The 121,896-nt window shown below is 42.3% G+C and overlaps 1 protein-coding gene across 14 annotated transcripts; it reads right to left on the reverse strand.

Moving 5' to 3' along the window:
- Window positions 1-13,826: 13,826 nt before the first annotated feature.
- LOC113012390 (ryanodine receptor 3) lies at window positions 13,827-121,654 on the reverse strand. 14 transcript variants are annotated; one of them, XM_026152554.1, is made up of 105 exons: window positions 121,207-121,654; window positions 100,119-100,238; window positions 96,146-96,250; window positions 89,071-89,085; window positions 88,526-88,600; window positions 88,300-88,378; window positions 87,637-87,749; window positions 86,417-86,516; window positions 86,024-86,117; window positions 85,179-85,253; window positions 84,563-84,719; window positions 83,873-84,037; window positions 83,360-83,481; window positions 82,401-82,581; window positions 81,492-81,627; window positions 80,030-80,125; window positions 79,608-79,726; window positions 77,718-77,851; window positions 77,186-77,427; window positions 76,734-76,926; window positions 73,448-73,664; window positions 73,087-73,191; window positions 70,841-70,944; window positions 69,923-70,006; window positions 69,447-69,606; window positions 67,530-67,677; window positions 67,077-67,279; window positions 66,704-66,878; window positions 66,181-66,389; window positions 65,895-66,094; window positions 65,723-65,789; window positions 65,477-65,637; window positions 65,218-65,383; window positions 61,984-62,070; window positions 61,636-61,862; window positions 58,481-59,285; window positions 57,948-58,148; window positions 55,861-55,963; window positions 55,171-55,302; window positions 51,598-51,871; window positions 51,374-51,488; window positions 50,727-50,859; window positions 49,510-49,613; window positions 49,208-49,343; window positions 48,800-48,986; window positions 48,549-48,657; window positions 48,348-48,468; window positions 47,701-47,870; window positions 47,161-47,381; window positions 46,896-46,986; window positions 46,074-46,214; window positions 45,428-45,591; window positions 45,218-45,296; window positions 44,524-44,613; window positions 44,264-44,410; window positions 42,895-42,957; window positions 42,661-42,736; window positions 42,258-42,381; window positions 42,006-42,121; window positions 41,837-41,904; window positions 41,620-41,741; window positions 41,394-41,443; window positions 40,354-40,414; window positions 38,771-39,009; window positions 38,206-38,287; window positions 37,985-38,115; window positions 37,324-37,647; window positions 36,878-37,118; window positions 36,699-36,786; window positions 36,087-36,179; window positions 35,428-35,442; window positions 34,494-34,664; window positions 34,197-34,256; window positions 33,967-34,101; window positions 33,291-33,403; window positions 31,707-31,803; window positions 30,474-30,583; window positions 30,134-30,185; window positions 30,002-30,049; window positions 29,807-29,906; window positions 29,650-29,729; window positions 29,492-29,568; window positions 28,137-28,210; window positions 27,322-27,339; window positions 26,599-26,679; window positions 26,375-26,463; window positions 26,169-26,297; window positions 25,921-26,025; window positions 24,493-24,574; window positions 23,003-24,315; window positions 22,861-22,919; window positions 22,475-22,649; window positions 22,277-22,363; window positions 21,988-22,182; window positions 21,626-21,756; window positions 21,504-21,546; window positions 21,251-21,378; window positions 21,082-21,142; window positions 20,789-20,935; window positions 19,239-19,373; window positions 18,964-19,120; window positions 18,761-18,825; window positions 16,887-16,987; window positions 16,123-16,174; window positions 13,827-14,862 (listed from the first exon to the last, which is right to left on the reverse strand). In XM_026152554.1, the coding sequence occupies exons 1-105, from the start codon at window positions 121,252-121,254 to the stop codon at window positions 14,767-14,769; spliced, it is 14,664 nt and encodes a 4,887-aa protein (XP_026008339.1). In that variant the 5' UTR covers window positions 121,255-121,654; the 3' UTR covers window positions 13,827-14,766. The 14 variants fall into 14 exon arrangements, with proteins under 14 accessions (XP_026008339.1, XP_026008332.1, XP_026008338.1 ...); XM_026152547.1 differs by having other exon boundaries at window positions 30,474-30,607; XM_026152553.1 differs by having other exon boundaries at window positions 67,077-67,282.
- Between the last annotated feature and the right edge of the window lie 242 nt (window positions 121,655-121,896).

Genomic DNA, 121,896 nt, shown 5'->3' on the forward strand with positions numbered 1-121,896 from the left:
CTAATGTTTCATCTGCAGTCAAAAATAACAGAGTAAACAGAATTAAAGATTTGCAAGATAGAATAATACAACATGATTGTATCTTTAATCAATAACTTATTGTTTCATGTATCTTAGTTCAAGATAATTCTGTCAACATAAAACCCATTTCAGATAACAGCAAACTTTAATACTGGCTTTGGACACTTTTATGAACACAATAACCCAAAGCTGTCTAAGCAAACAGCCAAGTCCTGAGGCACAACATTTCATAAAGCTGTGTGGAAAAACAATAGTAAATTGCTTTTATAAGCTTGAGCCACTCTGAAATTACCCGTGGAACACACTTAAGGCTTCAACAATGGATCAAATGTCACTATCTGTACCTGCTTTCCCTTCTCAGTGCTGTCTAGAGCAAAATTTGCACACCTTTTTAACCCGGGGGCAGCCAAAAGCTTTAAGATCTGTCTGTGCCATATGCTCTACCCCCATATGCGTTGCAGCAGCCACCACTCATCAGCTGCAGCCCAGGTGGTTAACAGCTGCAAGTCCTACACAGGTTTAGCAAACAAAAGGCTGGATGGATGGATGGATGCTTGGAATATGTGATAGTGTTTAACCCATAAAGACAAAGAAAGCTAATGGGTAGATAAAATAATAGGGCAGCTTGGTGGCAGTAAATTGTTACAATTAAAAATCTATAGTACTGCACAAAAGTCTTAAGCCACCCATAATTCTTTCATTTTATATGCATTATACTTTCTTGGATTTAAAAATAAAAATGATCTTGAGCAACAGTTCTCCATTCAGGCATTTCTTTCATTGAATCTATGAAATATAGTACAGGTAACACTGTTTGACAGGCAAATAATTGTAGTTTTGCACTTTCTATTTCCAAAAACTCATATCTTGAGATGGTGTGCAGTGTAACCTTACAAATATAAGGAAACTGGACATGTGGAGGATAAAAGTGGCAGGCCTAAAAACCATCCACAGAATATGAACATTGAATATCATGTCCTTGAGAAAAAGGGGGGAAAAAATTCCAGCAAAGAGCTGACAAAGGAGCTAAAAGACGCCTCTGGCCTTTCCGTTGATCCATCTACTGTTCACTGAAGGCTCATCAGAAATGGTCTCAGTGGAAGGATGGCTGTTAAGAAGCCATTCTAAAGGAAGGGAGACGTTACTGAAGCAGTGTGAGGTCTTGACAGAGAGCAAAAGGCAGCCAACATCCAAAGAAGAGCTTTGAAAGCCCGGAGAACTATTCCTAAAGACTATGTTGAAAAATAAAAGCGGTGATACCAAATACTGACTTTTAAGCTGATTATAACTGTAAAAATTCTGGATTTGCCTTATAAAAAGTGATTAAAAACTAAAGGCAAATACAGAAACTAAGCTGGGCAGGAGCACAAGGACAGACAGAGACTAGATGCCCATAAAAGTGTAACCCTTAAAAAAAAGGTACTCTTTTTCATTTTAGATAGCCAACCAGGAAAATGCAACCACAATGGAAAGTCCATTGCACATACTAGAATTCAGTCATTTGTCCTTGGGAGCATGCCAGTGTGAATATCTGAAATATTCATATTGACTTGGAAGAACTTGCTTGCATCAGCCATATATAAAATCTTCCTGTCATGTGACATCTTTCAATACTCAACACTGACCTACTTCTACCACCCATGGTCAAAGCCACAGATGTCTGTCATTTTTCCTTTTTTTCCAAGGCAGGCGGAGTTATTCACACCATCGTTTGCGTTTATTCTTATTTCCGATAATTTGTTTCTGACACCTCCTTCCCACTGCCACAGCTCATAATAAACAGCATGCTTCTTCTAGTTCGCAACATGCAGTCTGTGCCTGCCAAGTCGCATCAAGCCTTTATGACCCTCTAAATATCTCATCTGACAATAGCCAGATATGAAGATGCAAACATGCTAATGTGCAGATATTTTAGCATTTAGCTCAAAGCCCTGCTTTGCATTAGTAACACAACCATCTCTGGCATGGTGGCATTGGTGTCCTAGATTTATTTTATTCGTCAGGAAGTGTAGAGATATGTCTACAACTGCCAACTTTCTCTGCTCGCCATATGACCTGTGCCACCATTATAAAAGGAACCAGTCAAAGGGAATATCTTTTATCCACTGCTATGCACAATGCTACATCTGATGACAGAAGGTCCACAGGGACATCCCTTATTCAATGCGTTCCACTCTGACGTTCCAAATGACACATGCTGATTTTGGCTCACATCCCGGGAAAAGGAAATGGGCCATGAAGTGGAAATCCAAAACTGCTTACAAGAACGGAGGGACTTCATGAAAAGCTTTTCAGAGACTTACCTCTGCGAGCTTCTTCCACTTGCATTAGTCAGCATCAGTGTCAACCCCATTCATACGCTGCGGTGATAATAACATGTATTATTCATGTTTAGGAGGATCAGCTCAAGATTAAATTATACAATCACTGTTTTGAGCATCATCATCATCATCATCATCATCATCATCGTCATCGTCATCAATAGTCTGTTTTTACTTATGCTAAGTGATGCTGCTTCTTTTTTTTTTTGTGAAGTTTTTCATTGGAATTCACTAACTGTGAAGCAGACGGTGAATCATAACGAGCTTCTTCTTTGTAAAGAGGTTGCATCCTGGTTTGAAAAACTATATTCAAGAAGCTTTTGAATGACAACCTGGTAATTAGAAGCAAATGGCTAATTACTCCACACGTTTATACTCGCTGACTGCTACTTCCAGCACGATTACCTTGATTAGATCCATCCCTTTGTTTCTGCGCCAGGCAGAAGATAAGGTAGCATGTCGTTATCCGTGCTATCGTTTAATCACTTTCTCTGCCACGTGTGTTCTTTCTTTCTCGCATTCTGTCTCATCATCTCAGCGATGCTCTCACCTTTTACTCTTTGTGATCCTATCTTGCAATTTTGATCTTATCTAAGAGTTTGCAGCCATCAAAAAGACAAAAAAAAGTTTTTCTTTGTGACACATTAAAAACATGTTTTGGCACATAAGCTTATCCTCTTTCTCACTAACAGATAATTTAGAAGGTCTTTCTGTTTCTGTTTGGCACACCAGTACAACAGAAAGCTGAAGGACTGTTTGTTTCCTTAACCTCTTTCATTGCGAGTTGTTCTGTAATAAACTCCACTAACAAATCCCCCAAGGATCCGCAGGACCTTTGTAGGTTTCTTCAGTAAGCTGATTTTGTGTTTTGAAGGCTTAACTTAACTAGAAACTATTAAACGATGGGATTTCAACTCCAAAATCTAATAAATGTCAAATGTCCACACTTGCCATTGTGCTCAAAACCATTTTGTCTGTGTGTGTGTGTGTGTGTGTGTGTGTGTGTGTGTGTCTGTGTGTGTGTGTGTGTGTGTGTGTAAATGCAGGACCAGGTTTTGCTGTGATTTGAACACGCACACACTAACTCTCAAAAAGGAAATAATTGTAGCTATATTAGCGCTGTCTGTTCACGCTGTTGGTCTATGTTGGCGTGCCTCATGCCACAATATTTGTTGTATAAATAGAGTTGTTGGAGAAATTGATTGTCATTAATGAGAATGATTTACGTGTGCAAAGAATGCATGATCAAAAACAAATGCCTATAAACTGTTAACACATGACCTATTGAACCTGCCAGACTGCTTCATGTTGTAACCTTTTAAACTCCTAGAGTCCTGCAAGATAAAGGAACTGAAACCACGACTGCACCTGCCAGTTCCAGTCATCTCACAAGAAAGACATGTTCTGCAAAGACTGAATATGCTGATAGTTAGAGGAAGTCACATGACCATTGCTTCTATGTGTCCTAATACAGTTGTCATTGTGCACCATAAATCTTCTAGCCGATTAGAAGCTTTATTTAAAGTTTTGCTAATTTCCACTGCAAGTATAACCAGCTACAAGTTCCTGTTTTTATAGTTCAGAAAGATGCTCACACTCGTTAAAGGGTCACGCCATAAATGGTGACAGGAAGTGACACACACACATATGCCTGCCTTTATTGACCAAGCATCATTTAAGCAGCCAGGACTTATTTGGTAATTTTGGCTGTAAAAGTGAATTCTTTTGCCCCTTTTTTCAGAATAACCTCAGGTTTCAATATCTGGCAGTCATTTTACATGATTGTATTGTTGTGACAATGAAACAACAGTTAAAAGTGGAAAAAAATAAAAATCGGACTCTGTTGTTTCAGATTTATAGCTAATTGAAACTGATATTCAACAGGAACAAAATGTAACACAACATCAACTTTAAATATGAGCTATACTAAATATGTACAATAAAGTTTTTGAGCCTAGGTCACTCAGTTTTTTTTAAATATCCAGGCCTTTTGGGGGTGTTGCCACTTCTCCACACTCATCACTCTGCTCCGTGAGTCATCAATTCTTACTTGTGATCAGTGTTGGTCAAGTTACTTGAAAAAAGTAATCAGTAACTAATTACTGATTACTTCCCCCAAAAAGTAATCCAGTTACTTTACTGATTACTTATTTTCAAAAGTAATTAATTACTTAGTTACTTAGTTACTTTTTAAAAACACGATTTACAACCTGAAGAGGTGATAAAGCGACAGATCTTTCAGCCCAATTCTACTTTTTCTGCATAATCCATCATACAAAATGTAATCAAATGGAAAAGTCTCTTTTTAAAACTTGTTTATCAGTTTTAATCTTTTAACTTTAAGCATCAAGCAAAAATTTAATTATCTGCAACTTTCTCTGACTTGAATAAATTAGTTTAACATTTAAACCTATTTTCTGCACATTCCAGCACATAAAATAAAATATTTTTTGTGTTTACACTCAGTCTTTCAAATAGATGCAAGTAAAACACAGCAGAAAATAAATAAAGTCAAAGACTCAGCGGTCCTGTTGCTCTATTTTCACCTGTAAAGCAGGAGTGGGGCAGGCGGAGGTTTACCCTGGTGCAGGTGTGCCGCGGTCAGTTGAAGAATCCGCGAGTTTCTCTGTGAGTTTCCCATTACCTCGTAGCTACTCGGTGCTTGCTCGGACGTTTAGGGGTTTTTTTCTCTGTAAAAAGAAGTTTTCTTCCCACGCACAGCGGACACTAATGTTTTTGTCACTTTTTATGGAATCAAACTCAAAGTAAGGTCAGTACTTCCACGCTTTAAACGCTGCACGCTAGGGCTGGGCGATATATCGAGTTTTTAAAAAATATCGATATATTTTCATACGAGATATAAGATGTGACAATATCGTTTATATCGATATAGTCTATGTTACGTTATAATTATACTTGTGGAGCCGCAGGTTTGCCTCTCTTTCGTCCACTTTTGTCTCTACGCAACGTTACTCGGCCTCGCCTCTCCTGCACTGAACACAACTCCCCCATAGCTTCACCTGCAGGCAATGACAAGATGAAAGCGGAAAATCTCCGTTCGAGTTACCGTGCGTGGGGCTGGATGGCGTCAACGTGTTAGCGAGCTAACCGCGCTAACGACATGCAGCCCAGAGGGGCTGCACGGCCTAAAATCCTTTCCTTTTCTCAAAAATCGACAGTGCGCCTTATGTATGAATTCTGGTTGTGCTTACTGACCGCGAACCGATTTTATGTGGTACACAGCGCTCAGCAATCTGTCAAAAAATGTTTTAATATGACTTTGCTAAGCTACGGAGCTGCACCGCTTGATGGATTGTCGGAGAATTACGGCTACAGAGGAGGAGCCTCGCGGAGTGATACGTACTGTGTGTGTATAAGGACCACAAATGGCACCTGTTCAGAGACGTGGTGCAGCTGTGAAATCTGTCTCTTTGTTATTATGCTCAGCGTCTATTAGTTTACATTTTGACTGCACAATTGTGAGCTTTTTGTTATGCACAAAAACAACATTGTTTTCTTTTATTTATGGACCATGATTATTTAATGTATGCTGATAATTTATTTTTGAGTAATATCTACGCTGTATGTAAATAAAAGTGCCCGTGTTACATCTGGGACACAGTGTGACTAAGAACTCTCTTTTTGTTCTTAACTTATGGCTTAAAAAAAAAAAAATCGAGATATATATCTTATATCGCCATCCAGCTAAAAAATATCGAGATATGAATTTTGGGTCATATCGCCCAGCCCTACTGCACGCTCATACTCTCTCCCGCACTCGATATGTGATCCATTGTTGAGCTGCACACAGCTGTTGTCGCGAACGTTGCGTCACTGTCATGAGACATTCTGGCAAAAATTCACGGTTTTAGTAACGCAGTAATGTAGCGTTCTTACGGGAAAGTAACAGTAATCTAATTACCTTTTTTGCAATAGTAATCCCTTACTTTACTCGTTACTTGAAAAAAGTAATCAGATTACAGTAACGCGTTACTGCCCATCTCTGCTTGTGATTGGACCGTCGCAGCTCGTGCTTCCTAATGATGCACATAAAGTTTTTCTCGTCGTTCAGTCACAGTTTGAAATGTCTCTCTTTCCCAAATGGTCGAGGAGTTACGCTAGTGCGAAGCGCACTTAAGCGGCGTTGGCTTTTCTATTTCCAGAGCAGTAGCTTGCAAACCATTTGTGCTACCGTAATACACCAAATATCCCTGTAAAGCGCAGCTTCGCTTCTTTCAGTAACCGCGTGAATTTTTTCTCTAGCTCAAATGGTCGATGAGTTATGGTAGTGCGAAGCGCACATGCTAAAACTTAGGCGGAGTTGAGTTTTCCTTCTGTGTTCAGGTAGCAGTAGCTTGTGAACGCTTTGTGCTACCGTAATACCCCAAATATCCCTGTAAAGCGCAGCTTCTCTTCTTTTCAAAACCGTTTGCATTTTCGCTCTAGCGTAAACGTTGACGGAGTTACAGTTGTTTAAAGAGCGCTTGTAAAATGGGCCCGCTGGTGGGGTAAAGGGCTAAGACTGTCATGTGTATTTGTAATTGCATATTCATGTATGAACTGCCTGTGCTCAAAAAAAGAAGCGGTCCCGGGAGTCTGTTCCTAGGTTGGCTGGGTTCAAATGAAGGGAACAGTTCTTGACCTCGGCCGGCCTCCCTCGCGAGTCTAAAGACAAAAGAGCTCTGTCTGGTTTTGCCGTGCAGTTGTTGGTCTTGTGTTCCAGCAGGGTTTTGTACTTTACTAAACCCAACAAGAGCAAACAGGAATGAGTAAAATAATAGGCTTTAGATGAGATAGTGGGTGGATTTGTTTTCAGACTTAAGCTTTTTTTTTTGCTTTTGCCAATCTGCTTATCTGACGGACTAGCGCTAACTTCATATTTCTCTTTAACTGAAATACATATATGAGGCTCAGCAAGAAGGAAATAACAACACTGTAGATTATGTGTTATATGCAAACACAGACTTTCCACTTGAGGAGCAAATTCCAAGACCTTTACTCATTTTATAAAGGCATAATCTCTTTGGATTCTCATTCGTCCTATCCAGGGATGTTTAGCCTGGTGTCAGCGCTGGATTCGTACTTGACTTGTCCTCTGCCATATCAGCGCAATAGAACACCCGCGGAGTACGAAGCAGCCTGTTCAGCTCACTTCAACCCCTCGCTCAGCACTCGCTCACTGGATGTCTGCATTGCTGGCCCTGCAGCCTTCACTTGCTCAACAGCCATGGGCTAAAATGTCTTTGTCTGACCTTGAACATGTAACAGATCCCTGGACAAGAGCCTAGAACCTAGTTCTCTTAAAAAAAACCCTCCATAAAACAGCAAGCAAGAAAAATCAAGGATGAGAGTCCACAAAAACCAGAGGTGAAACTATAAATGCATTTTTTAATCTATCAAGATTTCAATATAGCAAGAAAGTTTGTCGTTTCAATTTCATGTTGAACACTTTTTGGGCCATACTCACAGATAAAACATGTGTTAGCTCTTTTATTGGGGCTGTCTAATTTGTCTTCAGAGTACATTACATAAGATTTGAAAGGGGAAGATCTTTTCTGTTTGGAACAATGTTGAGTGAAGGGTTTCCCACCCAAACTTTATAAAGGAAGACACTCTGAAACAGCACCTCAGTCCAACAGCACACAGAAAAACAACACATGAAACATTAATAGGTGTGGTTTGGACACACAAAGAGTTTCTAAGATAGAATATCCCAGATCCATCAATCCTGTGGTTTATGTACCTTACAAAGGGGCTGTGATAGAAATTGCGGTCTTCACATAATAAAGGCTTCATCCAATCTGGCCCCCCAGTAAGGCTCAGTGATACCAGTAGATAAAACTATTTACCCCATTCGACTGACTTCTTATTAAAACTTACTGCAGGCTGCAATCAAATTCAGTTCGGATGACTCAGCTGACAGATGTCATGATTTACAGTCTGTGAGAATAAAGCACACGGCTTCATTCTCTTGCTTTTACACCTCCTGGTGCCTTTTGAAATTTGCTGTTAGTTTGCTCTTTGCCTTTATTCTTAGTCACCATCCCTTTCATTCAGCTGCTCTCTGTCACACACAAAGTCACACACGGAATCGACTGCTGTAGAGTTTGCTTCAGGGAGGAACACATCTGCCCACAGTATGGATGCCAGTGCTGCAGTGTTTGGACAGAGCACAGAGGGTTTTACAGTTAGCATCGCTTCTGTTCAGAGGCAGCTGAGTTCTCAGATGAGGAGAAGCGTTTACTTTACCTGAGGAAAAATGAACATTTATTAGGAATATATTAAATGTTATATATTACTACTACTTATTCATATTATAATTGATTAACTAGAAAAGAAACGAGACCAGCATTTATATAACTGATTACTCAAAGTGCTTTAACTGGTAGAGATGTTTAAGTATGAGATTTTTCACTGCAAAATAATCATAGCCAAAATAATTCACAATATTATTATTATTATATATACATAAAGGGCAGCACGGTGGCACGGTGGTTAGCACTGTTGCCGCACAGCAAGAAGGTCCTGAGTTCAATTCCACCATCAGGCCGGGGTCTTTCTGTGTGGAGTTTGCATGTTCTCCCCGTGTTTGCGTGGGTTCTCTCCGGGTACTCCGGCTTCCTCCCACCGTCCAAAGACATGCAGCTTGTGGGGATAGGTTAATTGATTAATCCAAATTGTCACTAGGTGTGAATGTGCGAGTGAATGTGAGTATGAATGGTTGTCTGTCCCTATGTGTTAGCCCTGCGACAGACTGGCGACCTGTCCAGGGTGTACCCCGCCTTTCGCCCTATGACAGCTGGGATAGGCTCCAGCGCCCCCCGCGACCCTGAAAAGGATAAGCGGAAGCGAATGGATGGATGGATGGATATATACATAAAAAAATCACAGTTAAGGACACATTTTTGTGATTTTTCCTCTACACCGTAGTGGATTTGAAACGAACAATGAAGATGTGACTGAAGCGCAGACTTTCAGCAATGAATGTTTAGGAATTACAGCCATTTTCATGTATAGTGTCCCATTTTCAAAGCCTTACATGTAATTTGAAAATTAATCCGTCAGCACTTTCTTGGCCAGGTCAGCGCAGTTCCCTCATTATTCCCTGACAAATTAAGCTGATAAAAAATGTGTTGAAATTGCATTTGGTTAGCTGTTCAGCGGAGCTCTTAATTTGAAGCCCGAAGAGATTTTGATGTAACTGAAGAAGGTTGTCATTAGGCGACTGCAAAATCTTCAGGAGTGGTCGAAACATCGGGCCCTTTCATAAAAAGAATTAATGCAATGATGGCCTGAAAGACCACTAAAGACACTGAAACTAAAGGGTATGATGACAAAATGATTTTGTCAAGTCAATACACTTTCAAGGAAATAAGTCTATCTTTATCAAAGTCTACAATCAAAAGACGTCTTTACAAAAGTAGTTGGTAAACTACTGGGAATAGTTTGAGGTTCTTATCCACAACTGGGGCCACGTTAATGGTCTTCCCCACCACTCTTTTGGAGTTAAAAAGCTAATGTCAGGATTTGCTGATGTGTGCAAAATTATACTATTATACAGTTATTACACAGCTGTACAGATCAATAATTCGTTGGCCGAAGACACAATTTTTGTAGGTTTTGTTTTGGGGTTTTTTTTGTGGATTTAAACTCAAACAGTCAGTATTTGATTGAAGTGCAGTTTTCAGTTTTAGTTCACAAAGTAACTATTTAGGAATTACAGCGAACCAGTTGACAGTTTTCAGAGATTTAAAATCAAGTGAACATTTTAATCACAATTTAATGGCCAAAGTCAAAGTGCTGAATTTGTATTTTATAGCTTTTATATAAGTCAGCTCAATTAAATTCAGTTTTATTTATATGAGGCCAAATCACAGCAGCAGTCGCCTTAATGCACTTTGTATTCTAAAGTAACGATCCAACAGTGACACAGAGGAAATCCCAACAATCAAATGATGCCTTTTCAACAAGCACTTGGCGACAGTGGGAAAGAAAAAACATGATTTTAACAGGAAGAAACCTCCAGTAGAACCGGGATCAGGGAGGGGCAGCCAACTGCTGTGACTGGTTGGGGGTGAAGGGAGGAAGACAGGACAAAATAACACTCTTGAGGAGGTAGGTGTATCATTATCAGAGTCAATAATCAAGAGACACCTTCGTGAAAGTAGTTTAAAGCAATGTGAAAATCACTGGTTATACTCAAGAACAAGAAGGCCAGATTAACCTTCATCAGAAAACATCTAAAAAGCCTGGACAGCCCTTAAAATAATTATTGACACCAAGTTTTACTTGTACCAGAATAATGGCAGCATCAGCAAAAACGTGTTGATTGTTCAGATGCTTGTGGACTTAACGGTATATCTGTTAATTTTTTAAAAGTTTGTCTATTGTGAGTTTTGTCAAACGAATTATACTCAAAATATGAGTGTAACAAGATGGACACAGAGTCTGTAAACACAACTACACGGCAATAATACGTACACTAAATGCAACAAGAGCTGAATCTTGGTATTATCGAGTTCACTGTGACAAACCTAGCCAACCTGCTTTAACTATTAGAGTGTATGCTGTTGTGTAATGTTGAATAAAAGGTTCAAACACTGACAACAGACCATATGTAGCATCTTGTCACCAGTTGGAGGTTTGTCTGCAGGTGGCAGCTGCAAGTGACAGCGCACACTGTGACTCAAGCTGCTCTCTTTTTTCTCTCGAGCGATCTGTCACTCCACTGCAGCCGCGCTCCACGCTGGGACCCGGCATGATCGACCGGATACAACTTTCAGCTACATTACATCAGCAATAGGTCACTTGTGGTAAGAACAGGGGTTGGGCATTACAGAAGGCACACCAAATGGCAGACCAAATTCAACACAGACAGGGAGCAGATACTTCCCCAAGTTGAAAACAATAGTACATCCCAAACAATAAGGGAAAAATCCCAGAAGCTTTGTATTTTATTGATGTTTGTGAGTCAGGTCTTCCCCTAAGGAACAAGTGAAATCAGGTGTAAAATGTGTCATTCTACCTTTAGGCTCCGGTCATGTTGTACTCTATGTTAGAAAACAAGCCCCTTGGGTATGTGTCTGAAAAGCCCAGAGTAATTCTGCCCGATAAAATGAACTTTCTGTACCTTTTTTCCTTCCTTACAAACATGTACCATAATGGAGTTACTGTGTAAAAGGCACTTTAACACATTAGTGCTTCTTTAGGGAGTTAGCTGTCTTTCCTGTTTAAAACTTAACCCTGCTCTACATTTCCATAAATAAACATTTTTCACTTTACCACTAAGCTGGTAAAAAAAAAAAGGAAAGGAAAAGGGTCTCTCAACAAGAGTCAGGAGAAAAGAACAATAGCAATCATATCAGCTGGCCTAATGTTAGCAAAGGTTCAAGCTAGCAAAGCTTCTGTGCTAGCAAAAAAGATGATAAACACTTACCCCGGCTTTGTTCATAAAAAAGGTATCATTACTTTCAGACAAAGTATGTAATGTATGTGTGTGATGTTGTAAAGTCTTGGTTGTGCACTGAGTATATAAAAGCCCAACTAGGGACAAGAGTTGCGAACTAGCTAAAGCTATAAATTTGCTTTGAAGCCCATCAGCTTCATGCTAAACTGCATCAAATTAAATAAATAAATAATAATTAATTAAAAAGGTTTGGCAGATTAAAAAAACCCTGAGCAAGGCTATGTACCCATATGGAAAAGATAAATATATATAAATATAAATCTTGTGTGAAACTTGTATGAAAAGCATACAAGAGTAAAAACAGATATAAGATCCCTTGAAAAATTATATAAATAAAACTTGTATGTTTCGGATACTTCCTAAAACAATATATGAAAGTAATGAGAAAATGGCCACTTTCATGAGTAAATCATATAAGCCTTATATGATTCACTATATGAAGTGGGCCACATCTTTTGCAAGTCTTCTATAAGTTTGTTCTATTTCTTTTCCATATGGGTAATATCTCCTTCTTTAACAGTAGCTTTAGCTTTAGCAAATGTAGCTCAACCAGGTAGCTTGATCTAGTGTTGCCAACTCCTCAGTAACAAAAATCGCTATTGGCTGTTGGCTAGAAGTCGCTCAATGACTTCATTGGTCATGCTTATGTAATTGTAACCGATGCTGTACGACAGAGAAATAACATCATGGAAGAGACATAAAGTCAGTAAAAATCACCCTAAATGCATTTATATATATTTAGAATATATTTAGAACTACAAATTAAATTTCTTTCAGTAGTTATTGTTTTTTTAATGTCACAATTCCATCCCTCCTCCTTTATCTGGCTTTGGACTGGAAAAAGTGACCCAAAATAGGCAGTGTTTAACTTGTTGTTTTGATTCTACGCACTTTACACTACTCATGAATCATGCTAACGCTAAGGTTTAAATATGAACAGACTTCCTTATTGCCGCTTTGACCCTGAACCTTCTTTTGCAGCACACTAGTTCCTTTCCTTTCTACTAGCTCAAGGTTAGTTAAGCTCAGTTAAAATTTCTTGACGTAGACTATTTGTCATATCAGTTTTACTTGACCTAAACCAAATTATAAGTTTTACAAATTTATGAGTTTTTAAAAAGTGGTAGCCAGAAACAATCTATATGCATGAAACCCATTATAACTTGGTTGTTTGTTGGTAACACGACTTTGTTATATGTGTGTTTCTGTGTGTGTCATCACGAATGGCTTAATTGTTGCTAATTCATGTTGGCTCTGCTTCACATGGAAGTCATCACTGATATTGCACATTACAGTTTCCTTCTGCTGCCTTTATAGCCGCATAATATGCTAAATAATGTGGGAGCCCATTTGCTTTTTAGAGCACAGGACATTACATACGAAGCTTTAAACTGAGTTAGCTCAGAGACTGCGTTTGCTTTAATCCACTCAAAACACTGCATGTTAAATATTTACTGCACTATGACAAGAGCAGCTTTATAAAACAATTGGAGGTAATGATAGCTTTTTATTGTTGCTTTGCAATAGTCTTCAGTAGAAAGACCGATAGTGATGGGTCACGTTTTAATTTCAAAAATACAATACACACACAACATGCTGGGACCATACAAAATAGTCAGAATGCCAGAGCTGTAAGCTGAGGTGGTAGAGTTGCTCTCAGCGGCAGGCTTCAGCACTGTGTGGTGCCCAAGGTGTGGTGACGTGATGTGAGCTGACAGCTGGCACCATGGGTAATAGGTCTAAAACTCCCATCATGTAGTCTGCTGAGGCCCCGTCCTGCCATTCTAACCCACCAGAAGTACGCACCTACTTGGCCATTACTTGTTTATTACTAAATCATAATTAAAAGCTACAGGAAGGTCAGAGTTATGATATAGCTTTGAGGTTTGGGGTGTGTGAAATTTACGTGTCTGAAATGACTCAGAGATCTTAGACTTGGAGATATATTTTTATTTAATTGCTTTAAGAAATAAATTCAAAGATCTGAAAAATAAACAACCACAATGTAAACACAAACGTTTCTTGCATCAATTTCTTTATTTTTTTTCCATCAAAAGAAATGCACAGATCAGCAAAGCTATTACATACAAATGGCCATACAATAGCAATTCATTTTTTTTCTGTTCTTGTTTGAAAGTCTTCAGGAAATTCTGTTGTGTCATGTATACACTGTATCTTGAACATTTGCAGTTACGCTGCATTCAGCAACAAAAGAAATCGTCCCAATGCTCTTCTTCCACGTTCAAATGAAAGTGTTCAGCCACAAACTACATATCTGGACAGCTACTTGTTACTGCTCCAGGAAAACTACTGTACTTACATACAATAAAGAAAAGAAACAAAAGTTTTGCATAGCTTCATTGTAATGTAGATACAGTACTGTAAGGCACTTCATGAAGAACTTTAGGCATTTTTAAAAATAAATCCTACACAATAAACCTTTTGTCACGTCATCCTACAGATTCCATCTCGATAGATAAATGTTACAACATCTGACGAAAAAAAATCTTTTCTTAAATCACATTTTTGCGCACTATGTATATCTACTATACTCCACTGCTTTTCTTTTGGCATTAAGTCTCAAGTTCAACATTCATATATTGTGCATAATATGACTCACACATTGTCCCCATAACCCCACACAACCCAATATTTCTCAAAAAGACCAAAAGAAAACAAAAATTGTGCAATGATTTGGGGTTATGTGGAGTAAAAGGCAACACGCTGTCAAAAACGAGTCCCCCAAACCAAAAGAAAACCTAAATGTCTGGGCAAGTTGTAGGTCATTTCCTCATAGACGGGTGCTGTACTGACAGTTACAGGGTACATCATTTTCATTTGCCTCTCCTCACACCAGTCCAAACCAGTGTGGGAGTGTGTGTCGTATTCCAGCAGTTGTAGGTGGGACTACATGCTCCAGCAGGCCACGTAGATAGAGGTAAGGAGGATGCATCTGCTCTATCCAAGCTGATCTTCGTACTGTTTGCGGAAGCAATCTCCAGCTGGGAAAAAGTCCCAGCAGCGCTCCTGATACATCTTCCACACGTAGGACTCCTGGACACAAGCCAACATCAGAGTTTAGCTCGAAATCTTTAACTTGCCTAAAGTAAGGCTGAATGTTTTGAACTTAAATATCCAAAATTTAAACATTACATAATTACAGGTGTGTTAATGAGCTGAAATGGGTATACTTGGTATTAACATGCATGTTAATACCAAGTGAACGTATCAACAGAAAGATCATTAAAACAGTTTTGGTATTTAGTGAGTATACTAGCTGTGTCCCAAAACCTAGGCCACCTCATTTTAAGGCTGATTACGTCACAGCCAGGAGACGAAGGCCGTCCCAATTTGAAGGCTGCTCCAAACGCGGTCGACAAATGCGTCCTTCATTTCCCCGAATTTGAAGGATTGTACCCTACCCCAGAATTCATAGCGCGGCCCAGCCGATTCCAGTTTCCAACAATGGCGGCAGCTACTTAGTTTTAATATTACTCTGATTACTCTTTCTGTAATCACAAAATAAACTTTTAACATATTCTCAGGCAAGAATGTAGCTGTGTAAATTTCATATATCTGCTCGATTTATCAAGACATCACATATTTGCAAAAGTGCTCCAATGTTTTCGGAGACGTCTGTTACCCTCCAGATCAATAGCTAGCCGGGGGTTCAAGGCTCACTGGAGCCGGCGAGAACAGCGGACTCCCGGCACATCGCTTTCAGATCCCCCGCGGTCTTTTACTACTCAGGTTAAACATGTAACTAAGTCACTCAGATAAATTAAAAATGTTATTGTTTGGCTTTTTTCAGTGTTTTATTTGTTCCTGAGTAAATCGGTTCAGCTGAGATTACAGCTAAATAAACGTCAAACAGAAAACTGATTAACAGAAGTGTGAGATGGTCGAGAATTTACTCCAATGTCAAGTTATATGTTAGCGAGTGAGGAGCAGACGGCTGAGTTTATTAAACTCGGTGTTCGGAGGATGCTGCCTATGAATTGGGACATAGCTACTGTCTTATCTAAGAGAGGCAAAACAGTTAGCTAGTAGATGAGCACCTACTTGAAATGTTATTGAGCAGTATTAATCTTACCACTTTATCCACACAAATATGACCTAAAATTAAAATTGAATCTCTATGGTTTAGTACAATGACCTTAATTAATATTATGTAAACCACAGAGTATCAAACAACACTTTAATTCCACCACAATATGGGTAGATATGAAAAAACGAATAAACCAAAATAGGTGTTGACAGTAAGAGGAGAAATATTGAATGGGTTAAGCTAATCAGGGTAAAATAGTCTTCTACCTGTCCAGTGTGCTCTGTCTCATCCTTGTTGATGAGGTACATCAGGAAAAACCTTTATAAGAAAAACGAGAACAAAGAAAAAAATATTAAAGGGGAATCGCAGTCTTGTATCTAAGCCCATCGCCACAGCTGAAGCACAGAGCAGGGACATGAGAAGCTTTTCTGTGACACATTTGATTTTTGCAACACTAATCACATAAATGTCAAACTCTCCGTCACTGGGTGTCACAGTTCCCGATGCTAGTGTCTAAGTAAAGTTACACCACCTCGTCTCTATCGCAGAATCACCTGTTGTTCCCCAAATCAAGCGTAAATGGCAATGAGCCGCTGTATCTCTATGGGCATCGCAGCATGCCAAATCATAATGAATACTGAATGAGAGCATGCTATCACAAACCTATTTTCCAATAAAGTTCATGGCATTAAATAGTAATGAAGCAACATAATGAGGTCGCTCTGATATCCTCCGGCCAGCTGACTGTGAGAGCAAATGGACTGAGACTTTCTATTGTTACTGGTATTATTCAGAAACACCGGCTAAGCGGTGCGTGTGAGGGAAACACAGGCAGGATACCTGAAGGGATCTAGTGTTCTGGATCAATGCTGCTACTAGTGACTTTGGTGTTTATGCTGCAGTAACGTGCTAAAGCCATCAATCATGTGGTTAAATTACAGAAAAGCGTTGACACGAATGGTAAAAGATTACTGCAATGATTACAAAACAAAAAAACATTAAAAACACTGCTGATCAAAAGGATACTCACAGATAGTTGGCCAAATTGTGCTCTTGTAAGGTGTGGGTCTCAAAGCCGTGGGGGGTTGTGTCGAAGTAATCGTTCCCGATCCCACAGATGAAACATTTGGTCTGAGGACAGAAAATGAAAATTAGAAGGCACGCTTCCTTCTTCTTTTTCTGTGCTTCATTGATGAACTACAGTAAACAAGAGTTTGCCTAAAGCAACACCAGATTGGACATATTTTACAATATTAAGGTCAAGTTACTCATCACGCTCAGTCCCACTCAGCCTATGAACAACAGAAGCTCTGCAGGGACCTTTTAGTCTGAGAAAATAACACAGTTATTTATTATTGACAGTTTCATTAAGGGTTATCTGCCCTTTCTTAGGCGACAAGGTTATGCATCAACAAGTATGCTTCCAAAATTCGGCTTAATATTTATATTCCCACATGCACGTTGATCTTCACTTGCCTGTCACAGTGACTGTTTAAATACTCAAGAGAGATGGGGAGCTCACAAAAATGTGTCACATCTCTGAAACTCAACACGTGATCAAATAGGGGGGTTAGGGGGTACAATTTCCATAAAGTAACCCAGACAAAGTAAAATATTAATGAAAAAAAAGAGACAAGTACACGAGACGAGACACAAGAGTCCACTAATAAGGCCGTAATCTCCAGAAGATCTACATTAAATCTATTCGTACATGAAAGGTGGACGTGAGCGCGATTATGCCGTCTAATGGTTAGGGAGGTGCTGTTATGAAGGGTCGAGCTGAGTGTTCAACTGTCTCGCTATTTCGAAGCAACTTTCCAGATATGAGGTTGGCCCATCATAAACTATACCCGGTTTCAGATGGTAAAGAGTGTAATCATTTGCAAAAATGAACATCATGTTGTTTTCAGCAGTCTGTGAAACAAACAATTGCTCACCAAGAGAGTATTAACTGAGGTCATAGAACAAGAGAGCCGAGCGCTGTTACTGTGGAGTCTCATCCAGTCTTCTTTTTTAACAGTTGCCCCCTGATGGCCCTTAAGCCTGTAGCGAGACATGCATAAATATTTCTTCGAGTGATGGATATTACCTGTCGCTACATCGAATGAAGATAAACTTTATTGCTGCCCTTTTGTGATAAATATGAGTTCTCATGTTATTTGTCCTGGACTGTACAGAGCCACAAAACTGTGGAATGATGTGACACGTTTGTTTCGAGCTTGCATGCCCCTCAGGAAGCATCGATAGAACTTCAGGCACTATGCTTCCTGCTTCACCGCTTCTGCTGCTGTTGATTGGCTGCACCAGCTGCTCTGTAACAGTAGCCTTGGCCCCGACGTTACTAGGCAACAGACAGTTTCTGAAGAACCATGTGACTGAAGATGTAAAGGGATGCTGGGGAACAGAGGACCTGGAGGACAACAATGTGATGCACGGGTTTCCCTCCACTTTTCTATCCCCTGACCCTCAGACTCCAGATCCATAAAAAAGAGACCTTCAAAGAGGAGGTTCAGAAGGAGGAGGCAGGAGACGGAGAACCAGGAAAATGTAGAATTTGCACTCCAAACACAGCAGGAAGGCAACAATCAGCCAACAGAAGAGCAGCAGAAACAGAGACGAGAGCTGACAGTGGGATGAGCAGGAGATCTGGAAGGACATCACGCTGACCCACCATCAGAGGATTCTGGATGTTCCGTCTCTTGAAGAGGTTTTAGACCATCGTTACGTGAATCCACAGAACATCATCCACAACATGACCAAAGTCAACAAACACAGAGTGGCCACACTGGACGACTTCTACAATGGCTTCACTTCACAGACCTATAAGCTAAGTCCATCTTTTATATGATTTACACTCCTGCCACTTCCTTCAGTGCTGCAAGTTATGATGATCTGTCCTCTCACCTCCATGTCCTCTTTGACCTGCTCCTGTTGGTCTCTTAACTCTCCAAAGGCATCAATGATCAAACCTGCAACCATAAAGGAACTGCTGTGAGCATGACATACATACCCTAAGCATAAAGACTGTAATATTTAAATGGATATATGTTGTGGGTTCGTCTAATTACTGATAAATAAGGTTGAAATTGGGATTTTTTTTTATGTACCCTGGATGATGGCCAAGAGGATGACAATAACAAAGAAGAAGAACGTGATGTCGAACAGGATGCGGTAGAGCTCATAGGGGTCACCAGCTGGGTCCTCGATCTCATCCCCTATCCCGCCTCCTGCTCTTACCCCAACATACATGTGGAATAGGTAGCACTGCGGGAACACAGGTGGAGGTCTAACTGAAATCTGAGGCTGAGCATTAAGTCATGGCTTATTTTAAGCAGCGAGCCCAAATCTGTTCCTTAAAAAAGAAAGCGTAACTCCAGTTTACCGTCATCATGTCGTCGCACTTCATGTCCGGCTCATCCTCATCCTCACTCTTGTTGTAAAACTTCCTGAAGAAGTTGAAGGCCACCACAGTGTAGAGATAGACCACAACAGCTAGCAGGCCCACTGTCAGCACCAGCTACAGAGACACATGAAATCTGCATTCACAGACTCGCTCTTTTTTTGCTATTTATGTATTTCTTTTAGACACACAATGGACGCAGCAGGGGCAGAGCTGCTGGCTTCCATTTGTTTTCTATAAAAAAATTGCAACAAAATTAGATCAGCAAGAGAGGAGTGAGTAGAGAGAAGGGGAAAAGTTCAAACGCGTGGAAACGAAGAGAAAGTTTAGTGCAATAAGAAAACTCACATGAGTTATTTATTTATAGTAAATACAAAAAAAGAGTCTATTATTTCACATATAATAAAAAATGGATTCAGCTACAGCTCAGCCGGTTGTAAACCTGAAAGGCAACAACACCGTAAAGCGCATTTAGATTGACAGCGTGATTGATCAGCCCACAGACGGCTGAGTCTGGGAGATGTCGCTGATTCCTTGTGGCCTTGCCATTTTGGTGCATTTCCGCCCTTGGAGACTGAGGTGACATTAAATTCTGATTTGTCCCTCTGGTCAGTTAACATGGGAATTATTGGAAGAACTGGCAATCCAAAGTGGGATTTAAATTAAGCCATGTGAGCCATTTGAACTCAAATGTCAAAGGATGCTGAGAACATTCCAATTATCTCACACGACACATACAGGATCTGCTAGATGACACATTTGTGATTCATGTCACCTGCATATTAGCTGCCAACAAGCGAGATCATTTTTCTCAGAACCTGATGAACCAAATTAGACCTAAATGGTCAATTAGATCAGTTAAATGACAAGAGAAACTGCCTAATAAAAAGATCATATTTGTTAATATGTTGGCTTTAACCTATTATAAAACCAAGCCTGGGTCTTTTAGCGCTTAAAGTAGCTTATTTGGGTGGCTGTAGCTCAGGTGGCAGAGCAGGTCAGCCACTAATCAGAAGGTCGGTGGTTCGATCCCAGGATGCACCCTGGCTGCATGCCAAATATCCTTGGGCAAGATACTGACCCCATGTTTGCCTACTGGTGGTGGTCAGAGGGCCCGGTGGCGCCAGTGTCCGGCAGCCTCGCCTCTGTCAGTGCGCCCCAGGGCAGCTGTGGCTACAATGTAGCTGCCATCACCAGTGTGTGAATGTGTGTGTGAATGGGTGGATGACTGAATGTGTAAAGCGCTTTGGGGTCCTATGGACTAGAAAAGCGCTATACAAATGCAGACCATTTACCATTTTTTAAGGACATAAATACATAATATTTAAATAACTGTGTTAACATTTAAAGCAACATTAAAATGATTTCAACTGAAATCTGTTTTGGGCGTGCAGAAAGCAGAATTTAGCACATTTTGAATGGCATACTTCAAATGCCATCACTGCAAACTGTGATCAAAAAATGTGTTTCACCACCAGCTCTGCAGTGACCCCTGCTGTTCAATAGAAGAGCTGTATGTGTTTCCTCCTCACCTGCTTGCCATTGTGCGTGACAGATGAAAGGATGGTGCGGAGAGTCTTGAAGCCCATGGCAATGTCCAGCAGATGGGCGGCAAAGAAGAAGTTGTTGTAGTGACCCAGGATGGACATGGTGGTGTACCAAACTAGATACAAGAATGACTGGTGGAGAAACAAAATGGATCAGAAGCCGTTCGCCCTGCTATAAAATCCTCCATCAACCTCCTCAGCTGTCAAATAATGTAAACCACCATCAATAAAACTACAAAACAAAGCAATTAATCATCCAAACTTATTTTTAAACTTACATTATCTGTAAACACAACCCCCATTTTCCAGACATGGTACTTTGTATCGATTGAGCTCAACCTGGCAACAGAGAAAAGTTGATATGAAGGGCTCGTATTTTCTGTTTGACCTCTATTTTTACTCCAAGCAGCCCTGGGCTGTCTGCTTTTTATCAGCCCAATCTCTCACCATGACACCAGTGAAGCCTCCTTGGCAACAGTTTCCTCTGTAGGGTTGAAATCCAGGGCACTCTTGTCCAACCCCAGCAGCTCTGCTATCCTCTCTGCTCCGTAAAGGTCTCCATACTTTTTTATCACCTACAAACAGAAGCCGCGCGGAAATATATAAGAGACACGGCAGCTGACATTTAGTAAGTGTAACCAGATTCCATTTATAGCTTGTGTGCACAGCAGATTAAACTTAAATTACATGAGCTACTTACTTTGCGCTTGACAAATTTATCCCAGTAGTTGTTGGGAAAGGAGCTGATAAAAAAACAAAAACAGAATTAAACGTCTGTTTGCACAAGATTATGATTCGTCGTTTGATAAAAGGCAGACTCACGGAGTGTTGATGACCAGTCTGTCCCACTGTCCTTTAATGTCGTCATCAGACGGCTGCTCGGTGATGTAGAGGCCTGCAAACTCCAACTTCCTTGCTATCTCCTTCTCCCGCTTGAACACTACCAAAGGCACCTTGAACACACGAGAAATCGGGCTGCATCACTGAGACAGTGTGTGTGTGTGTGTGCACGTGAGTGCATGGGTTAACAATGAACAAGTGTACTGAAATATAAAATGTACATATACCCAAACAAGATATTTGAAGTTACTTGATTTTTTTAATGCTCCACATGTGTGCAGTTTTATTTTTGCACCTACAATGCTTAACAAATTCATTAGACCACCTTAAAAAACTGTGCATACCTTCAGGTAGTAGTATCCCACTACACACAGGAAAGATATGATGGTGTGTAGTATTGCCAGACAGCGAAGTGTTGGTGCCATGTAACCTGTGCTCTCCTGCAAGACGAAATACTCAAGCGCTCCCTCGTCTTCCTCCTCCCCAGCTCTGCCTCGACCCTTCCAGGGGTCTTCATCATCCGAGTAATCACCGGTCACCTAAAAGGTGACGACACCAAATTTGACACCCAGCTTACAAAACAGCGGGACCCTAAGGTGAGTATATAAAGTGGTAGTTTAGCTCCAAACTTACTTTGTAGAAGAGAAGAATAAAGTTGATAGCAAAGGCAACAAAAAGTGCCAAGAAGCGGAGATTGTAGAAATTTCTTGCCAGGTAGTTCTGTGAAAAGGTAATCGTGATCATCATCTTTGTTTTTATGTCTAACAAGTTTGTATTTGTGCTTAATGTAACAGTTGTGATCTTAAAACTGCAGTGAGGAAAACATCTGACCAGCATCTTAGTCTGGTAGACTTCCAAGCCGGCGAAGAAGCTCGCCATGAAAGCCTCCGGTGCCTCTTTCTTCAAGCCGAGCCTTTTCTTCGGGGCTTTCTTCTCCTCCACTGACAGCTCTGGAGGAGCTTCGTCTCTAGTCTTGTCGTGGTCCTTCTTCTCACCATCTTCTGAACTGCAAGCATAAATTATACATTAGTGTTGTGTTCATAGACACAGATGTATACTTAATATGGAGAAACAAAATGTGGATACTAAGCAAAGGGACAAGCACAGGAGTAAGCATGGATACGATAACTGCTATTTATGTGAAACTAATCTAACACAATCCTCAAATAAACATATGCAAGTGGTAATGTAGGTAACAATGAACAAGTTACACTCACTCTCCCTTCTCTGTATCAGATCTGTAGTCTCCGTTCACAGCCCTCGTCTTTGCAGCCATCTGGAATCAGGAGATTACTTTAACATTCAGGTTCTACTAATAAGGGTGTGTTCTTCTTCTATTTTCTGAACAAAATCACTAACCTGTGCCTTCTTCTGCTTGACTGCACTGGCTATTGACGGGGCATCTCCCACCACCACCTCAGACACATCCCCCAAACCTGGCTCGGCCCCGTGCTTGCCCTCCTTCTTCGGCTGTATGTTGAGTAGCTCAGCCATCAGATCTGCCTCTGCTGCTTCCCCTTGAGCCATCTGACCCAACTCAGCCAACGCTGACGCTTCGCTTGCCTCCATCTTTTCTGTTTCTAACACGTCTCCATGGATCCCGAACTGAGTGGGGTCAGGCATGTTTCCCAAAATATCTGTAACCTTCATGTTCTTAGCCCCTTCAACGAGGCCACCCCCAAACATCGTGGTCCACAAGATGTGGAAGAATCCCCAAATTAGGCTGTAAACAAAGTGAAAGAGGCCTGTGATGATCATCCAAAAGAAGGAGAAGAAGCCCCGCACCATCTCCTTCACACTCATCTTCCTGAATTTCCTGAATTGCCGCCGCATGCTTTTAAGAGTAAGCAGCTGGCGGAAGTGACACAAGCTCTTTTTCATGGAGATGCATGCGATTGTAAATGCCGAGGAAGACTCCATCATCGCGCTCTCCTCGTCTTCCTCTTCCTGGTTCTCCATCATGGTCTGGATGTCATCCTCTTCTTCCTCCGGGCGCTCAACGGGGTCTGGCTCTGAAATCTGAGAGGCCAGCTGCATCTCGAAGATCGTGTCCTCGCAGAAGTTTACAAACAGCTCCATCTTCTCGCTCTCTCCGCCCTCGTTGACCACGTCAAAGATGAACTGCCGCTTCGACTCTTTCACCTGAGGCTTCTCCCATTGCGTGCGACTCGACTGGCTGATCTCGAAGTACACTCTCTCGATGCGCTTGGCTCCGCCCATGATCTCAATGCGGCCCAAGTAAGGCTCGAAGTAGCTGAGGACGCTTTCGGCCAGGTCCAGGAAAGTTGAGAGGCGGGCATCGTGAGGCATGTGCTCTGAAAGATTGGTTAGCAACACGGCGACGTTAAAGCCGATGTCTTTTGCCGGTTCGTGAAACCTCTCAACAAACTGCTCGTAGTTGAACATGTCGTTCTCGTCAGCCTCGGCGCAGGAGAGAAGAAACTCAATCTCAGACTGAGAATACTGCTTCTGGTTCTCCATGGACTTCTGGAAATCCTTCTTTGAGATGACGCCTTTGCTCTCGGGGTCGTACTCCTTGAAACTGTCCGAAGTAGTCAAGTCCTTCAACTTGAGGAACATGTCGAAAAATTTCAGGATCATCTCCACGTTACTGGAAGATTCCACCAAGGTGTCCACCATCTGTTTGCCGATAGTTCCATTCACAACATTACCTGTGAGACAATAAAGCGGTAAATTTTATCAGTAAACTCATTAAAAAAAACACTTCCCCATGCAGATCAGACTAATCTGCTCTGCTACACATTTGATTATATCAGGCAAATAAATCCGATTTATGAAAGTACCAGCATACAAAGCTTATATAATGTTATTAAAAACAAAAAAACCACCTTCAAGTAGCGAGAGCATCATGACGACCATGTCCTTCTGCAGGTCCAGCAGCTCCTTTAGTAATTCAATCTGACTGGAGTCCTGTTAGAAAAAAGACAGAAAGTCATAGTACAATATGTCACACAGACCACTGATAGTCTAACTGTAAGGGTACAGCCAGGCTCTTTAATATCCCTGTGATGCAGAGAGAGTTGGAGAGATCAAGGCTTTAATATTGTAGGGACCTCAAATGGCCCCTGCTGTGGCTCAGAAGGTCCTTCTAGGTAACATCGATCCATCACAACCAGGGTTTATGTTATTTTGCTGTCTAGGAACAGATGGCGAGGTCAGGCTGACTCGTTTAATGTCTCTATGGGCTTTGTATTCAATGTGCCATAAATCTGAAGCGTACTTTGATGCACCTGTGCTCTTCTTCATCCTGGCTGCTGCTGTCAGACCCAGCCCCTTTGTGACGACCACGAGATAAGATTAGGTGGGTGGATTTCATCCCACTCCTGGCTTATTGGACATATCAATGATGGAGTCATATATCATGTAGCTGAGGTGAACAACATGTGTAATTGTACTGGAGTTGCTTCTGATTATCAATGAGCCTGGAGAGACCTCTAGTGGCAACGAATAAAACACCAGGGGCTGTTCACATTTTCACATCTGTACAAGCCGTTATTTCAAATCTTTACTTAAGTAACAACTATTAACTATAGCTAAGCAGGCATGTATTAAAACAAGCAGCCCATTTTCTTTTAAAAAACTGTCACTTGACTTAATGTAGTTGTACAAGCAGGTGGTTGACCTTATACATATGCTAGTTTATTTACACTGCCATCCCTTTGGTTCCTATTATTTTTAGATCTACATTTCTGTGCAAAAGTCTTGAGGTACGCTTCCTTTCATGATTTTTTTAGGGAAATGGGAAACAGGTACAGTAGTTTCCTGAAACATGACTGAAAAACATTAAGCATTAACATAAAAAAACCCCACTGAACATGGTTAGGTATAAGAACGCGACAGCAAATGAGTAAAAAAGAGAAATTTTCAAAGACTACTCTAAGGAACAGCGGCTCAGTGGAAGCCAAATAGAAAGAAACAATACTTTGGCGTAGTACATACAAATACAGGCCATACCATAGTACTCTATATGCTGCTAAAATGGAGAAAAACAATCCTCTCAGTTAAAGATAAAAAGGCCATTACACCATATATTTTGTTAAGTGGAGTCAATTTAAGGCAAATCATTTATAATAGGATTAAATCTTAATCAGCAAAGTACCAGCTTTCCAATGTGAAGCAGAAATCCTTCACAGTGAAAGTAAAGATGAGCAAAACACAAGTAAACAGTTTAGTCAACACAGAATGAAACAACTCAAGCAAGTGTTTGAGTTAGTTTAAGTTAAGGCACATCTGCGTCACTGCAGACAAACACATACCTGAGATAACTTCATCTGCATATTGGCAAAAACATGCAAGAAGCCCACCACAGCGTCCCACAGCCTGCTGTGAGCCAGACTCTGCTGATTCCCTATACACGGACCCTGGAGCACATAAAACAGAGACGAAAAGAGACGCTCAGACGATGACAAGCAGCCTTTCTCGTCACTAAAGCGCCGAAAGACCGTTAAGATATTGTAATGAACATTTTAAGCAGCTTTTACTGTGGAGAGTTGTGATTATGTACCTGTATATACTCTGTTAAAGAGTTGAACACCTGTTTGGCCACTGCTAGTGCTCTGGAGAAGTTCCTCTGACCGGCCTCATCAATGACATCCTTGCCAGAGTAGTACCAGTAGAAATCACTAATAGATTCCTAAAAGAGAAAGCACTAAAATTAATAGCATATCTACTTTATTGAAATTTAAAGCTCTGGATGTAACAATGTGATACCTGCAGTCTTAGTAGGTAGTCCACAGTACTAATGATTATGTTGACTGTAGTTGTGTTCCCTGTCTGCGTCCTTAGGAAGTTTTGAAAATCTAAAACAGAAGATAAAAAAGATTAAACACCAATTTCCTGCAGATAGATACTATAGGAATTTATTTTCTAGTCATTTCTATGCAGCTTGAGGCAGCATGGCTTTAATATTGGCTTATGGGAAAGCATCCACCTACCATTGTTATGTCCCTCGCAGAGAAGCTGCAGAAACCTAAAAAGATCCTTAGTGAATTCATCATTCTGCAGTACCTTGGAACCTGAGGACGGGAAATAAGATTAGCTGTCCTCCTCAGTGACAGGAAGGTCAAGCACCCATCATTTTAATGTCTGCACAGGCATCAGAGCTTGTTGCACATCCTCATAAAGCTGCTGTTTAGTTGTCAGACGGCATCAAATTATGTGCACTATATTGACGGTTCGGAACACACACGCATACGAGGTATAGTGCATCATCTCACAAGTCAAAATAAGGCTTATAATAGGAACCAAACTGAGCCTTGTTGTTTAATACCAGCAAATCTTTGTTGTTTAGTACAAACAAAGCTTTGGGAGATTTATTGCTTAATACACGCTGGTTAGTATGATCAAAAAAGGAAAAAAAAGGAGGGGTGGGGTCCAAAAATAACAAGCATTAATTTTGCTTAAAAGAAGAAGTGGAAAGATCTGAGTCAGTTTGGGGCAGCTGACTGTAAACAATCTATCCAGATGTCAAAGGATGCATGCATGCGTTCCTCCAAGTCCAGATTAAAGAAGGTGGTTATTTTGCATTCAGAATGAGGGAAGGGGGGGAAGTGGGGGAGGGCTGGTAGAGGATGAGTAGAGGGATGAGGGAGTTGAACTGGAGGCAATCAACATGTCAGCATTTCATAGAATGAGTAGAATCTAAACCGTGTATTTACCCCGCTCACTCACGTTGACTGCGACCGATGACATAAAAACATGATCAGAAGAAAACAAACAAACAAAACAGAAGCAGACATAAGCAAAGGAGAAGACATTTAGAGTCAATCAGAAGAAGTAGGAACAGGAGAGTGATAGGGCTGTAGATATATCTTTACATACTCACACTGACATGCAGTACCAAGTCTTAAAAAGAGTACAGTCTGCTTATTGGGCCGGTGTTTAGGACCAAACTAGCAGTTACCATCACTTATGCCTGAGCTTATGAGGTGAAAATGAGCTGGGATATGTATGGTTAAAGCATATTTATATACTGTATGCAACCCATCGGTTTAAATAAAGACCTCTGATTATAAAAAGTGAGCTTTTATGCAAACTGAGTGTTCTTAAGTTGCAGACGAGGCTCAGACAGGACTTAGACATACAGTAGCACATGTTTGCCTGCATGATGATGTGACAACGTAACACAAAGGACCCACGTGATATGGAGATGTACAACAACAAACTAAAGAGCAGATTTTTTTTCCAAGCTAACCTTGTGGCTGTCATTTTAAGAAAAACAGCAAAATGAGACTAAGTAGGACACTACACGTTACAATACCGGTTGTTTGCTAAGAGACATCGTCTACGATGGAGTGAAGAAGAAGATAAAGGTCAATCTGCTGCAAAAATAAAGCTGCAAATTTGTACATTTCTGCACATTGCCAATTTGCAAATATGCCGTCTGTTGCTTTTCCTATTAAGGTGATTAAAAGTCTCCAAGAAAGGGGACGAGAAGGAATTGGAACACTAAAACTGTGTTTTAGTCACTTACTTGATCCCTCTTCAGTTACCATACCCAGACCTTCAGCTTTGTTTTGCCTTTCAAAAGCATTCAAGTCCAGGACGCTGCCAAAAGAGAAAAACGATTTAAGTAACCTGAATTTCTGGAAAATGAACCGATCGGCATAACTTTATGACCACTTGTATAATACTGTTTGACGGCCCCGACCCATTGAGGCATGGACTCCTCTGGACCCCTGAAGTTGTGTTGTGGCATCGAACAACAAGATGTTAGCAACAGATCCTTTAAGTCCTGTAAAGTGCAAGGTGGGACCTCTATGGATTGGACTTGATTGTCCATAACATCCCACAGATGCTGCATAGCAGTGAGGAGATCAGAGGTGAAGTCCACACTTCAAACTCGTTGTTGTTCTCCTCAAACTATTCCTGAACCAATTTTCCATTATTATCCTGTGAAAGAGGCCACAGCCTTCAAGGAATATCATTTCAATGAGTGTATATGGTCTGAAACAATGCTTAGGTAGGTGGTGCATGTCAAAGTAACATCCACATGGATGGCAGGGCCTAAGGTTTCCCAGCAGAAATGATCCCAAAGGCTTAGCATCTTCACATAGTGCATCCTGATGTCAGGTGTTCCCCAGTTAATCACACGCATGCATCCGGCCCATCCACGTGTCCTGGTCATAGGAGCAAGCCACCTTCTTCCATTGCTTCATGGTCCATTTCTGACACTCACGTGTCCATTGTTGGCACTTTTCGCAGTTTGCAACCTGACTGGTCTGTAGCTATGCCAAAGCACAGGTAACAAACTGTGATGCTCTGTGTATTCTGACACCTTTATTTCAGAATCATCATGAACTTTTCTGGCAATTTGCTCTACAGTAGCTCATCCTGACCACACAAGCCAGCCATAGTCTCCCACATGCATCAGTGACCCTGTTGCTAGTTCACCACTTTTCCCTCCTTGTATCACTTTTGATAGATACTGACCACTGCAGACTGGGAACACCCACGAGAGCTGCAGTTTTGGAGATTCTCATTTGTCAAAGCATCACAGTTTGGCCTTTATCAAACTTGCACAAATCCTTACACTCGCCCATTTTTCCTGCTAACACATCCTCTCAGGACAAAATCTTCTCTAATATATCTCCCCCATTAACAGGTACCATGATAAAGAGAATCAGTGTTATTCACGTCACCTGTCAGTGGTCATAATGTTATAGCTGATTGATAACAATTTACCGCTGTGGGAAAGTAAAGCAGAACGGTCAAAATGGATGTTAAAAAAATGGCTAGTTCTGAGTCAGGAAAACTAGATAACTGTTTGAACTGCAACTGCAATAAAAAGCAAGTTTACTGTGTATTAATCCCTCATCGCTCCAGTACCTGCATGACATCATGAGTCCGGACAAGCTTTTAAAGAAGCCAACATCTCTTTTTTCCTTGAGATAATCCAGCATTTTCTGCATGAAAGGAAAAGTACAGTCAGGCTAAAAGATGAAGCTGTTAACTGCAGAGACTAGACGTGAAGAGCACCGTGTTACCTGTTGAACCAGGATGTTCCCTCCATTGAGAATGGAGATGCCCAGCTTGAGCGTGACAGTTACCGTAGCACCCAGTCGACCTGATGATCATAGATGACCGTTGATCTAAATACATAGACTGCAGGAAGGCAGACAGGTCAGGCATTTGATTTCTTACCTTTGCTGGCGCTGATCATTTGAAGCACCATCTCCGCAGCCCCTCTGTCATGAAGTCTGGCCTGCTGATACAGCATCTTTTGCTTCTCCATTTCCTTTTCCTGTAGGACATTATGACATGCACCACTTCTGAATATGATTGAAAACAGAAAAAAAGTTTAATCTTGAACAACATTCCCTCAAATATTTAGAGCACCTCAAATGTTTTCTCTTTTCCTTCCTCTTCTTCGCCTTCAGCACAACTCTGGGAAGAAAAAAAAGACTATCAGAGCTGCATGTTTCTGCTAAGAAGCTGACAAGAGCAATTTAATGAGATTCAATGAGATACCTTTGCCATCATATCTGCATAGGCAATATACAAGGGATCCTCTTCCAGAGAACTAACAAAGAAGAGAGATAAATATCTCTTTATTGAACCTTGTATATTTCACATCTCTACTGTAAATCTGTACATAATAAGTGGCAGTGATCGCATTTATAGCCACTGCAGCAAATAAACCAGAGAAACACTGAAAAGCTGCTTCGGTTTTCTTCATAGTGTAAAATATGATGATGGTTTAGCTTATTGCTCTCTGTAGCAGCTGAGAAGCATGCCAAAACAATTATGTAGCACAGATGGAGCAACCTGTGTTAGTGCCAGGTGGCCAGGTGTGTGAGAGTATATTTACCTGCATTCAGTCAGAGCGTTATGGCTGAAATGCAGAATGAGCTGGTGAAGAGGGTCTGGCTGCTTTCTCACCTCCTCCTCCTCCTCTTCCTCCACTTTAGGCTGTATTTTCTGGACACAGCCACATGAGTCAGGCTAACGTTTAACCCAACAAATGTGTATCACAACACTATTTTACAAGTTCATGTCAAAGGGGACCTATTATGCTCATTCCCAGAGTCACATGATTAGCACAACATCCTATTATCTCTGGATCTTGGTGGATCCCTTCAGGTCATCGTCTTGCTGCCCCTGACAAACTAAAGGTTTGAACAGCAGGTGGGTGAGAGAAGAATTTGAAGCCTAAGCTTTTGGCTCACATGGATTACCTGCACATCTCCAGAGCTGATTATTTGAAACTTTGGCTACGTTTAATATGAGAAATCTCTATCTCATACATACATATGGTGGAAAAACATAATAGGTCCAACTGTTAACTCCTATGGGAGAAAAAGACATGCACAAAACATGCATGCAAATGCAACAAACACACACACGCTGGTACAAGCGCACACAAATACACACACACACACACGATTGATGGTGTTAAGCAGCGTTAAAGGTGAGTGGAGTTAAGCATGACTCTCCACAAGCCCAGTTTACCCTCATATATAACCATTTTATAATTATTTTACTTACTGGAACAATTGGTTTTTTAAATGTTTTTATAAATACGTGCGTCTGATTGGCTGAATCTTGACATTCTTCATCTATTGCACTGTAACTTCATCAGTAATATAAAGATACAGTAAGACATTGATACGAATATGCTAAGAAGAAAGTTTATAGTTTAAATCTTTATAAATTCAAAAAGTTTCTTTTTTAATAAACAAACACAGCCTAGTTTGTTCCAATATGCCGCATGTAATATATCGCATGTCTAACAGTAAGCTGCTGTCCTGATTGTGGAGCTTAATGGAAATGAAAGTCCAGGAAAGAATCTGAACTTTCATCAACTTTAAATGGAAGTCAAAGCATCCTGACAGGATGCTTTCTTGCCTCTGCTTGGATGGGCCACAGTGATCAAACTACTTTGCTGGCTCTGACATCAGCAGTGATGTCATGCTTACCACAAATGAGCCTAGCTGTAAGCCACTTTGCGGATGACTGAAGAGAGTGGTGTGAGCTACGCGCTGCTTCCCGCAGCACATGGGTGCCGACATAAGGGCACCGAAGGGACAGCACAAGTACTTACTGCAAGGTCCTGCACTAGTTTCTCTTCAAAAGAGTACTCTTCTGTTTCTATCCATATTCTCTGATAGGCCAGGAGGAAGAGGTTAATAGAGCGATGCCTAGGGAGGGGTAAGAATAGAGAAGCCTGGGTTAAAGATGAGCAGAGCAAAGGACGGAAGAAGTTGGAGAGAAGGATGGTAGAAGTCCCTTCAGGAGAGGTTAATATCAGTTAGTTTAGAGCACTGATCTAACAGGCCACCTGTGAGGAAATCTTGACTTTTTTTGTTGTTTTTTGTTTCCTTTTGTTTATTTCTGGCCTAAATCTGGAGATAATGTATTCCCACATTACATTTTTTTTCTTCTCACACAGGCAGAGTAATGAAAAAATTTGAGGCCAGCTCAAGTTTGATTCGCCTCGAGTCGGACGCCATCACACAGCTACAAGTGTCGGATGTTAGTTTGTAGCTTCCACTCCGAATGACTTGAAGCCAACTGCTTCTGTCTGTGAACACAGCAGCGTCTGGAGAGCCTTACCTAAGAAGTGTCGAAAGAGTAGCATCATTGTTCTCATCTGAGTCAGCCAAGAAATAAAAATGGCAAAAATTCAAACTACTTGAACCAATTCTTTACAATGTGGCTCGTTAAATTGTTGCACATACATGGACCAGTGGAAAAAGGAAAGCTAAAATGTGGCAGAAATCATGCCTCTGGGGGGAGGGGAGAGCGAGGGTTAGCAGGCCACATAGTAACAGCATTAGATCAGCGCTACGTTACCGTCAGCATTGAGAGCAGACTGTCACGGTCTGCGTTCTCGTGCATAATCTCCAGCCAAATGTGCCGGTAGGAATTCAGGAAGTAATTGTTATTTTTGTGCCTAAGGGGACGACGTACAATAGAATGTGACACTGAGGAGAGAATAGAGACTGAACAGAGACACAATAGAGAAAAATGACATCTGAATGTGTCAAACTTTGGAAGAGCTGCCATCACACACTTCCCCCTAACCCAAATCTATTAATCTGAAGAAAAACAATCATTGCTCCCGTACTGCAAATACGAACTAGTAATTATTTGCTATGCTGCAGCATATTTCACTGTCAATAACTCTGAATAAATGAGTCATGCTGTCAGGCAGGCGGGTGGCATCGTCTGAGAACATATTGAGGACGGCCACCCTGAGGTTGGGCCTCGTAATTGTTTTCCTCCTTACTGTAGCACCCTGCCCGACTTCCTGTGATTGAGTTACAGAGCAGCAGGGCGTGAAATTGCTTGTGTCCCTTTTTTTTAAAATGTTTTTATTTACTCTTTGATAACAGCTATAGGCGAGACATTTGTCCTACAAACCGAGGGGAGGCTACGCATTAACGCAGGGTCAGAGAGAGCGAGTCAGACAGAAGAAGGAGAAAGTGTGATGGCAGAGTGCGTGGATGCCCTTTCTGCAGCATTTTCCTATCTGTTACCGGTACCACGGAAAGGTCTGTGCTACCCTCTGCTGGAGCGTCACCTTGGTTTCATCATTACAAAGCTGCTTCAAATGTTCGGAGACCTGGAGACAACGATGGGAGGTTTAAACAATGTCGGTTTAACTGTTACGCCGCAGTCATACCTCGGCAGATTGTAAAGCGGAGCCATTCGGAAGCAGGCGACAACGGCGCGCTTCCTCTGCTTGGACAGCAACTTCTGCCATACACATTTTTTGGATCTCAGTGGTTGTTCCACCTAATGAGGGGAGAGAAACTGAGGGGTAAGATTTTTCTATAACGCACTCAAATGGCATTCTCCACACACACACACACACACACACACACACACACACACACACACACACACACACACACACACACACACACACACACACACACACACACACACACACACACACTTAGAACTTTTGATCAGACACATAATTGGTTTCTCAGTGTATTCTGCTGACTCATCCTAAACCTGGCTGTTTGTAATGGAAAGGACACGGCACAGCAGAGTGGGAGTCAGAAATGGTAAAGTGGCCAGGTGCAATTTTACTCTCCAGGATTTGTCACCCATGTAAGATTTTTTTGGGGACAACAGAGGGAGAACAATCTCGGCACAAAGAACAAAAGCATATCTAAAGTGTATTCCTGTTCCAAGCAGTGTATTTGAAATAATTGCAAATTTTGGAAGCAGACAGTCGTGCACCTTTAATCCCGCAACTTTACCACCAGGCTACATACGACTAATACTTATAATACTTCTAATAAAATTACACACCTCATATTGTTTCTGTAGAAATGTTAGAGCCTGACCTGCTCCAAGTTAAAGACGGCAGCAGAGATCCTCTGGATACGATCCACCACCTTCTCAGGGTCTGAAAGCCCCTCAGTTCTCATCACTATGTCCTTGTACAGGTTGAGCTGCCACCTCACAGCAGGGTCATCAGACTACGAGTATGTTTAAGAAGAGCAAGTCAGACACAGAGGAATATACTAAAGCTAGCATCTACTCACAGATATGAACCTCGTTTCGACTTGCTCACCTTTTCACGAAGGTGCAGGTTCTGCCGAATGTGGTCTTTAACTTCATCATCTGTATCTTTCTGTTATTCAACGAGGGAAAGAAAACCTTGGACAATGCTTCATATCAAAGCTCTTCAAATCGTTTCACAGTAATTGTTGCTTCTGCCGAGGAGGTTGTGTTTTTGCATGCATGTGTTTCACTCGACAGCTCAAAAAAGTTAGCAGGGGTCATGTTAACAATAAGAATCTACTGTGAAAGTGTGTAAATCACTTATTCGTGTCCAATTATATACAGTATGTGACAGACGGTTTCTCACCATGAGGTAGCGTGTCTTAGCCAGAGAGATGAGCTCCTGATCTCCTGGGGTGCACATGTTAAGACCGATAGGCAGCATCTTCTTCAGGGCGGCTACAATCAGTGAGGTTTGGATGGAGTAGAACTCACCTCGCCGCTTCTTGTGCTTCCTCTCCTGATCTTGTCCCCCAGACTGTGAATTCACAGTGTTAATCTTAGACCACACACACTAGAAAATAAAAGCCAACAGCTCTCCGCATTTAATATGTTTAGTCTTTAAAAGGTGGAGCACACTATTTTCTTTTTGCTGAGACTAATGCTACACCCAAAACAATTCCCCTCTACATTTACACTGATACCTTAACAGTATTTTGTGCCACAGTGGGAGCATTCACACTGTGCTTGAGCAAAAGCCAGAGGCGACTGAAGCGTTTACTTTTTCAGCCTTGGCAAAAATCTGTGACTGGACTAAATCATGGGTGCTACTGAAGCATTAAGAATGGAGTCTCACACCTCAGTTGAAAAGCAGGCTGAGCCAAACTGGAGATGCTGGCTCTGAGAGAACGCTAATCTCCATACTAACATAGATATATAGTCTGACACGCACACGCACAGTGTTATCACACATCGACAAAAATATAAATAGTATGGGCTAAACACACCGGAGGATCACAATCCATCAACAGCAAACACACCACAAGACTTTCTACACACGGGCTGGGCTTCATTACTCTAGATGAGACACGTTTCACCCACACGGCAATGAGGAATGACCAAAGTGTCCACGTCAAACGAGGTGATGAATGGAGGCCACAAATAATTGGGTGACATAATGTATAACTGCACTGCAGACTATATAGCACAGGGGCTCAAGCTATTGGCTTTTCTGCTTGGCGACTAGAGCATGTAAGCCAATAAGCTGGCAGGTAAACAGCTCATGCACTGCATCACTCTACCTTTTCCTTAAAGGACTGTTTGAGACAGAGAGAGAGACAGAGAGGGAAAGACAGATAGAAGAAAAAGGACGAGAGGGCAATTAATGGAAGCGCACGGTCGTCGCGTGGACGTGCACTGCAATGAAAACCATTTGTTTGCCTTTAAACATCTAAAGCAGGCAGACAAGAAATAAAACGCGCTAACCCCTGTAATGCTTACAGGGCCTGAAAATATGAAGAAATATTTGTTTAGTGAGGGATGAATGTTAGTTTCCTCAAGTTATTGCCACAAGCAAGTACATTCATACACATGTGCCTAACACACACACACACACACACACACACACACACACACACACACACACACACACACAAAAAAGTCCATTTTAACATTCAGTTCTATTCAACTTCAATCAGTTTTTGTTATATGGCACCAAATCACAACAACAGTCCCCCCAACAATCAGATCCTTGGCACTTGGCGAGGGTGGGGAGGAAAAACTCCCTTTTAACAGGAAGAAACCTACTTACGTCTGCTCTTTTTTACCTGCGTCTCTGAAACACAGACATAATATTTTTTCCTCCGCGCCGTGATTGGTGAACGCACCGATGAGTAGTAACAGAGCGTTAATCGACTGAACTGTCAATTCAAGAACAAGTGGATAGTTTATTGAAACCTACCTTGGACATCTTGGTTTTATTATCTCCAGTCAAGAATGAAAGGTTGTTGATTTCATTCTGGACCACAAAGTTTTGTTCTTCTCTTTTGAAATTCTGAGTGAAAAAAAAAGATTATAAATATGTATTATTGGTCATAGAGATTCTCTGACCTTTCTTAATATAATTCAATTCAATTTTATTTCTATAGCACTAAACCACAACAACAATCTCCTCAAGGTGCTTTAAACTGTAAGGTAAAGACCCTAAATAATAGTGATAAAAACCCAACAGCTTGCTGCTTCTGATGTTTTATTTTGAAAATTCTTTTCTTAAATATTTGTACCTGCTTGGTATTTTTTCTAATTTGTATTTCAGGTGAACTGGTGTTCATAATTTCTCTGAGGGGTCCTCCCCATAGGGTTTAATAAAGTTCTATTCTATTCAATGAGACGACCTACTATGAGCAAGCACTTTGGCAACAGTAGGAAGGAAAAACTCCCTTTTAACAGGAAGAAACCTCGAACAGAACCAGCTCAGAGAGGGGCGGGGCCATCTGCCATGAACGGTTGGGGGTGAGGGGTGGGAGACGGGACAAAAGACACGATATGACATGTAATAAATCAGAACATTTACATGTGACTTGCACCAAAGGATAAATATCTCGGCGACCATCCTGAAGAGGTCGTTGGAGTCTGAATCTGGTTCTTTCAGCCACCTTGACCTGCAGTGGCACAGACAGATGATTACACTTTAAACCAACTTTAAAATGCATCTTTAAAATAACCCCACGAGTTACTGCTCAGCAAGCTGACCTGTTGTTGTCCACATAACGAATGAGCATAGGGTAAAACGCGTACAGGTCCCTGCAGAGTACAGCAAACTCGTCCAGGATGAGCAGCTCGGCCTCCTGAGTGTCTCCTTTACAGTCGGCCTTGAGAAGCTCTTCCTCAGCCACCACTTTCACTGTCTTCTTCTTTAGTTTCTCCAGCGTGGGCAGGAAGTGGCTCTTCAGCAGGTCTGCACGGGCCTTGCTGATGATGGGCTGTACGTACACTGAACGGTGAAAGGCAGAAAAAAATTTATATTTGATTTTTTAATGTAAGCTTTGTAGATATAATGTTTACCACGATTAAATTCAAATTTAGCATGCAAACATCTGCATAGCTAAAAATTATGGTAAATATATTTCCCCGTTTTCTTAATCATTCCTCATGACTCAGTCATTTAGTGTTTAGTGGCAGCATTCACAGATCCACACCTGCAATTCTCTTCATCCACGAGGCCTCATCGATGCCCAGGTTGTTGTTGAGGATCTTGAGGATGTTGCCGAGAATCAGACTGAGGTGCTCCGAGGTGACTGTGGTACAGCAGATGCTTCCTCCGCTGGCCGGCTGGTTTTCAGGACCCCTTTCCCACCAGTAGGACAGATAGTTACACAGCATGGGCAGCACCACCTCAATCACATGGGGCATCTCTGTGTACCGCGCTCCAGACTCTGCCATGTCATTGATGTCCTTCATGAGGCGGTCCAGCCGTGGCATGCCAGGACACATTTCTTCCACTGAGTCTTGTATTCCTAGAGCTAAAACACAACAGGGGCTGATATTTGAAGATTTAATTCACACCAGCACATTTAGGATTTCTTCTTTCGAACATCAGTAATGAACACCCCACAACATCATCACTATCCATCTGCTGGGCATCATTCATATCAATAAGATGCTTGTTAGACAATAAGAGAAGATGACATAAAAAGAGACAAATAAGGGGTATTTGCAATTTTATAAAATCTTGTGTCGCATGATTGTGATAATTAAGGCGATTCATAAATCCTAATGTTTGAGAGCAAAAAGAGGTCATGATGATAAATGCTTGAATTTAGAATCTCTTTTATTTTGAAATAATTACATATGACTCACTGGCTCGTTCTCTGGCGCTCTTCGTATTAAAAACTGAGCAGGGGTTGTACGGGTTGAGCTGCGGCTCTAGGAAGGCAACAGGCAAGGCGCCGGCCAGAGTTGCCAGACACTGACCGAGAGCTGGCAGCTGTCTGAGGGACGCAAAGAGAGTTTAATTAAAGGTCAGCATGTTTCTTTATTGGAGCTTTTATCAGTGAATACAACATTTAACCTTAGGATACCTTTCTACGTAGATGTTTTTCCCAGTGCCCAGAGCATAGAGGCTGGTCAGGATTCGATAGCAGGACACTTGGACGTCATCCACTAGGAAAATAGAACGATTAGAATTCAGCTGGAGGAAGTAAATTTGACATCTGTAAATGAATTTGGATTATCTCACGTCTACGTTTTGCGTGTTCCTGTTCAGTTTCGTGTTCATTTCCCATGTAATCGTTTTCATAGTTAGCTTAACTTTTCCCAGTTTAGGTTTTAGTTTAGTCCCGCCCTTGTTTTGCTTTGCTGTGTGTTTTCTATTTTTGGTTTTCAGCCTAATAAACAACTCGCTTTTCAGTACTCTTCATTTCCTGTTCTCCCAAGTCTGCTTTTGGGTCCACACTGCAAACACACCGGCTGCCCAGCCGTGACAACACCAAGACATGCCAAGTTTTCAGCAATTAGATCTTTGGTGCAAAAAATATAATTTTATGTCTACAAAACTGTGTCTGTTTCTGACATTTGACTATTTTTTCCTTCCTTTGCAACCTCTCAAACAACACGTTTGATCATTCCTTTGCTGTCAGGACTCACGGAGCAGGTCGACTCCAAAGTGGTGTTGAGTAATGTGTTCAAACAGAGCAGTTAGGATGGGAAGCAGAGCTACGGTGGTGTAGTTGATATTCTGCGACACTCCTTTCATCTGCGAGCGGGAGTGGGTGAACTTCCCCAGCTTCAGGTTCTCGAACGTTTTCTCCAGATCCTCTGCGCCGTTCTCGAAGAACGTCCTCAGCCCCACCCTCACCTGCTCGGAGCCCGACTTCATCACTGTCCTGTTAGGGTGAACGAGAGCGTGATGAACAACTGAAACCGAATGAGGAGAAACACAAGGGGGGACAGATTGGCATGCAAAGGACGACGTTGTTTACCCACGGTGGAGCGCGCTCACAAACGCAATTATTCCACTCTCAGAGCACGTGAAGGCTTTAGTCATGAAATATGAGGTGTGAGTATCGACCCGACTGCCCTCGCACTCAAACATGAATGATTTATTTAATAAACTAAGGAGAATATTTAAGTCCAAGGTGAGCATGCCTGTTATAGACCTAAGAAAAACGGCACAGCACTCGGTGCATTAAGATGATTAGTGTGTCTGTTTTGAGCATTTCACAGTTCGTAACATTGGCAAATGAATTGCCTATTGTTAAGCTTTAACGTATCCCAGAAGGAAGGAGAAATGAAAGACAGAGTCTGTGGGCATCTTCTGCACAAACAGGGCGCAATAACATGTTGCAAATTTAGCCTCATTATGTGTACGCTGCATTAGGAAACAGTGCACTGCCTCTAAAGAACACTGTGAGCCTTGGGCAACATGTGCTGCATGAAATTTGTGTTGCTTATTTAAATGGCAAAGGAGGCTCTTTGTTAATGCCAGTGCCTCCCATAAGACTCCCGAATTAAAACTGTTTAAAAGACAAATATACGCCTCTCGAGGGCTCAGCAGAGGTTAGATTTGCTTTTCAGTGCCTCTCAAACCAATTATTGTTTAAGCACAACTGAGATAACATTTAAAATCTTCTGTTTTTCAGAGTTTAACAGGCAAATATTTACAAAAAATATCATGATGAAACCTTCCTGTGTCGATTATTCAGAGCGAGAGATTTATGTATTTATTTTTGTGTTTGCAAATTGGCTTTTTTTGTATCCAAATGTGCTCTAATCTGAATGCATTCCAGGATGTGAATATTCAGTGAAGCTGGGTTCAAAAACGTTTTGGGGATGTTGTTTTTACATTTGGGAATCTACTTTTCCAGAAATAAAATGTTCTAGCCAGGAGCCAGGAAAAAAGAGAAAATATCTTTGTCTTTGGGAATAAAATGCTCTACATATCAGGCTTTTAATTAAAGCACAAATAAGGTTTGGAGTATGAGGAAGAAAACATATCAAATCATAACTTTTCAGACATTACTATTGGAAACATGTGCTTAACATGGTCATTATTGTTGTTTTATGTGTCTTATAGTCAAAATGAAATGATGTATTTTGGTATTTCCCACTAGTCTTAAAAGTGCAAGTTATGGTACAAAAAGTGACTAACAAATGAAAAAACATAAACTTGGAAATGGCTAAATTGATCTCCTTTAATTTTTAAAGTTAGCACCAAAATTTGCACCAACCTGGTATCGAGTGTGTGTGCCAGGATATGCAGACAGCTGACCATGGTGGTGGAGTCACTCCCTACGAAACACCAAGAACACATAAGCCATCATCATGATGTGGATACACGCTCGTTTCTTTCTTGTCTTAGAATGATTCATTCGTCTGTATTGAGCCTCTCAGATTAACACAACATTCAAGAAGCCCCCTTAGCTGGATGTGCAGTCAAAACAATTTCCATTTGATTCATGTGACAGCAATACAGACTCAAAGCTACTGAATATTGTCTGATTTTGCTTCTTTTAGCTTGTTAAAATGTATCCAGATTCACTTATAGGATAGTAACAAGTATAGCACAGGAGACATTTATCTGATCACTGCACTAGAAGTAGCAAGACACTGGCTGTTGTCCCCAGAGGACAATTTGTCAGATGACAGCTCAGTTTCCAGACTATATCCATTTATAAAATGAATATAATGTTTAACATAAAGAATTTTTAAGAGGATGAAAATATAAATATAACTAAACATCAAAGACTTAGAATATGCATAATTACTTATAGAGTTCCAACATAGTGAAATAAAGACTCGCTTTACTCCCACTCTAGAGCCAGCAGCCAATTAGATTTTCTTGCATTTCAAATCCATGTGCCATGTCTGATGCATGGCGCCAGGCAGAGAGTCTGGCACCAGCAGCTGCTGAAACAGCTCCTCTTCTTGCATATGTTATGGAATTATAGTAACTTTGGGTCAGCACATAAACTAAGTTAGCGACATAGCTACAAAAAAAAGATGCTAGGCAAAGTCAGGCTGGCTGCTTCTAATATTTATATTGAGCTAAAGTGGTGTCATATTTCATGTTTATAAGTAAAGCATTCAGGTTCTCATGCTACAGTAGCTTTGGGCAAGAACTCTTCCCTTAAGGCCTGACTCTTTCTCTCACATCTGTGTTTACATTTTTAAGCTGAAAATGTTCAAGGAGATGTTAACAAAGCTCATAAGGCAGCACATACACACATACACACACACACACCTGACCAGATACTAGTAGTCGGCTTACCAAAGAGTGAAATCCTATGTCTGACAAGAGCTGCCAGTTTACAAAAGAGGCTGGAGGCATGAGGAATTAAAGAAATAGCAATGAAATCAGAAAATCAGGGTTAGTAAATGAACAGAGGAGTAGTAATTCAAGTTAAGAGTTCAATTTAATTTCAAGCAGAATATGGCAACAAGAAATAATCATGCAACATGCTGCACTGTTGAATGTACATCAACTAAATGGGTACCTGGTGACCATTTCTTTCTCCTTGTTGGAGGCATAGCCACTGCTGCTTAGATTCTTATTAGGGGAGGACAGGAAGTAGAGAGAGTGGTTCTTAAAGTACTGGTCAATGAGAGGGAGGAGCACCTGAAGGGCAACAAAGACGATGAGAAGCCAGGTCAGGTTAATCGCATCATGTTTGAACGAGCTCTCCACATGCAGTATTTGTGCCGCTTTCTTACTTTGGCAAAAAACTTGATTTCTTGCTCATGAGGTGACCTGTCTGTCTTGCCGCTGACAGCCATGGCTTCTGGATTGAGAATATTTATTTAAAAAGAAGCTTATTTGATGTAATTGAAGTCTGCTTTAGTCATATCTTGTGTATTATTATTAGTATTATTTTTGTCATACCTAAGTGGGTAATGAATTCCTGGGCTGAGTCAACATATTTGAGCAGCTTCTTGAGGAATTTGTAGGCAAACCTTTTCTCCATGGAGGAGGAATCCTGCTCCAAGTCCTTCAGACCTCTGCAACATAAGAAGATGTCTATAAATGAAATGTTGGTAAAACCTTGGTGATGGATTCCACGGCTAGTTATAAATTCATTCAAACTTTCTGCAAAACCTTAACTCAACATCAGAGAGAGCTTCTGTTTGTATTGACCTTGTGATGCTATATCCATTGATTAGCAGGAAGCGAAAAAGGTCCTGAGCCTTCTCTCGATCGCGGGCCTTCTCCTTGGCCGTCAGCGTGTCGTAGGGCACCAACAGAGGATGTGTTCCCCCTCCTGAAACCACAAGCAGCTTATTGTTCAGACACGATTAGCCACGTCTCTCTTCGCTGAGCGTCTCCGTGAAGGCAGATGGCGAACCGGAGAGCACCACTCGGCTGAATCGAGTTAGTCAAGACCAGCGAGGCAGACACGTGCATATGCTCCCAAACACATTTAAACGCAACAACCAGCACTTTACTTCCACCCACCCAACACACACACATACTCTTCCTGTCTGCTTTTCATGCGTCTCTAAGCAGTACGCATTTCTGTTCGGCTTCATTAGCAAATCACCTCGACTTCCAAGGTCACTTTTCTTCTTCTTGGCCCAGATGTTATGGTAATTTTCAGCCACCACCTCCACCATCCCCTTGAAAACAAGACAAAATTGAAGTGAGACGCACATCCCGCCCACATTACTCATTTGCATGCAGGAAGGATTGCTTTTGATCTCGCATTCAGATTGAGGCGTCCTTTGATACATGAAAAAGGGAAGAAGTGCAACAAATCAAACGCGGGGTCACTCACTTGCAGCTCTCTGGATAGAACCACGTTGCTTGTGTCTATTGGGCTCGGATTGAAGCCGTTAGCCTGAAAACACATGTAAGTTTGCGGTGAGAGTCTGAGCTTGATTGTGCTGTTATCTGTAAATCGAACGTTGGATAACAGAAGACTTAATAGCCTGTGTTTAAGGATTATTTTGTGTATTTGGGCTTATTGAAGGAGGTGATTAGTAACATTAGTACTGTGCTGTTGGTGGTCCTGTACGAAAACTAGAAAATGTAAAGTAAATACAGCTAACATTGCTAAGTTTATTTACAAGTAATGATTCGATAAAAAAAAAAAAAGATCACGCTTCTGAAATGTAAATAAATTCTTGTTTAGAATTCATACAAGGTAACAGTATAATTAACTGATTTTAACCTATAAAGCTAAAAAACAGCACAGTAACACTACCAGGTAGAAGTTCAGCATTCAAAGTTCTGTTAGGATCGCAGGGATTCTGCATTTGTGCCTTTAACCTGCTTAAATGTGCATGTGGCATATATTCATGCGTTAACGATGAATTCATTCACGTTCATCTATGAAATTCTGGACTAAGAGGCCCAAAGCATGCCACGAAAATATCTCCTACAGCAACAGCACCGACCTGAACCGTCCATATAAGATCATGCTGTAGAATCCATGCTTTAAATTATTTATACCATCATCTGAATGAGCAGAAATTGAGACTCATATAATCAGACAACATCTTTCCAATCTTCTGTTCTTCACATTTAGTTAGCTTGGGTGAACTGTAGCCTCTCTTTCCTGTTAGCTGACAGGAGTGGTACCTGGTGCGGTCTTCTGCTGCTGTAACCCATCTTTTTTATGGTTCAACAAGTTCGGACATGCTCTTCTGCATATGTTGCTGTCGTTGTAACGAGTGGTTATTTGAGTCACTGCTGCCTGCCAACTAAAAGCAGTCTGCCAGATTTCTCTAGCATCACAGAGGCCCAGATAACTGCTGCTCACCGGATACTCTGCCTTTTTAGGACCATTCTTTGTAAACCATAGAGATGGTTCCTATCCCAGTAGATGCCAGTAAAATCCCAGTAGATCAGCAGTTTCTGAAATACTCGGACCAGACTGTCTGGCAAGTCACTTAAATCCACTTTGAACTTCAGCAGGTCGTCATGACAATGTGTACAAGCCTAAATTCATTCAGCTAAAAAGTAGCTGTTGAGTGTTTTGACTGTAAGGAATCACATACATCTATACTACTTCTCTGACAATCATAGTCAAGTCAAGCAAGATTTCCTCAACAGGAAAGCAAATTAGCAACTACAGCTGTGCTGGAGACGAGCAATTTTTCACCGTACAATCTTTGGAAACACTTTCCATCCCTGCATCGTACCTGTGAGGCCTGAGATATCTTTCTCATTTTCTCAGTCTCCCTCTGTTGAGACATGCTCTCTCCATCTTTGGTCCTATCGATACTCCACCCCATTGCCAGCATACTCTTCAGGGACTCTCTAATAGGCCATCTGTAAATATCCTTCTCCTGAAGCAGAGAGACAGAAATGGAGAACAAATAAAAAAACCTCATGAGCCTTAAAAGCCCTAATCTCTTTAAAGTTAATATTATTTACAAATATCACATTCTTCATACTGCACCTTCTCTGTCAGGCCTTTGTAGGTCCTCAGCTGAGGATGAGTCTTCGCCTTCTCATCAACACAGTCTCCATATTTCCACCCCAGCAGCACCTGAGGCGCAAGCAGAGAGTGACAGCAAACCTGATTGCCTTCAGAGTCTCCCGAGGACAAGATTTACTATTTGACAGACTGAGTACGAGATTAAGTACACATCATATTTTGCCGTGTCACGGTTGTTGCTGCTCTCAGCTTTTGTTAAAAACTTTAACGAATGAGACAATGCAGGCTAAGCAGCTGGCACAAGAGAGCGCATTAGCTCTCTACTATGGCTCTACCAAAGTTATTGTCAGCATGCCAGAGCAATCCCTCCACTCTAACAAAGAAGGAGGCATCGCCAAGGGGGAAGCATTACTGTGACACAGGAGAAAGAAAAGAAAATATCATGATAACCATCCATCCACTTTTTTCCCACTTATCAGCTTAAGACAGCTGGGCTAGGCTCCACCTACCGCTTCCAGGGACCCTGATTGGATATGCTGATATCATGATGTACAGCACTGACTTAATTTTGTTACTTTTATTCACTTTCATGTAGCTGAAATCCACCTCCACTGATTATCATCCTCCGCAGTGCCCTGCTCTGTTCTCATAACACCAGTGGCCTGCTCTAAAACAGCATCATTTAATAGCCATTTGACTCGGCGAAGGCTCTTACCTTCTCTGCAGACCATTTCTCATGGGTATGCTCGGCGTACTTGTTGGCAAAATGCTCAAGTTTCTCTGGAAGAGCGATGCTAGAATAAAAAGCTGACAGTTAGTCGCAAGTATGTGCAAAATGCATGTTAATGAAATTACGCAGAGTGTGTGGCTGCATTTTTTTGTGTGCATTGGTTTCTAATTGGTGTCTGGCTTCAGAATGGCTTACTTAGCCGTATTGATTGGTTTGGGGTCAAAGTTGCCCTGAGCATCCACAGAAACAGGCTTTTCCACAGTGGTACTAATGGAGGCATCCACATAGTCTGGCGGCAAAGCTCCAGCTATGGCACTGAGACAAGGCATGGCCATCTTGAACAGCTCGGGGTCGTACTTCTGCATGAGGAAAGAAGGAAAGCAACAGGAATAAATGTGAAATTGCATCTCCTCCTATAGAGCTCTGCAAATAAAAATGTTACTTAACAAATGCAAGTAATGTCTTCCACTGCTAATTTAAGCTGAACTTGAATAAAGTCGTATAGCCACTCCAGTCTTAAAGAAAGAGCAAGAGGCAAGCGGAAGAAACGTTAATGAAGAATTATTCTTAAAAGCTGAGGGACCGGCGTGCTCGGGGCTTTGGATCAATGACGGCTGTCCAGATATTGATGTTTTCAGACCGGCGCTTTGCAAAGCCTCCTTTCGTGAGTGGGCATTTAGAGAGATGTGCTGAGTCCAGCCATCTGCATTGCTAATAGACCTAAACCTATTTATACCCAAGTAGTGCCTCGAATACATACATGTTAATCAAGACTGCATGAATTATGGGATTTTTATTGAACGGTTTATCGTGTTTTTAGAGCATTTGGACTTTCCCTCACCCTCTGAGACAAAGAGTCAAACACTCCCCAGAAGATCTTCTTGGTAAGCAGTAGTTCATCTTCAGAGGCTGTTCCAAAGCTGCCCCAGCCTGAAGGGAGGCAGTAGTACTTCCAGTTTTGCTCGTAGTGGTTGGTTAGCAGCTAGAGGGCACAGGAAAGACACACATGCTTAGCGAGTTCAAAGACAGGTAATAAGCATGCACACTGCCACACATGGCACCGCACAGGGGAATCACTTCTTCCAAAATCAGCACAACTTAAAGTAAGAAACACTTTTGTGGGCCAGCCGCAATCTATTACATCTCCAGGGTTTCTTTGCTGTGGCCTGAGAGACAGAGTCGAGACGTAGAGCCAACAAGCCCGTAATGACAGTCCACTACTTCACCCCCTTGTTTTGTTTTTTCCCCTCCTATAGCTCCCCACTTTGATTAACACTTCTTACAGGTGCGTTACAGCTGTGGCACCTTGGGAGGGTTTATGTGAGCGTGAAAGAGAGTGAGAGGGGCGAATGCAAGCACCATTACATTGATTAGAGTTAGTGGAAATGAGCTGTTGGTAGCTCCCCACCAAGCTGAAAATCTAATGAACGTATGAGAGCAAAGCGGGACCATGCAGCGACCACATGGACCACACAAAAAGAGCATGTAGAAACGAAAGGGAGAACTTAAAATAAAGGAGAAGACGGCGATTAAGAAGTAATTAATAATTAGGACGACGGGAAGCAGCGAAAACAAAAACACGAGGGCAGGGCGACAGAGGATCTGAAATAAAGGATGACGGAGGAATTTAAATGAATGAAAGAGCGAAGAAACTGTTGCCCACCCTTAGAGGCATCTTGCAGTAATCAGTCAACAAGGGCACATCAAAGACGAGGCGGCGCAGGAGCTGCTGCAGCATGGAGGGACGAAGGTGCCTGCGGGATAGGGCGGGAGAGAGATAAGAGCTCTGCTGCACTCGGGCTGCCTTTAAACATCTTCAGACTTTGACCAATTTTGCGCGTCACACTGACTCAAAAAGATGGTTAAGATAAGTTGTTAGTCTTTACTACTTCTGGAAAAGTGGTTTTTTTAACTCTTTCGCTTCTTACTTGCAAACAGACAGCAAACACTCCTCTATCGCATCTCTCTGCGCCTTGGTCAGCGATCGGCCTTTGGACAGGCGGTAGATGGTGTGCAGGGTGGAGTCTATGAGGGTGGCATAGTGCTCGGTGCCAGCGAAGAGAGGGGCGCAGCGGGTGAGGAGGGGCAGCATGGCTGAACCGATGTAGCGGTTCATAGCCAGGGCTGTCTCGGTGGTACACAGACCCTCCTGTAGGGGGAAAAGGTCACACAACATGTCAAAACTCAGATATACAGTGATTAAAACTTTAAGGAGGCAATTTGAAAGAAGCAACATATGGATGTGTTCCAGCTATTTGTTGTAATCTATAAGCGTACTGTTGATTAATAAGAATAAAGAGCAATGACATTAATCAAACAAATTTAAAGCAGAGCTTTGGCTTAATGAGCTGCTTCTTATTGCTATAAAACAGAGCCTGATATTATCGATCCAGAAACTCCTTGAAGTTCGTGTTACGGTGGCTGGCTACTCATTACTTTTCTCCTACGCTGCTATCAGCTGCGCCTACCGTGTCCAGAGAAGTAGCAGCCCTCAGGTCAGGGAGGAAGCCAACTTCAAGCAGGTGAAGCAGAAAGCTCTGGGCTTCCACGCCATACACTCTGTCTAAAAACAGCACCATGGGGGCCTTGTGGTCCGGACAGAAGCTCGCCGACATGTCCGGCTCTGTCACTGACCCATCTAGGAGTTTGAAGCAGACATAACAAAGAGGAGTTTTGTGATCCACGCAAGCATGAAGCAGTGAAATACCCAGGGAACAGCATGCACTTCATAATGGAAAGTCTTTTCTAATTAGGAGAGCCATGCGTATTCATTAGGCCGCACGCACGCAGCAGTTTTTCTGGACCCTTGACTCGTTGTCTTGGTTCTTGGCCTGCTGACAAAGCTTGTGTGGCAATGCTCACAGCAGCAAATTTAAGAGGCGAGTCTTGCCATGCTTAAGCAGATCAATCAATAGAGCAAGACAGCCCGCTATAGAAATGATCTGGCTCACTCAGAGCCACGGCAGCATGCGGTAAAGCATCGCGCTGATTAAAAAGGCATGAGCAGTGAAATCGATAACTTTCCGCCTTGCACTGAACGTGCATAGTTTGGGAATCGCTGTGTGTGACATGCTGTAACATGCACATGCTCACACGTCACGTTGTTAGCCAGTACCTTTGTTAGTAATGGGCATTTTGAGCGGTATGCTAATGATTCCCACGAGGTCCTCAGTAGGCACCAGAGAGCGCAGGATAGCACGAATGCGCAGAGCTTCGCCTTTCCCTTTGTTGATGAGCTTTAGGCGGGAAAAGCAAGTGAATCAGAGGAAAATACAACAAAGCAATTCCATGAAAAACAACTTTCTAAGAAACTTACATGCATCTCAGGGGCACAACGTCCTAACAGGTCGATGAGAGCAGAGTAGAACGACATGATGGCATTGCCCATGTGGACCACCTCCTCTTCATCGTCACCATCACCAGACCTAACAGTGGGAAAAGAGCAGAAACATTTTTAAGGGCATTGAAGCAAAGACACAAATCAACAGGGGCTGGTTAAAGCAGTTAATCTGAAGGCTAAGGCCTTGGCATTGATTTTACAAGATTTGCTTGATTTTTATGGCTTACACATCAGAGCTAACTCCCTGGACGGAGCCTGGGAGGTCCAAAGCGGGCGTCTCAGAGATCTTAATAGCTTCCTTCATGGCAGCCAGGAGACCGTTCCCTCCCTCTCCTCTCAGAGCAGGTCCGAAACACTCCGGACGACGGATCAGCAGCTTCACCACAACGCTCGAGTTCTCCTCCACACTCTCGCCTGCAACACGAACATATATGGATACGTGCAAGAATAGAGATGCTCGCCATTCAGCATGAGTAGACAACATCTGAGTAGACTTCGCCTTAAGCAAGTGACGGCAGTTCTTTTGAATCTCTGCTACGTTTCTCTGTGCGTTTAAAGAGAGGAGCGGCACAAGAATAAACAGACAGAACAAGTGAGAGATGAAATCAGGGAGAAACCAATAAATGCAGACATACCGTTCACAAAGACAGCAAACCGCAAGAAGGACAGATAGCGCTCTCCCTCAATGGGGTTCCAGCCAATGTCTGGATAACCTTTAGCCAGAAGCATTGGACAACTCTGAAGACCACAGCCAGCCAAGTAGGTGACCACCTAAAGATACATTACACACATCATGTAGCTCAAATAATCTGTGCATTCCCTCCCTGGTGGTCTTACCGTAGGTATCTCTTTCTTAATATGCATGTATAGGTCCTCAAGTCCAAACTGTCTTTCTCTCTGAATCAAGCAGGAAGACTACACAGTGACTTAAACTCACCTTGTCCAGGTCAGGTTCTTCAAGTGCCAGAGCCAGCCCGTTATTGTCCATCACTGAGGAAGCAGCCACATCTAGCGGAGTGGAGCCCCTCATAGCTGGCGAAGCTGCAACACAATCCACCCACAGAGGCTCAGATAGTTAGTGTCATTTTTGTTGTGTCTTACTGTTCAGACAGCTACCCTGTGCCCACGTGTGCTTTTCAAAATAATGTGTAAACAGCAGGGGGTGCTATTTCCACTTTTTAAAATGTAACAGGAAGCTAACCTGCCTTAGTTTTAGGGTTCTTACCAGTTTGCACTGAACAATTCAGTCATACTAGGACATAACATAGCACTGTACATTATTTATATCACAGCTTGTTTGATTTCACAAGAGTTGTTTCCTTTTTAGCTTTTTTTCCCCGTAGTACTAAATAACCTGCTGTAACCTATGAGCAATAAGTGAAGTCGTTCATGCGAACAAACACACACACATAAGTTCAATGAGTTGTTAGTTCATACAGCTCAGCTTTCACATATCCTCTGGCTGAAATGAAAGAGGTCTTTGGCTCCTTTCAGAGAATTCGACAGCCACGTAGCTACTTTAAGCTGTTCCCTTATTCACAAAGGGGTCGCCACAGTGGTCAGGTCACCTTGTTTCTGATTGGCAGATTGTTTTCTTATATTCTTCCTGATGCAACTAGGAAGGGATGTGTGTCTCCTCCTGGTATTTGCCAAAAAGCGATAGCGGGAATTTAAACTGGCATAAGTCACTTGATAAAGAATATAAATAATTGATATTAAGTTATTTTGAGCCAGAAAGAATATTCCTGTCAGAAGCTGCAAACGGTTTTTGGCTGAGTGACTGTTATCTATACAGTTATCATTTTTCTATCAGAAAAATGTAACAAATATGACATCCCAGTTTTATAAGTATACTTTAAGTGACCAAAAAGGACAACATTGATTATAATGTGGGAACCATAATGTAGAGTCATAAAGTCATACATCACGTAATGCTCACATATTAGATTAGATTAGATTTTATATATGACCCCTTCATTAATCCGGTTCACTAGTGTATTTACCAATATAAATAAAGTTAATCAATATTTAAAAAGCACAGAAATGTCAGAAATGACTTTTTGCCACAACACTGGGACCAAACTGGAGGATTTTTCACTTGTTACACGAATGTGTAAACCACTACACTCCTGTTCTAAACATGGCTGTACCCACCTAGGCCCACGCTGCTGTTCTCCAGTAGGTAACTGAGGTGGTCAAACATGGCCTTCTGATTCTGACGGCTGATCCGGCAGAAGTAGCACAGGAAGCGACAACAGCTGGCCACCATCTTGGGAAAGGCAATTTCCTGAAGGGTAGGATAAAACAGAGCCTAAGAGGCTCAAATGTCTTCACTTGGATATTAATAAGAGTAAACTGCATCTTTTAAAGTTTTGAAATGACTGCAGGCAGCAGCCATGCTTTTATGAGTGGACATGACTACTTTTATCCCTGGATACAGAAGTGTCCCTCGAAAAGCAGCTGATCATAAGTGGTTTTGGAGAAACTGTTGCTTCACTCTGGGGAACTGAGTTTACAGTAATGACTTCCTTCATGCGTGTTACTCTAAACTCCCCCCGCATGTCTCGGCTTCTAATTGATGCGTAAAAGGCCTGACATCGTCACACGCTGCCAGCAAGCCAGCCCGATTCAGTCTGCCCTTTCTGCCCTTCTGCGTAGTCAGGACCACGTCCTCATTAATGCAAACCTGCTCTGCGACCATGCTTTACACACAAAGGAAAGCATGCAAGACTGGATTAAAACACAGTTTCTGCTGAGATGGTGCTACAGACTCCATGTGGGTAAAGCAGAAGATGTTAAACCTGGGACTTGTCTCCTCCGAGGACATTGACCATGACCTCCATGACAGTCTCGTGCATGCCCAGTATTCTCATCAGGTTCGGGTGCTGGTAGAAGACCTTGTTGTTCATAATGTCACTAAAAAGCACATGAAAAGAAGCAAACGTTGAATATTTAGGTGTTTGCTGAAAGAAAAAAAAAACAGTTTTTCTATCTAAATCAGTTCCATACGAGTCGAATGACCTACCCCAGTCCATCAATCATGAGCTTTTCCTCCTCCTTTCCCATTCGAACTGACAGCAGAGACCTGATCTGGCCCAGGGAGGCCAAGAGGTTGATGGTGTCCTGGACCGAGGCAGCGCTGATGGTGTACGTCTTCCTCATGGCTCGGAGGAGCTCTCCAACGCTGTCGTACTGCCTCCTCAGCAGGCTGAACATTTTGCGAACAAGTTCAGGGTCCTGGATGTGACACTCCTGGGACCAGCTGACCATGGTCTGAGAGATAAGCTCTTTCAGATTGGCTGGAAATAAACATGAGCAAAGACGACTCAGTTTCCTTTTATTAAACAAGCTGATTGCCTCGTATTAAACAGCAAAGCAGAGAAAGGCTCGCCGTGGCAGAAGCGCTCGCTGCATCGTTTCGACATCCTTATTGTACATCACGGGCCTTGAAAGGAACATTGACTTTGACCCTCTTCCCATTAGCTGGGGTCACAACAAGAGGCACTTAACATACAGTAGGCACACATTAATGCACAAATTCCCTCCATTAACCTGCCTACTTGACAGCGTGCTTTCTTTTTCACAACTGACGCTTGAATATTGAACAAAAGAACTTGCTCCATGTGGCAAATAAGACCTTAAGAACAGAAAGAAGAAAGAAAAAAGACGGCAACATCGAAGTCTTCACGTGGCTTTAAAAAACAACAACAAAAAACTGGATGCTTGTGTCACATGAGATAATCTTTGAAAAATATTAGTTTATGCCAAAGCCACACTTTCAGTGGGGCAGAAAGATCCACTGTTATGTAAAGAATAAAGAAGGAAACAGGATATGGTTTTAATAGTTCTTTGCGGTTAAAAGGAAACATTTGTTTGGACAGCTCATATGTGGGTTACTCTTAAGGCTTCATTAAAACTGGATCAATAGAGTGTGTGGGTTTGTTTTTTTATGGTTATGAACACACAAAGGATGGAAAAAACATCAATTAAACAGTCTGGTACCATAAACGATGGAGTCATTAACACACAGTTGATTTCCTTAACAGTACTGCAATTAGGTGATTGCGTTTTTAAGACCACGTGTCTGTTTGGTTGATTGGTTCTCTTGGTTTTCAAAAGACTGTTTGACAGCAGACTGTCAGTCAGTGCACGGGTGTGCGTCTGTGGTTTTTTGTGAGATGGGCGGGAAGCCAGCAGGATGGCACCAGTAACAGATCCTGCTGCCGAGAGCTGCGTGGGTGTCAGAGAAAGGGCAGATGCAAAAGCTCGAGATTAAGAAGCGACATTTTTTTTCCTCTCTCAGCAAGCACCTGACTCGCACTCTGTCACACTATCAAACACAGTCACTGCCTGCTTTGCTGTTAAATATACTGCTCTCCCACTTTCTCCCTTACTACGCCCCAGTAAAGAAAGCTGGACTATCCAGAGTCACAGTGACGGAAACACACACACACACAGATCTCCTCATATCTGACCATTAAATGCTCCTACTGGATAAACTAAACCAAACAGCTTCTGTGCTCCTTTTACTTCATTCTTATGAAATAATGGTTGAGACAGTGGAGCCATCTGTATCTTCAGGGACTCCAGGAGAGAAAGAGAGATGACGTGATGAAGAGCAGTTACAGCCTGAATCGCAGCACCAAAATTTAATAGGTGTCTTCTTCACTTGGTGTCCTACTACTTCCTTGGAGCCTAAACCCACTTAAAAGGAAACACACCAACAAATGACAAACCGTAGACACTAAAGCACACTAAACCTTTTTTGCGCCACGGACCGGTTTATGTCCGACAATATTTTCACAGAGCGGCCTTTAAGGTGTCGCGGATAAATACAACAAAATAAAACCAGTACTGGTACCAAAAAAAAAAGATTTATTCATAACACACGGGTAAAGACCCCGGGAAACCGAGTTAACGTTAAAAAACGATAAATTTCACACCCGAGCCTCAACTCTCGCAGCCCGGTACCAAATGACTCATGGACCAGTAACGGTCCAGGGGTTGGAGACTGCTGCACTAAAGCATATATCTAGTTTTAAACGTTATCTACAATCCCAGACACATAATATACACAACAACATTAAAACCACTTACAGGTGAGGTGAATAAAAAGTATTGTTTCTTTGCAGTGCAACACTCTGCTGGGATTCATGTGAATGTTACTTTGAAAAGTATCAGTCAACTACAGATTGTTTTAAACACATCACACAAGCATCCATGGTCATTTAAATCCCCAGTGGATATCACAAAATAGCCCAAGAGGTTCTGTGGAAATGCAGCTGATCATCTGGAAGGTTATTGTGGCTTATCAGTGTATGATAAAAGGACAGAACAAAGCACGAGCCAGCTCAGTTTTGTATTAACTGCACAAAGAGGGACGATAACAGGGATGAGGACAACGGTCAGTTGGTCCAAAACTTTGGTCCACACTAAAATCATTCAGCAACGACACCAGTGGATCGAATCTTTTTTTGTTGTGCCATTTGAATATCCTAACATCTAGGAAAACCGTGCTTGGTATACCATTTAAGAGATCTATCATATTTGTATATGTGATTTGTCTGTGGCACTTTCATGATGTTTCAAGATATTTTGAACACAGGATGATTATTTGGGCAGGTTACAGTATGGTCACCATTAGAGAGGTGAAGTAGGGATGCTTTAGGGCTGGCCTAAGTGTGCAATTTGTCTTTAAGCACAAAATATCCAACTCTAAACAGAACTTTGCCCAGTTAAATAAGAACTTGTGGTCACTCACATTCAGTGGTGGTCCCTGATCCCTGAGAGAGGCAATTAGACACATCTCGCAGTTGCACTCTTGCGGCACACCCGTTATTTGGACCTGCTACTGAAACGTTTGTGTTGCTATGTTTGTGCTCGATCTCATGCAGTCTGCACGTGTCTGTGAGTTTAATCAGGTTAAGCATTGAGTTTTATCGCTGACGATTTTGGATTTTTTTCCCCCTTCGTTTCCCCGCTCTCATCTCCCGGAGCGGCTGACACAGGATCCTCTTCACTCTGAAGCCTCTCTGCTCCACCAGGCTGCATATTTCCATAATGAAATTGAAGGGAAATTGAAATGGAAATGACTGCTACCCAGTGAATCAGTCCACGTGGCAGCGGCAGACTGAGGGCGCTAGAAGTGCAATACAGAAACATCTCCTGTTAATTCTGCCCTCTCTTTTGTGCCAGGAACACAAAGAGAGACACAGAGGTTGTACAGAAAGAGGTGAACAAGGCCATGAATGAGCAAAATGTAGCAGGGACTAAATGTACAAGGCGTGAGCTCAGCACTTGTGCTTTTATGGGAAAACAACAACAACAAACCAAACCAGTTCCATGTCTTGCTCAAGGACACCTTTTTTTCTTGTTGTTGGACAGCTTGACTATGAAGTAACACATCCTAAGAGTAAACTGCTTCCACTTGTGATTCGGTATGCTTCTGCAGTCATATTCCTCAAATTTGTTGTTCCCCTGCTCACTAATTAACTTTTAATCCGCATCATCGTTAGCTCTTAACCACGTTCAGGTGTAACGATACAGTAGGCACAGCTCCATCATTCATGCAGTGCAATGAAAGCGGTGATTTCCTCACAGGGTGCAGCTTGCTCCATCCTCGTGGGCTCCTCTGCTTTGTGCGCCTGGCCTTTGATCCTGTTCACCAGCATAAGGAGGCGACCTTTAATCGATGTATCCTGCTCGTCTTCATCTTCCTCCATAGGGATTCCTGCATTACACAGAGAGAAAAAACAACCACAATGTGCATGATGCGCAGGACAACTCTCCCTCTTCTTATTTCTTAGCAATTTAAAGTTTCTTTGTTTTTTTTGCGCAGGTGAGGCCGCCATTAGATCGGCAGCACCACGGAAGGGAGGGCGATTCAATTATTTATCAAAACATCAAGATGTCAGAGAAATTGCGGAAGCAGCGAACGTTCAAATCTTCTGCCTTGGCAGAAAGCGCTGCAGAGAGAGAGGAAGAAACATCTCATGAAGTACAGGCACAATTTTGCTGATGGCGACGCAACGGCAGCTAACAGTGCCAAGAAATATGTGCACGTAAAGCATTTTTCATAAGGATGTTTGTTTTGTTTATTATTCTTACATTATCAGCCATAATGCCGGCTTGTGCTGCCTCGGTAAAATAACTGTAATGAATTCTAAAAGCAATCAGGGAAATGTAACATTGCTGCATCATGTTGCAAAATGATGATATATGTGTTGTAATAAACATAAACAGTTTAGCATTGCGGTTCATAATGTTTTTTGCAAGAGCTGCATCTCACCACAGTGGAGCTGCAGCTGATTATGAAAATCATAGAGTTCCTCCTGGATGTCTGCAGGGCACGGGCAGTCCTCTCCCATACTGAAGTTCAGCAGCATGTTGATCTAAAATGTGGGAAAATGTTCAAATTAGATGCATAGAGATACAAAAAAATGCATAGTTAGTTATTTTTATTTAATTTAATAACTGTACAGTACTCTGTTTATAGTAACCATTGTCCTTAATGTAAATAAGTAAGAAAAATTGTGTATGTTTCTGTTCCGTGTCCTGTTTGTTGTATATGTGTCTTTCTGGCTGCTGTTACAACCAAATTTCCCCTTGTGGGACAATTAAAGGATTATTCTATTCTATTCTTTTCTATATACAAATTACTGTAGTACATTGTGCAGGGCTGGAGACTATCCCAGCTTTGTTATAATGTTGTTATTGCAGGAATCACAGAGAAAAAACGCAGCTCGAGTGGCTAATTCTCTCTCTGCGCTAACAGGCCGAAGGACACCATGACAAGCCATTAAACGAGCTGTGCTGCACTGAATTCTGTCTGCAGCCGTGACCTTAAAGAAATGCTCTATGTATGTGCACTCTTGTGCAGATGAGTGTGCCCTCCCGGGGAAGCAATGCCATCAAACCAAGACCAAGAGGAATGAATTTGCCTTGAAGCTTTGCTCGCACACTCTCACATATAGACAAAGAAGAGAGCTTTATGAAACATTAGGAGCCAGAAGCAGCTCTGGTTCTCTCTGGGCTAAAAGAGGCAGAAAGAACTGAACCAAAATCTACATTAATCTCAAATTAGTCACGTATTCAGACAACAACGGTACTGACCAATCAGTTGAAGCCATGAGCCTGCAGGTTTTCCGTATACTGAGTTATTACAGAGTCACATATTCTTTTTTTATTCTTTCTCTAAATGATGCACAATTACTGCCATTTACCCTCTGCAGCTATTTTGCACACTTGCGTCACACGAGCGTCACTACGATCACTCGGGAGATATGCGCACTGTCAGAAATCCATTAGCAGAGATACACAACTGCCGGGGTAAAGCTGTCACGAGGGAGCCCCGGCACAGATGAAAAGTGGTGCTGTGGTGGAGAAGCGCAATACATCACCTCTTTTTTAATGCTTTAACGTAAAAATGGAATAATCTGGTGAGTGTCGGGTTTTAAAATTTGGTAAACAGTCTCAATTGAACAAAAACAATCCGACACAAATGAAGGTAAAATGTGAAAAATTAAACACACCCTTATTGTTTCCTTTGGGATTAGGAGGGTTAGTGGCAGCTAGGTGCTGTTAATCAAACACACTCAACTCATTGATCATCAGTAGGCAGATGTTTACTAGTCTGGAGATTTCAGGTGTGTGTTAACACAATGCCTTAGACCACCAATGGTCTTAGAGAAGCAATAGCCAATAGCCACGAGGCTATTTCCAAACAGTTTGAAGTCAATCACTCTGCAGTGATTAAGATTATTCAGTAGTAGCAAACATTCAAGACATCCAAGAAAATTGAGCCCAATTTCAGATGTGCAATGCTCACAGAAGGCCTTGTGGTAAATGTTCAATTTCATGACACTATAAATACAAAAAGACTGAACAAGTAAGGGTTGTTTGGAAGAGCTGCAAGAAGAAAGCCATTTCTCTCTACAAAGAACAAATCAGGAGAATACTTTTGTGATTTCTATGCACTGTGTATCATTGAGATGTTTGGCCATATTGCACAGTGCCAAATGAAACACAGCATATCAGCACATAACAGCTCTTACCACTTGTCAAGCATGGCGGTGGAGGGAGATGATTTGGCTTTTGTTTTGCAGCTACAGAAATTGTGTAGCTGGAAAAAGTCTATGAACTCTGTACTGAAGTATTTGAAAGTCAAATGTGAGGCCGTCTCTCCAACAGCTAAAGCTTGTACAAATTTTTTGTCATACAGCAGGATAACAATCCCAAACACAGCAGTAAATCTACAGCAGAATGGCTGTAAAAGATAATCATCTAAACTGGAACAGGCCAGTCAGTGATCGAAATGCTGCATTTTACTTCCTACTTTGGGATCCGCTGGCTTAGACCCGGCGTGCTTCTTCTCACCTGTTCTTGAGGCGGTGATCTGAACTCTTTGGTCTTCTTCGCTGTAACAGCAGCAGACATATTGAGGGCCAGCATCAGCTCATTGTAGCGGAACTTCTGGTTGTACTGCAGCTTGGACACGAAGCTGTCAGAAAAGGACACAATGGCCTCGATACGGTGCTTCAGTTCGCAGTCACAGAAATAGTGAAGCAGCTCGCACATCTGGAGAGGAGGCACACAAACAGGTGTTAGTTATCAAGAATGACAGAAACATATCGAAATGCCTTATGGCTTCACATTATCCCACTTGTTAAAGAGAGATATTTACTCGTGAGATCATTTGTTCGATACGAGACGGAGCTATTTCGTGTTTGGCTGATCTCTGAACGGGCTTATTACATTAGAGCAGTTACGGAGCATTTGAGAGGACAGCTGTGTGGTTAGTTCGTAGCTGTGGATTGTCACTTTAAGATTACAATGTGCATCGATTTCACATGTTTTGGTTATTTTTATTTGTCTGTTGTGTATACAATTGTGTGTGTTTTCACGATCACCTGTCGTTTAACCGGCTCTGGCAGCCTCTTCTCCAGCAGTCCTTCCATTGGCTGTTGAGCCTCTTTGATTGCCTCTTCTTCTCCAGCTTCCACCGCCTTTTCCTCTGCCCCTGTTAGTCCCTCTTTGTCTGTGGCCCCCGTGGCTCCCTCCTCTCTTGCCTCTTTGAAGACGTTCGGGTCAATGAGCAGTAAAATCTTACGAACGTCCTCGCTTCCTAACACACCCATCGTCAGCAAGGTGCTAATGAGCTTCAGGATTGGAACAAACTGGTGCTCCACGCATCCTCCGACAGGATCTCGGATGTGGTGCCCTCCGCTTTGAACAGCCTCTGTCAACATCGAAATCGCTTTCTCCTTCAGTGCATCCAGTGGGATTTGGGGACTGTACAGATGCTCCCGTTTGGTGCTGATGAAGCACGGTGGGGTAAAGTTTAGGCGTGGTTTCAGGGAGGTGCTAAGCCCCACCCCAGGCGGGAGGTGCTTTTTAGAAGCATCAGAAAAGAGACGAATGGAGCGTGTCTCGGCCGTGACAGGAATGACGAACTCATCTTTCATCATGAGTCGTGCCTCTTTGGCTGTCTCCAGGTGGGTGCTAATCAGAACATTGTAGAAGCCCTCGCGTAACGTGCCAGACAGGTACTGATTGTCGATGGTGTACAAGAGCTGTGATTGGTCCAGGTGGCTGCAAAGGGCGTGGGCCACACGAGTGTTTCCCAGAGCGCAGAGGGCACAGTACAGTTTCAAGGTGTGATAGTGGAACTTCTTCATGTCCTCCTGCTCCGAGAGCTCCATGACGTCAACGCACCTTTCATTAAAAAGAGCAAGAGTTAGCAGAATTCATGATGGTTCATAACACGAAGTTTGTGATCTAGTCTACTTGGTGGTCAGGGAGAAACTTTAAAAACTCATATTTTTCTATCTTGGGGATTTTTTTCAAGCCAGTAAGTTGCTTTTTACATGTGACAGCATCCAATGTGAAATTCTCAAGCAGCATCCTCTAGAGCTAAAAAGTAAAGCCAGTTCAGTGCAGTTGGACTTGAAATGGTCATTAAAGATGTCTCCATAATGCTGGGCAGACACTGTGCGATTTTTGGCCCATTTTGAGTCGTGCAACCGTTTTGGCGATCGGCCCGATTTTGGCCTTCATCGTGCGTCGTGCATCGTGTAGTATACGTGGGGTAACGAGACGCGATTGACACCTCACGACCAGCTCCCGATCATCAATCGCTTGGTCGCGAGGATTTCAAACAGGTTTGAAATCCTCGCGACTGTCGTGAGGGTGTCACCGCAGTTTGTCACACTGCGCACGCGCAAACACAAATGTCGGTGAAAAAGACGGCGCAGCGCGGCTGTGCAGCGTGTGATCTGGACACAAGCGATGGAGGCACAACTTGGAGAACTTTGGAAAGCTCATCCGAGCCTTTTCGATGTGGCCTCACAAAATGATCACGACCACAACAACCGTGAAAATAGTTGGATTTACATGCTGCTCAATCACAGCTGCCTGATCATGTTTTTCATTAGCAATTTAGCAAAGTTGATGGTGGTGGTGTGTCTGTGTGAGTGAAAGACAGAGAGAGCGAGCGACAGAATTTCTATTATAACCTTCATTTTTATGGAGGCACAGTGTGAGCACTCAGGTCGCATCAGAGCATCGGGCCGTATAGTGTGAGACCTGCATCGTGACCTATGAACTTCTAACCCCTGCGAGTCAATCGTGCAGTTTGAGCAGGAGCTGAATAACGTGACTGAAAAAATCACACATTGTCTGCCCAGCATTAGTGAGTGACTCTCAATAAAACCCAGTCTTAAAGTGTCCAACGTTACCATGGAAGGTTTACAACCTGGTATAAAAAAATACTACTCCTCACCTCCAATCAATGTGAAAATCCAAGGTGACTTACATCTTTAGTTATCGCATCACAAGATTTTCAGAAAACTTGACCTTCAAGGTTACTGAGATTCAAATTTGCCTGACATTTCTAACAGATATGGTATTATTGTTATGGTATCAATTTGAAAACCCTACATCGCCTCATTCTCTAGTTATTGTGTTCACAAACTTAGCTGCCTACTTGCCCGGCTGGGTGAGGCTTTCACAGCTGAGGGTTAGAATGATTTTTCCCTCTACAGCTAATTTACCCCCCTTCACACTAACTGTGAGGAGCATGGTTGCTTTCACTCCCAGGTGGCTGCCCGCTAGCCGCTAGGCTTCATGCTAGCTAATCTGAGTCACTCAACCATTTTTGTGTTGTTGGTGCCTTTTCTGTCTGACAGAAAATATGGATAACTGTGTGGTGAAATTACAGTAATTTATTAGTTATGTTATTGGTGGTTTGTTGCTTACCATTAACTAAGAATCATGTGTTTATGCGATGTAGGTTACTAACCAAGTTTGCTAGTCATAGCTAATGGCACTGCACTCTAAACTCACGTCTTGCTCTTAAATTTTAAAGGTTCAGTGGCCAGAATCTTAACAGTTATACGTCAGAATGGAAGGTGATAATAACTTGAAACTCCCCGTCCCTTAATCCTTCTGGTTGCTTAATACACTTGTCACAAACAGTTAAAAAATCAGCACGATGATTTAGCGAAGCCCACGGTGACAACTTCAAACCTGTTTTGTCTGTCTAACAGCTTATAGCCGAGGACATTTTAATACACAGCGACAAAACTGAGGAAAGCAGAAAATCCTGAGTGACTGTTGAGATTAAAAAAAAAATTACTGTGTTACCAAAAAATAAAATATGACTAAATCACTTTATTGCAATGTGTGCTGATGGTTACAGGAAGCTTGTGTTTTTTAAGAGTTAAATGAGAATATGAATACCACTGTCATTACTTTAAGCTAAAAATAAAGCTAGATGAAACAGGAAATTAGCTTTAAGAAAATAGAAATGGGGCAAAACAGTTAGCCTTGTTCTGATCACAAAACAAAAAGAACTTAGCAGATCAGTATTTAGTACATCTTTTGTTTAAGAATAAAGAACACAAGTTGTGTTACAACAGGCAGTTGCATGCTGTCTCTGGTCCTCGGTAAAAAAGGTTTGAAACTTCCTGTATAGATTAAACATTTAAGATACTGTGTGCATTGACTAGTGTGCTTTAAAAAGTAACAAATCCAACTTATAAGCGAACTAAGCCTTGTTTCACACCTGTTCTCTTCAGGTATGTGCACTGCCAACATCTGCAGGGGCTCCACGCACTGAACCACCCATCCATGCCTCTCATTAACCCTGGCCGTTTCCACTTTGAGGAAACTGTTGGGCATGCGGCTCCACAGCACGGCGTTTATGGTCTGGACATCCAGTCGGGGCGGACACTGTGGAACCGGGTTCTTATGCTCACTCTTGAAGATGGCTGATGACAGAGGCATGGCGTTCTGGAGAGCACACAGAGACAGCTGATGGGAATCCTGTCTGAGCACAGCATTCATTTCTATGGTATTGCAGACACAAAAGTAAGCCTGTTGTAATGGAAAAGTAAAATTAGGAGCCACGCACCTTTATTTTAGCCAGTTCAAACTGAAAGAGGCTGGGGCTGGTGGGTCGCACAAACACAGCGGGGAAAAGCTTGGTGTTTGGTTCCACCTGGAACAGAGAAAAGTGAAAAGAAAGCAAACAAAAGGTCCAAACAGGAAGTAAATATCAAAAGCTTGAGAAGGAGCTTGAAAGCGTGACTTAAGGAAAGCAGCTTAATGATGCATCATGAAAACTCTGCTACTTAGTGCAGTTTAGTTTGCCTGTGTGTGTGTGTGTGTGTGTGTGTGTGTGTGTGTGTGTGTGTGTGTGTGTGTGTGTGTGTGTGTGTGTGTGTGTGTGTGAGTGAGTACACATGAACATTTAAGAGTGTCGGCGATGAGTCAGCACTGTGTGAAGTCTCAAAGAATTTCAGTGAGGAAGAACGTAAGAAGATTATACCCTCTGAAAGATTATTTTGAGATTTACTTTTGAGAGGACATCTGAACAACAAGTCCACAATTCAACAAGATGCACAGTCACTTCTCTGTTCAGTAAATATGTCTTAAATTAAGTCTTAAATTAAGTTACTCTCAAGGTCATCAGATTAAACTGGAGACGCAGGGATATATGCATGGCCAATATTAGGCTAGTGAAGAATAAGGATATTAATGCATGCATGCATCTTCTTCGCAAAAGACTTGATATCCTTTATAAATCATTTTACAAGCTGTTACCAAAAAAGATCCACAACTAAAGCCATAAAACTCTACAAAATGTCTGTGAAGGTTCTCAATCATCCAGGTCATCGTAGTTTAAGGAGCTTGGAAAGAAAAGCGTCTGGACTTCTTTAAGTTGCTTGAAGACGTTTCACCTCTCAGAAGCTTCTTCAGTTCGCTCAAGTCGCTTAGACCTCTACATCGGAGAGACCAAACAGCCACTTCATAAACATATGGCACAACATACAAGAGCCAGCTATCCATCTGCATCTAAAGGGCAAAGGTCACTCTTTCGAGGACAGAGTGAAAGAAGCCATCTATGTCCACTGTGAACGAACATCTTTGAACAGATGCAGTGGCTTACGACACCAACTGTGTGGGGCTAGGTTTCACAGCGGGTTCACCCAAAACCTTGGCTGATTGTGACCCACACCGATTTTCACACCTTGGCTCATATGATTAGGTAGAGGATCATCAGGGGGTCCATGTCTCTCTTGGGGGTCACTCCCATAGGGCTTAAATCTGGGACTCTCCACTATTTGACCCTAGAACTGAAGAAGCTTCTCAGATGAGAAGTAAAACGTCTTCAAGCAACTTAAAGAAGTCCAGACGCTTTTCTTTCCAAGCTCCTTAGTGTACAAACTGACCTGATTTATTAAATTTAACTGCTCCCCATGCCCCTCATGGTTCTCTCCTTGAGCATCCAGCTCTGACCACTTGCACATTTGTGATTTTGCTATCATCATCAAATATAAACTTTTGTCGCCATGACACTGTCAAGGACCATCAGTGATGATGAGAACTACGATAAACAGAGACCAAACAGCAGCATTCGTGGAAGCATTTCCAGGGCACAATGGTGATGTGCAGGTATTCAGGTGATTCAAAGGGTGATTCAAAAGTGGGAGTGATGGGAATTGTTTATGGCTGCACTTGCAGACCCTGAAATTGATGTCCAAATTCACAGTTTTGTTTCCAATGAGCCAGATGTTCTTTTAAAGTTTTCAATTGGTTTTGCGTCACAGTTCTCTGGGTTTTTTTAAAGTTAACACTTCACTCCAACCTATGAATCATTCAAGCAATAACAAACACATAACTCAAGGGACGAACAAGTGTTGTGTCTTCACGTAACAGACAAAAAGAGCGAATATTAAATTGTATCTTTGACATTTTTACTAGCAGCCTTTTGCAAAAACATGTAATTTTTTCCTTGAATCTTCAAAAAATATATATATACAAAATGTACAAAAAAACAACACAGTCTGACAGGCACAAGATTGCCTTTTTCATTCTTAAGGAAGGAAAACGAGAAGAAAAGCTGAGGTATGCCACATTACATATGAACTAGAATGTAAATCAGTGAGAACAGGTCTTATGGAAAGAACGTTTTTCTCCAAATCTTCGTCAATGTGTAGTGAGGAGGTAAGGAAAGAGGTACAACAGTGAGTGTCTACAGCCATCTGTAAAACACAGAAGAAGCTCTGTCTGATTTGGAGCTGCATGTCAGTCAGTGGTGTTGTGGATTTTGTCAAAACTGATGGAACTGTGAGAAGTGCTGTCAGATTTTGATCCAGCATGAAATAGCATCTGGAAAGGATCTGATTGGCAACGGTTTAATTTTTCAGCATCGCAATGATGCCAAACACACTGCCAAAGCAGTAAAAGCATACCTGGATAGAAAAACACACAATGGAATGCCGTCGGTCACTGACTGGCCTCCCCGAACCTTAACAACTTTGAAACAGAGTGGGATCATACTGGGAGTAAAAAGAAGCTACGGTAGAGCAGGTCAGGTCGGTCGATCCATGACTCCTGCTAAATGCACTAAGTTGCCCCCGATGCACGTGAATAGGCATAGAAAGCGTAGATAAAAGCTCTACACCTGGACATGTCGCCAGTCTGTCGCCGGGCTAACACATAGACAACCATTCACACTCGCATTCACTCCCACATCTATACCTATGGACAATTTAGAGTTTCCAATCAACCTAACCCCACTAACTGTAGTACAGTGGCACAGTGGTTAGCACTGTTGCCTCACTTCAAAAAGGTCCTGAGTTCAAGTCCACCATCAGGCCAGGGTTCGTATGTTCTCCCCGTGTTTGCGTGGGTTCCCTCCGGGTACTCCGGCTTCCTCCCACAGTCCAAAGACAATATAACTTTCCATTTACAATTTACCAAAGGGGAGCCAACATCTGAAAATCATTGAATGTCCTAAAGAAGCCTGCAGGACCATTCCTGAAGACTATTTAGAAATGTGTTGGAAAACAAAGGCAGTTGTGTCAAATATTGACTTTCAAGCTCATTAGAATTGTACAAACTCTGTTTTTGCCCCATATTTTGTATTTCCATTCAATCTTTCACCTTATTTCTATTTTCCTAGCAAAATATAAAAAACTGATGAAGAGGTTCAAGACTTTTGCACAGTTTTGTAAATTTACTTTTTTATTAGTTCGGTAGCATAGTTATTTTGGGTTGCACCCATCACACTAGATACTTTTAATTATAGAGAAACATAGCAATAGTTATATTCTTGCTTGCACAGCTGTGTGTATTGTACCTGGTAGGAGGTAGAGATATCTTTGCCATTGACGGTGAATGTCAATAGGCCAGTGGCCAAATCTATTAGACAGCCGATCTCCAGATCCACATTGCTGCGACCGGAGGTGTGGGAAGTGCTGGTGACATCACCACCCCACACCATGTAGCAGTTACTCCTCTTCACGCTGTCAGTAATAAGCATATATAAAAATCTTTACAAGGTTAGTAATTAAAAATAATCGTCAGCATTTATTACATATGAACACAGAGGGCGTCACCTCTCGTGGACTCGCCCACGTTCATCGCCCAGGGTTACAGTCACTGTACGATTCTTGCTGAGGTTGAAGTTGTTGCTATAGTAATGGTAGTCAGGAGTAACCCATCCAACCCACACACAGGCAGGGTCCTGACCTGCGAAGACCCTCACTGAATGGTAGTACTGTAACAAAACAGAGAAGAGAGACTTAGCCAAAAATGAAAACGCATTTAGTTTTTGCAGCTGCAAACAGACGTTTCTTCTGTACCGTAGTGATGCTGCTGTAGTCCACTCGTCTACTTTCATCGCTGTGCCTCACAGATCTCAGTGGATATCTATCAGAAACCATATTCAAAAAGTCATTAGCGAGCAGATAACATGTCGGATTCAAGGTTTTCTCGCAAAAGAGCTTAAAGTCACAGTTTGGGGAAGTTCAGCACCTGTGTTTGACTTTAAGGGTTTCTTCCTCATGAACACCGTTCATGTCCACCACAGGGCTGATCTTGAAGACGGAGTGGAACTCCACAGGCATGCTCAGACGACAAAACACCATGTCTGCGTTACTGTTCTGTGTCCCAAACGTCTTGTGGGTGACTTTGAGACAAGGAGGGCTGTCGATGGTGCCGTCGATCCTGGTTACCTGCAAACAAACGATGACAATCTTCGCGTTCATCGTCTAGGCCAATTCAATCGTTTTTAACAATTTCACAGTTTCTTCTTTCTTACCGCAATGTGGTTGTGGTCCTTCGGCACGTTGACAAAAGTAGGCAGACGCTTGCTGAACCACATTGTGACCTCTCGATTCATGTTGACGGCAAATGGCTCGAATCCCTCCTGCAAGCCGCACATGGTGTAGTACTTAAAGGTGCTAGCATCCTTCCCGAGGTTCATACGACCCACCTGCGACAGACCGAGGCTACACACTGGAATAAACCCTGCAGGACAGACAAAGGACATAAAGACAAAGGGGGGAGCAAAGGAGGAGGAGAGAAAGAAGTCTTTAAGAATACACGGCAGGAGGGATGGAACATCAATGCAGCTTTTGCAAAAGGCAATTTACAAGTGGCACTTCAAATACGGCTGATTTCCACACAGGGAGCCGCTCAATTTTAACTTATATCACCACCATGATTGTTCTGGGATAAAGCCTTCTGCTCTACATGTGAAGGCTTTAAAAGATGAGGGCAGGATGGCAAGGACGTGTGCTCAACAGCTCCTCACAGCCACATTCATACACGCTCTTTCTCACCATCCTCAGTTTCAAAGTCCGTGAAGCAGAGTTCAGAGCCCTTGGTGGTGATCAGGATCTCCCCGTTCAGAGTGAAGATCATGGACTTGTCCTCCATGTTGATCATGCAGCCCACCACGTCCCCAGCATGCCAACAGCGCCCAAACAGCCGGCTGCCCATGTTCAGGCAGTGGCCCTGTGCACAGTACAGACACAAGGAATACCATATGGTATACACACAATGTGAGCAACTACTTTAAATGAGCTTAACACCAAATAATTAAATAGGTTTTTAAATACGAAAGAATAAAGGGCGAAAGCCATTTTTCGAGTAGTCTACGTGAACTTCACCAATACGCTGTTGGGATTAACTGAGATTTGGTTGACAGCTTACCCTGTATCCATCAAAGACAAACGCAAGCTCATCTGTGCCAAGCTCCACATCTGGCTTACACCCAGGTCTGGCCCAGCCCACTCTCATGTCTCCACCGGTAACGGCCTCAAATTCGAAGTACCACTTCCCGGTCTTCACTGCGTACGTTCTCTCTACCCTAAAGAAGCGGATCTTATCAATGCTGAGGCGCTCCGAGACTTGTCCTGCTGGGTGAAAGGAGAATAATAAGAAGCAATGGAAATATTAATTGCAAAAACCCAGTGGCTGTAGGTAAAGGCAGCAATTTCATGTGGCTATTCTCTTTCACTCTAAACTGAAAGGAGATGGAAGGCAAAGTCCCATATCAGGACATATTTTTTTATCCTTATTCTTTGTAAGGAGCATTTTATTATGCACTGTATAATTTGAACTTCTGGGCATTTTGATTAGCACACTTTCATGGGTGAAACTCACCGCCTTCCTGGTCCGAGGGCTCGATGTTGTACCCGTAGCCAATCAGAGTGCGGATAGCTTCCCGCAGGCTGTCCCTGTTCGACTTCTTGGTGCGTTCATCCAGCAGAGCATAAGGAACCAGGCGAGGGTTACGCTTACTTTTAAGATCCTGCACGAAGGAGAAGCAGCAAGAGAAATGTTAAAGTTTAAAGCCTTTTTTAAAAACATTCATTTGTCCCACCAGTTGAAAGGCAAATGAAGGGATTTCATTCAGCTGTAAAGCAGATTTGTGAATTTAAATTAGAGTTTTTTTCTTTTATTTATTTCAGGTTTGTTTGATGAGCCTGTAGCTGAAGCTCTGCAGCTGGTTATGTGTCCAATATTACTACTTTATTAGTTAACAAATCCACAAGTGAACTATAGACTGGTCTGAAACTGAGAAGATAACAGACAAAGCTGAAATAGAACAAAATCAGCCTTTCGGTTTACACAATTCCCTGACAAGTAAAAGATCCCCAGTTTGATCCCGGGAGGAGACACAAATCCCAGTGGGCTTTTGTCAGGAAAAGGGTCCGGCATAAAAAAGCTTTGCCAACTCAAACATGCGGAGCTACCCACTGTGGCAACCCCTTGTGAATAAGGGAGCAGGCAAAAGTAGCGTATTCTTCCACATATTAAGAAAACAGATGTTTCTTTCTTTGCAGCATTTGTATTTGATCTGAGCATTTTTTCCCAGCACATTGTATCCGGTTGTTCAGTGATGACGTGACGAATCCTACTTCCGGGTCTAAAGTAGTTAGTAGTAGTAGCGTTTAATATGGCTTTTGTGTTGTTAACATGTTTAATGTTTTGTATTTTCTTCTATTTAATCTCAAAAAGCTCCTAAAACAGTCAGTGATCCCTGTTGACCTCCCTCGGCTTTTATTACCACTAATCATTTATTTAAGCTCAGTTTTTAAAACCTTAGGATGTAACTACAGCCCAGCCCATGCAGCAGTATATGAATGACTAACCTCGTATTGTGGATGGATTATCTCAGTTGTTCTCCTGGCTGAAGTTTGGTCCTTTTACAGCATCCTGCCATGCGATTACATTTGTTCCTGACCACCGAGAACACTCACGTTAACTTTTATCGAGTGGAAAAAAAGTTAGCTTGTTTATATTATGCTAACATAGCTGTGTCGCTAGCGGTCATGTAGCACATCATTATATACCAGCTAGCCCAACTTCAGTAACCCTACAAGCGTCACTGCTGTTTAGTTTTCTGTCTTCATTTATGCTGGAAGTGATAACAGAGCTGTACGTTTTAATTTGTTTCCAAAACCCCGCAGTCAGGACATGCTATATTGTATTTAGATAGAAGCTAGCGAGCTAACTCCCTGCTAACTTCTAACTCCGTTAAATGTCATAAATTCCGTTTTCATGGATGCCTGGATGTTAAACTCAATAGTTACACCTGGTAGAGCAGAACGCTGATCATTTTATTAAAGGTGAAAGACTTTAGACAGTTTTTAACTCTCAGTAATGCCACAGTGATCGTTTGATATATGGACCTGCAGCGGAGTTTAGGCCCAGACACGGCTAGTGACGTCAGACTGAACAACCGGACAGACGTGCACCAGATGTCCAGGAACATTACGTACTTTCTGGCTGAGTAATTTGTACAGACCTCTGGACAATGTAAAGCTGCTGCTCTTAGATTATAGGGATGCACTCATAAGCACTTTAGAGCAACAATGTCTGCTTTTGAATGTACCTGTTCTCTGAGAAGCTATTTTTTTTAAATCTCTTCAATCAAATTTGAACATTAAAGCATGTGTTTTCCTAGATGTGTTCACAGTGATCTAAGGTTGTTATTCGTCTTTCACTTCTAACCAAACCTCAGCGCTGTTCACATGTCTGGCGAAGGTGTCGATTCTTTGGTGGATTTGAGCATACCTGCTGAATCCCGTATGTCCATCCCTGTTTGATCCGGTCCTTGGCCCACACATTGTGAGCGTTCTCTGCCAGTTTGTCCACCAGCAGCTCCTGCCCTGGAGTCAGTTTGATATCGGACAGGTCCAGAGGGGACGGCTTATAACCATTGGACATCATGTAGCTACAGGAAAAAACAATGAAAAAGGAATTTTTCCCCCAGTTATGGATACAGTTAAACCACAGGGACCAGTTTAGTTACATTTACAGCCTGATGGGAATCTCTATGGCAGTAAACACAATAAATATCCTTTATTTCTTATACTGCTGGACATTTTTGGATGATCTGTGATTGGGTTACCAAATATTTTGATTCATTTCATTTCTCTTACTGTCTTACTATAGAGCGGCCTAGTCATTACTGTCCAATTGTGTGATGTACAATCGATATCATGAGTAGTGCGTGTGCTCGCATCGCTGCTATAATCATACCCACTTACTTCTTAGGGAGCTTTATCTTTTTGAGAGAGTCCTCAGCATTTGGATTCATGTGAACTATACGACAGCCTAAGGCCAGCAGAGTCCTGCAGGGGAAAAAAATAACCACAGTGACCAACAAACTGATTTGACAGTATATGCAAAGAACCAGAGAGGCTGCTGAATGTGTCCAAACAGAGCACGATGGGTTAAATTACGCGTGTCCTAATCTGTTACACAAGAAAGACCGAGCAATACCCACGGCAACGAAACGGGCGCCAAGTGAATCACACCTCGTGATCGGACGGAGCGACAGTAAAAGTGAGTTTGATGTCTTTCAGGAACTCGTCCCTGTCACCCAGATGTGTCTCCCAAAGCAGCAGATCAAGATTAATGACGGCATGCATTTATGTTTTTGATTCGAAGAGCATTTATGTAAATCACCTGCGATGGGCCTTTCCACCTTAACCCTACCCCTCCATTTTGCACATTTCTGTGTAAGTATTGAAAGCCTGGTCTCTCTAAAGAAGAGAGGACTACTGGTAGTCTAGAGCAATAGATACTCCATTTATTCATCAAATGGGGCATGACAATCTCAACACAGGCAGGTCATCCTACACGTGGAGCCAGCGTTGCGGAAACCTCTGTCAAGGATGGGAATGCCCACAGCCTTGTAGCTGGTGTGTGTTTTTCCAATAGAGAAAGAAAAGCTAAGAAGTCCTAACAGTGCTAACAACTAAACTACAGCACGTCATCGCTTCAGCTTTACTATGAGATCAGTGAACTGTTAGCTAAACTTGTGATATTCCTCATAGTTTAAATCCAACGAAAAAAGAAAATGCATTTTCTGAGAATAATATGTCAGATATGGTTTTTTAGGCTATTTTTATAACAGAGGTGTTGTCCATGAAGACAAAAACAATCCATCATGTTCGCCGTACTTCAGAGTCTCCGTTGACATCTGCAGATTGTAGTTTTTTTCCGTTTCCGGCAGCTTGGAGAAATCCACCAGGCACGGATGCTGCCGCTTATTATCATCCCTTATCTGTGAGGAAAACAGAGAAAAAACACACATATCAAACACCTCCTGACGTTCTCATCATTGCTGTTCAGCAGCTCTGCATTCATATGTACATCAAGTCCTACTAGATCTATGCATATGAGATACACAGCCTCATAACTCATTGTCACTGTGAACTAACAAGGGGGGCGGGCATGTGGTTTAAGTCCTGGGTGCTACTAGTTGCAGTGATTAGACTACTCTAGTGAACATGTTATGAGAGAGGGACAAGAGAGCATGTTTTCTTGGCAGAGCCAGGGAGCTGTATGGCAGGAATACCGAGTGAGAGGCGTAATGCGTCTCTCTCGAGGCTGCGCTTTAAGCCAAATAATCCTTTTGGCAATGCTGCTCAGAGGAGGTGGCATGGCAATGGTGGATGTTTACCAAGAAAACATGCAGGGCTGTGTACAGATATGCAGCTGTTTCCGTGGGTCCAATGAATAGCAGCCAGCTCTTTTGTGAATAGTACAAGAACTATGGGAAATCTCCTCTTTCATATTTACATGCAACCAGTGCTAAATAGCAAAAACAGGTTTATTTTATCTGCTATGTGACCTCTACCACATGTATAACTGACTCCAACTCACTTGGCTATCGCTCCACATGTAAAAAAAAACCAAAAAAAACAACCTTGACAATAAAACTAGTTTATTATTGTTGTTTACCAAATCTCAGACTTGTCTTTGTCCTAAATCAAAGATTTTTCGAGGAGGAGGACAGAGTGAAAGCTTACAAGCTAGCGCAGAATTCTCATGTTGTATTATAGACATAAGAGCTGCGTCTTGTTGCTGGTTTCTTGTTTTTCCTTCCTTTAAGAGCAAAACAGGTCACTTTGGCGTTATCCTGTGGTAACTATACAACAAACCAGAAAGCCATCAGCTAGAATTTGGAGTTAAACAGATGAAACCATAACCGACTTAAATTTGGACGTGCCTTCTTTTTGACCACTTGTGCAACCGTGACTTACAATAGACCCGAGCAGAGAGTAAACAATACGAACACAGCAGGAGAACTTGAAGTGGGATGGAGCTGAATTTAAATCAGGTACAGTTTTTGTCTTCTGTTGCAGGAGCCTGCTGATTGCACTGCGTACACTGTAATTATAAGCATGCGTTTCCAGCTGACTGTATTGGGAAATACACTAATTTGTTCTTTTAGGGAGTTTAGATGAGAATTTGATATCACTACAGGTGAAGCCAGGAGACTTCAGCTTAAAAAACCTCAAGCATAAGCTCTCCGATGATAAAAGAGCTCAAAAGCTAAGTCAGATATACTTTTGAACTTGCCCCACAGATCCAGACTAGGTGTTTCCCACTGCTTCTGGTCTTTATGCTTGATCAGGCTTGATGCCAGTTAATAATAGAAAACATCGGCTGTTAATCTGGCAATTTTTTGGACATAGCCAGCAGAGGCAAGAATAACACAGACTAACACAGCCTCATCTCAATTTCACATTAATCTTCCAATCTAAGTATAGCATACAATCACATTCTCAGATTCCTATCAGTAGCAGGAGAAAAGATACAACATCTGCTCCGAATATATAGACAGGCCTTTTGATTGGTTTCTGGCTCATAGCGGGTTATGTCATGTGTTTTGATTGACCCTCTGAATATTTAAAGAATTAGAAACTCCATCAGTTTTTCTTTGAAAAGGAGAAAAACAAAAAACAAAATGCAAATTTTAGTCTGGGTTTATTGAGGCGATGAAATTGCCAAGACATCCTGTTCTGCCCTTTGGGTGAAACAACAATTTGTAATTCATGACTGACACTAGAACACAGACACAATGACTCTGCTACCTACAAACAAACTGGATGTGAATGAAGGATGTAAATGAGTGGCGTGGAAAAGCGCTGAATGTGAACAATGACAGTGTTCTTTTTCCACTTACCCTCTTTTTGGTGTAAACCGCAAATTATAAAAGAGAAAGCAAGATGACACACAAGCCTCTGTGATGGTAAGTTGTCACACTCATCGAGAAAAAATTGTAATTGTCGTGTTTATTTCTCCACAAACATGGAAAACGGCATGGAGTATGCTTTTTATCTTTTGATCCGAGCGATGAACTTGTAGGAGAACAACATAAGCAACTAAATAACAATCTCATTAACAATCTAACCCTTACCTTGCCATAAGACCAGCCAAGCTCAATCTTATTCATGCCCCAGAGCTCATGGATATTTTCAGCCAGCTTGTCCCGAACCTTCTCCAAATGAGGCGGCATGACAATCTGAAGGAACAGGTAAGCAAATGAGCATTTTCCAAAAAGTTGTGCAAACTATAGAATGCAAAAAACTCAGTAGTTGAAACAAAGTAATGCAATTCTTTTGGAAAAATTAAACAAATACACAAGATGCATCAAATTCAAGATGAGCATTTTTTCAGTTGATTTGCATTCTTTTACATGTCACACTGCATCACAGCCTTTGTGAAAAAGGGGGCGTTTTTCTCATGATCACCATCCTGCACGCCTCCTGTGAGCTTACCTGGCTGGTTTCCACAGGTGTGGGGATGAAGGAGGCCTGCGACATGAACTGGGTGGTGCCCAGCAGATCTCGAACTCCGTCCACATCTCTCTTATACTCTTTCACCGGCTCCACCTTCATCTTCTCTTTTGGCAGCAGAGCCTCATAACACGGTGCGTAGCTTGATGGAGGCAGGAACTTGAAGTCACCGTGCCGTCCGCCCAACAGGAAACGAACCCTAACCAGAGAAAAGTTGCTCACGTGACTTGGCTTATTGCAATGTTTTACGTGCACACTAAAAGAAAATTAAATGCTGTTAATAAAAGAAGCGACTAGTGAAAAGAAAACTAATCCTCTACTTTTATTCTTAACTCTCTTAAACAGGTTCTACTCCAATGGGGACACGTTTAGTTCTGTGAATGAAAAAAACATTGCAAAACCGTCTCTCGAGGCTCCTCAAAATAGCAGTTCAAGTAGTAGCAGTGACGCAACCAAGCTCATTCTCACTGCGGCCCTCAATTATTAAGCACTGAGGATGTGTGGCTGTCATGTTCTGGCACGTTTAAGTCCGTGGAGACGTTCACCCTGTTCACTGGGCCAATTCCAAGCTTCCACACGCTCACGCTCTGCTGTGACTGGTCAACACAGTGTTAGCTGTACAATCACCCGACCAATGAAAGAGTCAGATCAGACCTTGACAACACTTCAACTACTAAAAAGGACAAATCTGTTCCAAACAGCCTGTTTTATGAAATTGTAGACAATTTGGATTCTTTCACTCGGTCTGTAATAATGAAGCAGCTCAAGGGTCTTTGCATGTTGAACCTCTTTGTTATTATAAGCTGTGAGGTTGGCATCAGGACTCGTCCCCTGTCTGGTTTGTTCTTGTCACACCTTTACCAGGTGTGCTGGGCTGATGTAGAACTTGCGATCCTAAGTCTCTCCACTCTTTTCAGTCACCAATCTCATGCACTATTGAATCACGTGTCTCTCTGGAATGGAACCTTTCAGACACATGTGCCCGCTTCAGCTTGGAACCTCAGAAACACATTTTTTGCCTTCCAAATCACTCCGGGTACTTTACTGTTCACTTATATTGCCATATTTGGAATACTGTGTGGAAATCTGGGGAAATACATACAAAACTTCACTTCAACCACTATGTAAAATTCAGAAAAAAGCAATCAGGATGATTACTAAAGCAGGATTTAGAGAGCACACTAACATTATGTTCTTGAAATTAAAAATTCTGAAGTTTATGGATCTTATAAAATATAAAACTGCAAAAATTATGTACAAAGCCAGATACAATATGTTACCAGGAAATGTACAGAGGATGTTTTTTGACAGAGAAGGGGACTATGAATTGAGGGGGAAATTAAATCTGAAGACTCTTAAAGCACAGACAAAGGTTAAAACCTTTTGTGTTACTATTTATGGGGTAAAACTGTGGAATAGTTTTACTGTGGACCTACAGCAATGCTCAAGCATTAGTCAGTTCATAAAGATGTTTCGAAAACTGCTTTTGGAAGAATATGAAACTGATAAAGTTGATCACCCATTGTATGTATAAATATACTAAATTCTATCTAAATTCTATCTATTTCTGTAGATATGTTTATACATGTTCTCCTTGTTTATTGTGTGGGGTAAGTGATGATGGGAATTAGGTGAATAGTGGGATTCAACAAAATGTTGAGCAGGGGGTAGGGATTAATAAGTATGTTATACTTCTTCCTACTCCATTTCAGACCTAATAATTGTCATTTCATGTCATTTAGACTTTGTTTTATTTTATTTTTTTTTGTTTTATCTGAGCACATACGTGTGTGTGTGTATTTACATATATATTCGTATTTGTAAATGAAAGTATGTGTAGTTGTGTATATATTGGTTTTTTTTTCTGTATATGTCTGAAATAAAGATACAATACAAATACAAACCTGTAAAGGAGAAGACTCACCTGCTCACCTGCCTGCCCACTCTCCACCGATCCACCCTACTGTGGAAACTAGCCTCCTCCCCCAAAGCACCTCCCACTCAAATAAGACCATTTCCAGGTTCCACAATCCAGTCCACAAATCACGACCTCCGGTTGAACCATTGCTAACTCTGTTCCTCATCCTCCCCAGACCTCACATGCGCACGCTCAGTCCCACAACTTCCACCACATTAGATATGCTTATTCGCCAACTTGAAAATAAACACTTGATACACACAAACTCCCATCTGAGCGCATTTTCTGAGTCCATGCCAATCCTTAGTATGGCTCAGTGTTTCTGAGTGTAGAATGCATTGACCGAAGATGAAACGCTTGTAAAATAAGAAACATATTTCATGATCTAAAAGGTTATTTAGGCTTCCAATCAACAGCAAAGACTAACAAAAAAAACATGAAACTGACCAGTGACCTCTTGAAGGGGCCAATGAATCATTAGTTGTCTAATCACTTATCTTTGTTCTTTGGTCAACTCTGTTTTAAACATGTTACATAAATACCTTTAACCTTTAACCTTTAAACTAACAGAAACAACCAATCCTCTACTTGCTCCAATTTTGCACCAGGTGCAAAGTAACAGCAAGCTGTCACAAAAAAACACTAAAATCCCTTAAAAAGGAACTGTTTAATATTTCAAGCAATTCTCATGCAGCATGTTGGCACATGAGCGTGTGTGTGAGTGGTAATAAACTCCTTATCTAACTTCTGTTAACCAGCGTAACAACTGGGTCAGTAACACACATTGTTCAATTAATCTTTTCTGCACGTCAGATAATACAGACAGTGAGAACAATGACGCTATTAAAAGTGACATCATTTGTGGAAAAAAATGCATGAAAATGATTTGAGAGACGGGGAAATCAAGCGGAGCGTTATGCCTTTTTCTTTCCTTTTCTTAGCCACACAGATGAACCACTTTTTTTTTTAAATGAATGATGATTGAACTCTGACGTTTTTTTTAAATAAATTCATTTTCTAATATTTAACATGACCAAACATTGTGGCAGGTGTCTCAGAGGGAACGTGGCAAAAGGCTACTGTGCTCTTCAAAGTCGGAGTCGATCATGGAATTGTGGGAAAACTGCTGGAGCTTGAAATTCCATTTTCAAGTCACATCAATCACACTATCAGTGGTCACCATGGAAACAGAATTTTTTTCCTGTTTTTTAAGCCGCGTCTAATCTAAAAGCCTCGAAGACAAAATGAAAGTCAGAATATAAAGATAGAATTTTTAGAATATATAAATATGAGTTTTTTCTGCCTGTTAACGTCTAATAAAGCATATGAACAGAAAAAATACACACTCACTTGACACCTGCAGAGAAACTGACAACAGGGAAGAAGAGTCCGTCTGTGTTGAAATTTTCAAACATGCCCTGGACGGGCTGTCCGTTGATCCTGAAGGATATGCTGGGGGCTCCAAGGTCCAGGCAGCAGCTCACCACGTCCTCTGAGGTCAGAATGTGCTGGTTCATAGACGCAACCGCCCGCGGGATACGACCTGATCGGGACACACGCACAAACTGCTATGTGAAATACGACCTAGTGAGTTGTGCTGGCACAAATCACACCTCTACCTCCCTCTCTCACACACACATACTGTTGGATACACACATTTGCGCACAATGACACAGACTCTGGGCAAGGAGATCGTCCCTGCAGGGCACTGGTTCTGTCTAGACACAACTTGGCTGTAACCCAGGGTTACCGCTCATCTTCTAATGCTTTAGTTACTCCAGACACTGGCTTGTCCCACCCACCTGACCAGAGGTGGAGTCCATCAAAGCCGTACGAGTAGAGATCATCACCAACTCCATTACCTCCCCAGCCCTCTCCTCCTCCCGGGTAGGGTGCATAGCCTTTTGTGTTCGCCCAGCCGATTCTGAGGTGGGAGGGCTCGCTGGTCACAAAGTGGTCCACCTGGTCGATCATGAGTTCATAGTACCACTTCTTGTACTGAGCCGAGCCTTCACTCACGCCCAGGAAGATGTTCGGTCTCATGCTGGCAAAGAAGTACAATGTGACATCACCACCAGAGTTACATTTTTAATTACAATATTGTACTTTTCACTTAAAAAAAGCAAATTGCAACATTCCATACAAAGTTATTTAACTACTAAGATAAAAAACAAACAAACAAGAGATTAAAAAACATATAATGATTTCACAAAAGATCCTCACCAGATTAATAAATTGAAAGTAAGCTTTAGACTCTATAGAAATAACTGTGGGCTGAGTTATCAGAGAAGCAAGGAGGAGAAAGATAGCAAGATAAATAAATGGCTCTCTAACCTCTGGACATCATTGACCAGCTGGGTTTGCAACAGCAGATCTCTCTTGGGCAGCAAGTGATCGCAGATGAGGTTCTGATTGGTTCGCACAGCTACGCCATTACACACACACAGTGAACAGAGCACATCTAGTATCTAAAAAAGAAGGTGAAGGAGGTAGGGATAATAAGCAACACCATCTAATGGAAGACCATAACAGCACTTAACACTCACTAATGATAACACGTTTACTTCATTTTCCCTATTATACCCCAGATGTGCATCTGCACCTGAAAATGACTAATTATACTTCACTGTCCAGGATGCTGCTGGAGGGAAAGTCCCTTTATATGCAACCACTGCATAATTACTCTGCGATTGTTACTGGGTACAAAAACATGTTAAAGAATACCCTTTTGATGTTAGCTTAACAAAGCTGTAGAACTAAATGGGCCAGGATGCTCAGCCAAGGGTGACAGCATAGAACACCTACGCTTTAGCATTGACCTTTTTCTCCTGCTTCCACTGCAAAACGGTACAGTCGGGCTGATTTACGACCCAGGCCGGCTCCTGATCTTATTTCACTGTTAAACAGACTGTTTCGTGTTAGGGGCACGCGGCTACGAAAAGCTCCAGGAGCCTTCTCAACAAGAAGAACCCCACTCATCTGTACAGTATGTACAGCTAATAGCCAGCAGATGGTCAGCTTAGCATGGAGACTGTGGCAAAGAGTGTTGCTCTTTCCAAGTTAGGTACACAAGCACCAGTGAAGTTCACATGTCGTGTGCTTCAACTGTTGAAAAAAACATTAAACACCAAGTTAATTTGCAGTTTTTATTTGAATGCTTTGTTCTAGTGCACTTCTTAGCAGGAGTAATTTGTTGTGCAGCCAGTCATAAGTCATAAGACAACTTCAATTGGTTGCATGTTATTGTGACATATTCATCGTACAGACACATAAACAAACAAAGAAAACATCACATTATTCCTTTATGCTTTTATTGGGGTTTTACATTTTTTTTCTGGTATTACTTTGTAAATCAATCTAATTTCAATGTATTTTATTTGAAAGTTTAGTATAATTATACTTGCCAACAACTACTTACAAAAGGAAGTACACAAAAAAATGGGGTAACGAGTCAGGTTTCTACAGGGAACAAAGCAATAATTATACTGTAAGTAATTTTAATCAGTCTAAACCGTGGGTGGGCAACTCCAGGCCTCAAGTGCCGTAGTCCTGCAGGTTTTAGATCTCACCCTTGGGTCAACACACCTGAATGAAAGGATTAGTTCATTACCAGGCCTCTGAGAACTTCAAGACATGTTGAGGAGGCAATTTAGCCATTTGAATCAGCTGTGTTGGATCAAGGACACATCTAAAACCTGCAGGACACCGACACTCGAGGCCAGGAGTTGCCCTACCCCTGCTCTAAACCATATTTTATAATAAAGAAAACAAGACACAAATTCCATTGTAAGTAATTTTAAGTAATTTCTTGGTAATTTTGTGCAAAAAACAACCAATATTTCCACATCTTACATAAGAAGTGTGCTGTACATTTTGGTGGGTATGGAGTGGTTTAACCTCGCCTAATGTCCCAAGTGTACTACAGGAAAGTAAACAGTCCCTTTATGAGTAAACAGTGATTGTGAAAGGAAAACAAAATTAGTTAGACTTGGCTCCATCATCACGAAGGTCACATAGACCTGCAAATTTTAAAGGTATTTTTTCTTGTAGTTTCAAATAAAATACACATAAAAATTCAATTTCATTGCAGTCACGGGCCGTATTATAAAGTGTTACGCTTTTTCTTAACAGAAATTGCTGTTCTTTGTATTGCATAGTTATTTTTCAACATGTGCATAACCCAGATGTGTATTTCACCGTGTAGCAACAACACTTACTGCTTACCTTGTGGTTGCGTCCATGCTTGTACAGCAGCGATATGATGGATTTAATGTGTCCTTTCTGGATGATATTGAGCGCCTCGGGGCTCTCGATTAAAATGCAGTGCAGAACTTCCAGAATCCCTGCACAGCCGCAAAATTCATCAATTACTTAACACTCGCAAAAGACGCACCAAAGGACACTCGTCAAAGACGCATTCTGTCCGCACAGAGCAACAGAAAACCCTGCTGGTGCACTCCTTACTGCACATTTAAAAAGTAAAAGTCGCTATTCCCATGATTTCAGCCAACAGTGTCACCTTTCAAAAAAAGACTCCTGTACCTGTTAAAGAATTTTAATAGTTCTGCGATGTTGCACAAAAGCTCTCTCACACTGCTGTTTCACTGCAGGCTCATGTGTATGTGTCAGAATGCTAATGAGTGTACCTGAAGAGGACTCCAGTCTCTCCAGCTTGCTCACCAGCCAGTCCAGGTTGTTGGAGAACTGTGTGCAGTTGTTGCGGTTTCCTCGGATTAACGCAGCTGCAGGACACGAGGAAAGTGTGCACGAGTCAGCGCATTGCTTAATGTGACGACTTACACAACAGAAAAACAATGTCACGCAAAGGTGAACACTTTGAATTCATGCCCAAAGCCGGTTAAGGAAGACATTGTGCTTTGACACTCTTAAACATATTAGTTTTAGAAGATGCCTTAGAGAGAAGGTGGGACCAGACATAAACATATGAGGACAAACACACCCACATGTACGTCCTAGCATGAAAAAAACAGGGTCATCCGATGCAGGGAGACAAAGAAGAAAGGAGGGAGGCATCCCAAATCCACTTAGCCCCGCTGCTCTCAACCAGGTATGTGAAGAAGGGGGAAGGGGAACAGAGAAAGAGAGATGTGACTAGAACACTAATATGAGTCAGCAGGTGAAGTCAGTGTAAATAAGAGCGTGAAGGACATCCTTGGAGGGCAGAGAGGGCTTCAGTGTGGCGAGATGAAAGATAAACTCTACATACGGGCTATCTCAGCTTAAGAATGAAACTCATTTCAAACATGACAGGAAGAAAATCGTGCCTGCTCACAATTTTCTGCTCGTAAATGGATCTTTTTATGTGAAAGCTGCTGAAATAACAGTCGAGACAAACATTGTACTCATCAGATGGAAGATGGCAGGATATACAGACAGAGAGGAGGGAAGCAAAAAAAAAGCTTTTTCCTGCCAGGTCATTTTACTGAGATACGTCCTATATATGACGGAGCATATGGATGCAGTGCAAGAGGTTATAGTGAATTTGAAAAGGAGCGGTGATGACACTGGGCAGTAGGAACACAGAGAGCAAAACAAAACAGAGAACTGAGAGGACAGAGATGAAAATTGACATTAGGCAGCTAGAAAGAAATGAGGTCAGTGGGAAATACCCGAACACTCTATGTGTGTGTGTGTGTGTGTGTGTGTGTGTCTGAGATGACTGATGTTGTTGGGTTGATGCCCTGGCATTGGGCCGCATGCCACCGAGCCATTTCTGCAACAATGTGTTTGTCTGTTTTGTTTTTGGAGTATTAGAAAAGTGTATTTATGGTTCATGTAACTTCAATTCAGTTTTATTTATACAGCATCAATTCACAGCAACAGTCACAGAAAGGTGCTTTATACTGTGATGCAAAGAGCCTAAAATTATGTGGAGAAAACCACTGTGATCAACCATCTGGAGACAGTGGGACGGAAGAACGCACTTTTAAAGAGGAAGAAACCTCTGGCAGAATCTCAGAGGTTTCTGCCGCATCCTGTGTGTCAGTGTGCAAATGTGAATCTGAACTTTCAATCTTAAGATTAATTGCAGTTGGCAGTGAGTCTGTGTGTGTATTTGTGTGTGTGCTGTTAAGACCAGCATCTCACCCAGCAGCTCATACAGCAGGTTGAGAATGTCTTTCCAGGCCGCTCCAGCCTCCGAGCCCGCGCACTCCCCAAAATGTGCGGCGCTGTTATAGACGTTCAGTCGGTCAATACAGTTGGACACCAGAGTCAGCATGCCCTAAAAAAGAGGCAGTGACACATGTCACATGACCCACCACATGTCACTGGTATAAGAGCTTCCTCTGATGAAATCTGCCCCCAGTTTTCAGTTAGTGTAATGCAGCTTCATGATGGTCTTGTACTGGTTTATTCTACAGACTTGAAATACCTGAGATCTGATATGCTAAATGGAAAGTGTTCCAGTTATTGTGACAAGCTGACCTTCGAGATTAGAATTAAGATAGAAATGTGCTCCTTTAGTCCCCCATAGAAAGGTACATAAGATTAAAAAATCCTTAAAAGATATGTAACTTGCAAAAATCAATACTATGTGTCGATAATCTTCAGATATATTGCAATCAAGTCTCTTATTTTATGGTCTCTCGAAGACATTTTGACACAGTTATGCTGTTGTATCCTGTAAGATTTAACCAGTGGGTGACATCATAGGGTCCCTCAGCGAGGCAGTTGACATTTTATAATTGATGAAAGCAATTTAGAGCCTAGAAGCTTAGCAGAAAGCTCAGTGCGCTCATGCCAGCCTCAGGAAAACTGCTGACACCGTCATATAAAGTGCGTCCAAATACAGGATGCCATTGAAACAAACCACAAAGAATCAATTGGTTTCGCTTTTTCACCTCCTTCTGCAAGTTTGCCACTACTGCTAGCTTAATCACACGTGCACTCATTCACTAAAAGTGTCCCAATTGCAACCACGTTGAGATTCTTTTGCTCTGCCTGACTGCCTCGCGAGCTCTTTTTTACTAAACCTTCCTTGATGGATGAACTCACTTCCTGCTTGAAGAGGTTCTGTCTGTTTTTGAGCGAGCGCAGCTTGATCTGCCTTTCTTCGTGCTCCAGCTCGGCATCGGGGAGCTGGAAATAAGTGATGAGGTCATTAAGGGTTTGGAGCACCTCCTCCACGGGCAGAGCGACCAGTGCCCTGTTCTTAACACCCAGACAATCCAGGTCTCTGGGGGAAGTAGACAGAAAGAAAAAAACTCAATCACACATTTAACACTACTTGCCGTTTCTCAAATTCTCTCATTCATTCGAGGAAACAAACCATTGCTAAAGATACGACGACTGGGAAGCTGAACAGACTTGAGGAGAGGCAGTGATGACTAACACGATCTTTAACCCAACGGTTCATTCATGCTGAAATGCTGATTTCCGCTGGCCTGCTAAAAATAGCTCTAGTCCTATGCATGGGAGCGGTGTGTGTGTGGTGGTGGTGATGGTGGGGGCTGACAGATTCCTGCCCCTAAGTCTGACCCAGGAGACAGCAAGCCCTCTGATAACAAATACAGGCAATGGAAGCATCCACGTATGTGCTTCATAGCTCACCACACATAGAAATGCAGTGGCATCACTGCTATTTGGAAACATGTGGCTGGTCCACTGAGTGAACTGCATGGGGCACTGGCACCCCACTCAGACAAAACCCACAGGCCCCTCTTGTTACATCACGAGTTATATCACACCTATGAGTCTGTGGGCTTCGAAAATAGCCTTCAGATATAATTTGCCGATGTTGGAATGTCTTTATCATCAGGCGTAATTACGCTAAACCATCATCAACGTGGGTGCTTATGAAACTTGTCCCAGTGACAGGACATTTTGCAGATTACCCTAATAAAGTGGCGAAAGACAAATGTGGGCTGCAATTTGGTTTAATTGGCTAATTTGTGCAATCACATCCCTGTGTGCTGAAGTGAGCAACGGCACCGTTTTGTCACCGTGTAGCGTACCTGATGAATCGCTTAAAGAGAAGCGTGGTGTTGCGGATGATGCGCGCGGCGCGGGACTCCTCGTGCTGACAGCGCTGGAGGGTCAATCCGTCATCCATGTGACCTTCAGAATGCAGGCATGCCTTGAGAGGACGCCACAGGGCGAGAAAAGGGCGAGAAACATTGCCATCAGACGATATAAAGAAATGAGTAAAGAAATGAAGGAGGAGAACGCACTGAGCCACAGTGTCTGGAACACAGGTGCTGACACTACAGGCCACCTGGCTGTGTTTACATGCCGCACGCATGCACACCCCCTCTGCAACAGTAGCCAGGAGACGAGGTCTATATTTAGCAGAGGCAGAGATATGAGATGCAAACTAACAGAGGATCATCTTAACTCAATCAAGTCATTACTCTCGAAATAATTATCCACTCAAAGGAGTGTGATTTATTTATTAATGCTCCTTGTTTTCTCCATGTGCCTTGCATCTAAAGACAGAGCAGTGTGCGCTCGCGTATGTCGCCACTCACTCTTCTCTTGAGGGGACCCAGACGAGCAGATTTGACATCGGGCGCCTGGTACGAGAGCCAGAGACCCGCGGCCACGTGCATGATGAAGCAGATCGAGTCCCCGTATTTAATCTCAGCCACTCCCATTCCCTCGATGTCGCGCTTGGGGCTCTGCTCCAGCTTCTCCTGCACAGAAAGGAAGGAAAAGAGACCCAGATTTGCTCTTAATCAAACCACGACCAAATATTAGCTGCATCTACAACTTAAAGCTCTCCGCCCATCACAAGCAAGAAGGCTGTATTTGTTTTGCTTTTAGGATTAGATGTAAATAATGTAAATCAAGTCAGCTGCTTAACATATTCTGCAAGACATGCTTCAGATCCACATTGGAAGGGGGTCAGTAATTGGTTCAGCATCACTATTCATTTCAAGAAACTATATTGAACAGAGTAGTTAAACGGTCGCTTCAGTTAGAGTCGGCAAGTTCAGCTAAATTAACCTCAATGGTGTCGTTTTCGCTCGTCCAATAATTCTTGCAATTTTCATTGTCCTTGAAAAAGCTGTGATTTTCCAGCCCAAGGATATTTGGCAGTTCATTCGTAAAAGGTTAATAGGTGATCCTTCATAAAGCCTTCTTGCTGGTGTTTAAATGGGAAAGGGTGTGGCTGATCCTGTATGATGCAGTTCATTTCTGTGTGCATGTGTCCTTACCTTAGAGGCTCTGAAGCAGAAGGCCGTTGCAACGGTGTCAGACCTCTCCCGATCCTGAAGCACCAGCCCCCTGTCCTCCGTTAGAGCCAGGTAGTGACCGGTGGTCAGGTGCCGTAGCCGGAAGGGCTGACCCCAGCGGATGTGGCTCCCGCTCCAGCTGTCAACGCCACAACCGCACATTAATATTAAGCATACACAAAAATGTTCAGTTCACAAACCCAGGGAGATTTGCTAATTAGCTGATCTAAAAAAAACTGCTGCCAGCTGTTAATTATCTAGTAGATATGAATTGAATCAGTTGGAAACGGATGAAAACATTTTTGTAATTATGCACCTTTTTTTTCCTTTTTAGGAAACAGGAAAGTCTAAACAAACAGCATCAAAAACATGGCAGAAATCAAAGGGGAACGGCAGCAAAGACAGAGGGAAAGAGAAAGAGGGGATAAGGCAGAGGCCAAAGTGCAGCAGTGAGGAAAGGAGAACAGATAAAATGGAAACAATGAACAAAAGACAGAAAAGAAAGGTGGAAAGGACAGCGATGAACTAAACAAAAACAAAGGAGAGAGTTACAGGAAGAAAGGCAACAGATAAAAGATCACATGAAACACAAAACCACCTGATTCGGAGTGGCTCCAGCCTCCACAAGGACCTCGCCTTGGCACCAGCTTTACCCGTCTCATAGTTGACTATCCTGAGGATGAGAGAGAAGCATGAGTGTGTGTGTGTGCGTGGGCAGATGCTTTAACTGTCTAGCTGCCACGGACACTCTCAAGGTCATTCATCCCGGCCCTCTCTCCTCTCATTTGTCACACTGATATTCACAGACAAGATGTTTGACTTTGGCACATAAGCACGCTGTTTTTACTCTGCCGACTGCGGCGTCACATCCTTCAAACACAGACGAGTCCCGATAAATCGCAGCTACGCCGTCTCTCAGTGATATGGGTGACTAGGTCCCAAGATAAAAGAAATCGCTCATCGACCCCTTGGTGACAGTTTGGAGTGCGTTTGATCTGCCCCAGAAAAATGTGAGACCTCTAAAAAGCACGCTCCATCTGTGAAATATCAAGGAGTAAAAGCCAATGCTACAAATTAGAATTAAATCTAATCCTGCTCCGGTCTAAAAACAGAAACTGTGTGCACATCGTGTGTATCACAGAGGAAGACGCACACATCTTTTGGCACCTGGCTGAATGTGTACGGGCCCGTGTAGTGCCCGCTGTTTTGACCCACTTCAGGCCCAGTGTGCCATTATTCAGCGCTCTGCCTTATGTGAGTTGGCACCAAGCAGCTATGCTGTAGGTAAAAATAACACCGCAGCCATTTTGGCTCCCGTGGGGAGGGGGGCGGGGGTTACACTGGTCACAGAGCGTGGTGGAAACAGAGGGCTGGCAGCTCCATTAGCTTCTCATGTGCTGTGTAACTACTTTAGCTTTGCCCCTGCGATGCTGTGTTAGGCACCTCTGCTGCTCTTCACTCTGGTCTGATCCCGGGATTGTAACAACCTCGTCATGTCCGTGGAACAGCCGCATCACGTGACCACCTAACAGGTAGCCTATTGGAGAAGGACAAAGAAAAGATTTGGCATCTCAGAGATGAAATCAGGAAAAATAGACAATCCATATCACAGAGGTTTAAGTGTTTAACTGCCATATTTAAGTGTTTTACCCATTTTTAAATACAGTTAGAAACATTAAACTCGTTGCAAATTTAGCCACTGTCACCTGGATTTGACTGAATATGCAGAAAATTCAAATTATATGGGCTGCAAAATTCATCACAACACTGTCTTCAAGTATATTTGTCTCTCTTTTTTACCTGAAGGTATATCAAATGATTATGTAAAGTCTCTACCTTCTTCTATGTTGCTACCAGAGCAGATGGGATGGACGTTCCACAGAGTCTGCATGAAGGAAGCGTCCACCTGGATGTTGCCACTTGAGATGGATAAATGCTGCAGGAAAGAGCACATCCAGCTTTCACTTTTGTGTACAACTACAGAAATATGCAAGTGACAGCACTGTGATCTTATGAGCAATCAGCAATGTATCTACATCTTTACGAGCCACATGTTTGATTTGGCAAAACCTTCACATCAGATGCCCTACCTGACGTGACCTCCCCCATTTATGTGAGCTTGGGATCGACACTAGGAGTGCACTTGCTTGTGACCTGGGTTTGTAATGCATGATTGTATTGATTCAACTTGAAAAGGATGATGAGTTGTCAGTTGGAGCTTGAAAGTCTATTACCACTGATGCAGAAGAAGACTCCAATTTATCGATGAGCGCTCAGGGATACACAAACAGATTATAATGTAGAGAATATGTGTGTGTGTGTGTGTGGTTTCCACAGTGTTTGTGCATCCAAAAAACAAATTTTGTGGCAGCTGTGTCCTGATCATCCTCCTTCCCCAGAGTCTCCTGCAGCCCTCTCGGTGCTTGTGTGTCTTCACATACCACAGTGTGTGTGACAGCTGGGACAGACTACCAGATTGGCATTGCTGACTGTAAGGCGATAGTGGTCATCTGTCCGTGCCCCCAACTGCCGTGGGGCTGTAAGCACCGCCTGGCTGCTGTCACAAACTTCACGGATCATGGAGAACATGTTTCCCAGGGTTAGCGTCCGAGTCCGTGTGCTCAGTGGGCAAAGTTAGTCTAAAAGTGAAAGTTACCCGCTGCTGAAAAAGTTAGAATCATAGCTGCAGAGGAGAGGAATGTTTGGGCCAGAATGATTACGTAGGAGCTTGATTTGAAAAGGCACTGGAAGCAAAGAAATCATAATCCCCCCCAGAGATCAGACGTGATGCAGTGCAGATCAAATTTTGCTTAATGTAATTGTATGCATTTTTGCAGTCATCCGGAGGGGGAAAAAAGTTGTTGCTTTTAATGTTAAGCCTCCAGCTGGAGAGAGGTCACGGAGAGAGCTGCAGCATGTGGTAACAGGATTGCTATAATCTGAAATTTTGCCACATCAGGGGAGTAGAATTGATGCGCTCCTACCAAGACCTCTGTGTTATGATCACTCAAATGCACGCACACACACACATACACACCGGCAAACACTAGACTTACAAGGTATCGCTCTGAGGACACGCTGACGAGGATGAGGTCATCGCCGATGCGTACTTTCTCTCCCTCTGATCTCTGCTTGGAGGCTGGATGGATTGTCCACCAGCAAGCCTCACCTGCAACAGTAAGCGCACGCATACACAAACACGTTTCTTCTATATTTTTAATCAAACACCACTGCCCAAATACCCCCTGTAATTACTAATATTGTCACAGTGGGCTGAAGATGAGGGCACATGGGTCACCGCAGCAAGATTTTCAAGTGAAATTGAGGCGACTGCTCATCGAGCGTATCACATGATGCAATTAACAAGTGCAAACAGAAGTGGGTCCAGGTATCAGCCTGCCACACATGAGGGTGTTAAATATTCTGCACAGATGAAATCATAGCTGACAACAAGAAGCACAAAGTAAGTGTACACTGCTTCACTGTGGGAGGGGGGGTATCAACTGAGATTCTGAAAAGACAAACAGTGAAATTCACTCGCAAACAAACGAAGAGCGGGAAGAAAGATAAAGAGGGGACTTTCAGACAGCGAAGAGGAGGTTAGATAGATTTAAAGAAGCAGACGGAGGCGGAACAAAGACGGAGAGAGACAGGCGTAGCGACAATGACAAAGGGAACGGAGGAAGATAAAAGGGAACTGCACCGGAGCTTTTATTTACCTGTTGAATCCTCCTGCAGGCCGACATCAAAGGAAAGCTTATCTGTCTGTGACCTTGATGTCTTCAAACAGGCCAGGTACTGTGGTCAACACACACATCAAACCACAAAAGACAGAGCTGTCACACGCTTCCTGTATTTGACAAGGGTCATTTTTGATATACCGTATAAATCAACCGTTATAATCTGTCGTGATTTGTTTAGCGGGGATTGTTTGAGATCTCTCACCATAGAGCTGAAGGAATGCCGCAGGAGGATGGCGTGTCCGTACAGCAGAGTCTTGTGTCCGCCACTCTGCGCTGCCTATAGAGACGATTCACAAACACATGTACACAAGCGCATAGTTACATGTCAGCTCAGTGTTCTGTCAGAACAACCCCAGTGGTCTCCCTCCAACCGCTTCAATCGAACCTCTGACACTGAATGTTGACCTCATCGACGACTAGGGTGACCTCAAGCTGGGGGCACGCATCTCCTGGGGAGGGTTTGCACCCAGTCTCTCCAATGAACACATGCAATCTGCTCCTGTATCCGTGAGTGAGCAGGATACGGGCTCATCTTTCCAGCACTCCAGCTACAGGAATGTGGGAGGATGCACACTGTAAACTACTGTCAGTCTCTGGATGCAATGTCAGTATTAGCAGACAATGACTCCATCGCCTTGGGGATTGGGTTAAGATGCAGGAGGGGGAATAATTAATATATCTATTGGGAGAAATGCAAAAGGGGGTGTTTTTTTTTTCTCTTTGGCAATCAACTCCCATGTTACTCACCTTCCTTATGAGCCTCTAGGAAGCATTAAGGTAAGAAAGAGTGTTATTATTCAGAAAAGAGCTACTGTTCTCCTGAGCCTGTCTGCTTTAGGTGGTACAAATTTAGGGCCACACACAGCTGTTACTTATTTAAAGGAATGAAGAAAAAGAAGCTGACAATCTTTTTTTGTGTGTGTTTTACAGTGAAGCCACTGGAAAACAAATATTTTCTACAAGCCAAGCAGGATACTAACTATACAGTATGTTTCCAGCAAAGCTGAGTTTATTCTATGCAATTTTACAAAATTGTAGTTACATAATATCCAAGCACTATGTGAATCATGGCTCGTTTTATAAAATCATAGTGTGGTCCTACATCTTCTTTTGCCGCGTTTCTATTTCTCTCTCTATCCCCCTCAGTTGGCTACTGGGACAATAGCGGGCCTGTGATTTGATGCAGTTGTGTTCTGCAGACTGCAGTACTGGCTTTCAGGCTTCTTCTGTGCTGCTGGTAACTGCTCTAAGCTGGCTGAGGGGCTGAGTCTAATGCAGTGAGGCATGCAGCACTGCAATCACCACAGCGGATGAACCCCAAACTCACTTTCCTGTCCCAATGACGGGCTGTGCATGATCAGCAAGAAAAGTTATTTTCTAAATGTAGAGACACATTGCAGCAAAAACGTAATATAACTTAAGCATGTGAAAAGAGCAAAGCTGTTATAACCCCTGGATGAATGAACCATATGGGAGAAAACTTTTGAATGATGCTGTCTCCAACTATAGATCACAAACCGCCGTATCCAGTGCCAGAAATAATTATTATTTGATCCAATGCTGAAACTGCAATTTTGTTCATTTACGTAGAAATGAAAAGTCTCAGATTTTCATGATAGAGAGCAACTACAGAAAAAATACAATACTCAAAAGTTATAAATCAGTTTCCACGTCATTTAATATTTGATCTCTTACAATCCAGCCTGCCTCCAACAGACTAGGTGTATGTCCATGTGGCACACAGATTACAATCAATTAATCAATCAATTACAGATATTCTGTTACCTTCACACCAAGCTTGGGCAGCTGTTGGTTTGGTTATTCAGAAATAGAAGAAATATAAAATAACTATCAATCGCCCTGAGTCTGGAACTCCATGCAAGATCTTGCCTCATGGGATGAGGATAATCATGAAAAAGGCAGTGTATTAGCCCTATGAGCTTGTTAGTGATCTGAAGGCAATTGGGACCATTGGTAACACACTATAATGGATTGAAATCTGGCAGCACCTGCAACACCCCCCCAAGGCACACGTACAGGCTTGTCTTAAGTTATGAATTAGGAATCATTTAAGAATCTAAATGATTCAGAAAAGATTGGGAGAAAGTAATGAAGTCAGATGAAACCAAAACGATGCTCTTTGGCACTTTTTCTGCTAAGTTACAGGATGACTTCACTACACTGACAGCCAGTGGATGGGAAGATGTAGCATAATATATCAGATGAGAACCTCCTTCCTTCAGTTAACATAGGTCTTTCAGCATGACAGTGACACATCACCAAGGTAACAAAGGAGTAGCTAAAGAAGAAGACCATTATGGTTATGGAGTAGCCTAGCCAGTCTCCAGACCTCAGTCCTACAGAAAATCTGTGGAGGAAGCTGAAGCATTAAGACAAATTACTTATTCCACTGAATGACATGCAAATCATTCTTTAATTCATAACTTTATTAAATTCATTCATTCATTCATTCATTCACTTCCGCTTCTCCTTTTCAGGGTCGCGGGGGGCGCTGGAGCCTATCCCAGCTGTCATAGGGCGAGAGGCGGGGTCCACCCTGGACAGGTCGCCAGTCTGTCGCAGGGCCAACACACAGGGACAGACAATTTGGATTATCCACTTAACCTACAAGTTTATTAAATGTGTTTTTTTCTGGAACTCTGGTTGATATACTGTTTCTCAACATTTAAATGAAACTACCAGGAAAATTGAGAGAAATTATGGATTTCTTTGGAAGCGAGCAAACTTACAAATTCAGCTGGGGATCAAATAATTATTTCCCCACTGCATGGTGTGTGAGCCTGCAGCAGGTATTCCCCAGTGACCAGTCTTACCACTCGCCCATTCTGACCAGCAACCCTCCAATATGGGCTGGGATACTTTATATTAGTAAAGACAAATTTGCACTTAGTAATTATTAGTGGATACTGATCTGAATGCGGCCTGGCATTTACACTAGTTGCTGTGTGTTGTCTTTGCAGGTACCTTGTTGTGCCCTTTGTGTCTCTGTGCCTTCCGGCTAAAACCGCTTGAACTGCCTGAACTCAACAACCATTTGCTCCAGCCACTGTCTATTGATGAGCCCATCTGTTCAAAGACATATTGATTTCAGAGCCTCAGCCGAGACATATTCAACCTCCATTTCCCCTTTAATGGCGCTTCCTCCAGTGACATTTCAGTGCAGGCAAGAATGATGAATAGGTAGACAATATCGAAAACAGATAAACGTGAGAGGAGAGAACGCACTCGAGTGACACGGTTCAAATTGCCAATCCAAGAAGTCTAAAAAGTCTCTGGAGTATTTGCTACACGGGTACGTAAAGTGAGACGGGTTACAATATAAATGTTTGCGATAAGTAAATCCAATAGGTGTATGTACACGAGAATTCATCTCAAAAATAAGGTCAATTTGATCTTTGAATTTAGTGTTTATAGTTTTTTTTTATTGATTAAAGGAGGAAAAGAGGTCAAAATACTTCTCTACTCTCAGCCAGCTGGAGGCATCGTTAGAGTCTCAGTCTGACTGACAGTCTGCTCAGACTCGAGCAGGCAACGTTTATTTATTTATTCCTTTTTTAACTGATTGTAAAGTAGGAACCAAAATCAGCAGCTTAACTGACCTAAGTAACATTTCCTGTCATTCCTGTTTTATCAGGTTTGAACATTTGTTTTAGATGCTTATGCATCGTAATGTAACATCATATCAGCAGCATATCACCGTGGGCAGCACGGTGGCACGGTGGTTAGCACTGTTGCCTCACAGCAAGAAGGTCCTGAGTTCAGTTTCTATGTAGAGTTTGCACGTTCTCCCGTGTTTGTGTGGGTACTCCGGCTTCCTCCCACAGTCCAAAGACATGCACTTAGTGGGGGTGGGTTAATTGGCCATAGGTCTCTGTCTATGTGTATGTGTTAGCCCTGCGACAGACCGGCGACCTGGCCAGGGTGTTACCCCGTCTCTCGTCCTAAGACAGCTAGGATAGGCTCCAGCCCCGCCGAAACCCCGAAAAACGATAAGCGAATGGATGAGTGACATCTCGAGCTCTAGTTCACACCTTGTCTATTATTTGTAGTAGAAGTAGTGTTTCTGTTTGTGCTCCTGCTTTGGTTCTTTTGTGTTTCTTTGTCGTGGCATCCTGGCTATCTTCACTTGTACGTTAGTTGAATTTCACCTGTTTCAGTTTCCTAATCAGCCCTTAGTGTATAAATAGTCCTGTGTTGCTCTTTGTGGTATTGTATGTTGTCCTTTTCATTTTCTGTGTTTTCCCATGTTGCTATTTCCTGTGTCTTTTTGGAGTTCACTTCCTGTTTTCCTCTGTTTGGTCTGAATTTGTGTGAACTGAAGTATTTCAATGTTACAGCTGAGCAGATAAAAAGCAGGTGCAAAGTGATGCCTGCAGAGCCCCTTTCTCATTGAGTGCAGAGGAGGAGCAGAGGCCAGTAGTACGAAGCAGGATTTGGGTTTTCAGTATTACAAAGGCAGTTCACTTCTTAGCAGACTGCATCACCATGGCAACTTATACTGCAGATCTAACCTGATACTGAGTAGGATATCCTTGAGATTAGCGATCAGCATGTGTGAAATCACCACCTACTGACCAATCAGTTCTCCGGAAAATGGTGTCACTACTATTCCAGCATTACCTGCGAGATATTCCTGGAAGGGTGAAGATGGTAAGAGCATCTCAATTCGTTTAATCGAGTCTGAAGTCATTGTCTCTCCCCGATGAGCATCAGTAAGACATTTAGATTCGTCTTCCGTGTTGTAGTTGACCTTATACCAAATGTTTCCAAAGCACTTCACTCAACAATCTTCCTCACACACACACACACACACACACACACACACACACACACACACACACACACACACACACACACACCTGCTTTGTCTGCAGTAGCTGTGTTGCTTGCTGCCTGCTCTGCCAGTAGATCTCTCCATGTGTGTGATTGGCAAGATGCTGCCAACGCAGCCCCATTCATGCGAACGCACTCACAGCTCCACTGGGAAACCCTGGGTTGACTTATTGACTTGATTACCACCTTCCTGTGTCTGCTTAGCCTGACTGCTAGTGTCGGTGCAAGTGAAGCCAGATAACAGAAAAATATTCAGAGTATGTTGAACTTGATTCACAGCACAGAGCCCAGGACAAGATGTGTGTTTATGTTTGCCAGCTAGATACAAATGAGACTTGAGCAGCTAAATTTGGTTGTTTAAAATCTATGGCTCAAACTGTCATCTGGCTGATAGTGAGTCAGTGTGGCTGACAAAACGAATTTGATTGGCTATGTGGAAACAAGTTTGCCTTCTACAGAGATGAGGGACGAACAGAAGGCCAAACAAATTAGCGATAAGGAGACGATGTTTTGATGCCAGACTGAAATGTAAATCGGTGCATAATTCCTTTCCCAAAAGGAGAAGAGAGAGAGGCAAGCTAACTCCAGTGTTATTTTAAGCCTTTTAAAGGTGCTGATGCAAGAAGGATGGTCAACCATGTTCATTTGAGCTTTGATCTAGCGTTTAATATTTTGGAGCTCCCTTTTTCTCCGCCGCAGTTCGCAATTTCCTGCTAACACCGCCCACAGCAGCAGTGGAACCAATGGTCTTGACTCGTGTCATTCTGCTGCACAGACAAGATCCACTCCTGACATCTCCATTTATCTCTGAAGTAAAGCCATTAAATATGTGCCTTAACAACTAAAGATTTATGGAAATTCTCACATCCTTAACCACATGGTATTAAAGGATGAACAGACCAAATCATGCAGAGAGCTTATGAGACTAAATCAATCGTGATCGCTTTCAGTCTCCTTCCAGAAATGTTCGTATCAGATCAGCTGTTTGCATCATGCTATAGCGTCTCTCACAGCATACAGCTGCTATGATTAGAAGAAGATGCTGTGACAAATGAGAGCTTATTCTATGAGGAGGGTAGCACAAAACAAATGATGCTGCACTGAGCATTCATCTGAATCCCCCGAAGACAAGACAAATGTTAATCTGACGCTAATCCAACATTGGAGACGCTCTAGTTCTCCAGCAAAAATCAAGTTATATAACAAGTAATTCTTTATGGAAAACCTTATTGGGAAGTCTGTATGAAACCCAATCAGGTACTTTGTACCGATTGGGTTTCAATCAGACGGAAAAACTAGATTGAAGAAACCAGTTGTACCATCGTTTCAAAGAAAATGATTTAGGTGTGTAATAAACTATGACTTCTAAAGACAAATTTCACAGGTGACGTGTCGTAAAAGTCAAACCAGAGATCAATGAGGGTAGAAAAGAAGAGCAAAGGATGCACTGCAGTGTGCAAAGGGATGAGAGGGGAATGGCATGAGCAGTGAACATACCCACTGATCCAGGCTGCGTGTCTATCACGTGAAAGATGGATTATACACAGAAAATAGAAGATAAAGATGGTAGAATTATATATCATAGAAATGTAAAAGAGCAGGAAACACACTTGCAGCACAGGAAAGGTTGACGAATGAGTGCAGATTACTGCAAAATTTGAAACGTGTTCAGTTCTCCCTACTACACGATCCTCTTTACTTTCACTATGTGGGTACAGGACTGCGCAAAAGTCTTTAGCAGCCCTTCATTTCTTTATGTTTCGCTAGGTAAACAGGAACTAGGTGCTCTGATTTATTGAAACGTGCAAATATTCAAGGAAATACAGAATATATAAGAGCAGATAAATAGAATTTGTACAACTCTATTTTTAAACTTGAAAGTCAATATTTAATATGACCACCTTTTTTCTTCTCTCTGTCATTTCTTTAAGTAGTCTTCGGGAATTGTTCATGCTTCTTGAATGAAATTCAAAGCTCTTTTTTGGATGTTGGCTGCCTTTTGTTTTGTTTTCTGTCAACATGATCCCACACTGCCTCAGTAATGTTGAGGTCCCAGCTCTGGGGAAGCCAGTCCATGACTGAGAGTGTTACACTGTCTGTTTTTCTATCCAGTTATCCTTTTCCTGCTTTGGCAGTCTGCTTGGGATCGCTGTCATGCTGGAGAATGAAGCCACTGCCAATCAGATGTTTTCAACATGGTACTGCACAGTGGATCAAATCTGATACTCCTTTGCTGCATTCATAATTCTATCAATTTTGACCACACCACCAGCTGAAATGCAGCCTCGTATCATGCCAGAGCCTCCGCCATGTTGGTCGTATACACTCTGTGTTGCTTGCCTCTACTAACCTCCTCTTCTGTATGTAATGAAGAAAATTTGAATCAAAAGTTTAAAATATAGATTCATCACTGATTCGCTATTCATCGCTGTTCTATCCAATATAACTTAAGCCTTTTCCCCCAATCCGCCCTTTTCGTAATGGCTACTTGACAGCTGGCATTTGGCAAACAGGGATTTCGCTTGGAAGCAAAATCTACAGAAACTAGGAGCAGCTCGAGACTTTTGTACAACGCTGTAAATACAATGCAAATCTACTGTCGACTGATTTTGCATGCAGGCTTTTAATTGCTATTGTACAAAAGAAAATCACGCTGTTTTCTTAAGTGTTAATCAAATGGGCAAAGGTAAACATAACGCATGAAACCTGCAGTAATTTCCCAACATTCAATGGATACATCCACATCAGCATCATGGGTGCCCAGACCTCTTTGCAGCCAGGGTCCCCAGGCTACTGAAACGGGCCTATTTTGCCCATTAAGCTCCTAACAGTTAAGAAAATTCAACTTAGCTGACTGCATTTATTACAGCCGCCTCCTCTGGATATCAGAGCACAGTGAGACATACATTAAATGACTCGGGGATGGTTTATGAAGAATCAAAGAGCTTTTGTGTCTATCTTCACTCACCCCTTCGCTGTTCTGTCCGCTCTTAGCCAGCATCTCCTGCAGGGCTCGCACTGACAGGGACTGTTCCAGCACAAAGGTGCAGATGCAAAGGTCTGGGGGAACATACTGTAACCAAATAAAAGCATCTCTGGTTAAAAACAGTCACAGATGAAATATCTCATTTTTCTAGGCAACATTTTATGAACATTTTTAGCATTTTTTTTCTTTTGAAAAAATAGACATTATATTTATATTTTATTAGTAAATAAAAATGCAAAATAACGGGTTCTGTACAGGATATATCATCTTTACTGGTAGGTAGTATTTTAGAAAGGCTCAATGATGGGGAAAAAATCAATAATTCAAATTTGTGGATATGTTCTCGCATGCATTTTTTTAAAAATATCAAACTATTAATTCATGTTTAGTAAATGACAGCAAAGAAAAAAGATCAAACTAAGCACTCTTCAGTACAGCGTGTTCTCCACCGTGCTCCAAAAGATCCCATCTACAGTGACTCAGCCTTCACCAAAGTGCTAATAATGAAAAGATCACCACTGCAGTTATTCTGCTGTCCATCAAAACTGATTCTGATTTAGTGCTTCAGGAATTTGCTCCATAAGCAAAACATCTTCATACAGCCTGGAAAAAAAGGAAAACAGCTCCCTGAATCTACAGGGATACTCTGATTAGATGCCCACTCATAAAATCTCTGCTGACTGCTGCATTTTTACCCCCACTTGAACCGAGTTCGTCTTAATCGAGTGGGCGATATTCATTAAAAGGTACTTTAAATTCAGATTAAGCGCTTTCGGGTCAGTCTGCGCTCAGATAAGCCAGGTCTTGGAAAGAGCACCATTAAAAAAATAGGGAAGATGCCAAATCGCTGAACCAGGGCAGTACTGGAAAAGACAGACGATTCAGAGAAAGGACACGGAAAGCGCCGATGGAGATATTGCAGGGCATAAACACGAGATAAATGACACCAACCCAAAACACCCTCTCTGGCCTCCTTCCCAAGTATCTCAACTGGTCCCAAAGTGGTTCGTTCACACAGGTAAATCTAACCTCATTGAAAAACTTCCCACAACCCAGTGTTATGCTAAAGTACTCAGAAGGCAAATTGAATCTTAACAATGGCCACTACTGTGTTGAATAGAAAGGCTCCAGGCAAGTCAGGGGGAAAAACAGCCGTGACTTTTTATAGAAACACGAGCCAGCGTGTTGGAATTCAAAAATAGTTTTTACGGATACACTTCCACTGACACGCTTGCTGAATTTAGACATCACTGATTTGCTACTTGTCGAGAGATGGTGAGAATTTAGTTTAATTCGAAGAGTCTTAAAAACTCACTTGCTTTCCAGAAGGAAAAAGAACCACACACACAAATGCACTGAAAGAACCAGATTGAGAAAGTGCATAGCTCGATACTTGATGACATGCTCATTAAAGGTAAAGGGATATAGTTTATATCTCTATCTTAACTAAAGGCGCAGATTACTTCTTGCGTGTGAAAGGTTTGTGGTGATGAGCCCACAGTGAACTGGCAGTTTCCATCAGCCTTTACAGTAGTTTATATGAACTTTATAGACAACTTTACAATGACTGATCTGCAACAAAATCTCTTGTGAAATCCCAAGTCATGGGTTCTGGGTCTGTCGGAGCTTCTTTCAGCACACAACACTCGCAAAACAGCGTTTTAATCATAAGATTTTGACTTCCTGTTTAAATACAAGCTTAGACAAATGTCTCTTGGCTAGTTTCACATGATCGATAGATCTCAATAGTACTGACTAATAAATTATGTGAAAATGCAAATAAAAAATACACTTATATCTTCATTCTTTCATTTCACTTTTCTAAGGAAAATGATGCACTGCACCCTAACCTTGCACATCGCAGATGAAATTATTTGAAAAACATATCAACAGTAGCCAAACCCCATCATCCATTATCGTCATATATAAATATCAAGAACTTCAAAACGAACAGAAAGAATTACAAAGCGTTGGATGGTTAATGTTGACAGATCTGAGTCCACCTTTCAACATAAAAAACAAAAAAGAGTTTTCAAATGTTCAGGAAGTTTATTCCATTCCCTCGCAGCTTTAAAAGAAAAGTCTCTGATTCTGTGTGCAGTGTAAAGGTATGACACGAAGTCTGGGCTGGTGAAACGTCTTTCCTATCTGTTGAGAAGCCGTCCAGCCCTCCTCAAACCTCTCTAGGTCACAACACATGGACCTTTGCCCTCGCCTGGACTAAAACAGGAGGTGGGGAGGGACAGCCTCGAGACACAGGGGAAATAAAAATCAAAGTGACCTGGAGGGGATGGCGACTATAAAGCCCCGTCAAGGAGATAGTTTTGAGGCAGCTTGGCTGACCAATTGTGTGATGAGAGAGCAAGTGTTTTGCGATCGTGGGCGAGGATCGATCGCGTCTTTATTTCTGTCTCCAGACAGAAAGGTCAAGCAGGGTTAAAGCTGACTGTCCTGAGGATGTGGCTTCATCCGCTTCCATTGTTCTTTAGTTTAATTGGGGGCGGCGCTAAAGCTTTTGGCTGGTAATGAAAAGGAATTTAGAAAAATGAGCTGGTTCCAAACAACAAAGACAAGCATCAAAGCTATAATGGTATGCGGGCACAACTCCATAATATTGAATCTCTGACAAGTGAAAGCTGCTGGTCGTATATCACACCAACGGCTTCTCACGAGCTGATTGATGTTGCCACTTACAACGTGCACGCTTTAAATCAGCCTCGTTGCATCATTTTGGTTCTGTCCCTCATTACTAGACTAGTTCACCGAGGAAACGAAGCTTCCTATTCAGTCATCCACCTCTAAATGGACATCTTGGGCTTTTTTCACAGCTATGTTGCTGATCCCAAAGGTGGGGTGATGCCTTTTCATAAAAAAACTACAGGGAATGAAGACAAAGTGCCTGATACGGAGAACATCCATCACACCTGTCAGGTATAATTACCATCCAAAATAGAGTAAAGGCCTAACCTTCCCCTTGAAACACAGATATACTCTTTGTGTGAGCTATGATAGTAAATGTCAGTATTTTGCCAAGTAAAAAACAACTCTTTTCCCTCTTTCTCTGAAAAGTATTTCCGCGTTTCTTACATGGTCACCCACGCTGCCCATGCACATAGTGTCTTGAGTGAAATTAGTCAATATTAATGGATTATTATTAAGAGACAATCAATCCAGATGAAGCCTAAGGTCCGTCAACTGTAGCTACAGGGAAACATCAATGCCAGATTAGCAGCAAAGCATCGGCAGCCATGAAAAGGCGAGAAAGAATACACATCCCTCCAGCCGATCAATCTTTATAAATAATCGCTTAACAGGGGGATCACTTAAAAGAAAAAAAAAGAAGAGAATGTGTGCCATATGGATTAATTACACAAAAAGGCATTATGATGGCACCCCCACTGACAGCAAAGCAAAAGAAATTGCATTTAACTCATTAAAACTTTACACTCATTCAAACAAACTGCAAACAGGCTGCTCTGCTACAGTAAAGCAGCGGGCAATTACAGCTAACAACAGTGCAGCTTATGAAACAATCCATCAATCACGTCCAGGGGCGTAATTTCAGGGAATTATCATCTGAGGGGGGGACCTGCGGAGATGCGACGCCGTCCCTGATCCCTTGAAAGAAAAGCTCATCAAGGAGACTGCGGTGGATGTGAGCTGCTGTGATGGTTGGCTTCTCTGATGGTTTGCTCAACCCAAACACGAACGGACTAAGCGGATGTTTGGTTTCCATGGAGGTTTTTTTATAGATGAACGCTTCCTTTCATCCGGTACACGCTTCTGAAAACTGCTTCATGTCACATTGGTCCATTTTTTTATTTGCATCTTAACACACACAAGTGTGTGAACATAAAGATATAGAAACATCTCACACTGATGACATGCATTGTTGTGCTGCCAGTTCAAATCTGAGAGAATAAAACGGTGCAACAGTAGAGCCAGTGTTGCCTACCTTTGCCTCAGATGTGGGCTCCAGGTAACACAGTCGATTGCCGAGCCCCTCGGCAGCCAAGCAGAACTTGCGATTCTCCTTCTGGATGCAAGCCACACACTGGAGCACCACTTCATCATCCTGTCAAAACAAAACAGACTTCAGTTTGTGTCTGCGCATGCAAGCTTAGACGCTGTCAGTGTGTGTGCATGTGTGTGTCATCCTGGGAGAAACCCAGTTCATCCACACACATGCCCATCCTTGTGCATTGATCGGAGGAAACTCTCAAACCACCATGGCCTGAGAAGTGCTCCTTCTTCTCCCCTGAACCTCGACACCAACCACAGTTTAGTTCATACAGCTGTTCATCAGAATAAGAGAAGCAAACTAGAAGTGCAAGCAAAAGCGAGCCTAGCCTATCGGGGCGATCGTGGCTCAAGAGTTGGGAGTTTGCCTTGTAATCGGAAGGTTGCCGGTTCGAGCCCCGGCTTGGACAGTCTCGGTCCTTGTGTCCTTGGGCAAGACACTTCACCCGTTGCCTACTGGTGGTGGTCAGAGGGCCCGGTGGCGCCAGTGTCCGGCAGCCTCGCCTCTGTCAGTGCGCCCCAGGGTGGCTGTGGCTACAATGTAGCTGCCATCACCAGTGTGTGAATGTGTGGATGACTGGATGTGTAAAGCGCTTTGGGGTCCTTAGGGACTAGTAAAGCGCTATATAAATACAGGCCATTTAACCTTGAAGCTTTGAAGCTTTGCTTAAGTTACAGTGATGATCATCTTTTGACAATTAACCAATATTCAAAGGTCTATAATGACTTTTTCAGATTTGCAGCTGTAGTTCAGACAGTAGAGCAGGTTATTTACTAATCAGAAGGTTGGTGGTTCGATCCCTGGCTGCTTCAGTGTACGTGCCAAAGTATCCTTGGGTAAGATACTCAACCCCAGGTTGTGCTCAATGGAGTGTGAATGTTAGATGGAAAGCACTTAGATGTAGAAAAAAGTGCTTGTATGGGTGAATGAGCCATTAATGAGCGCTTGAGTAGACAAACGTTATGTAAGGACCAGTCCATTTATCGTTGGTTTATTGTTGTTTGAATGGCCACACGGTGATTACTGTCACAGAACTAATGCCGTGCTCTTTCTTTGCATAACTTGTGCACTGCCATAGCAATGATTGTTCTGTTATTATGGCGTCTGTAATTTTTAACATCACATTGGGTTCAAATCTGCCAGCTGCCTAACGCGGGGATTTACAAAAATGTTCATTATTTTTTGTTTTCCTCATATAAAAATGGATGGAATAAAATGTCCTTGCATCTAGAATGAATGTCAGGTGAATTATTAAAATTTCTGTTAAAAGATAAGTAAACTATGTTGCATTCAAACATAAAATTGGACGTTCTTAGACCTTTTTTCCAAATTATCCATGGCTGATCCCTTTGAGTCAACCCAATCTTCTTTAGGCTATTTACGCTGTTTATATGGTGCAAATGAGGTTAAGGCTATTTGCTGGAGCATTTCACCTTATAAACAGAAATAATGGCTGAAACAAGTGAATGCATTTATAAAAGCGAGGTAGTGCACTGCTTTGACGTTGCATTAGTAAATATGTTTAAGACTGTGTGCAGATACTGTATATTTAAACAGTGTGTGTGTGTGTGTGTGTGTGTGTGCAAAATGAAAGTTTTGTGGATATAAATTAGATAAAATTAAAAGACTACAATGTTATTGTAAGGTGCTGCAGATACATAAAGGCCACAAATGGCTCATTTTAGATCGTCCGTAGGTGGTTGCTAGGCAACATATTGTAATCAATCGTCCATAATGAAAGTTTTATGGTTAAAAATTAGAATAAATTGCTGTAATTGTGAAAGGAAAATTATACAATGCTTTTATAAGGTGTCATTTTAGCTAATTGGTTGGTGGTTGCTAGGCATCATGATGACGTCATAATATCTGGCATAGATGAAAACCTTCAGGGAACTAAGATGTAGCTGCATGACTGTGCAGGAGAAATTCGCAGGAAAACAAGAGATTTTACATATTTATAGTAGGATGAAAATAAAGCCATAATAAATAAGACTCATTTCATGATTTAAATTAATCGCATAACACACAAAAGCTGGCTCATTGTTTTTGTGTGTTATGCGAGTAAAGGCAAATGCAGTTGATGACGACAGACGTCACCAAAAACATAAATTGTTTTGGGAGCACAAGAGCTGAAAAACAAACATCCAATGCCACTGCTGTGTAAATGGGCTTATGGTGTTTATAGTGTTGGCCCTGTAAACGCTGAATTGGGCATAGTTACTCTTCACGACAGCAGAGCAAGCAGAAATTTGCTGATATTGGCTGCTATGGGATGGGGGGGGGGGGTTGGAAGCTGCTGCACAATTGCCAGCTGCATTATTTAATGTGAGAGGGATTGTGCTGAGAGCAGAGTGCAGCAGTAGTAGTAGTAACAGTAAAGCACTCCATTACAGTGCAGCACAATGCACAGCAGCGAGAGATAAAGAGGACTAGCATCTGCACGTCACCGGGTGCAAGTCCGTGTTTGTGTGCGTAGAAAGCACTGCATGGAAATCAATATGAGAAGCCTCGAGGCCCCTTTGCAACGCACGCGTTACACATTCATTTTCGAGTTGCTCGTGTGTGCTTCTGTCGGTGTAGATATTTTCCTTTTAGTGAAAAAAAGAAAAAGCAATGTGTGCGTGCATTTGTGTTTGTGGGTGTCCTTAATGATATTACCACTATTATGTGTCATCTGATGGCTACCAACAGCAGCAAAGCTTATGTGGTTTGCGGATGTCTTCCTCCCCTTACAAACAGCCTTGTAGCTTCGCATTAAATTAGGTTAAGGTTAAATGTGGGTATGAAATTTAACAGTTGGGAATGACAATTAACATTATTAACAACATTATTAATGGCACTATCATTATCAATGGAAGCAGTATACTGGAATTTAACTGGAAGTATGAAAACGTGCTTTAGCACTACTAGCACAATGCTAGCATGCAGCATTAATTACGATGCGATACCAGTAAAAATGAAACCTTCAATATTGACTTTTTATTTATTTGGACGAGCATCGTACGGAGCTAGGAAGAGACAAGTTCGGACATTTCTGGCTTAATGAAATGGACTAAAACACCAGTCAGGCATAACATTACATGTACTGACAGGCAAAGTGATTAGCTCTTCATCATGGCACCTGTTAGTGAGAGAGATATATTAGGGAGCAAGTGAACCTTTTGTCCTTGAAGTTGATGTGTTAGAAGCAGGGAAAATGGGCAAGTGTATGGATTTGAGTGAGTTTGACTGGGACCAAATTGTGATGCCTTGACGACTGGGTCAGAGCACCTGCAAAACTGCAGCTCTGGTGGGGTGTCCCCGGTTTGCAGTGGTCAGTATCTAACATAAGTTGTTCAAGGAAGGAATAGTGATTAAGCATTGATAGGGTGGACTGGTCTGAAGAATCGCATGCCTGGCTGGGTGCATCGCTCGTCTGGCACCAGGATGCATTGTAGGAAGAAGGCAAGCCAGAAGAGGGAATGTGATGTTTTGGGCAAACCTTGGATCCTGTCATCTATGTGGATCTTACTCTGCAGGTGGCCATAATGTTATGCCTGATTAGTTTATATATATGTATGACTTTTTTTAGTCTTGCTGACCACTCAGTGTGTAAGATACTAGAGGGGTGCAGCACAACAAATCTATTTAACCACCTTGAGCACAGAAATCCAGAAGTTTGTGCAACAGCTTATGTGATCTATAAAAAACCCCACAGCAAATAAACTAAGCGGTTGCACTTGAGCTTGACATCTGTGGAGAACTACTTTAGAAAGAGCTTCTGACACTTTTTTCCTCCTCACAAATTTTATAGAGCTTTCATCCGTGTGTCATACTCTAGCTTTTCAAAACAGATGGGGCTTTCTCATTGAGTTCACAGGAAACTGATGAAGCTGCTGATGAAGGCCGGTAGTTCAAACCGCTTGAATATAGTTATGTCACTGCATGCTGTCAGTACACAAACAGTGTACTGTTTGCACAGTGGGGAGATTATATATTTAAACTAAGGCTGACTGTAGGAACTAATAAATCTTGGCGGGGTTGTTCGATACTGGGGAGAATTATAATCCAGGTTACGTTGGTCAATGATCAATGCCACGACGAACATGGGATTGTTATGGGAAACACTTTGCATAATGCTAACCATCTCAGATCGATATTAAAATGTATTCGACTCAGATACAGACTGAAATGAATAGCCCTTATGGCAAAGCGGCTCTGAGCTGGGTTAGAACATGCAATCAGTCTCCTTGTTAAGGGACCAAGAGCAGAGCTGATTTGAGCCACATAAGGATAGTATCGATCCAGGCATTTAATCAGAGAAGGCAACTCTCACGTCTCTGCTTCAGTCTAGCCCACAGCTGGCCCTTTTCCCTTGTCTCACCCCTGCACTGAAGTAATGTGGGGTATCTCCCCCCTTCTCTCTTTCTCTCTCTCACCCTGTGTCACAAACCCCTTGTTTTTTTATTCTTCTCCTCTTGCCCCTGACTTCTACACAGGATTCATAAAGAGAAGCACTAAGTGATGTCAGTCAGGTTGTAAGAATGGAAGGTACTCTTTTTACTCTTAAACTCTTAAAATATTTGAACCTGGTTGTCTATATGCAAAAGTCTCTCTATTACTACAGGAAAGGTTTAAAAGGATGACATGAGAGTTCATTTTACAGCTATATTGTTAGACATTCAACACTGGCACAATGAAATTGGTTTAAATATATAATAGATGATGTTGTACTTAGAGTTGAAGGATACTGGCATACAGCCCTCGAGACAAACACAAAGATATCTACGTATCTTTCTCAAAGCTTCCCAAACATTGTGATATAAATTTTCCTTTGAAGCAGACTACTAAAACCAAGAAAAGAAATAAAATTCCCCACCCCAGCGAGCTAAGCAGTCATCATGGCATCATTTATCAGAAGAGGTAATGATTTAAGCAAAGTGACTTTGACACCAATATTTTTCCACCCTGAAACCAATGCACCCAGCAAGAAGGCAGGACTTCAGCTACTTATTGACTGTGCTAAAGAAAACATAAATTATTAAACTGTTTTAAAACAAATATGAGGAGAGCGAGCTGAGCCTTCAAGGGCACCTTGGGATTGAATTTGACTCAATCCTAATACTCCCTCGCTCACGCTGCCTCCTTCGTATTCCTCCATGCTGTGCAAACACATGCGTTTGTCATCTCCACTGTGTATATCTGTGCGTGCGCTACAACAATAGCACAAAGATCTACCTTGTTCTGGAGAAATCGTGTGAGTAATGCTATAGCATATCAATGAGCAGACTCTGACAGCGGCTTTTTTTCCCTCCCTCTTTTGAGCCAATCACACCCGTCTTATACTCAGGATAATCATAATATTGGTGTTTGCATGGAGACAGGCAGGCATAGTCATGTTACTGTGAGCCAATCACGGGTTTGAACACTATATGAAATCAGGCTCCAGTGTTAGTGACATGCACCACACTTATTCTCTAACAACAGGGCTCCTATGATGGCTAGGAGTGATTACTGAGCTCAAAAGGAAGGTAATGCATCCTTATGACTGTCACGGTCCTGGGTCGTGCCACCCAGTGTTTTGTGTTTAGTCTATTTTGATGTTTATTGTTTGTTTAGGTTCATTAAGTTATTCCAGCTCATTTGTGATTATATGACCCTTGTATTAAGCCTCCCTTACCCTTCATGTGTTTATGTCTGTGTGTCTTGTGTTAAGTTCATGCTGTCGCTTCTGTCATCTTCCACTGTACTCCGTCTCCCTGGTTCGTGCGTCTACCTGTCATGAGTCATGTCTGCATGGTTGTGTTTAGTTCATGTCATGTCTAATCTCCATGTTTCCTGTTTTACTTTGAAAGTCTGCATTCAATGTCAGTGTATTTAGTTTCTCCTGTCCAGTCGTTAGGTTCATGTGTGTCAGCTGTGCTCCCATGTGTGGCCACTTCCCCTGATCATCCCTCATGTGTATTTAGTCTCTGTGTTTCATACAGTCTGTGTCGCGTCGTCTGTGTTACCACCTCCATGTTTTCCCGGTCAGCCTTTGCAGCGAACATCATAGTCTCTGAGTTTCCTTAGTTTGTCACAGTATTAGTTTTCCCAGTTTAGTTATAGCCTAGCCACGCTATCCTTACTTTGTTTGAACACCTTGTCTCCAGCCATAATAAAGGCTCGCTTTCTGTTAAGTTCACTCCCGTCTACTCACTTGTGTACGCACCTGGGTCCATTACACACACCACCGCACGGCCTGTCTCTGCAGACCGTGACAGTGACTTGTAGGGAAAAAATTAGTTCTGGCATCATAAATGTGCAGTTATGTGAAGAGCATCTCTTGTTCTCTCGTCCGGTTATCTGCCTTCAAACAACAAATCTGAGAAGTCCAGGGTTTATTCGGGGTGTAACTTTATGTTATTTGGAAGGCTCTCTCCTAGGTACTGGAATAAGTAGCAATCTGAATCTAAAGACTCTCAAGAGGAGCGTTTAAGCCTTTGGTTTGAAGAAATGCCTTAGGTACTTCAGCAGGTATTGCAGTACAGTGCATGCCTCAGCTCACCGAAAAGCCTCTCACTGCCTTATCATACACCACACGCGGCTGCAGTGCTTTGGCAATGCACTCACTCATACATCCTGAAGGGGCTACATGAGCAACTATAAAGCTCGAGTCGCAATAACAAACTGGAGCAAGCGAGCAAAAAGCTCCCGGTGCTGTTTAGCGGGCGGCACTGTGAGCTTGGGTGCAATGGCAACTGAATTGCTCCAGTATTTCATGCTTTGCTCCCATGAGCCTCGTATTACTACTGCTTGCATTATGCTTATGACATCATGATTCCTCCACTTATTGAATGTGTACTGAATGCATTCTACCTCAATTCCAAAACCTACATGCTTCTGCGAAAGTAAGACGCACGGGTACAACACAAAACCTGCACGAAAAGCAGCATCATCACTACTGTGTCTCCTGTTTAAAACCACAAGTTTTATTTCTATGATTCCTATGATGCGAGACCAGGCCACATGGATTCTAATTAACTGCATTATTTTCAGAGTTGTAAGCTAAATAAGCTAAAATGTGAAGCTAAATGCAAAAATTACCAACATAGTCAAAAAATGCACTAATGCAGGAGCGTGTAAATATTCATATGGCTTCGCAAAAGCAAAATCAATTACACCTCCTATAAAGAAGAAATTGCCTTTGCTAAGTATATCCCATCAAAGTAAAGACTTGTGGTGATAAAAATAAATAAATAAATCCAGACTCCACTCCTGCAGCTGCAGCAGATCTTCACTTTCTATCTCATTCTTTGAGGTTAGATTTGTTCTGTCTTCTTCAGCTTGATGTGCCAAAAAATCTAGTGAATCAACAGCACATGGATCTGAGGGTGGCACCAAGTGGCCCCCTGGGAGGAAGCTTGAAGAGTGGAGCACTACAGGTGAGAGGAGAGAGGCAGATCCTGGCTCCTGGAGCATTCATCTCCAAACGCACCACCACACCGAACAGCAATCTGCGCTTGCCTCCACTTAGCTTTTTGTCCCCCTATTATCATTCTATATTACACTGTGTAGTAATTCTCCATCATTACCAGAGGCCTGCTGCCACTCAACATTGCACTGAAGCTGGCTCATACGCTGAGACTTTGTTCTGGACAGATTGATACAGCTGGTCAGGCAATGCAGAACTAAATGCAGCTGGGCAGCGGTTGTACCCCCTACAAGGACACTCTCCTGCCTTGGATTCTTGTATTACACCCAGAAACACACTGTGCAGGTAGAAAAAGTCCCGGTGTATCCCAGCCTATTTGTAGGCAGTAAAAAGAGAGGGAATGACTGCAGTATATATGTGAGAGAGGCAATATATACCAGTGAATAATCAGAAAATAAAGCTTTGAAGCTGGTACTGATTGTGTCATTTATGTAAAACTCATCATCAATAATCATATCTGAACTATCTACATGAGCAGCTGCATCCAATCAGAATCCAAACATGTAGTTCTTACACACATTATTATAAATTGGATATATATGCATCACAAAAAAATAAAATAACTGTAGTTATGCTACAGCTTACAATAATACAATGCGAACGCACTGAGCGTATCTGCCTGACTATAACTGCAAGACTTGTAAAATCCTTTCCTGTAATGGACCCCCAGTATCAGAGGAAGCACTGTGGGCCAAAAATGTTTGTTCCAGAACAGTCTGGTGGAGATTAAAGCTCTCTGCTGTCGGGGTGATTCACAGACTTGCAGCTTAGTGCTCTCGCACTGTGGTGTGACACCAGTCGAAATGGAAAGCGAAAGAGAGAAACACTTTGGACAAGAGGAGTGAAGCTTTGTTCTCATGACTCAGTGTTACTCTGTAAATGGGAGTGTTAATGCTCATCTTGAAGCAAACTGCTGAACATGCTGCCCCGAGTGCACAGACCGAATGAGAGAGTGAGAGATAGACAGAAGGCAAACAGAGCTACAGAGAGTATCAAGTCCTCTCGTCCACACATCATTAAAATCCCAGAAATCAGGGTGACGCCATAAATTAATCTTGACATCCGTTAAAATTTTTGCCTCCTTTTAAGGCTGTGCTGAGGATAAAAGCCTTACAGCATGTTCTTGAACTGTGTCACTGACCAGATCCTGGAACAATCGGCGTGCAGCTGCATCCTGGACTCATTCTGCAACATGAGATCAGTTAAGCTCTCAGTGACACAGGCCTAGACACCAGTCAGCGACCCACTGGCAACCTTCAGTTACTAAGGAAAATGTATATTTTCACAACTGGCTGGTGAGTGGTTGCTAGCCTGAGTGAAATCAGTTGCAAAGAACCTCCTTGTGACTGCGTTGTTTAGTAGCAGATTGACGTGATTGCCCTTAATTTACATGAACTCAGACTTGTCTGAAGACAACTGCCATTAGCTTTCTGAGCTGCAGTTAACCCAGAAATCAATTCAGAAATAGAGAAAATTCACTCTCAATGTGAAATTTGTGCCTTACCACTGCAACCAGCATATTTGGGTGACCAGTTTCACATTAGTGACTGCCAGCAGCCTCCAGCAACAACTCGCCAACCAGATGCAAAATAAATATTTTTCCCTACCAACTGTTGGATACCAGGTGGGCACCCGCCAGTCTCTAAGCCTCCATGAATGGGGCTTTGGCAATCGATTTCATATTGACTACCAACAACCTACAGCAACCCCTTGCAACCAGCCAGGGAGCGCACATTTTTCCAGTGTGACTGGTTGTTGCCAGATAGTCCCCGACAAGTCTCAGAGTCAAGCCATTTGTATACATAGCCTCTCATTAAGTGATAGAGCCTCACATCAGTGAATCCAACAAGTTCATCTGACATTCCAAGAGTAAAAAGTTGAGAAAATACCATCAAAGGGAAGATAATCTAATATCCGGTGGTTCAATGGGCCCATCGATTTTCATGTGTCATCTGCCACATATGGCCACCTCGGATTCAGTCTTGGACTCTCTAATTACCCAATCAACATACACTCGCACTATACAGCTGTGAACAGTAGCCACCATATGGACCAAGGCAATTCATCTTGAAGATTAGACAGGTGTGGCTATCACTGTGAAGCAAACAGCACAAGGTAAAAAATGGCATCTCCTGCTTGTAGCACAGTGTTAGCTCTATGCAAGTGTGTATATCATGGTATAGGTACTGTGTAGAAAACTCAGTTGAAAATGCAGAACGCTACAGTTCACCTGAGGATAAAGTTTATATAAGAGATAAGCCCTGTAGGCAGAACCAACCTTACTCAGGTCTGGAGATATTAAGACTGTCTACATGCCTCTGTAGCAAAGGAGTGAAGCAGGGAGGCTATAAAATGTTTGACTGCACCTTGCAGCACTACTTTGCCTCTCTGGCGGTGGCTTAATCTGAAAAGCTAAGCAAGCACTTTCGCTCCTTCCTTTCTTGCCTTCCTTTAGGTCTATGCAGGCTATTTTATGAAAAAAATACCTTGCAATGTTTCTACATGCTTGGCATTGAAGCATTACAGTGACTACGGAAAAAGATTGGGGTGTTATTGCATTTTTCCCCTGGCTACATGATGACACTGGGGAGCCTCGGGGGCAAGATGTGACAGCACTGTAGCTCGGGCTTGCACCAGAAATCAAAAGGAACAAACTCTTTTCCACTCCTCTCTGCAAAGCAGCGTCACTTAACAAGGGGATTGAGACTCTTTGTGGCAGAGCACACGGTAAAGGAAAATAGGCTGCTTCTACCCTTCCACAAGCAATGTGTTTTATTTTTAGGGTAAGAACCTTCTTGGAGGTCCGAAGGGAGAGCAGCACTAACAGGTGCATCTATAACCTTTCTATGTGCAGCAAGTCAAGCATGATTTTTGACTCACTTTTTCAACTTGTGACACTAAAGAAAGTCCCAAGTGGTGTGGGATGGATGGAAATTATGCTTTGCTTTCAGGTCAAGAACGGGAGGTGCTGGATATGTGACCTACAATATAAAAGAGAGCAGTGATTGCAGTTAATTTTGCAATTTCATAACCTGGTTCAGCTCTACATAAACACAAATTATGTTTTAACATGTTTCAATTTATTTTAGTTTTTTAGTTATTTATTTTATCTTATCTCATTTGAATTTTCTTTACTTATGCTATTAGCATGTACAGCACTTTGTGAACTCTGGTTTTATGTTAAAGTGCTTTATAAATAAAGGTGGTATGATATGGTATGGTAAATAATTCAACATTTGAGGACCTGCCAATATTCTGACAGCAGCAGACTAGCTCAGAGTTGTTGTGGACACAAATGGACAAAAACATAAAAAGCAAAGTTGAACTGTAAGTGCTAATCAAGAGACCTCTAAGAAAATTCAATTTAAATTTTTGCTCCAACAATCAAGTCCTGCTGAAAATCTGTGTTTGTGATTTGCTTTGATTTCATTTGTGTACTCTCAGAACAGTTGCTGAATGGTTGCTGGCTGTTGCCCTATATGACTTGTCTCCAAACACTCACTCTCCAAGCTGTAGTGAAACTTGAAAAATGCAACACAAATGCAAAAGGACAACGTTGGCCTTCAAAGTCAAAGTTGTGCAACCATTAAATTTTAAACCGCACACCTTTTCTCTGTGAATCTCTCCGTTTCAGGTTGTTGTACTTTTTAGGGTTTAACTACCACTCGGTGAGTGTTTGCAAGCATGTTGGTGTCCTTAATGACTCCTGACCTATTGAAGTCCACATTGGACTTACATTGGAAATTAGCGTTAGCAATATACACACACATGTTAGCCTGCATTAATGCGTTTGTAACTCTCAGGATTTTGTCTGTATTTGCGCCTTAGAAATACAGTCACTTAGACATGACAATAAATACTGGTGACTGTAGCTCAGGAGGTAGAGCAGCTCATCTACTGATTGGAAGGTTGGTGGTTTGATCCTTGCCCCCCTCTAGTCTACATGCCAAATAACCTTGGGTAAGATATTAACCCATAAAGTTGCACACTTATGCATCCAATAGCGTGTGAATGTTAGTTAGAAAGCACTTAAAATCACAGAAGAAAGTGCTGGTGCTTTCAGTACTCTGGGAGAGTAGAAAAGCGTCATGTCTATGGTAAATATTGTGCTACAACATCCGCTAGCTAGTTTAGCTTAGCATAAACTGGAAAAAGAGATTAGCCATAACTAGTCTAAAGCCATATACTATTTACCGTACAATAGACAGTCAAAAACACTTCCGGTTATATAGAAGTCTATGTAAGTGTCCCTCAGCTCTCTTGCTCTCTGACTTCAGTAAAGACTTTCCTGATGACTTTATCGGCCCAAATGAAAAGCACTGCTTGTAGCGTTCTAGCTTCAAACCACATAATTAGTCAGAAAGGAGGATAAACAGGTGTATTCTCATATGCTAACACCTTTGTTGACAATCACAAACTGTCAATCAACTGAATGCCGCGTCAAACTACTTCACAGTCTGATCCACCCCTTTACATTTTCAAAACAACAAGGTGGCAGTGAGAAAAATATACAACTTAAGGTTTCATAATGGGAATTTCCTAATCACTGATGTCATGGTGACTATGTCCAGCTTTATGTGCAAAGAAACCTCTACTTGTGTTGCTATTTCAAGGCCAGTAGCAGTTACTTCCAATGACTGGCTTCCTATGCAAGCCAACCATTGCCTCACAAATAGTTTGAGTTTTTCTATAATCAGACAAATAAGATATGACGTGTATATTTCTTTACTTCAGATGTGCAGGACAACTGTGTGCCTGACATTTAAACAAGGCAAATTTTCTATTTCTCATATTGTTAATGAATTCAAACAAATGCAGTCAAATTTCAAACTTTGAGAAACAGACTTCTGACCTGTTCTGCATAATCCTGGAGAGACTGACAGTATTCCACTTGTCTCCTACACTGTATATGCTCTAACAGTGGTCACAGTGTCAGCTTCTCCAGGATAAAAATATCCATTGTCCTTTAAGGCCTGACCTGATGAAAATTCTTCAGAGCGCTCATCTCCATGCATGTGAGCATAGCCATAATGTGCCCCTGGCACAGGAGAGGGTTAAGATTAAACTACAGCTGAGGCATCACTGTGTCAAACTCGATTTGTTCAGGGACTTGTGATGCTGACCAGGTGAAGGGTTTGGGTGTCAAAGCTAAAGCACCGCTGTGATTCAAAGTAGAGGAGCGTACAAGAGTAGAGAAAAGCATCCTGAGGTAAAGAGACTTGAATTAGTAGCAGTTACCAAATGTGGAGTCAGGACACCTCAGTGCATGTCTTGAAAATGCAGGTGTTGGTGCAGAAAACAGCATCTAATTCCAACGTTCTGTGGCAGCCTCTTGTAGGGTAACTTTTACTGCATAAAAAGAATCAGCCCATAGCACTCTGACTTGTCATACATTTAAGGAAGAGCTTCTTAAGAGCGTATTAAGGGAAAGTTGTAGTGTCAGCTCCTCAGTTATACCGCCACAGTAACGCTTCTTTGAGCTGGGAGTGAGTGTTACTGAGGGCTGAGCAATGCTGCAGATATTTAGCAGGGCAGAAGGATACAAAAGCTCCAGCATTTCTCACCTGCAGGCTTAGACACAGACCTAGCTATAAAGGTTGCCTCTTTACTGAAGCACTGCAGAGTCCCAGCAGAAAGTAGAGCACACAAAAAAGCTACAGTATAATGCAGAGAATGCACTTGAAAACTAAAAATATAACACAGCACTGGTAAGTTGGATATGTGTCAGCAAGCATGTGTGTTGCTGTGATTGTCTTTGCTGGAGCCCATGAATCTCCTGCCTCGCTTGCTGCCGGGGCAGAATAGTACTTTATGTTTTTATAACACACATTGTTGACTCTGCAGCAAAAAGACCCAATAAAAAGAGTGATGCCTCCTTGTCTGTGTTGGCGTGGTGCGACGCGGGGGTTGTTAAAGAGGTACGAATCTTTTATGAGTAACGCTGTCAATATCAGTTGAAAGGGCCGAGACTTTGGCACCCGCCTCGAGGTGGGATTTTCTCAGCATAGCAATTGTTGCTGCGCCTGGATGCACCTATGCCATCCCGCAAATTACCCAATTACACTCCCTCGGTCGACTCAATCAAGATTCTTCACTGACATGCTCAGGTGACACGGCTGGAAGTGTATTACCCAAAAGCATAAAGACCTGGCGTTACAGTTCAGATAACCGTCAAGGTTCACTTTAAAATAAATCTGGAAAAAGGATCTTAACTTCTGCAAAGTGAGCCTCAACAGCAGCAGATTGCAGCAGTAAACACTCTTCTAAATGGCTTATTAAAGGCCTAACAGTGGTAACAGGCCTATCAGCTGCACAGGTAGGAATATCTTAAAAACATCTTAGCAGACTGTGTCACCTGACAAATGTACCATTTCATTTTTTTACTGAATTCACAGACACAGCAGTAAAGGCCATCAGTACATCTGTTTTCATTTTATTTTTTTTCCATCTGATGCACCTGATGTATAAATCTTCAGTGAATACTGCACTGTGTTCATGGCTACAGATTCAGACGAACATCTGTCTTGTTTGGCAAACACTTTAAATGAGCCAAATGTTTTCTCACTGGGTGGATTTGGTGCTATTCCTGCAGGTAATTAAAAATGGGAAGATGATATTTTTTCAATACATTTTGAGGCAGCAAACTCTTTGCAGAGTGATAGAACTCATGCAGCACACATATTACTGTAAAACAACTAAAATCATGAAGTGAATGAGAAACTAAAGGACCACTACAAGCAGTGCTTTTTAAACTTGTATTTCCTTTCTTGCCGAGATTTAAATGAGAAAGTAGCTTCCGGTATTATGCCTTTTAAATATTTAGCTAAACACTAGATTTAGCTTAACAGGAAGAAGGAAACAGCCTTGATTAACCTATAGCTATAATTAGCTATAATTTAAGCATGTGAATGACTCTATATAATTGTGTATAAAAAATGGTCATTACCACTGTTTTTCAGACTGCTGTTCTGAAGCCTAGAGTTCAGGATTTTAGTCACTGTAGTGTTTTTGAAATTGGGTACGACCATATTTGGATGAGGCAGTAAACAGTAAACTTCTCTAAGGTATCGCGCTAGCTACCTAACTTGGCTAGTAAGGTTCATGCTAGATTAAATGTCACATGGGATGCTACTTTGGCTAGTGAGCGATTAGCTTAAAACGGCATGTACCTCACACAAAAACTGAACTGCCACCTTAGCTGTGTCCCAACTGGACACAGTTAATGACTGTAGAAAACATGGACGACGCGACAGCTTCCCAAAACTGAAGCCAAAACGTCTCTATCGCCCCCTGGTGTCTGGCTGCAGTATAGGTCATAAACCCCACCTCCTGCATGTTAGCGGATGGGACTGGGGTCAGATTAAAATTAAAAATTCTCCTCAGATAATTTTTTTCCAAAGATGCTTTCGTTCATTATCAGTAGTTACGCTGATTTATGTTCAAGGGGTCTTCTTTCTCATAAGTTTGATTCTAATTACTACCATAATGCTTTTAAAGTGGGGTGCAACGTTTTTTAGAGTCATTGGTCTTAACTCAGACTGTATTAACCGAATTTAAGTGGCCAACTTACACAGTTACAGCCATGTGAAAAAGAAAGCTTTCACGGGGTTCTCTGAAAAGCTAAGTGCACTGTTGATGCTTCCATGAGAATAAGGAGAGTAAGCAGCAGCCAGGTGCTGCTAATCAAATGACCTTAATTAACTGATCATAAACAAGTGTAAGCACCTCTATAAAAGCAGAAGTTTCAGCAGTTTCTGGAGTTGGTTGTTGGTTTTGAGCATTAAAGGTGTGTTAACAGAATGCCACTATTTTCCCAGGAGTAGACATCCTAGTAAATTCACCCCAAGGTCAAACCGTGCAAAGCTTTTTTTGTAAAAACAGCCCAATTGCTAGATCTCAGGCTCTTACAGGCCTCAGAATATTAAATGCTAAAGTTCCTGACTGTACAAGTAGAAAAAGACTGAACATGTATGGCTTGTTTGTAAGTGTTACCAGAAGAAAGCCTCTTCTTTCTAAAAAGAACATGACAGCACAGGCTAGGTTTGCCAAAATGCACCGGAACAAATCACAAGACTTCCAGAACAATATGTTTTGGACAGACAAGACCAAAATAGAGATGTTTGGCCATAGCACCACATTTAATGAAAACCAAACACAGCATATCAACTATCAGCACAGTGATGGAGGGCTAAAGCTTGGCCCAAAAGGGGCTGTGCAAGTGGACAATGATCCCAAGAACACCAGCAAATCTGAATCAAACAGAGTGACTGCAGTGAGTGGGCCAAATCCAACACGGTGACATGAGAGACTGAAAATGTCCTTATAACAGAAAATTATTATTTCAAGTTACTGCTGAATCAAAGGGTGCACTTAGTTTTTCACATGACTCTATATACAAAGTCATCCACTGGATAGTTTTTATGACATTAGCTGTAAGAGAGCAAAACAAATTTTTGATATTAGGGTGTAAATATCTCTATTTGTGCTGCTAATTTGGGCATTTTCACGTTACTTATGGAGATTGACCTGTTTTTGGTGCAAGGCTCAGGTAACTCTTAAATGAACTGCAGTTTCTGCTACACACTAACAAAATTGTGACCTCCAAAGTCACCAGTGGGGCTTTATAGATTTCAGTTTTTATGCTAACCTGAAGAGAAATCTTCTATATTCTGCTCTGAGACAAAACAGTTCAGAAAAAAGTACTTAAGAGGAAAAGCCAAGAACTGCCTCACAAGCAGAAATCTGTATCACAGATTTTCTACAATCAATGACTAATAGATAGCTACAGCTTTTTAGAGTAAAGCATATCCCGCAACACAGAATATGCTCGAGTGTGCGAGCCAACATTAACTGCCAAGAAGCAGCAGCAAAGAGAAGCCCAGAGAGAGATGGGAGACGGCCCTGGTAATGATGGAGGAGGCAACAGCAACCAACAGGCTAACAGTGGCTGGAGGAGGTGGAACCTATGAGGCTTCTGCTTCCTTTGACTTATGGTGTTTAAGGCTTTTGCTGCTTAACTCCAGTCAATTGTTGGGCCGTGGCTCAAATACATCTATGCTGCTTGTAAAGATAAGAAAGAAAATCATTTTGTTTCTGGATAAAGTGAACTGTGTCGGGAAAACGCAGTTCAGGGGAATAAAGTGTACGTTAGTGTGGATTTAAATGGAAATTTGTTTGTTTTACACAAATGTGGCTTAAACAAGCATGTGAAAAGAAAGTGATAAAAACCCTGCAGTGAATTTTATTACGTATGCTAGTTCCAATAAGAAAATCGAGAGATAAAACAGATCACTTTTCACATCCTTTCATAATTTAATTATAAAAAAAAACTTCAAGCATATTGAATTTCATGCTTTTTCCCTCTGATGTTTTCCAGCAGTCACAATACAGATTCTACACTGCCTTATTAAATATTCAATATCCGAAACGCCAGATCAATCAGGCCTGCTTACCGCACGCCACTGACATTGCTGAGGAAATTTCTTCATTTGGTGGCACAATCAATAGCTCATTACTGCAGCTTTACACTGTGTTGTCTCTGGGCAGGCCCTCTGGCTTCATTCCAGGCCTATCTGATCTGTCCATCTTCATCACGCAACACAGAGAAACAGCCTCCTGCTGAACAACAATTACACTCTTAACCTCACACCAACTTATCGCTCTGTAAGTTGAGTTTTTTATGAGATGGAGTGTGATGAGGCTTTATGATCGTGTGCGTATTTGAGCAGTGATATGTATATAATGCATCACATCCTTTTGATTTCACGCGCGCCAAGCGAGCAGGCCAGAAATAAGAATTAAGTATGCAAACGTGGAAAGGCAAGCTTTCACACAAAACATCAGTTCTCTGCTTCGAACACACAAAAACACAAACACCGGTAAGGCAACACGATGGGGAGCAACAAACAAAGACATTTTTTCGAAATCGCTTCCTTACAAAGCTTTTTCCCTGCGCTCAAAATCTGCACCATTATACTCGAAATGCCTTTCGCTCACTAACAAAAGTGAGCTATTACTTTTTTAATTCAACCGTGAAATGACAGAAGCACTCATCATAATAGCGTTAAAGCTCGCCTCCTTGGTGTCACACAGAACGCGGTGATGTGCTGAACCGAACTTCCCGTCCGTGGAATAATTTCATGGTCATCTCTAATAATTATACAAAGACCAAGTGAGTGACAGTGCAAGCCTGCCATACTTGTGGCACTCAAACCCTGCACAAACAAGTACCCCAGTATGGATATATGAATGATGAATGGTTGGCAGGGGCCCACTCTCAGCTCTGAAAGTTTCTGACTGCAGAACAAGGGCACCTTTGGTTGCCTCTGGATCAGCGTGAGGCTCCTTCACCCTCGCACTCTTGCTACTATCTCAAATTGCAGATGACATCCTCCAGGAAAGACACGTGATAATAACGTGCACAGCTGCAGTTATTCACAACTATGCGATTAGAGGGAAATGAAAGTTCATCTGCGGGGAAAGGAGCTGAAGAAAAACATGGAGGAGAAAAGAGCAACAGCAGCGAAGGAGCAGAAAGGAGACGCACAGGACGAGCGACCTCTGGCACCGAGGCCGCCGGCGCGCGGCACACTCAAAATTAGTGTTTTACTGAGATTACAGACTCCTTTCTTTTTTCTCTCTCTGGTGCTGCTTGTTTAGGCTCATTGCTTTGCTTCTTCTGTGCTGCTGCGCTGGCAGTCATCGCCTGGATGCAAAGTGAGGCCAGTGCCTTCACATAAACAAGCCGAGCGCTGCCACAGCGCATTAGTCACAGCTCAGGTCTGGCCTTTTCAAAGTCGCTACTCCTACTCAAACTGCTAATAGAGCCCCAGAATTTGATATTAGCCTAGCAGGGATACATCCATCAGCGAAGCTGTGCGAGTGCCCTCATGTGCGGCTAACAGGGTGGTTTTTGAGAATTAAAGCGAGAAGAGCGGCGAGCATCAGGACCGAAAGTTTCTTAAGGCCCCCCCTGCTTTATTCCCCCTCTTCTTTCTGCACTAATGACACAAGCAGGCAAGCAATTCATTAAAAAAACTACCCTTATATAATGAGCAGCCTGAGCAATGTGACCATAAGCTGATATTTTTTCACTATAGGGCCTATTACAAAGCCACTGCTGATGGAGCCGGTGCATTTGAGGACATTTGCAAACAGGGCGAACACAATGCCTGTGGAATATGCAGACTTATTAAAGTCTCTGCACAGCCCCTCGCACCCTTGGACATTAAACAGCAGTTTGTGGGGGAAGCTTCTGTCAGAGTCTCCTGGCTCACAATCAGCACCGTTCCTCTTCCTGTAACATCAAATTACCCGTGGCTGAGATATCCCTGCTCTTTCCCTCTCTTCCTTTTATTTCCTCCCACTGTGTTGGGTTTATAGGCAGCAGTCCGGCAGGGGTAATTTCTGCTACCACTCCAGGGAAATTACTTTGTGTTGTTAGAGAAAAGGCAGTTTGCGAACTGCTTTATCAAGCTCCCCGTCTCAAGTAACAGTCAACATTTCAACGCAAGGAAGAAATACAGCCTCAGCATATCTGTGCTTATAAGTGCGCTAAGTGGCATCAGTGCAAAGGCAAGAATAGTCACCGTGGGTGTGTGTGTGATGTTTTGGATAGGCATATGTGCATCCAACTGTGCATTTGTTTCTGCAGGACTGCTTTCATTGCCCGTACATCCTCGCACACATATCTGTTCTGCTCCTCTACGCCGAGCGGTTCAGCTGTGCCTTACTTGGACTGATGAATAATTTCTGCACTGTGCTCTGCTGTGGCACGTCTGGTGCAGCCTGACTGCACCACACAGCTACAGCTCCGCATTTGCATTCAAAACGCACACACTCACACTTTTACACTGATGAGCACCAAGCATGCGCCCGCCGTCCCGACACCGTCCATTCTGCCAGACGCTTCCCTGTGTGGAGGATGCAACAAGCCGCTAAAAAAACAAACAAAAACAAAAAAAAAGCAACAGCAGTTTTCTATTACTCAGTGTCATCTTGCTTCTGCTTCCAGAGTTTACGAAAATTGCTCAGTGACGCGCCAACAAACTGGACAAAGAGCCAAGCAAGGAAAAATCCGCCAATTCCAAAACTCTCACCTGAGGTTGACTTTAAAAATCTTAACTCTGGATTTGTGGCATTTAAATTCAAGGCCGGAAAAGAGAAGAAACGGTGCTGAAATGTCAGCTCTATTTTGAAGTGGCAGACATGCTGATGTGGTGACCTCTATGTGCTGTGGCTAAAAGGTTGGGGGGCTGCAGGGCAAATGAGCAGGGGGTATAAGCTTACTTCTGAGTGAAAAGGAAGGGGCAGTCTTGGATTGTGGTTTCCAGTCTTGCTCATGCCTCTAAAGTCACATTTTAAAGCTGGACGTCTCTAATTATCCGACGCTGCTGTAAAATATCTAATCACTAATTAAAATGTCATTTAAAACACCTCTGTTCAAGTCTTTAAAAAAGGCTGTAATCTGCATAACACAACAACAACGTCGCTACTGTGTGTGCCTCCAAGTACAGCAGGTTGTGCATCTGTAAGCAGCTTAATAAAGGGAAACCACAAGCAGCAGCGCCAGTGGTGTGTGCAACCGAACACCTCCTACTGTCTCTGGGTCTATCTGGAAGACCTCCAGGTGCTGCGCTCCTTCATCTATCCGAGACTAGCGTGGAATTTTTCGGGTATGATATGCCTCTCGGTGCGTTTTTTCGTGGATGAGCGGGTTGTGTCAACATCTATCATTGTCAGCAGTAGAAAGCGTTCCTCTCAGTCCAAACACAGCTAGATATTTACGAGCTTAAACACCCATCCTCAGCTAGAGAAATCCATTTCCACTAAGTGGCAAATATTTCCACTGTAGTGCGGAGCTAGAGCCAAGGAGAGAAAATAGTCTTCAGCCCGTTTAATCCTAATCATACACTATTTAATGAGCATACAATACTGTCTGTTTATGTTAGCTTTGTCTCTGACGAGTAAGACAGCGTTGGTAATCTGGGCTGGCTGCAGTGAGACTGTGATTATTGCAAAGATGCTCCTTCTTAGTTCATTTGCATAGACCTTTGCTGCTGCACAGGAACCCTGGGGCGACTGTCTGGACAGGCAGTGTAGGCTGCCAGGCTACCACGTTAGTGCATTATACAGCACACTGGTTCAGAGGTCCATTTTTTTCTCTTCAAAAACAAGTCAATTGACGCTGACAGAACAATGAAGCCTCTTGATTCAGTGAGCCATTTTAAGTTGGATCGCAGAGCTCGAACTGCCAAACTGTTACCACATAATGATAACAGGTAAGTTTGTCAGCAGAAGAGGGGGAAAATACCGCTGTGAACTTCTTAGCGGCAGAGATTGTACGAAACACAATAGCTGTCAGTGAACGATGCGCAAAACAATAGGGCACTGTCAACGCCTGTGAGATGTGCAAAGGGAGAGGGTTATCGAAAGCTACATGACAGAATAACATCTGTCAGTAAATCAAAGTGGCAGCCAATCGACAGGAATAATCTCTCACACACTCACACAGAGAGCTACACATATTCCCACAGCCATCAGAGCAGCGCTTACAAGTAATGTACTTACAGTTCTGAGGAACTGGATCTCATCCTCTCCTTCTCCACCTTCAGCCATGGCTGCAAAGGAGCCTGTTCAGACTCCGCTGGCTGCCTTCTCCTGTCGAAATTAGCATATAGCTAATCCACGGCCATACAGCGGGAGACTACCGCAGCATGTGTCACTCAAAAACCCCTGCGCTCACGCCCCTGTGCTCGCCGCCCGGAGGAGGAGTGTGTGTCAGCATCGGAGGGCTGGAGCAACTGGGGACGGGTGCGTGGCGGGGAAACGGGGAGAAGACGAGTAGCGAAAGATGCTGGAGAGGGGGGGGGGTATGTGTCTTCGACGTCACCGTCAGACCTTATTAGCACAAGCGGGAATATTCAAAAAATCGACACGCGCTTTCCGTCTAAAGCTAATTTCTTTCCCGACACGCATGCTAAAGCGTGGGGTATAGCGCGCCCTCCCACCACGGCGCACGCAAGAAATTCACGCTAGCTGCCATTTCCAGATCAGCACCATGGTCAGCACCCCACTACCCGCACAGGCTTTCAGTGTGGAGGGTCCTGCACTCACCCTGCAGAGGACGGGATTTTATTTATTTATTTATTTGTTTTCCTTTTTTTCTATTTTTTTATGTTGCCGATCATTTCTAAATGTTTGAGGAAGTGTGGATATGACTATTGTATAGAAAATATGTCACTGCTACCGCTGAAGTGC

This window comes from Astatotilapia calliptera, chromosome 19 (assembly GCF_900246225.1).
Source record: "Astatotilapia calliptera chromosome 19, fAstCal1.2, whole genome shotgun sequence".
Classification (NCBI taxonomy): domain Eukaryota; kingdom Metazoa; phylum Chordata; class Actinopteri; order Cichliformes; family Cichlidae; genus Astatotilapia; species Astatotilapia calliptera.

Bases quoted from the DNA above. Each gene is read 5' to 3' on its own strand.
- LOC113012390 (XM_026152546.1), bottom strand. From the start codon at position 121,254: ATGGCTGAAGGTGGAGAAGGAGAGGATGAGATCCAGTTCCTCAGAACT. The intron at 46,987-47,160 runs GTAAGAAGCGAA...CCTATCCCGCAG, and splicing joins TGTTTGCTGTCTGTTTGCAA to GCACCTTCGTCCCTCCATGC. The intron at 42,958-44,263 runs GTACGATGCAGG...ATGTGTTTTCAG, and splicing joins AGATATCTCAGGCCTCACAG to GCTAACGGCTTCAATCCGAG.